We start from the raw sequence: 144,179 nt of genomic DNA on the forward strand, positions 1-144,179 counted from the left end.
TTTCCTGGCCATCAGGAAAATCGGTTTCCCTCTTCCTACTGGCTTTGGAAGTATCAGGGATGTCTCAGAGACATGTGTGCTTAGGTAATACAGTGAGATGATGTTTTTTTAAAAACACTATTTTTAACAAGAGACTCCTGGAAATCAATTCACCCAGTTAACATTTGTAATAAACTTCATATTTTGTTTTTATATTTTGTAAAATTAAAGAAAAATAACCAATTCAGATACATTATTTAATGTAAAAATGCTATTATAATAAGTGCGCGCGACCGGGGAAACATAGGGAAACTGAATTTCCCGGAACACCTGTAAGCAGCGTTTCTGACAGATTTAGCTCCAGCAGGCTGTAACAGGAGAAGTTAAAATAAAGAAAAAATATTATTTCTAATAGCTTCTCTGTCCACTTCAGAGTAAGAAAATATGCAATTTGCCATTTTTGTGTGTTTATTTCTTGATAAACAAATGAGATAATCTCAGTTCACCCCCATTGCTCAAATTCCCCCCTCTTGGTGGGCGACTGCGAGTGACGTCACTCCCCACACAATCCCGCCCAACAGACCCGCCCCTGACGCTGATTGACAGGTTTCCGTGTAACGTGTTGGAAATGCAATTGCAAATGGATTAGCGATTGCATTTGAATTTTGGCCGGCTTAACACACGACGCAGAGAAAGTGAAAATTTAAGCGAACGTGGTCATTGATGTGGACTTTTCTTTTTCATTTGAAATTTGGCAGTCAGTGTGCATTCACGAAGGCGAAACAGCAAACGGTAATGCAAAGTTTGCAATTGCATTTAAATTATGGCACACTTTGTGTGTCCACATATGGGAAAGGCAATTGAATATTGTCCGGGATATCGCTCCATATTTTACCTCCTCAAACCACACCGAAAAAAACACAGTTAATCACTTTATCATCTTTATAAACACTTCACCCTCATTACATGTTTGTCAATCAAGACAGTCACAGTTTTTAATTTGGAGAATAGATGTTTCTATGGGTCACCGGATATTCTGTTATATATGAATGCCACCAGATTTGCTGTTATTTCATTAACAGCTCAAATGTGTATAACATAATGGATTAAAGCTGCATGATTGCAAATTTGCTTTGGTGCTGTCAACGAGCCAGAGAGCGGTTGTCATTTATAGGTTTTATTAAACAGTTGTAACCGTTAACCCCTAGAGGGCGCCAAAGCGCCTGGGTTTGTTTGTTTTACGTTGGAGTTTATGTTTAAGTTGGACTGCGTGTCCCAGACTGCACCTCGGTCAGGTGACGTGGGAATTCACCTGAACCGAGGTAAGATAATTAGGTTAATTATAAATAGCCTGACTGGAGCGCAGTCAGGCGTCTAGCTTTTGTTGTCCTTGTATGGTTTATGTTGGTGTTTATTTTATGTGTTTATTTAATAAAAAGCCATTACTAAACCGCCAGCTCGCCTCCTGCAAATTATGCCACGCACACACAGACACCGACTGAGAAATCGTGACAGAAAGCTAGACCGTCGAAGTGGCATAGCGGAGGTCGCTCCCCCAGATGTTTTTTGGGGGGGCGCTATCACCATCTCGCCCGAGCTGGCGGAATGGCTGGAGGACAGCAAGGAGCAAGGTGAGAGAGAGCTCTTGCAGAGCTGGGAAGGCTGCAGGGTCTTCGAACCGGCGGACTGGCTGGAGGACAGCGAGGAGCAGCGTGAGACAAGAGCGCGGCACAGCTGGGAAGGCTGCAGACTCGCCATTCGGTGGACGCCGTTTAAAGGTGAGGCAGCGGGGAGATACACGGTCCCAAGCACCATCCAAGAGGCATGGGCCGAGGAGGCCTGGCAGGACGGTGGCGAGGATCTAACGGTGGAGGACTACACGTTGTTGGCGCAGCAAAACAGAGAGCGCATTTCCGACAAGCGGGAGCAGGTGGCGCAACTCCAAATGCTGCTCGTCCAGGTTCGAGAGAACCACGCTGTAGCTCCGGATATTCTCCCTCTCTCTAATCTGGACGACGCGCTCCTCCTCCCGCTCCCGTCTGTAATCAACGCGAAGGTCTACGCGCCGCGGCTGCACGGCGACGAGGACACGTTTCCTCCACCGCCGACGCCTCTGCCAGACATGGAGGACGTCGCTCCCGCTCCACAGCCGCCAAGCTTCGTGTGCGGCACTTCCGATCTGACGCCTCCAAGCTGCACAAACTTCGCGCCAGCTCCTCAGCCGCCGCCGGACGCAGCGAAAGACGCTCCGGCTCCTCAGCCGGGCTTCGAGGACGGCCTGCTGCTTCCTCCGCCTCCCGGCTTTGAGGACATCGCGCCAGCTCCTCAGCCGCTGCCGGACGCAGCGAACGACGCTCCGGCTCCTCAGCCGGGCTTCGAGGTTGGCCTGCTGCTTCCTCCGCCTCCCGGCTTTGAGGACGTCGCTCCAGCTCCGCCGCCGCCGCCCAGCTCAGCGAGCGTCGCTCCAGCTCCGCCGCCGCCGGCCAGGGGGGGGTACTGTAACGGTTAACCCCTAGAGGGCGCCAAAGCGCCTGGGTTTGTTTGTTTTATGTTGGAGTTTATGTTTAAGTTGGACTGCGTGTCCCAGACTGCACCTCGGTCAGGTGACGTGGGAATTCACCTGAACCGAGGTAAGATAATTAAGTTAATTATAAATAGCCTGACTGGATCGCAGTCAGGCGTCTAGCTTTTGTTGTCCTTGTATGGTTTATGTTGGTGTTTATTTTATGTGTTTATTTAATAAAAAGCCATTACTAAACCGCCAGCTCGCCTCCTGCAAATTATGCCACGCACACACAGACACCGACTGAGAAATCGTGACAACAGTTTTACAAACAGTCTCTTCGTTTTTATTTCTGAGTTAAACACTAATGTCTATACAAATCAAAAATAGAGTTTTTTTTAATTTTTAACATTTTAAAAGTAACTTTAGCTTTAAATAAAGGTTGTTTCAATTATATCAGGAGGTGAAGACAAGTGGTTGCAAAAAATGTACTTCATTCATTCATTCATTTAAGACATTAGTTAAAAATGTTGATTTATCCAGTAATGCAATAAGTAAAGCCTTGAGTCTTGTGGGAAAATTATGTTTATTGTAAAGAATCAAAAATCATGGCCCTCAATTTATCCATTCATGCAGCTTAGAGTGAATTATCAATAATTATAAAAGACTGTTTCAACAGGTGACAAATAAAATAACACCAGCTTTAAATAGCAGCTGGCAAAACTTATATATATATTATAAACATATATATATATATATATATATATATATATATTTTTTTTTTTTTTTTTTTTTTAAACTTCCATTAAGCACCATAATGAAACTGTCTCATATAAAGGCCATCCCAGGAGGGCGAGACCAAAACCTACCTCTGCCACAGACAAGAAGTTCATTTAGAGTTATCAGCCTGTAAAATGACCAATTAGCAGCACCTCAGATTAGAGGTGTTATGAAGTCGTTACAGAGCATAAGTAGCAGACACATCTCACCATTAACTGTTCAAAGGAGATTAATGCATCTTTTGGACACCTTCAGCATTCCTTTACAATGTAGAAAGAAATAAAAATCAGAAACAATCATGGAGTTAGAAAGTAAGTTATATATATCAATAACAAAAAGCTCCAATTGGTATATACCAATAACAACCAGCTCCTGTCTGTAAATTAACTGTAGGTAGTTCAGTGGCTGTCTTTCCAAGACATGAACCAAACCATCATAAAGTCATTAAAGAATGTACTGCTGGAGAGATTCCTAAGTTATGAGAAAAATTGTGAGAAACATGTAATGAAGGTGAAGTGTGTTATTACTGTGTTATTTTCAGCGAAGTTCATTAATGAAACATTATGAAATTAAGTAATAACTTAGACATGCATCCTGTTTTTGGTTTGAGTAGGTAAAACTTGATTTCCGTTGTAATTAACTCAGACTGCGCAAAAGGAGTGCAAAGCTGAGCTACTCGAGCGCTCCTGCAAGGCTGTGATTGGTTGAATGGTGAGGTCGCATCTGATTGGCTAAAGAGTACGAGTGACGGTTTTTTGAGACTTTGCTGGCACGTTGGAGTCAGGAAAGTCTCAAAAGTACACACACACACAAATCCAGCGATATTCACACAAGTAAATCGATTTTCACATGCATAGCCCATGATGCACTCATAAATTTTAAACATTCAAATTTTTTTACACAGTTGTACATATGTGAATTGTATATTATGAATATGTATATATTTATATGCACCTGAATGTGTTTTTTTGTGAATATTTTTTCGTGCACGTAAATTGGGTTTTACGCATGTAAATTAGGTTACGCACATAAACATCGTGTCTTTTGTGCAAATACATTATAATACATTGGCTCATTAATGTAGAGATTAATTACTTGTAACACCAGTTACAAGTATAAAAATAAAAAACAATACAGAAATTAATGCTTTTTAAACATATTATTTGAAGTATCACTGAACATATATTGGGTCATATTATTGAAACAAAGGAAAGAACATCAAGACAAAAAACATATAAATCTAGACAATATTTTAAAAAGAATGGCAATAAAACTGAACAGGTAAGCTGAAATAAAATCAGTAGCATTAGATCACGCCAGTAAACTAGTTACTTATTTTAATTATTATGGTAGTCAATATTAATTTAAAATAAGACTGAGAAACATTATTTTGAATTAATATTGACTACCATAATAATTACTAGCACGAATTAATGCTGCTACTGATTTTATTCCAGCTTACCTGTTCAGTTTGATTGTGATTCTTTTCACTTGGCTCTGGTAGATCAGGGGGTTGGTGTTGGTCATCATCAGCAGGCACTGGTTCATCATCACTGACCCTGCTGCACTTGCAGCTTACACTGATGAGTGGTATATCACACTGATGAGTGGTGTATCTTACACTGATGAGTGGTATATCACACTGATGAGTGGTGTATCTTACACTGATGAGTGGTATATCTTACACTGCATCACAATGATATCCCCTGCGAAATGTTCATGATATCTCACAAAGAAAAAGGCCAATTTCTCTTTTCCGTATAAAGTGTTTAGGTAAAATTCCACCCATACATGTGTGAGAAATATGCAAAGAAAAAAATCAGAAAGGGGCAAATACTTTTCCATGGCACTGCACATGTAGTCAGATTGTTCCACTGGGATAAAACTGTATCAGGTGGAGTTATAGCACTTTTAAAATCATACTAACTTTACACTAATCTGAATGATTAGACGCTGTGTGTGTGTGTGTGTGTGTGTGTGTACGCACATTACACACACACACACACAGTTAGTATGATTTTAAAAGTGCTATAACTCCACCTGATACAGTTTTATCCCAGTGGAACAATCTGACTACATGTGCACATCTTTGCATATGTGTGTGTGTGTGTGTGTAATGTGCGTACACACACACACACACACACACCTTAACGGAGAGACCATTTTTAAAACCGTTTAAAAATTAGCAAGAAACATCGCTAGTCACACTCGCGTGAGCGCATACTAACGGGATCACTACTGTAAAGTAAAACAACAACAACAACAAAAAACAAATTAAACAGTAGGGTATTCCAGAAAGCAGGTTATGTGACATACCCAGGTAAGTTTGAGGGTAAGTTAGTGGATAACCTCAACTTTTGGTTCCAAAAACGGAGGTAACTTTCGGGGTATGTATGTAACCATAGCAACTTACTCTCTGAAGATGACCTGCTCGCTAGCAGGTTATGTTCCAGAGTAAGTTTGTTTCAGAAGGTTATTTAGCATGGCGCGCCCTTTTGATGATGATCCCGTGAACGTGGAGGCACAAATTATACGAGGTTCTTTCGCCGGGAGAGAGTTATAAGACCGCATATTGATGTTTTTTAAATTTTCTAATGATTATTTGAAAGAGCGTTATTGGTTTTCAATGAAATCGTTAATTTACTAAACACATCTCTTGAAACCGCATATTGCAAATGTCACAAACGGCGGGTCTGCGCTTAGAAAACATTCTGTACATAGCACTTCATTTTTTTTTTGCGTCAGGGCATTTTTTTGTACAATGTGTTGCATGTGATGCAGAGCATGTGGGAAAGGCAACTGTATGTCTGGTACATAAACACTTCTTACACACATGTGTACAGTTCCCTGGACATAAACCTCTGCATGTTATTAGAGGAATTCCACAGAGTGCCAGGTTTGTCCTTTATAGTAAAATCAATGACGCATATTTAATATGTAGTCATACTATTTATATCTACTGTATACATGTATTCATCCTGCACACACACACTTAATCCTTCCATATATGACTTTCTATTTCAGGGTTTCCAAATGTAATTGAGTGCATTGATGGCACCTACATTCCTATTAAAGCTTCTTCAATAAATGAGGGAGACTATGATAATAGGAAATGGCCCAGAGGAAGCTCTACAGATTTTTGCACACAACATGGAAGTGATGGAAGACAGGATTTGTCAAAATTACTTTTATTAAATTGTTTGCACTGGTCTGCTGCTCAGTTCATTTCTTTATTTCATAAAAAACAATGAAAGTAAAATGAAATAAAATGTGTTTTTTTTAATGACATTGCTTTATATACACAACACTTTTAAACTTTTAACATGCAACAGATTAATATACACACAAGTTCTCACCTTAAGGTGACGCTCCAGTAATTCAATTTCCAGTGTTGCTTTTTTAATGGATAGCCTTTTCTCTTCCATTTAAGGTCCTAGGGAGCAAAATAGGATTTATTATTAAAAATAATTAAATAAATAAAATTCTGTCAGACAATAAAATTAAAATATGGACAACTGCACACAAATTCTTACATTGATTAAATTGTGCATTGAGGTTAAAAGACCTTCATCCGTGGGTAAATCCCCAGGTATGTACTGTGAAAGCACAATGACAGTTTGTTACTCTAATGTAAAAAGGTTAGACAGGCTTCAGCCTTCTTTCTATTAGCTCCATGACAGAAAGAATAGGCCTATACTAAATCATGTTAAATAAATAGTTCAGTGATCGTGTAATCAAATATTACCTTTTTGCAGAACGTTTTTGTGTTTCATTTTCACTTGGCTTCTGGCTCCAGAAGGATTACACCTTATTAAATAAGAAACCATAAATTCCTAGTCAATATACATTGGTACTTTAACCTAAAGAAATGAATGGCAGGAAAAGTAAATGCTTTCATTTACCAGCCAAAAGGATGCGGAAGGGATGTTTAATTTTTTTGTATTATAATAAAAGGGGAGGCGGTGTTAAATTTGCAATTTAATACACTCACGCATTCACTCTCTCTTTCTTTAGCCGATCCAGCCGTATTGCTTTTTATCATCATTATTGGCTTGAATTCCTCATATGCGTGCATTAAAACCTCTGTGAAATACGCCGCTCTCTTTTTTTCACTTTGCTTTTCCATTTTGACTCGTGAAATCGGTAATCTATTGAAAATGTCTTTATGTACGCACCGTGCACGCGCACTAACTCTGGGTAACCAGTAGAGGATTGATTAAACTTACTCTTATCAGGTGTTTTGGAACCGACATACTCGCGGTATGCGGGTTTGGGGTTAATCAACCCAGAGGTTAAGATTAACCAAATGGTAAATTAACCAAGCTTTCTGGAATACCCCCCAGCTCCTCACCTTTAAAAACAGTAGCGACAGAAAAGAGTTTGTGTGTTTGTTTGGCAACCTGAGAGAAGGGGAGCTGTAAAGCCGAGACCTATCGTCTACCCTGCTGGGTCTTAGTGCTTGCAGCGTTTTTAGTGTGTGTATTTGTGTCTGTGTAAGGCAGAGAGTGTGTGTGTTTGTTTGGCAACCTGAGAGAAGGGGGCTGTAACGCGAGCGAGCCCCCCTTCAGCCCCCCTTCTCTCAGGTTGCCAAACAAACACACAAACCTATCTCTGTCGCGATTGTTTTCAAAGGTGAGGAGCTGTTTAATTTGTTTTTTGTGGTTGTTGTTATTGTTGTTTTACCTTACAGTAGTGATCCTGTTAGTATGCTCTCACACGAGTGTGACTAGGAATGTTTCTTGCTAATTTTTAAACGGTTTTTAAAACGGTCTATCGGTTAATGTGTGTGCACAAACGAAAACACTTATCTGTCGGGATTTATTTTTAAAAAATTTTAAGGTAAAGTACAGGTTAATTTGTTTTATTTTTACTTTATATTTTGTATTAATTATATTTATGTATTTATTTTTTGTGGGCTGTAGAACGAATAATTTAAGTTTCCATTATATCCTATGGGAAAATTAAATTTGGTTTACGAGTGTTTTGGAATACGAGCCCACTTCCGGAACGAATTATGCTCGTAATCCGAGGTTCCACTGTATATATTTGCGTACGTACTGACAACCCACACTGGCCAACACCTCACATTCTCCCACACTGTGTTTCTTCACATTATTCAAGTCTCCATGTAAGACCTCGCCCACTGACAAGAGTGTGTAAGGTGGTTCTAAGTAAAACGTGTAAAATTTTTATACTTTCCCCTGTGTTTGTCCTGATAAGAATAATGTGGCATGTAAGGTATGGGTATTAAGCACTGAATCATGGAACTCCACATAACAAATCTACACTGAAAAAAATGATTTTTTGGTGTGGTAAAATTTATTAAATTAACCATGATAATTTTTACATTGTAAAAATACATTTCAAGGAGAACTAGAATTTTCTAAGTAAAAGTTTAAATACCTACACATTTAATTCATGTAATAAATTAACTAAGTGGAAAGAGTTAAATATTATTATGTATTTACTTGTAACATTTACATGTTTTATAGTCACTGCACATAAACCTAATAATATTAAGTAAATTTTACTTTTTAAGTTTATTTAAAATTTCAAATTAAAGCGCGCATGCGTGTTTGGAGACGCTGTAGATCCGTCGGTTGGGGATCATCACGGAGGTACTACACGGCGTGGCTGGAGCTGAAGTTTGGCGTGTTCGAGGTAAGTTTACCTTTCATTTTTGGATGTATTCTCACTTTCATGACCCCCAATTAATGTTCATCTTAATCTCAGGACGTACAATTAGCAATATTTCAGTTTTTAATAGTGTGGAGATTCACAAAACACCGTTTTTCGTGTAAAAACCTGAACCTACGGAGCCCCACAGGGGTCCTGTGATAAAAATAAAAAAATAAATAAATAAAATAATAACGAACCGAGCGCGTGGTTTAATAGAACGAGATGCGTGTTTCTTACCCCCACCCCTCGTGAAAACGGCGTGTTTAGAGAAAGGCTCGACAGTGAGATGTCCTTTCTGAACAAACTGAGTCAGGTGTGTTAAAGCATTAAATGGTAAAAGAGCACTAGCAATAAACGTTTTTTTTTTTTTTGAATCCGAATTTTATTAATAAGTTACAAGTTAAATTTCAACTGTAATGAACCTGTACATATGTTCATACAGTATTGACAGCAGCTCTAATTTGTCCAAATCGCATTGCAGAAAAGAAAAAGAAGTAGAGTCATCCTGTGACCTTGCATGCTTCATCTTTCCACACATGATTCTTGCTTCTCACTTTTTCCTTAATCCCTCACTATTCTATCTTGTATTTTTCTAACAATGTCAGAAACGTTGTGTTAGTAGCACTGCTTGACATGCCTGATGCCTTTCTCTTTTGTAATTTTCTTTGGATAAAGGCAAACTTACAAAAGATGAAGAAATGGCTAAATGTAGTTGTACTAATAAAAGATTATGTAATGATACAATGTAAATATTTTCACAGAAACAGCGTAGAGCTGAGACGTGAATCTGAAGAGGATCTCTGATGATTGCCTGGTAAAGCATTGTTTTCTTACTAATTATACAATTTAAAATGTTAAATTCACTACAAGATGAAGGGGTGGACATTTCCTGCTTAGTGATGACCATCCACAGTTTATCTAGCTCAAACAGTAGAGCATGGTGCTACCAAGGTCATGGGTTTGATTCCCAGGAAAAGCAAGTAATTGTAAATTACAAGTTATAAATGAAAACTTGTACCTTGAATATAGTGTTTGTTGCATTGGACAGAAGCATATACCAAATGCAAATGAATACATAAATCTGAGTAATGATTTGAAAAATTTTCATGTTTGGACTAACCCTTTAAATACAAACTCAGCATTCATCATAGGATTTCCTGACACTGTAAAGGTGCAGAGTAATCTATGGAGTGTAGCCATCTCATGCCATGTTTTAGAATGTTTTACTGATGCAAGATTATTGCTAAAGCAATTTAACCCAAGTTTAACAATCTGAAGTACATGAAGTGATGGTCATTTTTTATTATCAATCATTTTTATTATAATTTTTTCTGTGATAATGAAGTCATCACAGGTGATTGAAGCAATTCAGATTTTTTTGTTTCTTAAAATACATTTTTTTTTTAATTTACTTGTAAATGCAGGAGGACAGACGAAGTGATGCCAGTTTGCACATTCTTAAAATCCTTGTTGTCCGTGCTGTTGAAGGGGAGGAACCAGTTGGTGTATCCATAATCCTTGAAGGAAAGGAAATTTTGCAAGAATGTGGCAATACTGCAAATGCATGTGCACTGCTTATGGGAATAATTAATGCCATAAACCTTGCAGACCCCCGAGCACTGCGCTACACATTTGAGCTATTTCAGAAAGTTCTTTTAGAACTTGGTGGGATTAAGCTATCACCAAAAGTGCAAGCTTTAAAGATAAAGTTATCATCTTAAAACATTTGATATGGCTTGACTACTTGTCTTTACATGTTCAGTGTTTACATGTTCAGCTTAAAATGTTTTAATGCGTTAAGTTTCAATGGCATACTTTTAAGTGCACTAGTCCAAAGTGCTGATTTGAATGTTGCAACTTCACTGCTACAGAGGGCTATTAAGTTTTAAAGTTTATTCTACAGTTTGTTTAATGTATTTTCTGCTGTATTTTATTTCTAAATGAATGCTGTATTTTATTAATTAATTAATTGATTATTATTATTTTACACAATTTTGTTTAAAACAAGTATTTCAGGCCCTGGTGCTGTACAGATGTTCCTATGGATGCAAAATTTATCTGAATGCACATTTATTAAAAAGACAACCTGTATCTAGACTGTGAATGTCAAAAAATATTTGGTAATGTTGGTGAATAAACTGTTTAATTATATTTTAGTTGTGTGATTTATGAAAGATATAGATGAAATAATTACTTAAGTTTTTTTGCAAAACATAAATTAGCAATGTGTACATTATTATAGGGAGTAATATAAATTAATAAAACCAAGTAAGGGAAAATCTCATAAAACAAAATAATAGTAAGATTTACTTAATAATTTCATGAAATCAAGGTTCCTGCTGATACAACAATAAATTAACTTTACTAGATTATTTTAAATAAATCTAACTTGTGCATTAAATATAATTATGTAACTTTTACTTAATTTTTTTAATTGTTAATTTAATTGTTAATTTAATTGTTAAGTAGATTTTACCTGACAATTACAGGTGAGTTTAACTTAATATTGGGGCAATAAAATTTACTTAAAATCTATGTGTGCAAATTGTTACGAGGATTTTATTAAGTAAATCTTACAAGTTATTTTTTTCAGTGTAGGTTGTAAGTACAAAAACATTAAAAAAAAAAAAAAAAAGCTTGCATATTATTTGTCCCAAAATTCACATCAGTGGGATACATACTAGCAACCTCCAGACTAAAAATCTACCAGTGTAAATGTGATTTGAATAAGTGTCTTATCAGTGCCTTAATTAATAGGTGACACAGAAAGATCCATTTATATGGTGCTTGACCTACACTCAGGTAGACCCCCCCTCCCCCCCCATTTTCCGAACCATTTGTTACAGATAATCTTTTAAATCCAACACTGGATTACTTAAAAAATGACAAATGTGATATTTAAAACTTTGTGGTTTCTTTAAAGTAAATAATCATTTTCATTGTCTAATTGTACTTTAATTAACTGTGCTTAATATCAATTTGTCCAAAATTCTACGAAAGCATAACCATGCCGTTTGTAGAAGGAGAAAGGGCTGGGTCTTGCTCATCTTACAATCATTGTAAGTTTTCAAAATCAAGTGTTTGTACCTATTGTGTGAATCTATTGTACAACTGAAGTATTGTTCCACATCCAGTCTGTTTATTGCGTGGTCTTAACCAGTAATATAAGAGTGGGCACACACAAGGGGGATATGGTTCACAGCATCAAGACTTGGCAGTAGGTGCAAGCTTTAACAAATGTAATTTGGTTGTGTTTCAGTTTTGGCACCTCTATTGTTGCAGGCACACCTACACCAAATGTGTATTTCTAGTTACACTATAAACAGATAGAGAGTTTTGTTACATTGTGACGTGAATGGGTTTGATCTGCACTGAAAGGTTTGCTTCAGTGTCACAATAGTGAAAGAACACAGCATACGTAGATCTTACTGTAAACCAGAAGGACTCCACTATGTGACATCAAAGGCCATGTTTGCACAATAAAAGAGCTCTGATGAAATAGCTCTCTTGTGGAAAATAGTAGTGGACCATAAGACGTCACACTGAACCTAAAGGACATTCTACCTATCATTCATTCATTAATTCATTCAACTTAAGTAGCCAGCAAACAGTGATATGACAGAGGTGGGTTTTTCTAACGATATAAACAATCTCTGACAACAGGCAAATGCTTCTAGCTTGTTAGAAAGATAAAAGCCTCAACCCACTTAGCTACAACAGCTCCAGACGCAAGACATCTCTGGTGTTTAATATTAACTATAATCTTACTGTTCGTTCTTTTAGGACAAAACCATGACATAGCTATAAGATAAAAAGTTGGTTTATATGACATAAAATATGACACCATAAAGCTTCTAATACAGCATATTATGTATAACAATTTGGCTTAAGTAACATTTCCTATGACAATACCAACACAACATAAAATAAAATAAAATAAAACATAAAAATTGAAGCCATGTTCAATAATATTTATAATATATTTTAAAGTAGAATTTTTGTAATTGTACTTTTATAAAAGTAGTGAGGATACCCAAAGTATTTTGAGAAAAGTGTACTGTTGTACAAATGCATGAAAATTACTCACTTACTCACCATCTATACCACTTTATCCTCTATACAGGGTTGCAGGGACCTGGAGCCTATCCCAGAAGCCTTAGGGCAATGGCAGGATACACCCTGGACAGGGTGCCAATCCAACGCAGGGCACACACACGCGCTACGGGCAATTTTTGAATACCAATGACTGTGGGACGAAACCAGAGTACCCAGAGGAAACCCACCAAGCCTGGGGAGAACCTGCAAACTCCATGCACACAGAGACAGAAATCGAGCCTGGTCAGGAATCGAACCCAGGCCCTGGAGGTGCAAAGCGACAGTGCTAACCACTACACCACAGTGCCATGCATGCAAATATAGTTTATAATTAGATCTTTTCCAATGATGCCAAACCCTGGATAGCTGACAACTACCTGAGGACATTTATCACACTGAAGATTAAAACCTAAAGACACATTGATTATATGAGCACTGAACTTCTATAAGCATAATGACCTTATTGATGTTTTGATTGAGTTTACAAGCCAATTTGGAAAGCTTCTTTGAATAAGGGAGTCTGGGAAATGCAAATGTAAAATGCAAAGTAAATGTAAAATACAAATGTAGATACTGAATAACTGAATAGATAAAACTCACATCACTTGTGAAAATATTGTGCGGAGAAAATGTAGCATCCACGTGTGATTACACACTATATATTTTTGTGGACACATGACCATCACATACCTGACCCTTCCTTAAACTTTTGCTACAAATCTGAAAGCACAGAATTGTCTAGATTGTCTTTGTATGCTGTGGCGTTAATATTTTCTTTCACCGAAACTAAGGGGCTGAAACCTGTTGCAGTATCACAATGCCCTTTAGCACAAAGAAAGCACCAGGAAGACATGGCTGGCCAAAGTTGAAGTGGAAGAACTTGTGTTTCCTGCACAGAGCTCTGGCTTCAAACACACAGAACAACTAGGATGAACCTTTATGCTGACTACACCCCAGGGCTTCTCACTTGAAATCAGTGGCTGACCTCTCTAATGCTAATCTTGTGGCTGAATGAGCACAATTCCCCTTAGCCAAGCCCCCAAATCTACTTAAAATGTTTAACAGAAAACTGGTTATAAAGTTATTATAGCAAAAAAAAAAAAAAAAAAAGTGGGTAATAAATCTGGCATGTTTAAAACCACATATAAATGAGTTGTAAGGGGTCCACATACTTTTGACCATGAAGCATCAGATAAAGGAAGCTATGTCTTTTTGTGAAGTTAAAAATACCGCTTTGCATAGGCGTGATAAAAGTTGCACCGTGTTATAGTCCACTTCCTTGAACTAGAAAGCAAAACCAAAAAAAAAATATATTGTTTACATAGAGGAGAATATGTGTGTGTGTGGGGGGGGAGTTATCCCTGTACTGTAGATTTTATGATAACATACTTGAAATAATGTGTTGACCCAGGAATTGGGCGTAGCCATACAGACAAAAAGGGGAGGGTGGAGAAAAAAAAAACAAGTTATGAGACGAGAGTGGGCAAAAATTCAGTTTGCAAATGTCAGCTGTTAAATAGCACTGGACTGAGATAGACCTAAAAATACCATACAAACTGCGTTTGTAAGCCAGATAAAGGAAGCAGTGAAGACAGGCTAAAGTAAACCACAAGTCTTCACTAAGAAGACAGGCTAGGTAAATATTCATTTCCAAAGTTTTACTATTCTCTGAATGTATTGATGTATATGCTTTTGCAATTTAATCTGTAAATTACCTTCTAATCAAACTGATTTTCTTTGTAGAATAAACGTTGTATACAACATATGCCTATAGCTTTAACTGTTTGACCTACAGTTTGAGTTTACAGTATATACAAACCCATTCAACAATGTTACATTTTTTGTGTTGCACCGAGATATTTTGCATGTGTAGCTGACTGTAGATAAGCTAAATGAACATGGAGTAGTGAGGTAACAGTACAGACAGAACAGAACAGTATTTACACAATATTAGCTGAATCCTTTCCTATTTCCTCGTCCTTGTTAACTGTTTGTAACTGGAAAAAGTCCATATCTATTCATGGCTATGTGTGTCTAACTACCTATATGTAGTAATTGTTCTCATAATTGTGATCTGATTTCTACTTAAAACTATATAAGCTGGTACATGACATAGCAACAAGATGAAAAGTTGGTTTATATGACATGAAATATTAAACCATAAAGCTACCACGTGAAATGTATGACAAAATTAGGCTTTTTCAACATTTCCTATGATAATACCATCTGAACATTAGCAGCACATATACAGTAAAAATGAAAACCTTCAATAATATCTTTTTATTTTAAAGTATAATTTTTGCAAATGTACTTTTATAAACGTAGTGTGGATATCCAAAGTATTCTGAGAAAAGTGTACTGTTGTACAAATGAATGAAAATATGGTTTATAATTTTTTGCAATGCTCAACCCACATGATCTTTGTCAATGATGCCAAAACCTATAACTACCTGAAGACATTTATCACATTGAATATTAAAACCTAAAGACACATTGATTATATGAATGTTTAATTTGTATAAGCATAATGAACTTCTTGATGCTTTGATTGAGTTCACAATGGGTATGCAAATGTAAAATACCAGAACTAAAAAATTTTATTATATATTTTGAAGTGTAAATAAATACGGAAATAATAAATAGCATATATGCAGTTTACCTCCCACTGTTTGCTTTCTTTTTTGAGGCATTACCTATTTTTGTTTCCAGTAAATTTTGTTTCTGTGTGGTGGGGTGTCCTAAAACCACCAAAGAGGTAAGTGTTTTTTTAGGTGTTTATGAAATTAGGTGTTTTCAAATGATTATGATTGCATAAACTTACAATACATTTTTTGCTAGCAGCCAGGATGCTAATTAGAATGAAAATCATGTTTAGAAGAATTACTCATGTAATTTCAATTACTCATTAAATACTCATACTACAAATGTCAATTCGGCAGTATGTAGGCATGCTATTGCTAAAGAGCCAGCTACACACTTTAAGGGCTTCAAAGTGAGACACCCCTAAAATTCTCATACCAATAATTTAAAATAAATTTTAGATGTTTTTTAGTAATTGTAATACAGTGATATTTTATTTACAAGAGTTAATGTGAATTGTGTGTGCAGATGGAGTACAAAGTGATTGTGGCAACAGGTACCTTAGAGTACTCCGGTACTAATAACTACGTGTATGTAACCCTGGTGGGGGAAAATGGAGAGAGTGAGAGAACACTGTTGGATAAACCAGGCCTGGATCTGTGCAGAGGCGCAGTAAGTGAGAGTGGAGAGTATTGAATCTCCTGATTACCTATACCAAATTTTTAGGTTAATTTGTAGGTTAATAGTATACTTCTTTTGAACTAAAAATAAGCATGCTTTTACTTTTATTTTTTATATACGTCTTAAAGATATACAGTACACTCACCTAAAGGAATATTAGGAACACCATACTAATACGGTGTGTGACCCCCTTTCGCCTTCAGAACTGCCTTAATTCTACGTGGCATTGATTTAACCAGGTGCTGAAAGCATTCTTTGGAAATGTTGGCTCAAATTGATAGGATAGCATCTTGCAGTTAATGGAGATTTGTGGAATGCACATCCAGGGCACGAAGCTCCCGTTCCACCACATCCCAAAGATGATCTATTGGGTTGAGATCTGGTGACTGTGAGGGCCATTTTAGTACAGTGAACTCATTGTCGTGGTCAAGAAACCAATTTGAAATGATTCGAGCTTTGTGACATGGTGCATTATCCTGCTGGAAGTAGCCATCAGATGATGGGTACATGGTGGTCATAAAGGGATGGACATGGTCAGAAACAATGCTCAGGTAGCCCGTGGCATTTAAACAAGGCCCAATTGGCACTAAGGGGCCTAAAGTGTGCCAAGAAAACATCCCCCACACCATTACACCACCACCACCAGCCACAGTGGTAACAAGGCATCATGGATCCATGTTCTCATTCTGTTTACGCCCAAATTTTGACTCTAACTTTTAAATGACTCAAGAGAAATCGAGACTTATTAGACCAGGCGACATTTTTCCAGTCTTCAACTGTCCAATTTTGGTGAGCTCGTGCAAATTGTAGCCTCTTTTTCCGATTTGTAGTGAAGCTGAGTGGTACCCGGTGGGGTCTTCTGCTGTTGTAGCCCATCCGCCTCAAGGTTGTGCGTGTTGTGGCTTCACAAATGCTTTGCTGCATACCTTGGTTGTAACAAGTGGTTATTGCAGTCAAAGTTGCTCTTCTATTAGCTTGAATTAGTCGGCCCATTCTCCTCTGACCTTTAGCGTCAACAAGGCATTTTCGCCCACAGGACTGCCGAATACTGGATGTTTTTCCCTTTTCACACCATTCTTTGTAAACCCTAGAAATGGTTGTGCGTGAAAATCCCAGGACCAGATTGTGAAATACTCAGACCGGCCCATCTGGCACCAACAACCATGCCACGATCAAAATTGCTTAAATCATCTTTCTTTTCCATTCTGACATTCAGTTTGGAATTCAGGAGATTGTCTTGACCAGGACCACACCCCTAAATGCATTAAAGAAACTGCCATGTGATTGGTTGATTAGATAAATGCATTAATGAGAAATTAACCAGGTGTTCCTTATAATCATTTAGGTGAGAGTATTTAGCAAAATAGACTTTATTATTCAACAGTTAGTTCTGACCGAGCATTCTGATTGGACAAGAGGTATCATACATGTTGTAATAATAGACGATATCACCTTTTACAGGTCGATGAATACCTAGTCCGGAGCTCAGCTCCTCTGGGACGTGTGCTCCTGGTACGCTTGGAGAAGCAGAAGTACTTTGTGGAGGATAACTGGTTTTGCCGCTATGTAAAGGTCACACCACCAGGAGGGGAAAACACACAAACCTTCCCTTGTTACCGCTGGTTAGTAGGGAATGTTGAAATAGAAGTTCGCGATGGAACAGGTCAGTCCTAACAACTACCCCAAAAAGTAGATTTATCTTACAATAACTTAAGATCAAATGGATAAAGGATAGCTTCTTTCTTTTTCTTTTACAGCTAAAAAGCTCTGTGATGAGATCCTGCCTCAGGAGGTAGCTCACAGAAAGGCACAGCTGCAGGAGAGACAGAAAAATTTCCGGTGTGTATATTATAGCACTAGAAATCTGATCATTTTTTAGTGCATTTATATTGTTGGACCTATTACTTCCTAGAAGAAATAATTAAATAAAGTATAAAGGTCGCAGGTCAAAGCTAAACTAATTACACAAAATATAGCTTACATTATACCTGCTCATCACATTAAAAAAAACATACTGTAGGCTAATATAGGTTAGACCAAAATTGTGCATCCATGGAAATTCTCTCTTTCTCTCTCTGTCTCTTTCTAGGATTTTGTAGGATGTATCAGGGTTAGTTTAAGCAGGAGGACTAGTGTACAAACTGGACACTAGCAGACACCCTGATGCAAAATATAACTTGTTGAATTGCTTTTTCAGACCATTTCAATGATCTGCATGCCAGTTGGCACTGGTTAACATAGAGAATCACAGATAAGAATATCTTCATATACATATTTTTGTCATAACATATTTACCTGCCCCTGTAGCTTTTAATATTATATGCTAATATTACTTTCTTCTGCAACGGCCCTACGTTTCCTGGGATAGGCTCCAGGGCCCCGGCAACACTCTACAGGATAAGCAGTATACAATTGCAGAGATTTGACAGATGCTCCTATCCAGAACGATTTTTTAAGAAAGTGCTTTGAAGTTTCCATCATTAGATAAGTCTACAGTATAAAATAATAAATGATTTGATGTAGCATATGCTTACTATCTTCTCCTTCAGCTCCTTTTTCCTCCTGAGTTGATGCTAAAAGTCTGTCTGATAACCTTTTTGTGTGGATTTTAGTGAGGCATAAGCCAAAGGTATGACTGAGTATTTAATTCCACTATCTGGAGAGCCTAGATAAAAAGTAAGTTGGCAACTGGAAAAGAGGCCCACTGAACCTGTTTGCATAGGGCTTAAAAAGTTGTGGAATGCCTCTGATAGTCCTTCCCAGAGAGATGACTGTGTACATGAAATGAAAACCAGTTGGCTCAAGGCCATTAGTAGTCTTACACAGGGGTCTATGCAACTGAGAACATCTGTTACTACAAGATGTCCTCTGTTTTTGAAATGCTGCAGAAATGTACACATATAAACTCTGTTGATGTTGAATTCATTCCGTCTTCTCTTGCAATAACTTTCGACCGAATTATGAGTTGGACGCATTTGTAGAAATGTTAATAAAAGTCTTAAAGGGACATTTCAGGCTTTTTTCAAATATGTCTAAACTTCTCTAAAATATGTCAAACTTGAGGCGCATATATTACAATATACTTGACTACAAGTTAAGACTATAAAGCTTTTGCAGTCCAAGTGACCTAATAGAATTTATATCTTTCCAAGCTACTATGTATTTAGTAGGCTACATTTTTAATTAATTTTGGTTTTATGAGTCATTCCATTCTTAGTCATACAGCTAGCTCAGGTTAGCCATTCAGCTAGTTCTGAGTGACAAACTTTAATGTTGATGTCCACAGCAGAAAAATTAATTTAAAAAGAAATTATAACAACCAAGACCTATGGTGTTGTACTTATATGCCCCTCAATTTTGATTTAAGAAAGACTTAAGACTTAACTATCCCTTTAATGTTATCCAAGAACCATCATATACCTATTTGTTTCATTTTCTGCTTATACTATTTGTTACATTCTTTTGCTTTCCTGGTATTTATTTGTATTAGATGGCAAGTCTGGGCTTCTGGAATTCCCAAATGCATAGATGCCAAATCAGAGGCAGACCTACCCCAGGATGCTCGCTTTGCCAATGAAAAGCGAAGTGACTTTGAGCTATCACTTCAATACGCGTGAGCATTGCAGTATTTTGTATAAAGTTAATACATTTAAATTCTTATTAGGTCCAATGCATATTAACCAAAAAGTTGTGTGCAGTTTTGATAAAACAGCACACAACATATTATATCTACATTTATATCTACAGGGATGAAAGCATTTGTGTCATGTATACATAATGTATTATGTTTAATTGTATAACCCACAGTCTTTTGGAGCTGTCCCTGAAGAAGCTTGTTATCTGGTTTGGGAGGTCATGGAAGGATCTGGATGATTTTAAACAAATATTTTGGAAATTACGGAGTCCCATTGCTGGTATAGTAGTTGTTGCTTTATTTCAACTTAAATTTGCATGAATAACGTACAATGTTTGTACAGAAATGAGTCTTCTTTGTCTAAAACTCAAAAATTGTTGTCTAATCCCCCCTTTCTGCAAAATAGCCAAAATTTCTATCTTATAATTACATTCATTGAGGACTTTATTAGGAACACTTGTATGAACACACATCCATGCTATTATCTAATAAGCTAATTGTGTGACAGCAGTACAAGGCTTACAATCATTCTGATATGGGCCAGTTAATGTTCCCATAAGAACAGGGGAATAACATGATCTCAGTGATGTTGACTGTGGCATTATCATTGGTGCTAGACATGCTGGTGCAAGTACAGTATTTCTATAATTATTGAAATTCTGAGATGGAAACACCTTATTGATAAGAGAAGTTAAAGAAGAATTGCTAGACTGTGTTGAGCTGACTGAAGTGCTACAGTAATTCAGATTAACACTCTGTACAACTGTTACCAAAAAAACTGTTTAAGCCAATCATTAAAATCAATCAATTGACTTAACTACCGCAGCCTATTTAAATATTGTTGCTGTCCATGCGCATGCCTTCATGCCACAATTTGCCCATTTTCTAATGGCTACCACCGGCATGAAAGTGCACCCTGTTAAAAAGCAAGTAACAAATAATGACTATAAATTTAAGAAACATGTTTAAACCCCATGCTTAAATTGTACACAATACATAATAATATTTGTAATATTCTTTTGCATGGATTTCATTAGAATACACTATGAAACACTGGAAAGAGGACTGGTTTTTCGGCTATCAGTTCCTGAATGGGTCAAATCCACGAATGATCCATAGTTGCAGGAAAGTGCCTTCCAACTTCCCCGTCTCTGGAGACATGGTGCAGACCTTCTTAAGCCCCAATACTACCCTGGATAAAGAGCTCAAGGTAAGGAGGTATAGTCCATATTTTCTGCACTGATGCCATACATTTTTCAAAAACCTCACATTTATCTTCAATAACTGCTTTATCCTGATTACACAGAATACACTGGTCCATCACAGGGCACAATGCCCAAATATTTACACCTATGATTTGTTTAACAATGAGATAATATGGACTGATGCGGTGATCAGTAAATCGAAGCACACCTCCAGACCAAGATTAGCCATCAGGAGATTGTGGAAAAATCGAATGCTGATTTTTGCCATATATATATATATATATAATATGTATATGCATATACAGTATATAAGCTTCACTTAAGCTTAAAAAACAAACAAACATAGCTTTGCTGTTTTGGTTCCACATTATACTCTCGCATTATACTCTCTGCGCCTTTAAATCACGAGGGGAAACCCGGTGCTCCCGGGGTCTGCTATATTAAATTGTATATAATTGTAAATATTGGTATGTGGTGCACTGTAGTAGTAGTCACTGTAGTCTTTTTTTGTACAATACACGTGAGCTACTTCTGTGATTTGTTCACACCTACGAATGTTCATGGGATCCGCAGAAATTTGTACTGTAACTCAAATGATTGCAAAATAATCCAATTATGTACCAGGTCCAGTACAATAATCCCTACATATACTTTCTTGGGGAAGAAAATGTGACACACATTTGTGACAATCATATTGAAACTCAGTTGTTGGGATGACCAGGTTACGTTATTCAACACATTCACGTCATTAGCTGACTTCATTTTATTCATTTATTCATTTATTATGGTTGGAGCTACACATCCTGCTCCTGTGCTCCAGTGATCCAGATCCCATCTGCACCTACTGACTCATCCCTATGTTGAACTGGACTTAATGTTAATTTAAATAATTTCTCTTATCTTGTACTGTACTTTCAGCTGCATAACACACATGGTGTTAAATCATCTCTATTTGTTATAACCCAAATGAGGATGGGTTTCCTGTTGATTCTGGTTCCTCTTAAGGTTTCTTCCTATTGCCATCTCAGGGAGTTTTTCCTTGCCAATGTCGCCGTCACCCTTGGCTTGCTCATCAGAGAAATTTCATTCATTCATCTCATTATTATCTAGACACATTTTTCTCACATATACACAATTTATATAAGTATATATATATATATATATATATATATATATATATATATATTATTTATTATTATTTTTTTATGAATTACTTTCATTTTTGTGAAGCTGCTTTGAGACAATGACCATTGTTAAAAGCGCTATATAAATAAAATTGAACCAAGACCTGACAAACTGAAGCAACCCCAGATGGTAACACTTTCTCCAGAGGCTTGTACAGTGGGCACTATGCATGATGGGTACATTACTTCCCTTCATGTACTTTCTTTCTTACTCTGATGCACACATTGCTCATTACACCACAGGATCCCACTGCTCTAAAGTACAATCTTCATGCTCCCTAGCAAATTCAAGCCTTTTTCTGTTTAATCTCACTAACAGGTGGTTTTCTTTTGGCCACACAGCTCTTTAGTTGTTGTTTTTTCTGTTTATTTTTTACTATGCAACTTTTTTTCTCCATATAGGATTTTTTCTTTTTTCCAAAAAGTTGATGGTTCAGCACTATCCTTCCAAGTTGTGATAATGTGTTGAAAGGTTCTTTATCCCATTTTTAGTAACTTCAAATATTCTTTGTTCGATGCAGTCCAATAATTTGATCCTTGTGAAATGGCGACTTTTTTGGCCAGACAGTGTATGTCCTTGCATCATAAATATTACAAGTATGTTTGTTTCTCTCCCTGAAGGATGGGAATATATTTCTTGTTGACTATGCTATAATGGATGGGGTTCCTGCGAATGTGATCAAAGGAAAGCAGCAGTATATAGCAGCTCCTTTGTGTTTACTGTATGAACATCCAGAAAAAGGCCTTATTCCCATCGCCATACAGGTAATGCTCTCAATAAGTCTGTCCACTAGAGGCAACCTACAGCTAATGAAAAGGCTCATTGCTTCCTTATTTTCCTTTTTTTCCTTAGCTTGAACAGAATCCTACCAAGGACACACCGATTTTTCTTCCTAATGATCCTCCTCTGGCTTGGTTATTGGCTAAAATATGGGTCCGGCAAGCTGAATTTCAGGTTTTCCAGTTGCTGTCTCACCTGCTGCGAACTCACCTTGTAGCAGAAGTGTTCTGTGTGGCCACACTGCGTCAACTCCCTGCAGTCCACCCTCTATACAAGGTTAGTGAGGACGTACAGGTAAACTTTTTTTTTTTTTTTTACCTAAAAAGGTCAGGTATACCAGTAAGTCTCTATCATTCGCCCTCTCTTACAGCTGCTCATTCCTCATCTGAAGTACACTCTGGAAATAAACTGCCGTGGGCGCACACAGCTCATCTCTAATGAGGGCATCTTTAAAAGGGTGAGCTTCAGCTAAAAACATACGTAAATACAGCATGTCCAATGAACCAATGAAAATAAAACGTGTACTTAGATTTTTATTTGTAACATAAGTCATACATTCTCATTAAAATGTGCTCTGTTTGATGTATTTTATGGATTTTACTCAAAATATTTCGATAGATGTATTTGTTCAATATATTCTAATTAGTTCCTTACTTCTTAGACACCCTGTACATCAGTTGTAGATACGTAGACATGCTTTTCCTGCAGGTGGTGTCGACAGGTGGTGATGGGCTGCTAGTGTTGGCTCAGAGGGAGTATAAGGTCCTGACCTATCGCTCTCTACAACCGTACTTCGACTTCGTAGACCGTGGTGTTACTAAACTCAACAAATACTTCTACAGAGATCACAGCTTGATGCTCTGGGATGCCATTGAGAAGTAATGCTATGGAGTCATGCTATTATTAGGCACAGGAAGTTTAACCAGATTCAGTATTTTGTTTACTTGATTTTGAAGAAACAAGTATTACCTTTTCACCCACAGGTTTGTCTCCAGTATGGTGTCTTTATATTATGCAAGTGACAGTGAAGTTTTGCAGGATTCAGAACTGCAGTCATGGATTAAAGATGTGGCTGAGGAAGGATTTGCAAACATCCCTCACTTTGGTTAGTTGCATGACAAAAGTGGAATCCTGATCTCATGACAAAACTGTGTAGTGGTGGGTCAGTGTTTACGTGGGGGCTAATGAAATAAATTATTTAAAACATATATCTAAATTATCTAAAAATGATCTTAAATGTAACAATTGTGTATGCAATAGTTGTGAAAACATTTATCCTCACACAGTGTAATCAATGCTATTTTTTATAATTTGTGTGTCAGGGCTATCTAATGAATTAAAGAATACGCAGGAGCTGATCACACTTTTGAGTGTGGTGATCTTCACCAGCACTGTACAACATGCAGCAACTAATAATGGACAAGTAAGTGACATTATAATGTATAATAAACCATAGAGGAATGTTAAGGTTTAGAGTTATAGAATTATAGTATAATTACTCAACCAATCAACTTACAGGGGCAGTTAGGAGAGAAAAAAAATACTGCCAGCCTGTGACCACGCTAAACAGTAGAAATGGGGTCTTCCAAAATGTTTTTAGCTTTAGTTCTGACTATGTAATGCAACACAAGGCAAACAGGGAATTAACAAACAAATAATTAAATTTGACATTTTAGTCAGATGATCCTTTTTAATAACACACTTGCTTTAATCTTGCTTAAAATTTTAACCTTGAAATGGTTTCCACTATTCTCTAGTTTGACTTTTGTTCCTGGGTACCCAACACACCTTGCACCATGCGCCAGCCTCCTCCCACAGACAAGGACAGTGTCACTATGGAGATGATCATGAGCACACTCCCAGATATCAGTCAGTCATGTGTGGAAATGGCAATCACATGGCATTTAGGAAGAACTCAGCCAGACGCAGTGAGTCAACACTTCCACAAAACACTTTAAGTGGCCTGTTCCGTCTGTTTACACTACATGTTGCAATTGCAAAGCAAACTTAAAATAAAATGCAGAAATAAAGGGCAGGATGGTGGCTTTAGTCTTATTGTGAACTAGATAGATTGATAGAATCAAGCACAACTTACTTTTTGTTCTCTTTTTAGAATGTTTAAATTTATTAACTTTAAAACCTTTCTGCCCTCTGTCATCTATCATGCTCAGATACCTTTGGCACAATACGAGGAACAATACTACACTGAGCCAGCAGCCCAAAAATTGATTGACAACTTCCAGCAGGATCTGAAGGACATTGAGGAGGACATCCTGAGGCAGAATAAGAGTCTCGAACCACCATATCTCTATTTGTGTCCCAGTCGAATAGAGAACAGCATTACAATATAAATAGACTTAAAACAAATTCAGCAGATTTTTGATAATGTCCTCCTTATGACTGGTACAGAAATTAGCCTTAAATATGTAAACATTTAAAAAAAAAAAAAAAAAAAAACATTTTGAGAAGCTTGTTTGTTGGGGGTAGTTGGGTGGAAGAAAAGCATACTTTGTTGTAAATCTAACTGCTTCAGATATGTTGTTCTTATGTTGTACTGATTTTACAACCAGAATTAATAAACTGGAGATTCTATAATGCATGTAAGCACAAAGAAGAATTACAGAAATGTTTATTTCTTTAAATAACTAAGGACAATGGTTATTTCTACTTTGTATGTATATGTAACTTTTACTCAAATATGTTAGTATGCAATTTTTAAATTCGGTTCGGTCAACCAAACAGAGGCACATTTTTTTGTAAACTCATGAAAAAATGCTCATAAAGCATTTGGTCTACAGTAAAGTTGGTGCCAAAATGTACAGAAGGAACAATATTAATAAAATACATCAATCCTCATATCATAAATATCAATCTCACTTTGAGGCTTTTTTTTGTTTAAAGATCTAAACCTGAGAAAGCTTTACAAAGAGAAAAGGCACCGTTAAAACACAACATTTTGGCTCTGATTACAGCTTACATATCAACAACAATTTCCGTCTGTTATATGATTAAAACATCTGTAAATGAATCAGATTTAGTAGTACAATAAAATCACTTTCAAGGAGTACATATTTCTTCACCCACCAGATGGCGCTAACGCACTTGATAATCGTTGCGCTTATTTAGTCGGACCTGAACGAATGATACAAATCCAATGACCACGTAGATTGCTGCAGCGATGAAGCAGTTATAGCCAATCTGGTTGTAGGTAGCATAAACATTCTGCAGTGGGTTCTGACTGTAAAGAAGAGCAGAGGACATTTACATGTTCAGAACAGTTCAGCACAAGCACAATAAAATCTAGACAATAAATCAATGTGGCACGTTATTGAAGCAGTGAAATGAAAAGGTATGTCATTTGAGAAACATCTTGGGTGCTCTAGTTATATTGGGACACAACAATCTCCAGAGTTATGAGGTAATAAAAAAAAGTTTCAAAGATTGTTTCCAAGATAATTTGTCTTTTTTTTTAAAACTACATTTAGACATCACCTTCAAAATAGTCCCCCTGCACGGCAACACAACACTTCTGGAATATGTCCTAGAAGTCTTCTTTTTGAACGTGTCAAGCACCTTTTACGATTCGCTCTGGATCTCCGCAATGGTGTCAAAACGGCGACCTTTGAGCTAGATCTTCATCAAATTTGGGGAGTAGGGTGCGGAAGTGAGATCAAGTAATTTCCGGCAAGAAACTCACATGTGAGAGGAGTTCGGTGACAGGATGCATTATCATCGTGACAAGTCTTTTGGCACACTGACTTATGAAAGTCGGTGCTCCCTGTGACTGTGCGTGCACCCCTGTGCTGACAAAACTACAGTAATCTTGAAACTTTTTGATACCACATAGTATATTTCTAAATATACATTTTAAAGCAGTTGAACTGTTCTTCATTGTGGTTCAAAAGTTCTTTTCTCTCTATAAAATTATATAGAAAATATTTTTTTGTCTTAGAATTTCTGATGTATTTTAAAACCACTGCTCCATAAGAAACAAAAAACCTATGCGGAGAAATCCAAGCCCATTAAATGACCTATAATAATTTTTTTAAATAATAATTTTTATTTATATAGCGCCTTTCCAGAGCTTAAGGACACTTTTCAATGAATAAAAGGAGATAATACGAACAGAAATTGAAGTACTGACATAGAGAAACAATTAATTCAACAAACAGACCAAAAAAAAAAAAAAAAAAAAGGTAAATACAAAACACGCCCTAAAGACAGACATGCAGAGTACAGGTGGATTAAACCAAAAGGGTTCAGTTTAACAAATCGGAGGTGTAGCATTCGGGAAAACAATTTAGTTTTGATTAAAGATTTAAATACTGAGATGTTATTAACAGAACGGAGAGAGTATGGTAGAGAGTTCCAAAGTTTGGGTGCAATAACACTCAATTATCTGCCACACATTGAAGAGAGGCGGTATCGAGGGACAGCAAAAAAGCCAGAATCGGAGGAATGTAGTGAGCGAGTCGGAATGTAGGGGACAAGCAACATGAGTAGATTAGAGAGAGCTAAGCCATTTAAAGATTTAAAAACAAGGATAATTTTGAATTTAATACAGTAGGCAACCGGGAGCCAATGGAGATCATACAAGATTGGGGTTATATGAGCAGAGCGTTTGGTATGAGTGAGTATTCTAGCCGCAGAGTTTTGAAAATAATTGTAATCTGGAGATGGAGCTGGCGGGTAGACCAATGAAAAAGGCATTACAGAAATCAATGCATGATGAGATGAATGCATGGATGACTGTCAGCATCTTTGGTACTGATGAAGGGAAGCAGTTGGGCAATGCGACGTAAATGGAAGAATTCAGATTTAGTGAGAGATTTAATGTGAGGCTGAAAGGAGAGTGTGGAGTCGAAGATTACTTCTAAATTTTTAATGTGAGAGCCAGCAATCTCACAGGTGAAATTGGTGTAAATGTTGCTGGTGAGTGCTGTGGTTCCAATGAAAATTATCTCAGTTTTTTCCATATTAAGTTACAGAAAATTTAGGTTAGGTCAATCTCTAATGTCCTTCACGCAAGCAGAGATTTTGTCAATTTGGGCAGATGGAGTAGGTCTACAGACAGAATAAAGTTGAATGTCGTCTGCATAAAAGTGATAGTTAAGACCATGACGTTAAAGGATCAGACCGAGTGGGATTATGTAAATTGTAAATAATAGCGGGCCAAGAACACATCCCTGGGCAACACCTCGCTTCAGGGGGGCGGTGGGCGATCGAAAATCCTTAACAGAAATGTAAAATTGTCTATCTGAGAGATAGGAAGAAAACCAAGAGAGAGCAGTACCAGAGATAGCCAGACCAGAGAGACGAGAAATAAGTAAATCATGGGAGACAGTATCGAAGGCAGAACTGCGTTGATGAAATAAGAAATAGGTGCAGAAATGGCAAAATTTCAGGAAAGAAGTAGAAGCGTTGAAGAGTTGGATTTCAGGATTAGCTTAGAGACAGAATCTGGGGTCGTCAGAGAAAAACAAGACAGAGACTGACTGGATAGATTTGTTGGATGGGTGAGCTCTGTATCAGTAGGAAAACATTGGTGGACAGCATTAGTCTTCTCAAGCAAATAATCCAAAAAAGAGCAGCAAAACTCATTAGATACTAGAGCATCCTGAGGTGGGTGGTTAGTAAGTTTATTTATTGTATTTAATAATGCTAGTTCTGCATGACTTAGTTAGAAAACATTTACTGCCTGGTCAAGTTGTCATTTTAGAAGGGTCAAATTGTTGGTATTTATTACCAATCAAAGAAAACAACTAAGGACAATGGAAATTACTGGAACTGAGTTAAGAACCCTTCATCACATTATCAATACCTAGAAGCATAGCGCTGAACTGACAATCAACAGAAAAAAAATATATAGCTATGTTTAATAGTAAAAGTAAGAGCATTTTCATGCACACTCAAACTTAATGTGATAAGAATTTACAGGATTGGGAATAAACAGCTGCACAGTCATAAGAAAACCAGTTTGTTAGTGAGATTAATTAGAAAAATGGCTTGAGTTTGCTAGGGAGTATAAAGATTGAACTTTGGACCAATGGGAAAAAAAGCTCATGTGCTCTGATGAGTTTATATTGACCCTATTTCAGAGTGATGTGCACAATAGGGTTAGAATCTAAGTGCATAAACTGACGCAAACATCATGCATAGTGGCCACTGTACAAGGCTCTGGATGATCTGGGGTTGCTTCAGTTGGTCAGGTCTGGGCTTAGCAATGTTATGTGGCAACAAAATTAAGGCAGCTGATGACCTGACTGCACCTTTATTAATGTAGCATCCAAAACGTCCAAAAGTGTCTCGTCTATGTGTAAAAGTGAATTTTCAGGTAGGATCATATAACACCATTTTTCATAACACTTAATGCTTCTTATCTCTTAAACCATGCTTCATTTTTTGTGAATATGCATATACATTTATATTTTTATCTTTAATTAACTTTCATTAACTTTTATGTCCATTTTTTAGTTCAAATCTTTCAATGATCTTAATTGACATTCAGATGAAACTTGGGCAATTCATGAAAAGACAGAAATCTGAAAAAGTGTATTATTCTAAAATGCATAAAAAATATTGCAACATGAATTTGAAAGGGTTATGGACACTACAGATTTTTTTTTTTTACTTTTTAGGCTTCTACCACAAAAAAAAAATAAAAAATTAAGCCACAATTTTTACAGGTCATTTACAGGCATTTTAAATTATTATAGTTTAAAGCAAGACAGCATAACAAGGAAAAATTCCCATTTCTGGGGCACATATAAAATCATCTCTCAAAAAACCGACTAGAGTCAGCCAACTTAAAATTTTTAAGGAAGCAAGATTTATCACTTCCATGTTGAATTAACTTTAAAGGTGGCATAAACATCTTCTGTATTATATGTATAACAAAAAAAAACACATTAATTTAGCACCAATAGTGTGTTTTGGCGGATTGTTAATTTAGCACTACTCCCATTCTTGAAAATCAACAGAGAATGCCTTTGGTGCATGCTTTTACAGTATCTAACAAATGACATGTTCATTATAACTTCTTTCCAAACCAGTGAGATGAACTCACGTGTCATGGTGGTCTTCCTCCTTTAAAGGCACATCCTCAATCAGCACTGCCGAATGAATGGTAAAGAAAATCCCCAGCATTGCCTAAAAGAGGAAGCAGGAGGGAATAGTAATTCGCACAATACTAATGGCTACATTTTACATTGACATTTGCCCAAATTATTTTTTAACATCTCTTTCCTTTCACCAAGCATATTTACACTGTGGTTTTAAAGTGTTGTGTTAAAGGTTAGAGCCCAAATGAACCACATTATACATTATGTTAACTTCAACACAATCAGTGCATCCTAATTCGCTAACATTTCAGAATCAATACTTAACCTACTCATAATTTCATTTTTTTTTTTTAAAGGGGATTCTATCACTGTCTATCACGACAAAAAGAACTGTCTAAATAGTTACATGTGATTAAAACGAGAATGACATTCTTACCAGCATAATGACTCCCCACATGCTCAACACCAGCATACATGCTGCCAATTTCGGACCACAGAGAATAAAAGAAGACATTTTCAAAGTTATTTGTTACCAAAAGCAACCTTAAAACACCGAGAGAGTTCAAACTTAGTTTTGCCAAACTTCTTCCTACGTTTGAGCCTGCCAATAGTCATCTGAACGGGTCAGCTGACTTAGCATTGACTTCCGGTCTGAAGTATTTCATAATAAAAGTGGGCAACTTGTTTTTGTAAGTGAATGAGTGGGTATGTAAATAACCATAGAGAGAGAGGGAGAGAGAGAGAGAGAGAGAGAGAGAGTAGAGTTTAATAGCATGAAATTAATTACAAGAGCTAATAAAAAATAAGCTGTACCAAAACACCGCAGCACAGAAGTACAATGCACAAATGGTATGCTAAAGCTGAAAGGTATGCTAATAGGGAGAAGAACAACAAACTGGCCTATCCCACAAGCAGAGTTTCGTGGGCAAAAAAATATGTAAAATAATTCACCTATTCTCTATAATGCTTATGCTGTACGAGGTCACCCTGGATGGGGTGCCAAGCAATCTCAGGGCACACAAGCATGCTCTCACATACTACAGGCAATTTAAAAATTTTGTAGTAGAAGTAGTAGTAATAATAATAATAATAATAATAATAATAATAATAATAATACATTATTTTTGGTGTACCCCCTTTGTTGTCCTGCTAGTTACTAGGGGCTCTATATTTTTCTGCAAACACCATGAACAAGGACACTGTAGAATCAAGATACATAATTACGTGTAAATATTTTTTTATTAACAAACCACACTCATGTGCAGTGATCATTACAAAGGATATTTTAGGCACAGGAAGGACAATTGTAACTCTTCTCTTGTCTAATGAGAGATTCATTGGGAGGGCTGCTGCACTTCACAACCGGCACTTCACTGATTCTGGTAGAAGTAAAAGGATAGTATTATGATCTAATACAATTTTTATCATTTAAAAGTAAAAATAAATAAAACCTGAACACTATGCAGACAACATGACTTGCTCATGGTTCCACCCGATCACCTATTTATGCCAAATATTACATGAGATGATTTATCAATTTGGATAATTTAATAGATAATATTTTATCGGTTAAAATTAACTATACTATAATTACTATAATACTATACTCTAGTATTACTATACATTATACTCCAATATTATGATATCTTGGTTCTCTGGCAACTGGTAACACATTGAACTCATTACATTGTATTGTAAAGTTTGAGCAAAGCTTTGTACTCATTTGCTTAACTGCATGGTTGAACATTATTATGTGTGAATGGTAAAATGATTTCTAAAAATGTTGGTCAAATAAATACACAAATAAATTTGTATATTCTTCCTATGTTTGTGTGGGTTTCATTTGGTTTGCTTTTTCCTGTCCAAAATTGTATGTGTGGAATGTGTATTTTTCTTTAATTATTTGAAACAAGAAGTTAAAAATGTGTGCTTATTAAATTATATTTTTATGGTATATGCAAAATTATGAAAATGTGTATATTTTTTACTTGCTCCTTGTATTATACAACCTTTACCAGTAAATATTCTTCTTTATATTATTTATTAATTATTAAGTGTGTGCAATTATGGAATTATTGGTACCCTTAATCAAAATAAGTAAAATGGATGGATGGATGGATGGATGGATGGATGGATTTGTTTTTTCACATAGTACTTTTCTATTATTAATATGTTTACCTAAGAAACATTTACCTAAGATTTTTTTTTCCAGTGGGTTTGTAATGTCTTACAAAGTTGGAAACATTTGTAGTATATCTTGCATAATCAGCCTTGTGAACCAGTTTAAACTTTTTATATTTTTAGGTTTGTACATTTCCTTTTCCATTTCAGACAGCAGAATTTTGGTTGACTCAGATAGCCACTGGAAACAATGATTTTTGTTTTTCCAGATCGTTTTCTGTATTAAACATGAACGGTATCAGACCTTCAAAAGATTCTCTTTAAGAAAATACTGATAAGTAAGCTAAATACCTGATATTTTATATATTTACCGGAATGAAATGTATATTGTGTTATACTGTGAAGCTGAAAAAGATTAGGCCAAAGGCACACCCCCTGTTGCTGCTATTAAGAATGTAATAGTAGCAACCTATCAAAGGCTTATTTACTCTTCAGTTACTATTAAATAATATGAATATTGTCATATACTGTACATAGGTGAAATGGATGTCCAAACAAACTGCTACCTTAAGCTGACTGTTTATTAATAAATGCAAGATGTGCTAAAATTATTTTATCTAACTAAATGCTTGATATAAAAAAAAAGGCATACAAATACAGTTTGTGATGATCCCCCATAAACATTTAGCATAGTACTGCATGAAAGTTTGATCATATTAGGCTCCCGCTTCTCTTTCTGTTTTTTCTTTAGTTTTCCTGTTAAATTAGGGCTTTCAAAAATTCTTAAGTAAGTCCAGTAGGTCAATGTTAGTTTTGTAATCATACAAAGTTATAATAATCTAACCACATAGAAATATTAACCCAGTTCATGAAAGTCTAGAAAAATAATTTTAAAAAAAGGTCCATGTTTGCATCCTTTAAAGAGCACTTTATTTAAAGTATTGTGTTCGGGGGACAAAGGTTTAAAGTTTTATGGACAGGACTGTTTTAACTGATGACTGGATTAGTTTGAGTTGGCCATTTGTGGCTTTGTAACTCATTTGTGTCACCCCCCTTCTAGCAGACTAGTGAAGATCCTTAGATGGTTAGAGATGTACTATGTGTTTATCCTAGGATCCACTTCACTGAGTCGATTCCTCAGACTTACCCGTTCATTTGAATCGAACTTTCTCTTTGGATTCATTTGATTGGATTCATTTGAATGCAGAAAAGTTGCAGAAAACTATTCTACAGTAGCCTGATTGTGATTTTGGCATGGCTGTTACGACTAACTTTAATAAGGATAAAGAATCCGGAACCTCCCATCGTGAATAAGGCATGTCCAGGCTCGCTGGTTCTACATGTGAATGAGCATTTCTTTCCATTAGATTTTAGGCGAACACGGCTCCGTGAATTTGAATACTGGTACAAGAGTCTCAAAGTGGTATTCAGTGCGCGGGAATTATTCAACAGGGTAAATTGTTAAACTGTAGTTTCGCTGCTGCATAAGTTCAGTTCTCTGTGGATGAGTGAAATTGGACACCAGGTGGTCGTTCTGCTCGGCTCTTTCTCCTCCCCTTTCTAAAACAAAACGTTGCGAAATTCCTCAAGTTTTGAGGCGGTCGGGAGAAGCCACTTTCCTGGGATTACTTAGGTCGGACACGCATTTATAGCTGACTTCTTTGGCACGGGGTTTGTTGAATAGGCTGTAAAACGAACAAGGAGAATCGAAGAAACACAACGCCTGCTTGAAGAAGAGAAAATAGCGAATGAAGGAAGGACAGGAGGCGCGTAACGGGACCTGAAGGAGAAGACAAGTAACTTTGGGAAAGCTATGGGAACTTCGGCCTTTTTGTATCGATCAGTGAGAAGGCACAAATAACATATTATGCGTTAAACGTTCACATGGTCACATAGATAGGCGAGTTGACTTTCAAGTTTTAGATACTCACAGGGCTTTTAAACACAACTTGACAAATTTTCTACAGCCTACGTGGCCGAAACTGAACACACACCAGGTTGGGCCTGTTTAGCTTTGCTACAATAAATAGAACTTTTTGTTTTAGAATTGTTTGTTAATTTGGATTTTTTTTTTTTAATGAGGAAACTTTTTCTCAGGTCATAGTCATGTTATTTTCTATTTCTTAATCAAAATAATAATAATTTATCCTGTTAGTAATCATAATCATTGCTTAATAACCTATTATTACTACCCAGATCTAAAGATGATTACAAACTAAACTGAACTAATCAACGAACAAGTTTTGTTTTCTTTTTAGAAGTGTTTCAGGTATGATGGAGGGAGAGAAGGAAAGACAGAGGGAAAGAGGAGAGGAAAAAGAGAGTGATGAGACAGAGGAGGATGCTGAAGGAGCAGCTTTGCTGTGGCAAGAAGGCTCTTCTGATGATGACCTAGGACTACCCATCATGCACTGGGAAGCCCTAAGCCTGCGTATTGCCCAACTTGAGAAACAAGAGGAAGAACGAAGAGAGAAGAACAAGGTCAGAGTTACAAAAAGCATGCCACATGTAATGGTATATATATGTAAAATTACTATTACTATTAGTGGTTGGCAGTATGATTTTTTACTATACGCAGAAGGCAATTACAATCAGTAGTTTTACTATCAAAGTGTCTGGGTAAAATAGCATTTTAACAACATGCTTTTAAATAATTTACAAAATGAAATATTTAACGGGAAATGGTCAACAGCCCAACATATGGATAACAAATGGATAATTATTTGATTTATTTAATAAGACTTATTGAAATACTGTGAGGCAGCATGGTGGTATAGTGCTTAGGACTGTGGTCTTTGTGGAGGGTTTGATTACAGACTCAGGTCTGTGTGTGGAGTTTAAATGTTCTCCCTGTGCTTGATGGGTTTCCTCCGGGTACTCCAGTTTCCTCCTACAATCCAAAGAGATGCAAATTAGGCTAATTGGTGTTCCTAAATTGTCTGTTTGTACATTATCACATTGTATACAAATTGCTTACATTGGCATTCATATGTGAAACAGCTAATTTGTTCCCTGTATGTTTAAAGGATGTTGCTCAGTGGACTGAGACCTGGCCAGAGCTATATAATCTTACCAGACATCAAGATACCTGTGAGGAGGTGGATGATAGTCGTTTGACAGCCCTAACAACACGGTACTCACCAGATTTATTCTTTTCTCTTCCATCTTTTACTTTGCTGTAATATCTAAAGACAAGTTATTTTTCCTGTTTTTTTTATGTATTTACTTTTTTATTTTAGACTCCAGAGCCATATGAACCTGCAACTCTGCTTCATCAACAACAGTGAAAGTGAGGACGAGGAGGAAGACAAGGAGAAAAAAGAGGTTTCATTTGACCTTGTGTTTTTATTAAACCCGTTGCACAGCAGATTTTGTAATGCATAAAATATAGATATTTTACTTTTTCTTTTGCAGTGCTGTAAAAAAGTATGATTTTTTTTGCATATTTGTCACAATTTTGTCACATGATTCAGATAATCAAAGTATAAGTGCCATCAAGTGTCAAAATATTACAAAAAAAGAGAACCTGAGTAAATACAAAATACAATTTATAATTGTTGATTTAATTTATTAAGTTAAATTTGCCTGAGTAAAAACCTAACAACTGGTTGTGTCACCCTTCAAGTGTTTGCAGTACCTGGCTAACAAGTCTTTCACATCGCTGTGGTCACACTGTGGTTATGACTTTTAATAAACCCCATGTATAATTAGGACTACTAATTATTTATCACCAGTTTTTGTTTATAATACTTTGCATTTTGCTTCTGTGCAGTGGGGTGTGCATGCACTATTTTTAGGTATTTACAAAAACTTTGCGAATGATTGTAAATGCATAAACTTATAATAGAATAGATTTTTAACTAGCAGTAAGGATGCTAATTAGAAGGCAAATCATGTATAGCAGAATTACTTATTTTAACTGAAGTGGCACTACTGAATTCATATTGCACATACTAAATAATCCAGACTTTGTATTGGATTATATATCTGAGCAGTCAAGGGTTAAGGACCTAACAGTGACAACTTAGTGGTGGTAGGATTTTGAACCTTGAACCTTGCAGGCCATAGTTCAGTGACTTAACCACTGAGCTACCTCTACCCCTGAAGGTGTGCCAACAAAGGTTGTCACATAGGGTCATGCAGGTTTGGACTGCTTTTTTCCCTTCAATAAATAAAGTATACAAAATATACACAAAAAAAAAAAAAGGAAAAACAGGAAGGGGAAACCACTTTTTCACAGCACTGCGTATACAGTAAGTGTTTTGTGGCATGTTGTTTCATGATTTACTTTACAGATGAACAAACACTCTGGAAAACAGATGCAACAGCTACAGCAGCATTCCAGCACTGCATCCAGCACCAAACCCAAATCTGGCGGCTTTAAGATAGAGGTTAAGGCTGCACTCAGCTCGCTAAGACACAAGCTGAGGTTGGAGCAAAAACAGGTGACCGCATATAGAGCTCTTTTAATTCTGATTTCCCAAGTACAAGATCACTTTATACAATTATTTAAGCATGTTGTGGAAAAAAATGTTAATCTGCTTTACTGTTTACTTACAGACCAAACCCCCTAGTGATATAGTCAAAGAGAGAACTCAGTATAATCGCAGCGACTTGCAGAATTTCAGCTTAAAGGAGTTGAATGCACTGAAGACCACACTAAGCAAAGACATTCATAGTAAGGTTTCTTCTAACCGAAACAGTATTCAAATCTCATTCTCTAAAATTTAAGAACTCTAGTATTGCTCTTCAGCATTTCATTATTTGTTTTTTACTAGCCCTGACATCATGTGTTTAAAATGGCTAATGAGTGAGACTTTTACAATTGGGTACAATTACGAAGTTATCTGGTAAAAGATGATACACACAGTTATTGAATATGTAATAAGAAAATGCAAAAATATGAATATAAAAATAAGTTAAATAAAGGCTTAATTGAATCTCTAGAAGATGAATCTAAACATCAGGAAATTAAACTAAAGGATGTTTGGAAAAAGGAACTAAATATGTCAATAATGGCAATTAAAAGCAGTTCGTTAGTAAACAACAAATACATCAGTTTGAGGGAATATGATTGGATAATTGTATCCATATTTTTAGTAACACCAGGAATTCAAGTAAAGTAATATTAATTTAGCATATAAGAAAGGATGTCGGGAGGAAGTGGCAAATCATCCACATATTTTTCATGTCCAGTTTTAAAGGGCTATCCAGACAAGCAGATTTTATATGCTGCCCCGGGTTTGGGGTTTTATAGTTCATGACCCTTTATAATATATTTACATAGAAATGTTCAATATTATTATTTTTAAAAGAATGAGTGCTTTTGTGCAGTACTGTACATGTGTGTGTGTGTGTGTGTGTGTGTGTGTGTGTGTGTGTGTGTTTAAATAGACCTCAGCTCTGAGTTAGTCGGCAGACTTCTCACAAGAGACCAGCTAAGAACTGAGCAGGATGCCATGTTACTGGAGATACAGGATATGACATCACTCTGACATAAGATGTCACTTCTTTTAACGGGGCAAAGAAGATGCCTTAACTTACAAACCTGGGAGATCTACCTGGAAGAATTAACTGTACTGTGAAAAGTTTTTCCACACCAAAGGACTGTTTTAAGGACTTAAATTGCACAGATTTGCTCCCAAGTTTGCCTCCATTTTAGCTGCTTTGTAAGGTTTCTGTTATTATGTTGATATAAAGGTTTTGTATGGCATCAGTAATCTGTTACTGCTGTCTAGGACCAACCTGAATTACGTTGTTTTGACAAATCATTCTTTTTGTTGTTCTAACCCTTTAGCTTTGTGTCATATTTACAACATTATAGTGATGTACTGCATCTATAATTTGATAGTCAATAGTTTACAGTCACATGCAGACACTTGGAGAGCTAATGAAAAAAGCAATACCCTCCTGAAGGGATGATGTGTTACAGTATATTTCACACCTGTGCACACAAATGTAAATTATGCAAATTATCGGTTAGAGAATCAAAGCTGCCTAAAACATGCTCATTAACGTCTGCCTAGAATATTACATTTTATTTTATATGTACATATCTCAGGTAGCACTTGAGTTGATTGATGCTGCTTGTCTTTTTTTTTAAGAATAAAGGTACAGTTTATTCAAAATATGTTGTATAGTGATCAGCTGGTGATCAGTACACCTTCTGTGATACCACTCATTACTGGTTTTCTTTTACAATAAAATTTAATAAGTATACAGAATAAGGTGTTTCTTTGTCTTGCCTAGTCAGAGTTTGTATCTTCAAATGGACAACTCAGCAGAAATAGAGAAAAGAAGATAGACAGGGGGAGGGACAGATAAAGAGGTGAGGGGAGACCATGAAGTAGGGAGGGATGAATAGAATGGTCCACCATAAGTAGGACAAACAGTCAAGGTAAAGTACAGCAACAGTTTATGATTCTGAGGTGAGCTAGAGACTGCTTTCTTCTTCACACTAATGAAAGATGGACATTAAACTAGGAGTGTTTTTGTAACATTTTTTTTTTACTTTGACATTTGGAATTCTATTTTTCAAAAAGATCTCTTCTGTTAAATCAGGTAAGTTTTCCAGTTTATAACAACGCAGTGACAGGGTTAATTTTTTTATCACTCTGTGATACAAGACATGTATTTTCGACTTTTTTCTTTAGAAACTTTACTTCGTAAAGCTCTTTAATACTCTGACAACAAGGGAAAAAAATCCAGGAATTGTCTTTGTCCCCATTAATCTATAAATGGTTGATTTATCAAAGCATGGTGGACTCTGTTGACACAATGCTTTATACTGTATGTTTCTCAAGTGATGAACAATATAGCCTTTTGCCCTGTAGCTACTTAGCTTAATGCTCAGTCTACAAGAAGAGAAGATAACCATTGTATGGCACGTGGAAAAAGTTCAAAACAATGTTTGATGTTTGAATATATCCACTGAGCCACATAGAATGATGTAGTGCTGTATGCGCTAAAAAGATCTGTAAACTTTTAGGGTTAAAAAGAAGAAATGAGTTGAGGGTATCAAGTAAGGGTAAAAAATGGAGATAGATGATGGAACATAGAGGGAAGTGTGGTTACTGATTGATTAGTTACTGAAGTGAAAAGAGTCTGAATCAGCAGCATATACTCATACAGCAGGCAAACAGCTTCACAGATTGTGAAAGAGGCTGAGCGTGGGGGTTAGACAAAAAGACCAAAGCGGCTGCCTGTTAGGCCTGTAAATAGAAAAGAGCTCGAATATTAAATGGCACCAGAATTAAATAATATTATCAATATCATGTGGTTGTTGTTTGATTTTGTATACCATACTAAACATATTCGCAAATCTTTTGTTCCTTTTTTTTTTGTTTTACAGAAACGTAAATTGAACAACCAGGCTGGAAATTTGAATACATTGTATTCAATACAAGACTATTTTTATGGATACTTACTGTGATGATGATAAAGGATCACTTCCTTAATACAAGTTTCAGAAAAAAACAGCAATGGTGACACAGACTCCTACAGGCCTGTCCGAAACAGACCAAGAAGGTGACACACTTTCCCACTTTTTAGCAAATTCCTCTGCTGCTGCCTCCTGCATCAATGATGAGTCCTACAAGTACATATTTCTTCCAATCTGTTACTGCTTCACATTTGTCTTTAGCATCAGCCTAAATTTTGTGGTGCTCTATCGCTCTTTTCGCCGCACCAAGCAATGGAATGTGTCCCTAATTTATATGGTGAACTTGGCTACAACTGACTTTATGTATGGCCTCTCCCTGCCATTCCTAGTGGCCAGTTATATCATGCATGACAACTGGGTATTTGGAGATTTCATGTGTCGCTTGGTCCGCTTCCTATTCTACTTTAACCTGTATTGTAGCATATTTTTCCTCACCTGCATCTCTATGCATCGCTACTTGGGTATCTGTCATCCAATGAGGACCATCACTCTAGAGACGAAGCGAGCTGTAAAAGGCACCTGCATTTTTGTATGGCTTGCTGTCTTTGCCCTCACATGCCCAATTTTCAGATTCGCACAAACAGAGCTTCTTCCTCGTCGAAAAGATGGTGGCGCATTAGAGGTACATAAAGTGAATGGTGACACACACAAATACAACACAAGTTCAGGCACTGAAATGTTCCATAACTGCTGGGATGATGCTATTGATAAGGAGTTTCAGGATTATGTTCCTTATGGAATCACCCTACATCTCTTGGGGTTTTTTGTACCATTTAGCATCATTGCTTGGTGCTACTCACGTGTGGTTATGACTATATTTCAAACACTGCACTCTCAACATCCTGATAATGGACCAAGGACTAGACAGGGAAGCAAGGCAGGGACAGGAGGAGAAGGCATGTGCATTATTCTCGGTGCGCATTCACCTTACATAAACAGGCGTCGTAAGTCCATCAAAACCATAATAACCATTACTCTCCTCTTTGCCCTGTGCTTCTTCCCCTTTCACGTAACCCGTACTATTTTTTTGGTGCTGAAAGTGACCAGCAGGGTGCAGTGCCATACGATGAGGATGGTCTCTATTTGTTACAAAATTACTCGGCCACTAGCTTCCTTTAATGCCTGGCTTAATGCTTTGCTCTATTTCCTCACAAAAGAAAAAAGTGGACTCTGCTGCAACAAATCACCACCTTCCCAACGTGGGCGTTTTTGGCCTTTAAGGATGCTGGGAAAAGGAGGGAATGAGGAGGAAGAAGCTGAAAAAGCAGTGAATCACAAAAACAATGACTTTAAGACAGAACATAACATATTTCCAGATGTACCTTAAGATAATATATAAAAAATATGTAAAATGTGTTTAAAATGTTATACTATAAATTCAACTGAAGAAAATGTCTTACAATTGATATGTATTCATTTATTTCCTTATGCACTTACATATAAAATATCGAAAACATACATTTGTTCAATGATATTGTGATTGGTGTCAGATAGAAATTAATAATTTTGTGATTAATTTTAATGTGTTATATTAAAAATGTATATCTTATTGTTTTATGATCCTTTGACCTATATTACTTGACATAATATTTCCAGCTGCTCGGACACATAATATAATGACACAAGGACAAGCTTACTTCAGTACTATCAAGGCTATTGCTGTAAAGTAAATGATTAAAATGTAAATAAATTATATTTCCTTGTACTGCTCAGCTAACTAGAAGAAATTAAAAGTTGAATACCTCTGATGTTTCTCTGTAAATACACCTTTATGTGTTATGGGACAAATTCAAATGTACACTCATTATTCACAAGGCTGCTAGTATGGATATGAACTAAACTACCAATCGAATGTTTGGACACACCTTCTAACTCCATGGTCCTTTCTTGATTGTTATTTCTTTCTGCATTGCTAAACAATGCTGAAGAAAAATATGCAATCATTTCCTTTGAACAGTTGATATTGAAATGTGTCTGCTAATTAAGCTCTATAAAGCTTTGATAATGGCTTTGATCTAAGATGCTTTGACTTTGTGATTTTTGGGGCTGATGAATCTAAATGAACTTCTCTTCTGCAACAGAGGTAAGTTTTGGTCTTACTTTCCAGGATAGCCATTTTCATAGTGCTTATTTAGTTCTGGATGGATGGATGGATGGATGGATAGATAGATTTTTTTTTTTTTTAAAGTTAGGTAATTGTCAGCAAAATAAATATCAAAGTCCAAACCTCACATGTGATATAGAGGGAGGTTGTCTATTTGGCAGTGTTAATTATTTCCTTTTTCTCAATAGTTAACTAAAAATAGGGACAGGTTGTTCTCCATACTTAGAGAAATTAATATTAGTCAGTAATTACATGCATAACACCATTGTGTTATCATGAGTTTATAATGGGAAAAAAGTGGTCGTTACCACTAAGTAGAAAAATTTTGGAAAAATTATACAACCCTTTAGACAGATTTACATTTGTAAGACATTTACAGGTACATAATTTTTATGTAAATGTTTGTCATTTAGAATGAACAACCTGTTAGGTTCAAAAAGAAGAGTGTCAGAATTATTATGTTTTAAGATTAATTAAAAAAAAGAAGAAGAAAAGAAGAATTATTGCTTGTTGTGTGTGCCACACTTTAACACACTTACCGGCTGATGTTCTATCCGGGAGAGACAGACTAAAACACACTAACAGACACTCCATTTATTTAATATTAGCAAAGAGAGCAGATTTAATCTTTTTGCCTTGTCTCCTGTGCATCCACGTACATCTATGACATATATGTTATATAGTAATGACTGGACTTTTGATGTACGGGATGTACGGGATGTACATCAAAAGTCCAGTCATTACTATATAACATATAAGTCATAGAGAGACCCGGAGAAAGACAGACGATAAGAAATACATTGGCATTTTCTGGTTAAACAAAAAGGCTCCAGCAGACACAAGATGTTTGGAAGTATATTCATCTGGATATGGGCTTTAGAAAGTGTTACCACATACGGAGTCAGGAAGTGCTCACATATTCTAAAACCATACACAAATTGTGTGCTGTTTTATTTGCCAATAATTGTTTAATATAGGTTTAGGTGTTATTAAAACAGAAATGCTGCGTACAAGGAAATGCCAGTCAGTGCTTCTCATGAAGATAATATTAACATTTCACCATTCTCTAAAAAGGTTGTTTTATATTGTGCTCTCACTGATAGGTTAAAATCTTGCAATGAGATTTAATCAATGGCTGCTGAGGAACTTTGATATGCAGGAAAGCTATTCTTGAAATTTAGTAATTCGACCTACATGGAGCAGCGTCCTGATATTAAATTGCCTTAACGTAATGAAGCTTGCGTGCAGGACGCTATGTTGTACAACAGGGGGCGATATATGGAACATCCGTTATATCCAGTTTGGAAATTCAAAACAAAACCAGCCAGGCCAGTTCCCGACCTGCACCGCGGCAAAAAATAATCGCTGACCGTTAAAAAAATTAACAAAAAATATTTTAAAAATTCATAAAGCGAATATTTGTCTTCGAGACGCCTGGTTTCGTAAAGGTTATCGAAATTACAAGTCGGCGGTGTGTCGAAACGTAAAAAAATTGTAGAGGAAAATTTTTTATTTATTTTTTTTTCCTCTGTGCCTCGTGTCATCACGGTGTAGAGGTGCTGCGGTGAAGCCTTGGCGCCATTTTCAAACTTCAGAGCCCGAGTGAATGGAACTCTTGTTATACACAAAATTATTATTTTGTTCTTTTATTATTTATTTTTTACTTTCCAGTCGTTTAGCATTTTAACATTGCAGCGATTCAACTGACTTCCGAGGACAAGGCAATTTTTTTATTATTTCAAAAAAGGTAAATGAATATTTTGCATTTTATAAACCAGTGCTTTTTTATCATACTTTTCACATAGTTATATAAAAAAAACTTTTTCCCGCGAAAAATATTTGTAACAATTTTGTAAGAATGTATTTCTTTTGTGGCGAACAAGTTTACTGATTTTAGTTTCTGAGCAATGCTGGCAGAGCTGTCTAAGTTACTTCAGGTCACTTGGTAATTTCTAAGTAATTGTTTGGCGACTGCTACAAAAAATCCTGTCGATTTTATTTTTACAGAGTGTTAGTTTAAAACATAATTTTTTTTTTTTTTTTTTTAAGGTTAGAGTTAAATAAGTGTGTAAGTAGAAAAGCCTTCAGATTTGGTTCCTGGTTAAGCTAATGAGTAACCTGTTAGGGAGGTGTGTGTGTATATGTGATGGTGCTTGTAGTTTTTCACTGTAGGAGTTTCCTACACAAGGAGCTGTCCAGTTACTCTGCTTAGTTAAATAAGGGCACATGCGTGTCCCCCTTTTTTTTGCCCCCTTTTTTCTAAACCCCAGTAGCAGAAATTCATGACTTATTATTTTGTCTTGTTTATTCCTATGATGTTAGGATCAATAATTTCATTAGTCTTTTTGAGTCATGAGACACTCCCTGTTTAGGTTTGTGTCTGACTGAGTATCCAAAATCGTTATAGTCGAACACAAAACTTTGAGCCGCTATCCTTAACCATTTTGTCTATGTACAATGATTTTCACCTTTTTCCTTTAACGAATTCTATGTTCATTATGCTCTCCACAAATGTAGTTTTCGTTGACTCTGCCAACCCCCCATCCTCCCCCCCCCTCGCCCCCACACTTTTTAAAGATTATTATTTTATTTATTTATTTGCACAACCACTATAAACAGTTTGGTTTGTGCAAAGCACTTAATCACTTAAAGCTGGACTGTGGGTCTGAGCCAGTTATTTAGATTTCAGTCTTTTTGCGACTAAATTGGATAGATACATATATATGCAGCCCCACCCACCACCAGCTCAGATTGTTTGTTAATATATAAAGCTTAATCAACTTTATTTAGGTCTTGCGATTTTAAAATATTTTATTGTTATTAGACTTTATTGATGATTTTGCTTACATCAGTGCATGGCAGGTATAATTAGTGTTAAGACATTTTGTGTTGCCTCATAAGCGGTCATCGAGCAGAAGAGACATTAAATCAAACAACATGCATTATAGGGGAAGGGGATAAAATGGGTCATTTGGGGAAAAATTATGAGCAGTATGTGGTGTGTTGCAGTGTGTATGTGTGTAAGTGCATGTGAAGAGGCATATGACTGATTGGGGACTTTCATGAACTTCTGGACTTTAAGAAAAGGGTAAGAAGAACACACAGTGAGTATAGTGAGTCTGCCTGGTTTGGTTTCTAATTTGTCGGCTTTAATATGGTTTTTGGATTTGGATAAATGCTCTTTTCATAACTAATGAACTCTCCTTGTCTGGTAAATATATTACCAAGGATTGTAATGTCTTTGGACTGAGTTTAGAAGTGATTCTGATTTGTGAATGTATGTGATCAGGACTTGTGTATTTCAATATGTTTCCTCATGTTTTTTTTTTCTTGAGGTGATCTGCTACATTTAACTGTTGTGCATTACACTTCATGATCTGAAACTGATTTACTGTTAATATTTGCTTTTGCTGCAACTATTTGGATAGCATATTAAATCATTATTAAATAAAAAAAAATTGTGCTTTAAAAATGTAGTTGTATATAAGCTATATAAAATGCTCCATCACAGCTGGAATTTACCACAGTAATTAATAAGCATGTATGCTGAAGCAGTGACACGTTAGTTTGTTTCTCTTTTATCCTCAAAATTGGTCATTTTACAACCTATGAAAAATCAGGGGAGTTTTAGGGTCATCATTTGCATTCTCATAATGTGCCTCATTTTGCTTGAGTTGATAATGCTTAATTTTTAACCATGCCTCTCATGTTAGGCCCTGGGCCTGACACTGTTCCTTCTCTGGACTGTTTTTAGTCTTCCTGTTTTTGTGTGTGGTTACTGAGGCTTAGTGAGGACCTGTTTTGAGCAGAATGAGATGATGCAAGAAATGTAAGATAGTATATTACTTATTTATATAATTGATTTTAAAATGTTATATAGCACCCCTGCAGCATATTCATAATTTTGTTTTTAAAGTGCAATCATATCATATTTTCATATGGAGTGGATTAAAAATGTATATCTACGTATAAAATATAGCTTACAGTCAATATGACTATTGGGGGGGGGGGGGGGGGTTAAGTAATTTTTAAAGCAAGATTGTGTGTGATGGCAACAATTTTGCTTTAAATTGCCGGATTTGTTGTGTGCTGATCTTTTAACTACTAATGGCCTGTTTATGGTACTCTTTCACAGTATGAGATTGTGACTTCGACAACTTGCTTTTTGGCATAATGTACAATTCGCAGAGGTCTTTGTCTTGTATGGCTGCGTGTGCGTGTGTGCGCATGCAACTGTTCAAGCCCAGTTGTCTTTCTCAGTAAAGCTATCTGTGGAACCAGATCAACATTTTCTCCACTTTTTGTACCTAGTCTCTCGCTCTTAGCACAGCCCACAGTGCCGGTACACACAGCCAAACTCCAGGTTGAGATGAAACTATGAAAACAACATTAAAATTATAATCAAAAAGTTTAGTATCTTAGGTTGTTTTTAATTTTTTTTTTTGTCTTCCCCGGGTTGCACTTGCATTTTTAGTTTATTTCATGGTATAGACTGAAATGAATCAAGGTCCATGAAAAAATGTGTTTTTAAGACACACGAGTTTAGAGACTGTAGTAAAACTTTTCCTACATAATGGCAAAAAAAAAAAAAAAAAAACGCCATACACACAACACTTTTTTTCTTGTTTCGTTTCCCTTTTTCCCCATGTTTCTGCAGTTGAGGCTGCTCCTTCTTTTGTTCCTCCCTCCCTCCTTTTCTCTCTGCTGGCTGTGTGAATGCTTTGGCAAGGGTACAAGAAATCAAGCAAGCGAGAGCTGCTAGCACTGGCGCGCTCCACACACTAAGTCCCACAAATTAATTTTTTTCCTGCAAACAGTTAAAGCAGCAGTCCCCAAATTTTACACCCTTCGAAAGAGACCCACGGGTGACATACTGATTTTTTTTTGGATTTTTCCAGTCGCCCAAAAATGTTCATTTTAATTGTAGAAAGTGATGCCCCGGGAAAAAGGCTACAACCCCTGCTTTTTATGCCTACCAAGTTCCTCAGGCAGCCTCACTAGCTACAGCTAAGCAGAGGCTGCACACTGCATGGACTCCTGGTCTGGAAAAGAATAGGGAGAGAAAAAGGGTTTAGGGGCTGAAAATAGATGGTGGGGGACAAAAGCTTTAGGGACTTATTTTACTCTTGGAACCCCAGCCTGGAATGGGAGACCCAATCTTAGACGAGTGGGTGTATTTTTGATCTCAAATTAAGATTTGGAATGCCAACTGATATATGTATGTGAGGCTTTCTTTCCTTTTTGAAATATTTTGCCACAAATTTGTTTTAATAGATTTAGCTTTTTTAGTTAATGTTTTTTTGTTTATATTTAAGGAATTTACATATTTGCATGTTACAGCCCTTTACTGGTGTCTTTTACCTAGTTTTAAGTAAGATAGTGCTAACTGTCTTAAAAATTTTTTTTGGCTTTTTAAAAGACTAAAACAAGTTATACCTAATTTAAAGTAATTAATTTAAACAATTTTCCCTCCCAGGTGCAGAATTGACTTCAGAGGACGACTGGTGTTGTTCCTTTTGGGATTATCAGCCACCTTCACCTCTCCTCAGTTGCTCAAGAGGGTGAAGAATAAAGGCCGAGGGTAAGTTAGTTTCTTTTTATGTTCCTGCTTCAAAGCTTAACCAAAATGGCCCCTGGTTTGAATGGGTAAGTAAAAGTTAGGCCAGGGTGTGTGAAAGTGTGGGCTTGTGCTCTCTCTCTCTCTCCCTCTCTCTCTCTCTCTCTCTCTCTCTCTGTGTGTCTCACACACACACGCGCACTCTTCTGCACTCTCTCGCTCTCTCACTTTCACTCCGCACCTTTTTGTAATCTCTTACTTATTCTCTCTCTCTCTCTCTCTCTCGCCTCCTGATCTCCCATTTTTGTGCTTTTTGTTGTATGCTCCCTCTCAGCGAACAGCTGGCAGGAGTAGACAAAAAAATGAATGCCTTCTTCAGCTGTGCTGACGTGATCATTCGATTGAGACTGCAAATAGGGTGTTATCAAAAGTACCTTAGGCTTTTTTAAATGTTACTTTTCAATTGTATTCCTAAAAAAAAAATGTCCATATCATAAAAAGTCCATTAACAGTTGATTACATTAGACTGTAGTGTTTCAATATTTAAAAAAGTCCATTAACAGTTGATTACATTAGACTGTAGTGTTTCAATATTTCTCAAGTTTTAACAAAGATTATCTGCAATAGAAAGTGTAACTTCAGGTATATTTCAGCTGAACCTAAGAAATATGTTAAGAATAAATTAAAGTTAATATTCTATGTAAGAAATACATTTTAAAAAATGTATGGTCCCCCTTCAATTAAGACACTGCAATTTTTTTTCTTTGTAGCTGGGTCACCTTTTAATGCTGCCACTTTGCTTTAATTGTATAAAAGCAGTGTAATTAAATTTTTCTGTCATTGCAGTAGTTAATTCTGATTATTCTCTGTCAACTCTGTTTCTCTGTTGATTCATTGTCATGGTCACACCTTTTAAGAATGTTTTTTTTTTTTTTTTTTTAATCTTTGGCCTGTTCTCCTTTTTGTATTCAGACCTTATAACTTACCCTCTGTAATACTTTCAACATGTGTAGTAAAAAAAAAAAATCATTATGTCCCATTAAATAGGTTTTAATTTCTTTTATTTAGCTCTTAGACTTTTTCTCCTCTTTATAGTTTTTTGGTATTTGTAATTTTTATACTTTTGTTATTGATTTCTTTAGTAAGGTTTATACATCAAATTATGTATTAAATTTTTCCCTTCGCCCTTGTGACAGAATTGAGTGTAACTTCATAGTATCAGTGGGAACGGTACTAGAGAAATAAATTAAGAAAATAAACTGATATATAATAGCCACTTGGTTATCTAATTGAAAATGTTGAAAATGCAATTTTGCTGCTACTTATTTAACATGTACAAAAATAAATGTATCTAAAGGGGGATAGGATACTAAATCCTACAATTTACATATAGTTGTTTTAGTAAAAAATTTAGCATCAGTTCAGCTGCTTTAAATTAGTTATGACAGCTTTAAATAATAATGACAATCGTCATTGAATTAAATAAAAAAATATTTACCATGATGCTCTCATAAAAGTGCATTGTAGTTTTTTTATTTGAAAAATTATTGCCTAGCTTCAAATAAAATTGTATTTTATTATTTTTCTTTTTAGCGCACACAGTTTTGTGTTCTAACCTTTTTATAGAGATTATTTTCTGTTCTTTATATCCACCATTTTGTTGTTCATGTTTCTATCATCCACTCTGACTATGCACTTTTAGACACTTGTTTAGTTTAAAAGGCTGTTATTAGTGTGGCAGGAAAATATTCAGCCTTTTATATGATCATATTTTATATGCTCCAGAGCAGAATGATTGTAGTTGCCCATTTCATATTAAATACTTTTTTTTTGCAGTGAAGTTGATATGCTTAAAATTCAGAACTGTTTCTGTCCACCTCATAGTTTCACGTTTATGTTCCCCCACAGTTGGACTTATTTAGCAACAGTTTAGACAAAATAAATAAAAATAAACAGGAGTACTGATGAACACAATTTGCTTTTTCTTAAAATAAGGTCTGTTTTTTTCCGGATGTTTCAAAGGAGTGCCAGCATCTCCCTCGAGTACCATGAGCAGGCCAGAAAGCTCTGTAGCAGCACATCATGGTTTGCAGGTTCCCATGTTGATTTCCAGATCATTTTGTGCTGTTACTGGGACACTGGTGATTCTGCAACCCCTGCACGGATGTGTCACTGTGTGACTTTTAATATCTGTAAAATCTGAGTTGATATTCTAGGTAGTGTAGGGAATTGGAGAGATCAGACTGTTACATCAACCCTAGGTCACACTGGCTTCTTGACCAGAGCAAACTGTATTTTTTTTAAATAACACAGGATAAATAAATGATTATGTAATTGATCATCACAATCTTGTTTTAAAGGAAATATAAATTATTCAGAAAAAAATATGTGATGAATCACTAGATATATTCTAGTGTGCAATTCCTACATTTTTAAAAAATAAATAAAGTGGTACAAAGAACAAATCCTTTTGTGTATCTCTCTCATTCTGTTCCTTCTCCAGACCACACACTCATGACGGCAGCTTTGTTTCTGTGTGCCTGACATTAGCAGCACATCAATATTGGCAGCTGCCCTCTCCCTGGGTTGCCAGTATGTTTTGTGCTGCTCCCGTCAGACAGACACACTCTTCATCTCTCTAAAATAAAGCTTGACAGGACAAATGCATGTCCTTGAAGGCTAAAGTGTGTTATTCACCTGTATATGGGTGTCAATAATATAAATGAATGTAGATATATGTAATTAATAATTATACATACGTAATGATTTCTGTTTATATTTGTACTTTAAAAGAAACACATTAAAATACGAAATAAAAATATTTAAACACTTTTGAAGTTTGATTTTATTTACACATCTTAATAAAATGTAAATTCTATGATTATGCAATGGTCACTGTGATAATACACTATGCAGGAAATGTATAAGGGATTCTAATGAAAAATAAAATAGATTTTTAAATGATGTCTATTTCCTTATATGTATATGTCACGTCTTTATGTGACTATTTTGGAATGTTTTATAGAGAATAGCCCTAGCAGGCATATGTTCCTGTATAACTTGTATACATTTTAAATCCAAAAATTATTTTATCTTTTGTCTGTCATTCAATATTTGTCACACAACTGCATTTAGCAAGGACTGTGGTTTCTGGTTTATTTTATTGGGTGCTCAGTGGCACTCATAGCTGGGATGATTAGCACTCAGTAGGCAAGTCAACATTAAGTTTATGTACTGTATATGTGACAGAGTTGCCTGAAGCCACAGTTTTGCCATGCACATTGTCTGTGGATCATGCTGGGAGTTATGTACCCCAAATTGAGAGTGTATGCTCCAACTTTTTTTCAATGTAGAACATTAGATATAAATGAGGTATAAAATTAATTTGCATTCAGGCTTACCAGATGTACAAGTGTACACTCCCCCACCCCCGCTTTCATCAATTCATGCACTTTGCTGAGTTTAAAACAATAGTTTACTGGCACAGATTATCTTTTCAAAAATATAAATAATTTAAATGTTGTGTTAAATTGCTTATGTCTGCTCAGTTGTTCCCTGTGAGCAAAGGTTAGGCTGTCTGCAAAAAAGAAAATATAACAGTTTTCAAACTCCGAAAATGTTTTTAAAAATAGATAATTGTATATGTTTTTAAAACCTGACTTTATGCAAACAAATTAAGCAAAGCGTGAACACAGTCATGTGCAGAATGCATGCAGTTCCGTCAATTTGATGATAAACAAAATCTAGTTAAAATTTAAATAATCTGACAGCAAGACAGACAGTACAGAAAAATAGCATTATCATGTATTCAAAGACACTTGACAAAAGAACAGTCTCTTAATAAAACAAATTAATGCAATAAAGGTGTATCTTCATTTAGATAAGACCAATGTAAAAAATTGTATTTAAAATGAATTTATAAGAGAATATTAGTAATTACAGTATAAACATTATTGTCAGACAAGACAATTTGTAAGACATGGGTGACCTGTTTTAGACTGTTTTTAAACAGACCAAATAATGAATGTAAAATTAAATGAGCATGCAATCTACCTTACAAATTTGACTTGCATGAAACCTACAACTTTCAGAATCCTTCTACCAAGCAAAAACATTGATTCCTGGACTAGACTGTATTTTGTAAAGGTTCAGCCCAGTCTGCTGTATTTTTTTTTTTTTTTTTTAAAGAGTTCATGATTGTGAGCAGAGAGCTAGGTTCAGCGGGACAGGAGAGGCAGGTCACTGGAGTTCATGATGAGACTTGAATCAAGATTGAGACTTTCTGTAAGACAAATAAAAATGGGAAAGAAAGATGCATAAGATTGGCTACTTTTAATGAAACTAAAAAAAATACACTCTAATGATGGTTATTAGTAAGTTTCATTGCTCTGAAATAATGTTCTCTCCCTCTGTGGATGGATGGATAGATAGGCCAATAAAATGTTGTGACTGTCTGATTAGATATTTGCATAAATAAGCAGTAACTCATAACTTCATTGTATCCAAGTATACACAAATAAATATAATATTAAACTTAAAATGAATCATGGAAACAATGTGTCAAATCATGTTACAAATTCACGTAAGAGTGTAAAGAATTGAAACTGGCCCCTGTGTGTGTGTGTGTGTGTGTGTGTGTGGGGGGGGGATTGGGGCTCGACAACTGGGCCAGAGCAACTCCAAAACAGCTGGTCTTGTGGGATGTTCCGGGTCTGCAGTGGTGAGGACCTACCAATAATTGGTCTATGGCCGTGCTTCTCAAAGTGTGGGGCGCGCCCCACTAGTGGAGAATACAGACATGACAGGTGGGGCGCAATGAATGGGAGGGAATTAGTGGAAAATAATAGGAAAGTACCTATTATAATTCATGCTTTTCTTTATTGATTTATTTAATCTTTATTTTCTTTATCGGACACTCGAAACTAAATAATGACACACAAAGAAACGGATCATTAATACAAGTAAATTAAAATAACATCAGAGAATAGTGGAACCATAGTGACCGCAACAATAACGGTTTAACGTTGGCATGTTAATTCCAGAGGAACAATATATAAGGAAACATTCGGTATTATATATGTAATTTCATTTATTCCAATGTATATGCTGATGTTTCTGTATTTTTGTTAAAATTAATATTTTATCAGGCAGTACTAGTCTGGCATTTCTAGTTTCCAGTGTGGTAACAAAGTTGCTTTTTGATCCTTTAGGCGCTGAACAGAAGGGAAGATCAATATTGTTCTATCCTTTTTGTTGGTGTGCTGCATTTAGCGATGATCCCTAAATCATTCGTTGCGCTGTAGAAAATAATGGTGTTTATGCTTTTAAACATGTATAATTTAAGTACGATGTAGCTTAAACACACTGTAGAGAGGAAATATATGTGGGTATCTTATTTGCAGGTTTATTTACGCAGCTATTGAATTCGGAGATGCGAATATCAAACTAACTTTACCGCGGTCACAAACAGGGGTTATGAGCTAAAATGCCCCCCTGCCACGGATTGCCCCCCTACATAATCTTTATCAAATATTATATTAGGACATACATTTAAAGGTTTATTATTATCAAATATATTATTACTATTATAATTAACCCTAGACACGTGACCCTCGTCGAGACGATTAATACAAATCCCCAAAAATGATTATTTTATGGCACATTTATTTTGCAGGGGTTTGTCAATGTACAAATAAATTATTTATCACATTTTAGAGCATAACACCGGGTCAGTAGCGTACAGTGTGTAGTAAGCATAATAACGTCAATGGATACATTTGTTACATGGACCACAAAAAAGCAGGGGATTTAGCACCATCAGCCTAATCAACCAAAAACCCAGCCAAAAGGAAAACGTGATGAAGCCTATGTTGCACCTGGATTCATGGTGGGGATGGTGGGGGCAGAGGAGAGATCTCTGTGTGTTATGTGTCTTAAACCGCTGGCAGCAGACAGCATGAGACCCAACAAATTAGGAAGACACTTAGAGACTACACACCCCAGTCACGTTAATAAGCCACTCAACTTCTTTGAAAGAAAGCTCTAGATAAGTGACAAAGTAAGCCTGTTATAACAATTGCACATGTATTTTATCTGTTTTGAACTTGGTGTTATTTGATCTTATTGGTTTAAAAATTGATAGTTCAATAAATAGTAAACTTGGCCGTTTTCTGTATCATTTTGTTGACAAGTGGGGCTTGATAATTCGCCCACCACCTTAAGTGGGGAATGACAGAAAATGTTTGAGAACCACTGGTCTATGGAATAAAAAACAGTGCCAGGGTCATGGATGACTAAGGCTCAGGAAATTATTAATTCAAAATGCATTATCTCTAAAGAGTCTGTAGCATTAGTTAAAAAAAGTTAAATTTCTGGTGTAAAAGAATCCCCATTAAAATGTTTTGGTCTTATTTATAGCCACCAATATGTCAAAAAAATCAATAATGGTTAAGCAGGAAAAGTTAACCGATGTCATTTAGACGTATTTGCGGCTCTGTATGGAAGAAGTTTGTGTAACTAGAAGTTCACGAATTTTAGGTGAATTTCTCTACCCCTACCATTAGGAGTTATAATCCTTTCCTGTAGTAAGCATTGAGCATATGTTCGTACCTTGATCAAAGTTAAGCTTTTTTGTTGCAGAACTGTCACCAAGTCCCTCAATGTCTACAAGATCACTGTTCACATCTGAATCATTCAGAGCGCTGAGAGTAACATCTGTCAGATATACAAATAATGTTAATTTCACTCATGTCATTAAAATTCATAACCATGACACTTATGTCCTTAATGAAAAAAGATCAGGAATGCCTAAATGTGATTCCTGAAATGTTAACATGGTGATCCTTACCTGCTGTTTTCGGCTTCTTGATGCCAGTTGAGCCTGCAGAAGGACCCTGTAAGCCTGACGTAACCACAACCTGAGATGTTGGCACAGCTATAACTGTGGGTGGTGGAGGGGGAGCCATGGCAACTGGGACCTTCTTGGTAGCTTTTTTTGGTGAGTCAGAGGACAAAGGAACTCCACTGTCTTCATAAAGCTTCCTTTTCACTGTGGTCTTGATTTGTGCCCTAATCATAGACCATTAAGATTTGTAGTAAGCAGGGCTGCAGATTTGTTAAAAAAAAAAACTCTGCGATTGACATAGACTACTACTGCAATTCAAGCTTTAATATGCAAGTATTTTATAGCATTTATTATTTAAACATTTTTGCCGTTAGCCTGTACAATAACACAAATGAGTACATTAAAGGGTGTTTTACTATATTTATTTAGCACTTCCAAGGTGCTCCAAAGATTTTAATTACATTAATTCCTGACTGAATATATTACATTAAATTGCAGCCATTAGCAATTAGACAATTGCATAGGTCTATATAAAGAATGAGATTGTTATGCAGTAATTGTGCAGCACTAGTAGTAAGCCGTAAAAATTAACGTTTACAACCCAAGACCCCATATTGTAAATAAAAATAACAAATACAACCAATCTGTTTCTCTTGAATTTTTACAAAACTTGTTCCAATTTCCAGGAAAAGGCTCCTCTCACAATTCCAATGCAAAACTTTACTATGCATTATGACTAAAATAGCAGCTTCCTTTATGAGACAATAACGATCAGGACCAGTATAGAAAGTAAGGCAAAGTAAAAAGACCTGATTCCTTACACTGTACGCTTCTTGATGACCGAGCTGAGAGTGTTCAGGTCGTCACCAAAGCGCCTAACAGCAGACCGGAGCATCTCAATCTCTGTGTCCGTCCATTTAGCTCTGCAAGGAGAGACAGCAACCAGGGGACAGGCCCCATGGTGTGACGACTGGTCTGTACAAAATCGTTTGTTTAAAAAAAATCTATACATTATTATTCCATCCATCTAGGAACATCTGGAGGCTAAATGGTGACCACTGTATTGGGTAGGAACTATGGTAGGACCAGTCAATGTTTACATGCGCCTTTATATGCTATGGGCAATTTAGGTGTGGGAGGAAACCCACCAAGCATTGCGAGAACATGCTCACACTATGCACACAGACCCAGCCCCTTGGGGTGCAAGGTGACACTCACTCACACATTTATCTTCTATATCACTTTATCCTGTATTCAGGGTCGCGGGAACCTGGAGCCTATCCCAGGAGACTTTGGGCATGAGGCAGGGTACACCCTGAACAGGATGCAAATCCATCGCAGGGCACACACACTCGCGCTCTAATTCACTCACTAGGGGCAATTTGGGAACGGCAATTAGTCTAACCTGCATATCTATGGACTGTGGAAGGAAACCCACCAAGCATGGGGCGAACATGCAAACTCCATGCACACAGAGATGCTAATCTTTTGAAAAAATTCAAGAGAAATAAAACATTGAAGTCTATCAAAAACAAATTACTGGTAGTTTTACTAAAGTAAATGAGTGTGTACTGTATTGTCCTTCATTAGAAAATGTCGAAGGGATTAGGAAAATGGCCCTCTTCTGGCTGCTTATTTGACTGACTGTTATCAGTAGGTAAATTTAAATTAGCATATTCTGCATTTACTAAAGCAAAGTTTGGTGTTTCACAGGCTTCAGTTTTAGGCCCATTGTCGTCGTCCCCCGCTTTATTTACACGCTTTTTCTGAGCAGTATCATTTGTGAGCATGTGGTGTTATTTTCCAGTGTTATTCTGATGACACACAGTAAACGTGCCTGTTCAAGAAATGAGCCATTAGTAAAACAGAAAAAAAAAAAAAAAGTGTCTCCAAAGAAACAGGATTACTTTTGACTCATAAAACAACAAACAGGTGTTAGGGAAATCAGTGTCTTCTCCTCCAGTACTACCCACCCTGCTGGACTCGAGTCCGCCACCGGGTGCAGCTGCATGGTCAGCTCCCCTAGTTTAGTAAAAGCAGCTCCTGCTGCAGAGAAGATCTCACCAACCTGTGCACGCACACAGAGTGGAGATGCAGAAAGTCAGCTTCAGAGAGCTCTACGTATGCACGACTGGCTGGTTTATTATAATAATTATTAGGAATCATGCTGAATAAGAAGCTGCACATACTATAGTAGAAACACGGTCTATAAAAAGGCAGTGCAATGAGCAAGATGACATAAGAGCAGCGCTGATTAGCCTGCACTGAGTACCTTTGTTGATGCCGAGGTCATTGTTCCGTCTGCTCTCAACCAGCTGATTCAGTGAAACAGTGCTCTAAACCCCGTTTAGTTTAATTAAATCACACTGAGGTTTAATTCTGAAGCAAAAACTCTCTTTATTATTTTCTCCTTCAATAAACTAATGTTTTCAACTAAATAATGGCATTAGTGCGCCATAAAGGTTCCGCTCCCATTCCTCGTTGCTCATTGGTCAAAATTCCACCGCAGTCCATGATTGGTCAGATCTTTTTAGTGATTTAAAACCGTCAACATTGCGTTAAAAATGCGCAGCGCGAGAGCTTCTCGCGCACTCTTTTTCGGTACCTAGAAACCAGCGGTAATGCGATGTGCTTGCGTAGGGGTCATATTATATGTAATTTTCAACACAGCAGCATAAAAGTCGCCCCATGCATGTACATAAAATCTAGTTTATGCACTAGAATTTCATTATGAAATATGTTTCTTTACGAAAACATCGTTTACAGTGGCATTTTATTTGACTTCCGCGAGTTCAAAATGCCCTCTGCAGTATAAAAGCTGCAACTACAACATGCTAGTTATACACATTTAATCCGCAAATTAACCAATAGGTTAAACATAATGCAATCTGTGTTAATATAAACTGCCTGGCCACAAGAGAAAGTTAAACAATATAACATTTTGTTCGGCTTACTTGAATTTTGTCTACAATATCAATTCGCTATAGCATTGTTTTGACAACCCTATGCAACATCAGTGATTACTACCTCTAAATGCAACTCTGTATGCATTTCTCTGGGGGGGGCTGCGATCTTGTACTTATGATGGCAAAATTGATAAACCCAACATCCCGAAGACTTACAATAGGGTTCTGATCAGTTTAGTCCTAATTATGACATTACCTCCAGAGACGTGTAAATTGGACAGCATTATACATGATGTTATCATCATTTCATGCACTTCCCTCCTTACCCTGATACACCATCACGCTGGAATACGGTCAACCTGCACTCATATCAGACCACATGTCCCTTTTCCATTGTGGCAAAATTTAATCTTTATGCCTCCTACCAAAACTGAAGCATTATTCCTGATCGCTAACAACACCCACTAACAAGTCATTTTCTAATGACCACACAGTTGTTTTGTTCGATCCTGTAAGTTCTCTTTGCAGGGTGTGCAATAAGAACTCACAAGATCGAACAAATTTTTAAGAACTGCACTATAAATTCTGATTGTGTTTAATAAGCACAAGAAAGATGATTTGTTTTAGGATAAATTCTCCAGGAATTAAAATATTTTATAAATAAATATTGTTGCTGATTAAGTAGCTATACATTTATACAAATTAGATGATGTAAAAACAATGTAGATTTTTCTAATGAAATTACTCTTGGCAGAGTGGACTGTTTTTCATTCAGCTTGAGTTAAGACAGTGAAATTTACACTAGTTAGGAAAAACACCACCTGGTCTGTGATCAAATATGATAGGCACATTGAAGACACTTGTGTAGCACACAATATTTTCCTTTCTACAGCATGTTGGGGCTAGTGTGAATAAAATAATTTATTTTAAAGAGCACATACGTCACATTTGATCAGAACACATTTCACATAGTCCTCAACAGGTTTAATTATTAAATTGAATACTAATCTAAATAATACAGACACAACGCATGCGACTGACCTAGCTATTAGAGAGCATAGCGGGTTATGGCTTAGATGGTCGGCCGCTGTTGCAACTCCTTAAACCTGTCTCCTCCAGAGGCGCTATCTCATGGCTGGCCCTACATACTAACTCCAACTTCCTAAGTTGTGGTAATTACATTGTGCAGTAATGTATGTGTGACAATTAAAGATTTAACATTAAACATTATCTCATGTTAAATAAAAAAAAATCATTTTCTCTAGAATTAGTATTTTGTAAGATTGGACACACCAATAGACAGTTTCATTTAAGTCAGACTTTTTAATGAGGTTTTGTTGGAGGACTTGAGATACACTGCCCAAGAGGCAGAAGTAGTACCATGCAAAGTAGTAGCACAATGCTATCATCACACAGGTTCGGCACAGTGGGCAATGTCTGGACCAAAAAGAATAACAGTGACAGTACAATATGAAAAAATTGTCATTCTGAAGATGCACAGATGATACTTACTCTAAAAGTTAATAATCACCCAGTGCTAAGTTTTTCATTAATTACAGGATATGACAACAGCACATAAACCTTGAAAAGCCATCCCCAAAAAGTTCTTACTGCTTTTGTCCATATATATATTGATATATATCAATCAAAATATCACAACCATGACATTTAGCAATGACATTATCAATTTAAATATACTCCACTGCAAGTATACCCTCTTATTGCTAGCACAAATCTCAATGATAAAAATATAATTAAATAGTTTAATATACTAATACAGTTTAACTCTGTATAATTATTACAAGGGGTTTTCAGTCTAATTTTGAGAGTACAGAATTGGATAAGAGATGAGATTAAAGACATGCACAGGTGTTCTTTCCAGCAAAGAAGGGCAAATTGTAATTGAGCAAAAGATGCAAGAGCAACAACAGACAAGCATGTTGCCCAGTCACATTGCTTGCACATGCATTTCATTCACCCATCTGGTGCATATAATACCTAAATCATTTAGGACAGAATTTTATTATTTTATTTCCAAATTACATCTTTTCAAATTCCCATTCATCTTTTAAAATGCCCTTAACCTGCCGTGTGAGGTTATTTATAAATACAACTAATTATAATACTATAACACTAGTACAGCAATTATAATATCAGCCGGAGGACCTGCTCTTCCTTAGTGTTATTACTCATGTGGATATAAATAATACTGAAAAAAACATATGAGTAAACAGTGGTGCGTCTTGCGGAAAGCACCCACACAACCACACTACATCACAAAACATAGAAATATTGTGAAATAGATATGGTCAGAAGATAAAAGCAAAGGAAATGGTACACTAAATGGTAACAAAATAACGTCCAAAAAGCAGACGTAATAAATACAGCAGTACAAGCATGCAACAAAATTACTTAAAATAAAAAGAACATACTAAACTATATTAACTAAGAATGCATAGAGCAAACACTCTAGCTAGCTTTTGTAAATGTCTCCTTTCTGTGCACTGTCATTTAAACACTTTGCTTTCCCGCATCATTCACCAAATGCATAAGTTGAGTGATGGGGGAGTTGGGGTTAGGATGGCTGACACAGCAGGCCATCATTTCAAATGAGCACTAACTAAATTACACTCCTTCCATTACTGTAATGAAAATTCTTTCCTACTGGGAGGGGAGCCAGTAGTGGAAAAAAAAGTTATTGACTCTTTGGCACACAGGCATGACGCAGTAGTTATAGATCACTTCCTTTGGAACTTGCACACATACACAAAGTGCCTGGGCTAATATAATGAGAGTGGAGGTGACTTTTACAAGTGGTGTGCTACATATATAGGTAGGATATAAAGGATACTGATCCTTGGAGGCGCTCAATTTGGATATACACTTATAAAGTCACTTTTAAGCTTGCACACCCTTACAAACACACTTAAATATAGATGAAACATGCTCTGAGCACCAGTATGCATGCGATAGGAGTATCAAACAATATGAAAATGCTTTACATATCAGTATTATACACAGTAATAGCATACACATATTTCTGGAAGCCAGAACTACTGTAACACATCAGTGCAGTATTGAGCCAGCACATGGAGCAAGGACTGAAATGGCTCGTGTTTCCTTTACATGTAATATGGAGAAATTAATCTGGACCCACAAAAAGACAGCAGACAACTGCACATAACCATAGGCCACACAAAAGTAAAACTGGAAAGAACTGGCATGATAAAAGTGGAGCATACACAAATGCACACGTGGTCAAGCAGCAGTTATAGAATAAGCAAATCAAACTCATAAGTACAAAAGGGAAATGTAGGATCCTGAGGACAACAGTGAACAAGGGCTTCTAAGCATCAGTTTTACTGACACACAAAGACACAATTATCAGAGGTAATATCACAACTTTAGCATTTTCCTCTCATACATCTTCAGTGATGACCGTTTATGTACTTAATAATCTCTTCCTGCAGTTAACATACAGGGACATGCATTTAATAAGATTTAAATGCAAAATAAATACAATACTGAACAATATACAGGTGTCAAATGATACTCTACAGAGTGTATATAACTGTACCCTTCTCAAATTAAAGCTTCTACCTACCCAGAGTAACCATTCAATACAGGGCAGCCTAATAAAGTGGCTCAGTGAACGACTGACATTCTATCAGAGAGCTCCTGAGACTATGGAGTATTATGGTCATCACTATTCTCTAAATTTTATTTTCTTGCATTCTCTCTGTTTTACAATCTCTGTAGATCTGTCTACAGTTCTGTACAACGCTCCTGCTTGCTGTAATGGTCAAACTGGCTCTTCCAGTGCATCATGTAGGAGCTCCAGCGGTGGAACTCTGCCTTCCATTGCCGCTCGGCATCATCAATGTTGTCTGGGTATAAAGAGAGAAGGAAACTTACATTCCTATTTTGTGTTAGCTAAACTCTATAGACATGAAAGAACTACACACCAAAAAAACTTCCATGCCTAGTGCATTTTTCTAATAAGTCTATGTAGAGAAATATAAGTTGATCATTATTTATCACAAGCAATGTAGCAACATTACACACAAAATCAAAGAAAATGTAGCACTTGAATAGAAAAATCACTATGAAGTAAATACAGAATACAGAGACCTCCCTGACATATACATCGAGTGATTCCATTAAACTAATTACTTTGTAGCTCAACAGCCTACTTAAACCCTTTTATTAGAGCAAAGACCTCTTGAGGATTTGCTGTTTGTGATTTCAGGTCACCATAGCCGCATTACCTCACACTCTTGAAAACAGTGCTTTTACAGCTTTAGCTGCTTCATGTTCTGGTTCACTTCCAGTAGATGATGACCAGTTGTTTAGTTTACTTCCAAGATACACATCAAATAACAAGGCATTTCCTTAAGGACTAAAATGCCTTATTACCTAAATGTATTATATGTTTTGTTCTCAGAGATTACACAGCTATTTAATAGTAGAATTCCTGCCATGTATATAGAACATTTCAATATTTTAGATTTTTTTACTCTCTACCCTAATTGAATATTCATACGTGAGAAAGGAAAGTCTAATCTGACTAAACCATAAGGAGCATAGTTCCTCCCAGTTACCTAGTTCACTGTTCCTTTGTCCATGTTCTGATTAACATCTGCATGTTAATATGATGAAAACATTTGCAAAGTTATAGGTCATTAATCGCTGACAGCACAAAGGAGAATGGCCACTGCTGAAAGATTGTAATCTGAAGATGCTCTGTGTAGGAGCTCCGGCAGTGGAAAAATAAGATTTATAACAATTTACACCATAACATGATTTAAATAATGTAACATACATCTGTGAGTTTTGTTAATTACCAGTAATGTTAAGTAGGCGAGGCAGAAACTGGTTCCACAGGGCACATAGCTGTGTTTTCAGCCCTTTGTGCACTTTCATTGCATCTGTATTTAGGCCCACATGCTTCTGTTCTGTTGACGTAAAGAGAGGCCATCGTCGTCGGCTCTCTATGGATCCGTCAACATTGATGTTGGGATTACTTAATAAGAAATAAAAAAGAGATTGGTAAGAAATTGGTGGCAGGTTGTCATTTCAGTAAAGAGAAAAAACACAAACAGATACAGTAACTCTTCCTCCACACGCTAATTTTGTTTATCCATGATTACCCAGTACGAGCAAAATTAGCCCAGTATCTCATCATACGTCGACTCAGTTTCTCCTCTTCTACAGTGTAGTTAAGCCTCTTCTCCAAAGGCAGGCCAAACACAAATTCAATTTCATAGCCATGGATCACACCCATCCACTCGGGCCAGGCCAGGTTAGATGCTCGATGGTCAAAGAGGTAGAGGTATACAGCAACTGTAAACAACGGAGAAATGTTCTGGATTAAAATAAAATGAAAAGATGGCATTTCCATATTAAAATGTGTAACATTTTACACTAGGTGAAAAATCTGTTTGATATTAATAAAACATGGATCTAAATTGCAAACCTACTTCCATTGCTACTACTGTCTATATACTATATACCACTTCTATCTATAATAAGTTTACCTTGTGAATTGCCACTGTTGCCTGCAGGGCCTGAATTGGCCCAACCAAAGTTTCCTTGACTTGTCTGGGCAAGGTTAGAACTGTATTGAGCATATGATCTTGCAAAATGCTGCAGAGGGCAGATTACATTATGGTCTCCCACAATGTCGTCCATTGCCTCACGATTTTTCACAGGGTTGTCTTCATCCATCCAGTCAGTATATTGAAGGATAACTGCCTCCAATCCAATTTCATTGGCGTGAGGAACACTCATCCTAACACCTTGTAGAAAGTCCTCCCTTGAGATCAGACTATCATTGTCCTTGCTGAAACCTGGTGCACCATAGATCAAGAAATATGACCCCTCATCCTGGTTTACACCCAAAAGAATTTGAGTATCTTTGAAGTTTCCTGAGCTCAACAAGGCATCAGGGGTATCAGGGAGCACCACCCCATCAACCACGGGCACAAACGGAAAGCGGAAAAGGCTGCTATATGGAAGTACCGAGAACTCCTGGTCAATAACCTCCTGTGGTTGCTTATTTCTCAGGCATTCAATTAGCTCAGTGTCATCATCATAGGGACAGCCAACTAATCTGGCCAGCTTGTTTGCCCTCCTTCGAGCCTCTTCAAAGCTGACTGTAGCCCAAGGGCAATTAGGCACACCACTTTGCATAATGGCACGAGTGAATTTGGGCCGACTGTCCGGAGACAGAAGATGCATGCCAACTGCGGCTCCACCTGCACTCTCCCCAAAAATGGTCACTTGTTTAGGATTACCTCCAAAAAATTGAATATTGTCCTGAACCCATTGTAGTGCCATTCTCTGGTCTAACAGTCCCACATTTCCAGGAGCTTCAGATGAGCCATTAAGGGCAAGGAAGCCAAATGCACCCACACGATAGTTCATGGAGACCACCACCACCTTCTCAGAATGTGCCAGGTACCGACCATCGTAAACATCTAAAGAAGAGGAACCACTGTAGAAACCACCACCATATATCCACACCATAACAGTGAGGTTGTGTGGACGAGGGGAAGCAGGAACCCAGACATTTAGGTATAAGCAATCCTCACTCATCATCCTGTTGGGGTTCCACATTTCACTGCCTGGAAAGCCAGGAAATGAAGTGTCCACGTATTGATAGCAAGCATTGGGATAATCTGTGGCTTCAAATACATCATTCCATGGCTTTTTGGGTTCAGCTGGCTTAAAACGTTTTTTTCCTACAGGAGGTTCTGCAAACGGAATACCGAGAAAGGAAACAACATGGCTACGATCTGGGACAGGCAAGCGTATACCCTGGACACGACCTAACCTAGTAGTTACTATTAGCTCAGAATCACTTTGTGTAAGGGAATGATGGATAAACAGACTAATAATAATAATACTAAGGAGAAGTAAGGTCTTCATGTTCTCATCAGTTTTTTGGCTGAATTGTTATGGTACTTGGTTTTGTCCCCCAGGCTCAGCTCAGATTATAATCTGTAGAAGACAAAAATATAATAATAATAATAATAATTAAATAAACTCACAAAATAGCATGAATTGACAAACAAGATAATAATAAAAACACAACTATTGTAACAATATAACTTTTGTAAAAGAACACAGTTTTTTTATGCATTTAATATTTTATTCAATTAATATACTCAAGACTCATCTGTTTCTCCAGTACTCCCCCCATTAACCTAGTTAACCCAGTGTAAGTAGGTGCCCAATGATGTAAATGTAAATATTGAAATGTCTTTAAATTCTTAACAAATACTAAATGATGAATAACATGACACATGATCCAGATGTTCTTAAGTTTAAAAAAGTGGTACAATAGCTTCTTTAAGAAGCTTTAACACTGTCCTAAACACTATGAGTCCTCTTTATGTGAATACAGTTCCTCCATTTAGTTGCACCAGCCTCCCACATAAGAGCACTCATTTAATGGAAATGTCTTCCATGGTCTTAACACTCAAATACACCTGTGAGGTTGTTTCTATTTTATGTTGTGTGGTTGCCATGATGCCTGGATTAGTTTGAGAGGCATAGTAAGGGGGAGGGTAAATGACTTTTCCTGCAGCTGTATGGAGATGGTGCTATTTTAGTTCTTCTGTCCCTTTTGGATGTCTGAGGTTGCATAATGTTTTGAATAAAAGCATACTATAGGGTTATGGAGTGTAAAATGGTTAAATTTTTTGTCAACATCCATGTCATGTGTGTAGACATATACGACATAAACATGAAACATGAGATTAGGTAGACAACAACATCCTACTTATTATTTTATTACTGTATTTTGTATGACAAACTATGTGTGTACTATAATATGCAGTATTATTACAATATGCAGTTTTTACTGTTGTTTCATGTTGTACTTTAAAGTACTGCTGGCAAAAAATAAAGCACAGACATCTGAATTGATGGCTTCTGTTGTAGATATGATTTATGCATAATGTCTATTTCTCTCTCCATGTAAGTAAAAGCTCAACTTCGAGGTCATATTCAATTGTTAAGGCTTGTATTCTTTAATGGGCAATTTTAAACAGATTTATAGGAGTGGTTGCCACTTACTTTATGCTTTTTTTTCTCATTTGGACAAGAAAATGATAACTAAGACTTCATATATTTGTGTTTTGTATTAAATCGGTTTGCTCTCTCCACCTCAGGTAATAAATAAATAAATAAGTATATATGTGTGTGTGTGTGAGTGTGTGTGTGTGCGCGCGCGTGTGTTTGGCCTGCTTTTTATGATAAAGTAGTACCAATGCAAATACAGTAGACTGTAACACTATGCATATAACCCTACAACAGCTTATTTTGGTGACCTCCTTTGCATGTGTAGTTTTTAGTCTGTATAAATACTAACCAGTGCACTACTAACCTGCTTAGATCTTAGTCTGTTTAGTCTTTGAGTTGGTCTTGTCTCCTTTACTGTTTAGATCATAGTCTGTTTAGGTACTAATCTGTTTAGACACCTTTATAGTTCTTAGCCTGTTTCATACCTAGTAAGTTCGCTCTTTGGGTCTCTGGCTACTAGCCTGTTTAGCGATTAGTCTGTTTAGCTACTAGCTAGCTTAGCAGCTAATGTGCATAACAGCTAGTAGGTCTAGCCAAGCCTGTCTTGTGTGTGTTTAGCCTCTTGCATGTATAGTCCCTTGTGTTTAGCGTGTCTTGTCTCGTCCGGTTTGTATCCCATGTCTGTACTGTATATTAGTGAAATCCCTTGTCTGTGTATTGATGGATTATTGGTTTTGTTTATAGTATGCTCCCAAGTAAAGCCAACTTCCTTTGTTCATGTTTTGTTTTGTTTGTTATCAATAAAAGACTTTTACATTTCATCCCCGTCTGCATCTATGCCTAAAAACCATGCCCACAAAATTGTGACAAATGCCAAATACCTAGTTATTAATAGGCTGCTTTGTTCAATTTTCTCATGATTTTAAACAAAGAAGCAGTCAGTTTGAAGGTATACTATACATCTACAGGTACAGTATACCTGTCAGAAAATCTTCTGGAATTTTCCGAGCTGTTTAAAGGCCCAGTCAACTGCATGTATGTAAAATGTTTAACCAACTGTAATTGTGATTCAATGAAATTAGTTAAATGATCCATCTGTAAACAACTAATTATAAACAAATACTTGTCATACATAAAGATTTCCTAACTGACTTGGGGAAACCTATAGTTTGTTAACATAATATCTGTGGAGTGCTAAAAACAATCAGTTTTAATTACGTCAACCTACGTTTATGTAAATTTCCGATCTCTGAACTGTCGGTTGAATCAGCTATTTAACTGAGTCAAAATCAGAGGTATTACTGTAAAATGTCAAATTCCTTATATGTATAATGACAATTAACAATTACAATTATTTTATTAATAAAATTATTGACAATAAACAATTATTGACATAAATAAATAATAAACAATTATTGACAATTGACAATTCACTGCAAGAAACTGAATTGATTAAGACATACTGCTAAGATATGGTCAAAAAGGCATTCAGCATCCTATAGAAAACTCCTCCATTTGCTTCTTCTTCATCTGAAATGATTTATAAAACAACAACTTAACTTTAATAAAAATGTTTCAAAACTTCTTGGCATGGTGACCAATTGTGGTAAAATGCCACAAACTGTGACACAGAGCTTTTTATCCTCCTTTGGCTAGGTTGCAGCTGAGAGAACCTTATAAAATGGAAATTGACTTAAATTTTTCTTAAAGACACATAACAGGGAAAGCAGAATGTAGGAGTAGATCAGTCCTCTGGGTTTATAATCGACATTTTTGGTTATTTTTATGTGTACATGTGAGTGAGTTTTTTGTTTAACACAGAAAAGAAAACTTTATTATTATTATTATTATTATTATTATTATTAATTTGTACAATGGTCATTATTTATGGGTCTACTAGATCCAGGATCATAAATGTATTATAAATGTGTTGGGGTGCACAGGGGCACTTGGGAACAATCTGTCTTTCAACATGTTCTTCAGAGTTAATTAGCCAAGACCAATGTCATGTAGAAATAATAATTGATTATAATACTATTGTAATACTATTATAAGTCCCAGAGACCTCAACAGCACAACGCAACTGAACAGAAAGTATTTTTACCATGTCTCCTGCTCAGTAGAAAATTAGCCTTACACACTTGAACAGCACATAAAGGCATCTAAAAACTGATATAATGCGCAGTATTTTTTAAACTGAAGACACCCCACTAGTAATAGTACAAACTACTTTGCAGTGAATTGTAAGTAGTAATGTTGGACAGAATGAGTGTTTGTTTCTGTTAATAAGTATTATGTTACTATTCACAAGTGTATATGTGTGATGGTGCACACGCTTTTCGTCAGCCTACTAAAAAAGACTTGCATCACTGACATTTACATTCAGGAGCTTTTGAAATGCGGAAATGAAGTAAAGAAAATGCATTTGTGCAAGTAATAATTTGTCTGCATTGTTAACACAAATCACATGGTGGACAGAGTCCTTAAATAATCATGCTGGTAGCTATGTAGTCAAAAACATTAGTTAGCTAGTGGATGTAGCTTCATGGCCAGTTGCTGCAGAATCCATTAAGCGAATACCATTTAATTAGGTATCGTACAAATGATGGCAGGGGAATTATAAAAAGACTTGCCAACTGGCACAAAATTCACTTTGTTTTAACTGATGAATTCTAATGGTTGTCTGATTTTAAATCATTGTGTTTTGAAAGAAACTTCATTAGTTCAGTTGGAAGAAGAAAGAGAAGTTGCAAATTTACTCAATGTAGAAATATTTTTTTTTTATATCTGACTGTATAATGTAACCATGTCAGGAACTTCTAATGTGATGTGTGTAGCTTCACGTCCACTGCCTGGACAAATAGAAGTCGCTGTTTTTAAGTAATTCTTCAACCAGATGTATGGCATAGACATAGAAAGATGATACTGCATCAAGCAAAGAAAGCAAAGTTGCATGATAAACAATAAACAGACTTTCACAATAGTAAAAAAAAAAGAGAGAGAGAGAGAGAATCACACATAATGTGACGAGCTCACAGGATTTGGAGTTGAACAGCTGTGGGGCAATAAGAAAACCACTTGTTAGTAAGTCTAATTAGTAAAAAAAAAAAAGGTTTTAGTTGCTCCTGATTAAATTTTTAAAGATTAATTTTTGGAGCAATGTATTTTCATTGATGTCATGTGATCTGACTGACTGACCCTATTCTAAAGTGATGGGTGTGTCAGGATAAAAAGGGAAGTGCTTGAAGTGATGCAACCAATATGCTAACTGTACAAGCCTTTAAGGCAGTGGGTTGTTTCAGTTGCTCATGTCTGGATTCAGCAATGTTATGTGGCAATAAAATAAATTTTGCTTAATACTTAAATGTGCTAAATGCCCATGTTATCAAACAATTGGATTTTTTTTCTTCCCTGACAGCACATACATATTTCTGGACTACAGTGCCAAGATTCCAACTGTGAAGGTGGTTCTTTGAACTCCATGAATAATTTTCTTGTGTGAGTGTTTTTTATACTGCGGTCAGTATATATCAGGTTAATTTTTTTTGCCAGCAACGCCCTATAAATTAACTTTAATAGAAATTTATGCAGCATTGTGTATTAAAACAGTAACCAATCATTATTTATTAATGCCCCCTAGATTTAATTGATTTCAATTTCATTGGCTCTGCACATGTACCATGCACAATAACTGTAAGGTTGAATCTGATCTGATCTAATCTTATTAGGCTCAAATTTTACCACACTTATATGGGTTAGCCATGAGAATAGTTTCAGGAAAATAACTCAATACACCATAACTTTGAAGGATAGCAACTCAGTTCAACTGTAGAAGCTTTACATGAGTCTCAACTAAACTTTGGAAAGCATTTTTGCATGGAACCATGGTTGTGGAATTTGGTCCTAAATACTTACATTAGTTTGTCAACTTGCATTCTGGTTGACAAACTTCACGGCCTTTGTGCAATGCAATACAACTTGTAACATTTAATTTTAATTCATATATGCTAATGTATTTATATACACCTTAATTTTGCTTTAAGACAGACTTCGAAAATCTGAACTATCCCTTCTTTGATTCATTAATACTGGACATGGGAGTGAATCAGAGAGGTTGTGGTGGTGCCCAAGGGACTGGGAATTGGGGTGTCTGTCTCAATGGACTTATTAATATCCAGAAGAACAGCTGCTAGCCGAGACAGAGGTAAAGGGGGATGAGCTTGAAGGATAGTCATGGGAGAGGAGCTCAAATTAGACCCTGGAATCTGTGTATGAAGTTCACAGGGGGATTCACTTTCAGCTTGGGATTACATGTTGCAATATGCGTATCCTTACATACTCCTTCCACTCCCCCACCCCAACACTGCCTTTTTATATCTTCCTAAATAAACACTTGCACACCAGCGGATGAAACATACTGCTAAACACTGTCGGTTATTGAACTTGATAACCAAAAAGCATACTAGCAATCTGAATTTATTTTCTTTAAAAGTCAGAGAAGAATAAAATACATCCAAACTGTACTGGATGAATAGTCTCAATTTAGGGATTTTTCAATAAAGTAATAGCATTAGCATTTGTACTGGATTTTTTAATTTACTTAGCTTTTAGTTTACCTTAACTGTTACTACAAAAACTTACTTATACTATACTAGTATGTGTGCTTTCCAGTGGAAATAAAAGGCCATACTGGCCAATGTATTGAACACAATCATGACATGCATTAACATAAACCTCATGAAACCCCACTTTCATGCAACATGGGTGCAAAAGATGGTGCAACATGATACACAATCAAACACTATATCCTTTTTTACAATATAAACTAGGCAATTTATAACTAAAGTGTATTGTATTTTAACCAAATATATAGCCATGACTATGCAAGAAATAAAACGAAATGGGTCATATAGGCAAAATATAGCACAAAAATACATGACGACGATCTGGTTGTTTTTTCAGTTGTTTCTATGAACAAAAATATGTGAGTTTTGCGGTTTTCTACATTTTTGCGGTATCATTCCCATATGTCGGTAGTGGTAAAATATACACATTATAAAAGTAATGATAACTTTTGTTCTATCTGACATATCCAAAGACCCAAATGCACAGTTTGGTGTCTGAATCTTCCCGCTAAACAAACAATGGCAAGACTTTCATGTAAGCACATACCGTAAATTTTTTTTCTTAATCATCACTGACCTATACTGTGTTGATGGCATGGATCTGTGCCGCTTGGGTTTTTATTTATACGAAATTTTATTTATTTTTGCTAGTTGGCCTCCAGGTAGGCTTAATCTATGGCTTTATCCATGTTTAATTTTTAATCTGCGATTTTAATTATAAACTAGTAAACTATTATATAAACTATTTAACTGTAACTAGTCGCTACCAACCATTTCTGAGAGTTTATTGCAAGACATTTTGAAAATGTGGCTAAACTAGTTTTGCAGTAATCATCTTTTAATCCTTTACCCATTCAATCACACATAGGCTACACTCCCTCAGATGACTTCCAGTTCCCTGACCTACTGATCAACCCACAAATCACCGGACTGTTTCCGTTTGGTGCTTCGTCTTACAGCTGGCCAGATTGTCATGCAAGCAATGCTGTTAATACAATGATCACAACCATTGATGTGAACTGGAAAAATATAAAAATAACTATGCAATTCTGGCTGTGGCATTTGGAACCTTATAATGGCCACCTTTAGGGAGAAAAAAAAACAAGCTGGATCAACAAACAAAGACTGTCGTGTTTATTTTTGAATATCTCAAGTTCCAATTAAAAGGAACTAAGAAAAGTAAAAATGTTTTTTGTTGTTGTTGTTGTTCATCTGTTTTGCTTAAAAAATCTGAGTATAGAATAAACTACCAAAATGCGATGTTTTAGGTCTAGAAAAATTGAGCTCATGAAGCCTGGATCTGCTCTGCACATAGGAGGGCTTTCCAGAAGGCGCTGTATCTCGAGCACATTTAATTAACCAGTTCAGGACGAGACCAGCTGGAAAGGACGTGAGACAGGTGCTGGAGGTAAACAAGACTTAATTTAGACCGCAAAGCCTCCGAGTGCGCGTGCGTAGGGGTGTGTTCACGAGCCGTCTTATTTCTCTCTCCGTCTCTGCAGCAAGCTCCATCTACTTACAACCAGCCAGTCATGCAAAATAATGCAATCACGGAGCGAGCGCACATCCATCACCGACTTCGTACGTGATTTGTGAATCCTAGCTTTGGCTAAGAACAACACACAAGCTTGCAAGGTTGCTTTCTCATGCATAACGCATTAATGTATCTCAACAATCCAGTTAATCTTGTCAAGCTGAATCATGGTGGACGAGCCTCAACAAAGACATGCACTTGCAAGCGACAGTAGCCAAATGCATATTTAGTGAGCAGAGATGTCAACCAGTGTCTATGCCCTGCTCGTACTATCAATAGCATAGCACAAAAATAGCATTAATAATAATAATAAAAATTAGAATAATAATTAGAATAATGGTGAATTATTGCCAGTTGGCAATGGCGTTTTATTGACGTTTGAAAAAAGTAAAAGATCACTGCTAAATGTAAAGGCAGGCTCATGAAATATCAAATTAGTCCAGAGGTTATAATAAACACCTCTAAGGTTGTGTAGCATTTTCAAAGAGGAACCTGATCGCAACGATCACATTACAATGCCGGGGGAAAAACGCAGATTAAGTGCAAACCTGAACAAACACACGCAACGGAGCGTGAAGACGCACTACAGGCAGGCGCGCGCACACCGCTCCTTCGAGTTACTGCGCTTAGCTTGTCGCGACGCAGTGTTTACTTTCGATTGTAAGGAGGTCGTTTAGGAATAACGAATAGGGCTCAGTCGTTGAATGAACTGTACCTGGCGACTCCCGTTGGCGAGGCGGCTTGGCTCTGTCCAACCTTCCTTAGTTCCTCTCTCCTACCCTTGAGCGGAACAAGCCGGAATGATGGCCGTGCTGATGTGAGTGCAGTGTAGAGGAGAGCAGAGAATCACTGCCTCGTCTGTCACGACCAAAATTACTGCCTTGGCCCTTTAAACGCGTGAGGTCGCCTCTCTCGCAGAAAATACGACTAGAGGCGATAGTACAAGAGCCGCAGTTCACTGTTGTGTCGATAGAGGGAGACTGTTTAAAACGAGTGTGAACTCTCGCGAGAAAAAAAACACCCAATTCTCATATCAGTATACTTAGTTCATAGTATACATGCATTATATTCTGCCTAGCATACGAGCTGTTTCTGGGAAGAAAAAACGAAATTATTGTCACCCATTTTTTTCTCAAAACATACATTTTATTTCATTGATTTATTTGTGATGAATGCCAGGGGCTTGGTGGCACAGTGGTAGGTTTCTCACTTGCCATGCTGAAGGCCCAGGTTCAACTCTTACCCAACGCTCAACCCCTGCAGCCACTGGGTTCAGTGCCGGTCCCAAGCCTGGATATAATCGGAGGGTTGAGTCAGGAAGGGTATCCGGTGTAAAACATGTGCCAAGTTGTGTGTGAATCGGATGGTGTGCTGTGAGGACCCCTTAACGGGGACAACTTTTAATAACGGTGTATCTTATAATTGTGTAACTTTACCACTATGTCAGGAATATCTTGTTTCTGGAAAAAAAAAAAAAACACAGCAACATCAGTCACCGCAAAAATGATTAACTGAGGTTTGGCGAATGGTTTAGACAAGTCATGTAAAACCGTATGTTATTTTAAAAGTTACAAAATCCTATTTATATAAATTCTGTGCCATTGTATAAAAGGTAGATACAATGATCATGACCCTGATATTAAAATAGTGTGTCTGTATCATTCAAATAATGTAACAATTGGTTTTACAACAGTTATTTTTGACTGATAGGATAAGAGACATTCCGTCTATTAAGTGGTGATAAGGGACAGTAACATCACTGAAATGTTTAAATACATTTATCACTTCACCCCCAGGTGTTCTATTAAACATTAATACACTAACTCGATCGTAGCATGGGTGAAAGTAGGTCTGTATGGTCCACCATACTGAGATGAGAGCAAAGTGCCAGAAAACACTCTTTAAAACTGCCACAGTTTTTGTTTTGTTTTTTAGTTGTCATCCTAAAAAAATCACTTTGACTCCATTATAATTGCTTCTAAGACATTTAAACCACCTCTGGACAATCTGTGGGTCATTATTTACAAGTATGAAGCTTACATAGCTCCTAACACAGGGCTGAAATTGCTCTTCGTCCCCTAATCAAGGGCACTACTAGGTGTATGTGACAATAGATTGAAGTCCTTGTGCACTATTTGAGATTCAACCCAGAACCCAGAAAATAACAGAGCTGATATCATAAAATGGAAAAAGTGAAAATATACAGAGAACCTTACAAGATTTATAGGACTGTACATCACCTTATCGTTCATTTTGCTTGGCTATATAGTACCAGTAATTGCATAGTTACCATCTCCTCACCTTTTTTGCTACATAGTACTAGTTTAAAACTGCTTTCACCCTCTGATAATTAAACAACTGCGGATACCTAACTGTAAGTCACTGCCAGTTGCTCTTAGTCCTGCAAGTAGCACTGTGGCACTGCCACAGAGAGATATGTGTTGATGGAACCAAAAAAAAACTGGTCAAATCATAATCTGTTAATAATAAACTGTGACAAGCTGTGACAAACAAATCATAATCTGTTAATAATAAACAGTGTTCTGTGAAACTGTTCTATGAAAGCAATATCACTCTCAAAGTAGTGCTGTGTTGCTGGGCACGGCTGTGATTTTGTGCCCTCGTGCCTATGATCACATCATAGCCATGTGCAGCACTAAAACACTCCCTCTTGTGTAATATTGACTTTTAATAGCTTTTAATATATTAATTCTTAATAAACTATTAACAAACAATATAAAAACGCCACAAAAAATGTGTGTGGGCGGGATCTGCTTTTTTTTTTTACACATCTAAATATGTCTACATTTATTACTGAATTATGTTATTAATTTATTGTCACACATTAGAAGTGTCAAAATAATTATGTATTTTAAGAAATAAAGCATGAGGCTTTTGCCATTATTTGATCATACCAAAGTGTTTAATTAACTAAATTTACCTTAATAAATAAAAAGTATCAGCATGATCATGCAAATGTATTAAACAAGTACACCTCAAGTACACCTACCTTGCAAAACATACAGTTTCTGAAATATTTCATAACAGCTTTATTGATTGCATGTACCCTCAAAGTCTAAACACTTAAGAGTGCAGTAAGACATAAATTATGTCTCTGCATCTGCCACTGCATATCCTAAATTATAGGGCCACCCCCTTTAAGCAAAATTCTTCTTGATCTTACCACCACTATTATGCCTAATTACATTAATTACTTAACTACATTAAGAAACATAGAATGCTGAGAAATCTGAAGAGAGTACCAAAGGAAAAAGAACAGGATGTAATTTTATAATTACAAGAAAGAAAAATAAGAAAAGGAGCTTGGTGATCATTGGCAAAAGCTTCATGCTGTTTAGTTAGATTTTATATATAATTGTTTATGGACGATTAAACAATTATATATAATACAACATTTACAACACAATACAACATTTACCTTTACCAGACTCTGCTACTTGACCTTATATTTTATTATTTTTTTCTTACATTCAAAATGTAATGGTGGAAAATATAAATAAATAAATAAAAATGGGGAAAGAACAGATCTGCTGGGTTTGCATTACCACCACAGTACTGGAGTGAAAAGCATGACTTGATGCCCAGACTGTTCTCTATTTTAGTGCTTCAAGCAATATACGTAGAAGTTCGTCTGCCTTATTGCATTTTTAATTTTCTGCACCTTCAGCACCATGCCAAGTGGCTAAACATTCACAAGCCAAGGAGAGAAAGAGAGAGAGAGAGAGAGAGAGAGAATACATGCATCCTTAATGATAGAGGGGAGAAAAGGCCTGGTCAGGAGAATGTATAATAAGATCTGTAAAAGTAGCAGTTTGCTGATCCAAAGCTATTACCTAATTGCCGGGCTATTAGTAATTTAGTCTCTCAAAAACTTTCAACTTTCTCTCCTAATCTGTTTGCAAGACATAGGAAGCATCCACACCATAGAACAAATACGGTAATAAACAAATGCAAATTTCAAAACATAGGGTTAATTTGCATGTGTAAACACAGCAAGCAAAATGAAGTTTTAAATCTATCTATCTATCTATCTATCTATCTATCTATCTATCTATCTATCTATCCATCTATCGAACGAATTTAATAGATTTAAAAAAAAATAGTTTTTGCTGTTTCATACGTACACAAACTCAAAACTGCCACCACATGTTGACCAAGTGATCACTCTTGAATTTCAATTTGATTAGTACAGCAAGTTTTCTCAAGGCAGACTCTTGATATTTCACAAAACCTATATATTGTTCACACTATTTCCAGCTGGCTGTTTGATAACAATAGTTTGTATAAGTTGCATTGGGTTCATTCTAATTTTACCTATACTGTATATAGGTGCTTTGTAATTTTTCATCTCAAGCAAAATGGTAAGTTAAACTAAAGTTATGAGAAATGCGTTAGAAATGCACCTGAAAAAAACCTGTAAACTAAGGTACTCTTTTTAGAAGGCATTATTTATTAATCAGTGCCAGAACATAAATTTAAATAGTTTAACTCAGTGTAGATTTTAAGGCACATGTTCTAAGGGATTTTAAGGCACATGTTGAGGTAAGATTAAATTTTTTTTGTTTAATTTAAGCTGAAGAAACCACCTTTCATGTGGAGGATGAATTTTCATATCATATTGTCTAAATGTATTTTGGTCCTTCGAGTGTCTAATAAATTCAATGTTATAACTTTATCAAAAGATGCCACAAGCCTGGATATTTTGGCCCACTCTATACAATATTATGTCTTAGCATTTATTATATCAACCAGGGGACTGTGTGTAAATATTTTATACCATTTTGTCTCTCCAATCTCTTAATTTGAATCTATATTCTTAATCTGAATCTTTATAGAGCTAGAGAGACCTATCCTATATATACCATATATAACAATTGATAAAGCAAAATATTTCTGTGTTGTATAAACTATAAATTAATTTAAAATGGGTAGAAATAAAAGGAAAGTATTTTGCTGCTCTCTATATACCTGTTTGTCAAGAAATTGACATAATTTGTACCTTTTAATTAATTTGACCAGATACATTTTTTATAGCTTATCAAACAACCAAGTGCAATGTTGTTGGGTTTCACAAAAGAAGAGAAAAGACAGCCTTGGGTGTTACACCAAAACACAAACACGATTTTAATTATTCATTATATCTACATCATATTACAGAATATGAAATTTATTACCAATACTAATTAGTAAAATGTACATTTTCTGTGTATCTTCTGCATCTACTGTATGTATCAGATACCAAGAACAAACACAAAAGAAGTTAACTGTTTTTCTCATTGAAATTTAATTGGAACCTGATTTCCTGATTGAAAATACACATGTATCACTTATGTAATATAATGTGATTTTTCTTTATAAGACACAAAGTCCATGTGTTATTCATACGTTTTTTTCCTTCACAGGTTATCAATGTAAGATAGTCACTTATCATTATGATTAACCTTGCCCAACAGTGGCATGCCATATCTTGGTGTTGCTGTGGAAATCAGTAAAACAGACTGCTTGAATAAGAGTCATCCATAGCAAATATAGGCAGATAGGTACTGATAGGATAGATTGGTATATAGTCCTCCAGTCACGCTATCATTACCTTACTAAATATAAAACTTTTGTCCTTGAGAAACACTTTGTATTGCATATAGTTATGGCCAGTGACGCAGTTCCCCAACATCAGGTCAAATATTAACCAATGACTGTTAAATCAAATCTCTCTCTCTTTCTCTCTCTCTCTCTCTCTCTCTCTCTCTCTATCTCTCTCAAACACATTTTTTTTTTATTTGAAGAAAAAGCTGTCCAAACCTACCTGGTCTAATTTCCCCCTAAACATGAAAATGAAGCATTTGATTTTAACATTAAAGTCCACTTGGGACTGGTTGAGGTTATCAACTGCACTGTTAACTCTAATGCTCAAAGTAATTAAACATGTTGAGTACTGTTTAGTTAAATAATTACAATTAGTTTAAATTAATAGACCTTGATGAGTATTTAGAACTTTTTGGTATTTATGAGTTTGTAGAAATTACACTTTTCAAGTTAGCTCAACAACTTTGATATTTTAAACCATAGTAACTGTCTCCTTAAAGTTCCACTAACTTAAAATCTTTCAGCCTAGCGATTTTGTGTCTGACATCATCAATGCACATGTAAACTGCCCACGTTAAATTGTTTTGATCAAGAAGGTGTATTAGTCTGTCTTTGCATGATGCTGTAAATATAATATTTACAAATCCGCGGGGGGGGGGGGGGGGGGGGGGTTTGATGTTTTTGATTAATGTCATTTGATTGTTTAGACGCGCACGGGAGAAAACATAAGCTCCACTTTTTACTACTTACTGTTTAGGAGGTTAGAAAGCAAGATTTCTTGTAAATGGCAAATATCAATTTTTAATTTGAACTGACTACTTTACTAGCAACAATTGTTTAGTTTTTAAACCGGATGGTGCACTGTGGTGACCCATTGCCAGGAGCAGGCGAAAGACCAACAACAACAAAAAAAGATAATTACTATTAAATAATATGAGTTAGGCTACTCATTAATGCAAATAAAGAATGATTAATATGAATGAGTACAATAAACTCAAAAACTGATTCTGCTCTGTTTCCTTAAAATTGAAAACATCATTACTTAACATCATTTAATGTAACTGATTACCTTAAATGTTTTGAGTTTTGCCAACTTATTCGGGTTTACAGTGTGCTGACTGATTGTGACCTCGGTATAAAGGTGTTCATGGCAAGCAACTTCAGTCATAGGCCATTATAACAAAACTATCTGTATCAATTCCAACGACATCTCAAGGTCTTTAACTGTCTTCAGTAGGCACATGTATCTTTATGCAACCCATATGGGATGCAACTAGCAGTCTCCATGTGATGAGAACTTGAACAATAGTAGGGCATGAGGATAGATCGGGCAGGTCAATAAGGAGTCAAGACCACTGATATCTCAGAAGTGTCAGATGTAGCTTGAAAGAGAGAGAGAGAGTGATTAGCCTTAGGACTGGTATTCTTCACCAACTTCTATAAACAAAAATATCCTCAGGTGACAACAACACAAAAAAAATCACTATGTAGTCTTTTATTTTGGAAAATACTTACCCCATTTTTCTGTAACACATATAACCATTTTTCAGCAATAATCGAAGGCAGTCATTTATCCACAGCTCTTTTAAGATCCCACCAATTTATTGGGGTTTGGACTTTGATTTCCAACACCTTTTTTTCTTCTTTTTTAACTACTCAAATGTCAGTTTGCTGTTGTGTTTTTGACATAGTGTTGCATGACCCATTTTTAGTAAAGCTTAAGCAGCTGGTCAGATGGCCTCAAATGTTGTTAGAAGATAAAGCAGAATATGTAATTGTTTCAAATACCGCAGATTTTCAAACTTGGTGGTGTGCATGATGGTAAAAAATCTCCACCTTGGTCTCATTACTATAAGGTACTTTGTTTTAGATCTGTTGTGATTTGTTTAGATGACATTTTTCTTTTTAACTTAAATCATGGTGTCACATTTTTTTGAGAGGGAGAAAATAGTTTTTTTTAAACAACCTTTTATGAAAGCTATAATTCTTCTAAATTATATTATGTTACATAATTGACAGAATTTTTTGGGACACCTACTATATATTACTAGTAGTAGTAAAATTATTATATCACTATATATTAAAATAACTACATATTATTATTATCATTATTGTTATAATAATAATAATAATAATAATAATAATAATTATTATTATTATTATTATTATTATTATTATTAGTTACCTGACATTATTTTTTGTGTATGATGGTTGGTGATGACCACAGAAGTATTAGAATATTTTTTCCTGTTTAAAGACAAATTTAATTTCCTATTGTAGTGAATTTGTGTGTGTCAGTGTGTGTATTCATGGTGTAGTGTGATAAACTGGCAACCCATCTGGAAAAAATCTACTTTGTACCAGAATAAGGATTGAATTCTAACAAAATAAGAATAAATGCATCAATAAATTGCAAATGAGAGGGTAATAAACAAAAAACGAAAAAAAGAGTTGGAGGAGGATTGTGGTTGTTTTCAATGGACTAATTACCTCTCTAAACATCATATCCATCATATCTAGAGTATAAGGAAGATCTATTGTGTATACCATACCATATTACCATAGAATTAATTACATCTCAGCCCAAAGAATTTGATACTTGCACACAGAGTGAGTCACCAGTGATCACCACAACAACTGTAGTGTGATAGGTGGTAACAAATTGCTGTTGCGTTATGTCATAAACTTTACTACATCATTACATTAATCCTGGGTCATGGTGAAGAAAAATCAGAAAGGGTGGGCTCTTCACCAGCACTTTGTACCTTTATAGCAATGTGAATTGGTTGTGTTGGTTTTAGTGTACATTCGTGTGGGTATTAGGGTGATTTTGATTTTTGTCACTATGTCTTTTTCATCGAGAACTTATTTAATTCTTCTGGTCTTATGCCAATTTCAAGGTAAGAAAATAACTTTAATTGTTTATAATATAAATTGCTACAACCGAAATGTTTAATATATCATGTTTAGTAAATGTCTGAGTAAGAAAATCAGCAGATCTATCTTATTAACATGGAGAACTTAGTAAAATAGCTGTGGGCCATTTGACTTTAAACAAGTGATTCATAACCCTGGTCCCTGCCTTGCACATTAACAAAAAACCCAAGTAACAGGCTAAATTTTTACTTTGCCCAAACAACCAAGAGTTGAGAACCCCTTATTAAAACCAGAGAAGTAGTTAATATTCACATTCAACTTTACACTTTCACATATTTTAGCATAAAGAGGACATATTTTGTTCCAATAGTATTTAGCATCCACATTTAATTAAAATAATTTAAGCGACATTATTAAACCATAACAACCACTGTTTTACTTTAAAACCTAATTAAAAATGATTTACATATAACTTTCCAGTGGAAAAACATATATAGTAATTTCATGAAAGATGGTTGATATTATGTAACCTAATTAGAATGAACTTATGCAAAATATGCTATAACCCAATTTTATTACTTTTTTCCTGTTACCTAGTTTTAATAATTTCTGTTAGCTAATGAGGATAGATTGTATTTTATTTTTGTAAGTTCTCTGAATTTTATTTTTCTAATTTTTTTCTTTATCTTGCCACAGTGTCAAACTAGGAATCCTCATGCAGTGATATGTTAAATCACAACCACAAAGTAGGCTGTTGCCCATAAGAAGTGATGGTGATAGAAAAATGGTCATTGTTAACATTAAAGTACATTTATATATTTAAGATGCTTAATGTTACTTAGTTACTAATTAGAACAAAAAGTCAGTTAGTGAGTGGTAGATTAAGAAGGAGAAAGTAAGTTCTAAATTTAATGTCTAAATTTTGACTATTAATATGACAAAAAAACACCTGCAATTTTTTCATTTTTGTGTGGACTAAAATAAATAATAAAACTAGTTTTATTATTTATTTTAGATTTATCGTAGTATTGAAGCTAGTGGTGGAAAAGTTGCACAAAAGGTAGAAAATAAGGCCATGAGTTTTAAGTATGCTTTTGGCCATACATACAATACTACAGATGTTTCAAGTTTCAGTAGAGAATTTATGATTAATGAGAGTGTAATAGGCTTATGGTATTGCCACAAATACTGTAGCAAGCCCTACTGCACCATTAACAAATGCTGGTTAGATTTGGATTTCTTCTTTTTGACTTGTTTATCTGCATAATACAACCAAAGCCATAAACCCCTGTTTGATTACTAAGGCTGTAGCACGCTCCACTGGCAGCATTAATACATGCTAATCGCTACTGGCAAATATTTAAGTGAGAACTAAAGACCTGTCAGTTTCTTAGTCGTTTGAAAGATAGTAACCAGTGTAAGGCTTCATCCAATGACGGAATCTTTAAAGCACTTTTGTAAGTGCAAAAGTAAATTTTTGTAAATTTATATAAATTCCACCAATATTAAATCCCAAATCCCAAGGACAAAGAGCATTTTTCTTTCATTAGAGAAAAGAAGAAAAAGAACATGGTAAAAGAGGGGAAAAAAAACTAAGGAGAAGAAAACTAGACAAGTGGACCAGGAAACTTGTGCTATCTGCCAGCATTCATTGTAGACAAAAAGGAAACCTGAGTTTAAAAAGGAATCCCCAAGTGCCTTTCATGTTTTGTCTGTGTCCAGTGGTGTCCAGGATAGTGGAAGTATAGACAATAATGGCTCTTTGACATGCACAAACTGCTTGCTTCCTGACATGAAATGAATTGCAAAAGGTTGTTTTTTTATGCCTATGCATGACCAGTCCAGGGTGTGGTGAGCCAGAACAGCTTTTATGTTTTGCCTCAAATTCTGATGTTTCCGTTTAGGACCAGTTGTATGTACAGTGCCATGAAAAAGTATTTGTCCTTTGCTGATTTTTTTTCTTCATATTTGTCTCTCTAATTACACAAAGATAACTGGAGGCTGAATAAAAACAATTCTGAAAAGAAGAATATGTTGAAAATTTCTTCACAGCAGAAGGTGAAAGACATGTGAAACATGTAAAAGACTCATTGCCTGTTATCACAAATGCTTGATTGCAATTGTTGTCGCCAAGGGTGGCACAAAAATTGTATTAGATTTAGGGGCTAGTACATTTTAACATAGGGCCAGGAAGGTTTGGACAGCTTAGTTAAAAAAAATCTTAATAAAAAAAAAATCTTAATTAAAAACTAAATTTTGTTCCTCCCCGTCACATTAAGGCTACTACTACCTTTCAGCCGGGAGGGCCGAAGACTATCACGTGTTCCCTCCAAACTGCGTGACACCAGCCGACCGCATCTTTTGGTTGATCTGATTGGCTGTAGAGCTGTGATTAATGTGGGAGCACAAAGTACCTTTCATCCCCTCTAAGAGAGCTCGGCCAATCAGCTCTCTCTAGGCCTCCGGCCGAACCAGGTATCCCCGGATGATAGGGCGAGCACTTTACCACTGCGCCACTCGGAGGCCCGAGTGTATTTTTAAATACAAAATTTTGTATTTAATTGGATTATCTTTGTGTAATATTAAAATTTATTTGATAAAGTGTAGACAAGTGTAACAAATATGAAAAAAAAAACAAGTAAAAAAAAAGGTAATAGTCATTTATTACATTGATAGTGTTTTTTCAACAACAGCTACCCCGGATGCGACCGCATCAACTAGTGACTCAAGCACAACAGCTGAGATTTCAACAACAGCTAGCCCGGATGCGACCGCATCAACTAGTGACTCAAGCACAACAGCTGAGATTTCAACAACAGCTACCCCGGATGCGACCGCATCAACTAGTGACTTAAGCACAACAGCTGAGATTTCAACAACAGCAGCTACCCTGGATGCGATTGTATCAACTAGTGATTCAAGCACAACAGCTGAGATTTCAACAATAGCCGCTACCCCTGATGCGACCGCATCAACTAGTGATTCAAGCACAACAGCTGAGATTTCAACAACAGCAGCTACCCAGGATGCGACCACATCATCTAGTGATTCAAGCACAACAGCTGAGATTTCAACAACAGCAGCTACCCCTGATGCGACTGCATCAACTAGTGATTCAAGCACAACAGCTGAGATTTCAACAACAGCAGCTACCCCGGATGCGACCACATCATCTAGTGATTCAAGCACAACAGCTGAGATTTCAACAACAGCAGCTACCCCTGATGGGACCGCATCAACTAGTGATTCAAGCACAACAGCTGAGATTTCAACAACAGCAGCTACCCAGGATGCGACCGCATCAACTGGTGATTCAAGCACAACAGCTGAGATTTCAACAACAGCAGCTACCCCTGATGCGACCGCATCAACTAGTGATTCAAGCACAACAGCTGAGATTTCAACAACAGCAGCTACCCCGGATGCGACCACATCATCTAGTGATTCAAGCACAACAGCTGAGATTTCAACAACAGCTACCCCGGATGCGACCGCATCAACGAGTGACTCAAGCACAACAGCTGAGATTTCAACAACAGCTACCCCGGATGCGACCGCATCAACTAGTGACTCAAGCACAACAGCTGAGATTTCAACAACAGCTACCCCGGATGCCACCACATCATCTAGTGATTTAAGCACAACAGCTGAGATTTCAACAACAGCAGCTACCCCGGATGCGACCACATCATCTAGTGATTTAAGCACAACAGCTGAGATTTCAACAACAGCTACCCCGGATGCGACCGCATCAACTAGTGACTTAAGCACAACAGCTGAGATTTCAACAACAGCAGCTACCCCTGATGCGACCGCATCAACTAGTGATTCAAGCACAACAGCTGAGATTTCAACAACAGCAGCTACCCCGGATGCGACCACATCATCTAGTGATTCAAGCACAACAGCTGAGATTTCAACAACAGCAGCTACCCCGGATGTGACCACGTCATCTAGTGACTCAAGCACAACAGCTGAGATTTCAACAACAGTTACCCCGGATGCGACCGCATCAACTAGTGACTCAAGCACAACAGCTGAGATTTCAACAACAGCTACCCCGGATGCGACCGCATCAACGAGTGACTCAAGCACAACAGCTGAGATTTCAACAACAGCTACCCCGGATGCGACCGCATCAACTAGTGACTCAAGCACAACAGCTGAGATTTCAACAACAGCTACCCCGGATGCGACCGCATCAACTAGTGACTTAAGCACAACAGCTGAGATTTCAACAACAGCCACCCCGGATGCGACCGCATCAACTAGTGACTCAAGCACAACAGCTGAGATTTCAACAACAGCTACCCCGGATGCGACCGCATCAACGAGTGACTCAAGCACAACAGCTGAGATTTCAACAACAGCTACCCCGGATGCGACCGCATCAACGAGTGACTCAAGCACAACAGCTGAGATTTCAACAACAGCTACCCCGGATGCGACCGCATCAACGAGTGACTCAAGCACAACAGCTGAGATTTCAACAACAGCTACCCCGGATGCGACCGCATCAACTAGTGACTTAAGCACAACAGCTGAGATTTCAACAACAGCAGCTACCCCTGATGCGACCGCATCAACTAGTGATTCAAGCACAACAGCTGAGATTTCAACAACAGCAGCTACCCCGGATGCGACCACATCATCTAGTGACTCAAGCACAACAGCTGAGATTTCAACAGCAGCTACCCCTGATGCGACCGCATCAACTAGTGATTCAAGCACAACAGCTGAGATTTCAACAACAGCAGCTACCCCGGATGCGACCACGTCATCTAGTGACTCAAGCACAACAGCTGAGATTTCAACAACAGCTACCCCGGATGCGACCGCATCAACGAGTGACTCAAGCACAACAGCTGAGATTTCAACAACAGCTACCCCGGATGCGACCGCATCAACTAGTGACTCAAGCACAACAGCTGAGATTTCAACAACAGCTACCCCGGATGCCACCACATCATCTAGTGACTTAAGCACAACAGCTGAGATTTTAACAACAGCAGCTACCCCGGATGCGACCACATCAACTAGCGACTCAAGCACAACAGCTGAGATTTCAACAACAGCTACCCCGGATGCGACCGCATCAACTACCGACTTAAGCACAACAGCTGAGATTTCAACAACAGCTACCCCGGATGCGACCGCATCAACAAGCGACTCAAGCACAACAGCTGAGATTTCAACAACAGCTACCCCTGATGCGACCGCATCAACTAGTGATTCAAGCACAACAGCTGAGATTTCAACAACAGCAGCTACCCCGGATGCGACCACGTCATCTAGTGACTCAAGCACAACAGCTGAGATTTCAACAACAGCTACCCCGGATGCGACCGCATCAACGAGTGACTCAAGCACAACAGCTGAAATTTCAACAACAGCTACCCCGGATGCGACCGCATCAACTAGTGACTCAAGCACAACAGCTGAGATTTCAACAACAGCTACCCCGGATGCCACCACATCATCTAGTGACTTAAGCACAACAGCTGAGATTTCAACAACAGCAGCTACCCCGGATGCGACCACATCAACTAGCGACTCAAGCACAACAGCTGAGATTTCAACAACAGCTACCCCGGATGCGACCGCATCAACTACCGACTTAAGCACAACAGCTGAGATTTCAACAACAGCTACCCCGAATGCGACCGCATCAACAAGCGACTCAAGCACAACTGCTGAGATTTCAACAACAGCTACCCCGGATGCGACCGCATCAACAAGCGACTCAAGCACAACAGCTGAGATTTCAACAACAGCTATCCCGGATGCGACCGCATCAACAAGCGACTCAAGCACAACAGCTGAGATTTCAACAACAGCTACCCCGGATGCGACCGCATCAACAAGCGACTCAAGCACAACAGCTGAGATTTCAACAACAGCTACCCCGGATGCGACCGCATCAACAAGCGACTCAAGCACAACAGCTGAGATTTCAACAACAGCAGCTACCCCGGATGCGACCGCATCAACAAGCGACTCAAGCACAACAGCTGAGATTTCAACAACAGCTACCCCGGATGCGACCGCATCAACAAGCGACTCAAGCACAACAGCTGAGATTTCAACAACAGCTACCCCGGATGCGACTGCATCAACAAGCGACTCAAGCACAACAGCTGAGATTTCAACAACAGCAGCTACCCCGGATGCGACCGCATCAACAAGCGACTCAAGCACAACAGCTGAGATTTCAACAACAGCTACCCCGGATGCGACCGCATCAACAAGCGACTCAAGCACAACAGCTGAGATTTCAACAACAGCTACCCCGGATGCGACCACATCAACTAGTGACTCAAGCACAACAGCTGAGATTTCCACAACAACAACAACAACTACCCCGAATGTGACCACATCAACTAGTGACTCAACCACAACTACTACCCAACAGTCTCTTACAACAATGACAACTACTACCACAAAACAACCTGTACAATGTGAAAATGGTGGAACTCCAGCAGGCAGTGGTTGTTACTGCCCCCCTGGTTTTACAGGAAGGCTGTGCAACACTGTTGAAGTGGAAATCACAATTCCAGGTATATTAAAGTACTTCTTGTACAAATTCCCAATTTAAATTCAGTTTTGTATCAGCAAAATGTCAATAGGGGCACTGTCTTTTCTAAGATACAAAAATCTTAAAAGAATCTTAGTGTTTTTTTTAGTCAAATTTATTTTGTTACATCATAATGAACAACCCAATTTTAATCTTTCTGTTTCAGAAACTATTGAAAGGAAAATCATTGCAGACATGGATATCAACAAGACATATACTGATAACTTAGGAAATCCATCCACAGAAGAATACAAAAGTTTTACAAAAAACTTCATTGATCAGGTTTTCATATTATCTTATATAAAATTTCAGATTTCTTAAAATGCCGTAATTAATGGCAGCAACAAACGCACACAATAATTAAATAGCATTATTCAATTCTTTTTTTTCTTTTTTATGTATAACGCTTTAACAGCGAACAGTGTTGCAAAGCAGGTCTACAGAAACAAAAGAAATTAAACTATATTATAAACTATAAACATGCAGTGTAGGACTAAAGAAATGCAAGTAGATTATACTGCTTATTATATTGTTTTATTAACAAATGTTAAAATAAAATCTTTCAAATAGCACCACCACTGCATGCAATTGCTGGGTCGTATGGGGTGTGGCAACCCAACAATGGTGGAGTTCAAACTCTGAGTCTCAGCTCCAGAAAGAAACAAACTAGTGGCTTAGCTGCCTAAGCCACTAGCCCCACATCTTATGTTTATTGTATTTAAAAAAAAAATAGTTCATCTTGAAGGTAGCTCTAGCATACAACTTTGGTATTATCCAAAGTTTTACAGAGAAGATTTTTCTATGAAACTTGCAGTTCAGAACACCTCATTTTTAAACAATAATGAGTTTTGCAAGAATCAAATAAGATCCACAAAAAAATATTTTTCATGTTTCACAAATTATTAATTGTTTACAAAAATATTTGTAGTGCACAGACACACTGGTCCAGCATTTATTTGTTGATTGCTTTATGGTAAATCTTGTCGCAACTGTTTAAACAGCATCCACTCATTAATTTTGGGAATTCTCAAACAACTCATGAAAATCAACCCAGATGCAATGAAGCGAATCACCACAAATTTTGAGACCACCAGTTAATATTTCAAATAAGTTACAAACAAACTAAACTAAAAAGATTTTTTCTTACAGATGACACCATACTATATCAGCAGTATCAAGGGGTTCTTAAACATAACAAACATAACACTGAGGTATATATACTCATTTATACACTAGGAATAACTTTATTCAAATAAAATACTTCTTAGCCACCAATCAGCCATAACATTAAAACCATTAACATTAAACCTACCTAGGGTTTTAGGTTCCCCTTTTGCCACCAAAACAGCTCTGGCGCCTTGAAGTGTGCTGTGGTATCTGACACCAGGCCAAGCTGTAAATTGCCAGGACTCCATGGATAAGACTTGCTTGTCCAGCATCTTTCATGGATGGTTAATTGAATTGGGATCTGAGGACTTTGAAGGCCAGATCAACAACCTTGAACTCTTTGCCCACTAAACCCCATTTTTTTTAACATAAACCTTTCTACCATAGCCATCACTGACTATTTGTGCTACATTAGCTTTTTTCTGGGATCAGACTGGACAGACTGGCCTTTGGTTCCCACAAATATAAACAAGTCACGGATGCCCATAAGCCTGTCACCAGTTTACCAGTTTACTGTTACAGTATGTAATTGATAATCAGGCTTATTCAATTCACTTGGCAATGTTATGGCTGTTTGGTGTATAATTGGTAAAAAATGCAATCCTATGTAAACAAATATTTTAAACACAAAAAGTAAAATTTTTATTGTCTTATTAAACAACAGTGAAGGAAAAACTTTCAGGGGACAAATGTGGCGTATGCGGATAGAGAATAAAAATTCTGTTCCTAAAAGGTAAGCATATTAGAACATATTTCAAAAAGGTAATTGTTTGAAAAACATATATGTTTATATATACCATTTACCATCAGGATTAATATCTAAATTTTTGACATCTGCATATAAATTTTTTTAATTTTATCCCCAGTGTGAATGTTAAGCATGATATTGTTGTAGAAGTTAAAACCACAGATGCTGAAGACTCCTATAAGGACGTTGTAAAGAATGTCGAAAGTGCTCTTAATTCAGTTACAAACTGTAGTACCATAACAACAAAGGGTATGTTTTTGTTATTGTGACATCTATATTTTAAATGTTTACGAGTGTTTTTTAAATAAAAAAAATTAATACCCTAAAGCATTTTTCTTTCTCCAGCCTGCCCTAACTTTACTGTGAATAACGCCATTGCCATTGAAACTCCAATAAATGGAACAGGTAGTAATTTAGTACATTGAGAATCTAGTTCTTTTATACCTATATCCTCTCTAGAATGCATTTGAATCTTAAATTCATTTATTCCTTTATTCCTTTATTGTTAGAGCTCTGTGATGAGGCTACAGCAAATCTTTCTGAGGACTATCGTAAATATTTCACTCTTGTCAATGTGAAAGGCAAACTAACATGTGTCACCCAATGTCATCCTAATCATCCTAATCCAAGGACTTGCCACAACAAAGGTACCTGTGCAGTTACCAAGAAAGGACCAGAATGCTAGTGAGTTCTTCTTTCACTTTAAATAAATTAACTTATTTGTTTAAAAAAAACTCTTTTACTACTAGAAAAACTAGATTACTACTAGAATTTGTTGTATAATGTGTATTCATTTAATCTTGCAAACATGGTGATGTGAAAAAATGTATAAAAAAAAAAAAAAAAAAAAAGTAAAAGTAATTATTAAAGTTAATAATCCCTGTGCAAAGTGCTAAGTCCTGTATCATTTTGTGCATTCTAGCTGTTCTCAGTCAAGTGAAAACTGGTATCTTGGAAATGATTGTGGTTTCCAAGTTCACAAAGTGGGCTTTTACGCTGGAATGGCAGTTGCCGCTGTGTTTTTGGTATTAGCTATAGCTGTGCTTTCAGCATATGTTTTATTAAATAAAAGGACAGAGAAAAGGTATGAAGTTTGCATTTGTATGTCTTGTATGATTTAAATATTAATGGTGTGCAACAAAGAATGCTTGGGGCACATGCAAGTCCCGTCATGTCCACCTTACTCTTCTTGTTAAACTTCGCAGGAATAAAGACAGTAAGGAAGCTCTTGTAAATCAATGGATTGACGATGACTTTGAGTGGCCCTCACAAAAAAGGACAAACATATCTCATTCAGGTACCAACATACTAACAAGTATATCATTAAGTACTAATAATTAAACAATTAAAATCTATACACACAATTAATTGGAATTTATATTAATTAGGAATTTTGTTGTTGCTACTAACGGTTAAATAAATGAAAATTACATTTTATTGCAGCTGTCAATGAAGCATATGATAATACTCAACGATTAAACAAGAACTTCTACGATCAGAGTACTACAACACAAAGAACAGCAGCTGCCACAAATCCTTCTTCCTCCAAATTCAGTTTACCTCAGGATGGCATTTCCCTTCAGTCTATCCACAGAAATCATCCTGTAAGTACAGAACAGTCCGTAGATGACCCAGGTGCAAATAAAATTATATGACAGGTAATAGCAATAAACCTTGAAGTACTGTAGTAAATCTTTGTCCTGTAGCTTGAACAGTTGAAGACTATCAGATGACATCCTGATCATTTGAAATATAGACTTAGTCACCAAGAGTTACTAGACAACATACAACATTCAACTTGAATGTAATGACAGAAATCCTTAAAAGAAGTGTACAAAGTGTCAGTAGGCAACAAATATTACAAATTTAAAGGCAACTATCCCATCTTATTAGCTAACTACATAAAAGTTTTCATTTATTTGCTAAAACTGGTAACGTGTAGACTGAAATTTTTTGCCCAAACATCCACCTTCTACACATGTTGATATTAATATATATTTTTTTACATCTGCTTGAACTCAAAAGACAGAGGTAATTAAATTATAGAGTTGAAATAAAACTGTTAAAGCAATGGCTAAAATATTTTTTCTGATCTGCAATGTTATTTATTATATATGTGTTTAGTCTATTTTAAAAATAAAATAAAATGTATGAGCATTAATAGAATTATTATTATTATAATTATCATTATTAATAATAATAATAATAATAATAATAATAATAATACATAAAGACAAACCTGAAGTTTGGAGAAATGTTGAAAGTAGTATGAGTTCTAATGTTCTACATATGTTATAGTTCTGGTACTCTATGTACACTTTTTTCATTACAGGTATCTGTAATCAACACATTTATACTTATAAAAATATTTGTGTGTTCAACAGATGAGAAACAGCAAACCTGAGATCTTCAATTTTATTTCGAGGCCAGAAATGTATAACTCTGGTGTGTGATGTTTAACACTCTAGACAAGAAGATTATTTACATTTTTGCTACAATATTCCAAAGACTATTCAAAACACTTATTTGCAGATTGCGTGTTTTAGTTTATGATAACTAAAAGTAATGATTGAGTGACAAGATATAAGAAGCACTTTTGGTAGATCAAAAACATGAAAAAAGTATAAATGTTATGTACAATTAAAAACATAGACTACATATTTTTTGCACTATTATACTGTATATTTAATCATTTCTTTATTAATAATGTATTACATCTATTGTACAGTAACTGTTTTGATTTACTTCCATTATTTATTTTTTTATAAATAGAAATGTGATTAATAGTTATAAAGTATTTCACAATTAAATTTCCTTTAATGTATCATGTTACTTTTGTTTATTTGAAAGATTTGAAAGTCATAAGAATAGAGCACAGTATGCAATAGCAGGCAAAAATAAAAAGAGAGTTTCTTTTAGAAATAAGGATGGTTCATTTGACATTTCATGACTTGTATTTAGAAAAAGAAATTTGATTTCAGTTAAAATCAATTTTTACTTTATGGGAAAGGGGAGGCTGGCCTCAGGACTTATCCATGACCATGTTACATGCGACGCCTAACGCATATGTAACTTATTTAGTTTCTGAATGTTTGCTCAGAGTAAGATAAGATTAAGAGCAATGTAACCGAAAGCAATACAGGTTCCTTTTGTCACACCTTGCAGATATGATAATCTGAAATAGAATACAGTGGTACAAAATAGTGTAATTTTGAGGTTTAGTGCTTTTAGTGCAATCCACATCTAACTTTATACATGTAAATACAGTATGAGACTGCTTGTGAAACCAAAAGGACCATGAAAGTAGGAAGCCCTTTCAAAAAGAAGTCCAAAACTTTTTTTTTTATTATTAATTTATTTTCAAAACTGGTGTTACATAGAATTTTCTTTTCGTTTTTATGACATGCTGATCCTGCATTCTTATACCATAGGAAAACTCAGAATGATTGGAACCGGTGTTTTCAAACCTAATATTTAAAGGACAAGATGTGATTTCTATTTAAGGTCAAAGGTCCGGAACGGTTAGTGATAAGCAAATGACTTTTATTAAAGTTGTTTATGACTTAAGCAATGTACATTTACATTTAAGGCAGTCTGAGACATTCAAACATAGTGCAAAACAATTTAACTGTTTGAGCAACTCTAAAGCAAACAGCTCAGATTATTCAAATGTCAGAAAGATTCATAATACATTTCAAGTTAGTGCAAAAGTAATGCCACTGTTTGCCTGCAAATTGTTGCTTATGAACCTAAACAGCTCCTACTTTTAACTATAAAAGTTTTACATGCCTGAATAAACCGATTAACAAACTGACCTTAAAGGACAACACTGTAAAAATAAAAGGATTTTGAAGTAAAAGTGAGCAATTCAAGTGTCACGTATAAAATTACGTGGAATATGCAAGCCGCTCTCTACTTTTTTCAGGCCATACTTAAGATGTAAACCATTCATTAGCAGCAAGCATCACAAGACCAGATTGGAATTTGCAAAGAAATGATGAGGTGATCGACTAAAGTACTAGAAACAAGATTAACCTGTACCACTGTGATGGAAAGGCTAAAGAATCTGCTCATGTTCCCAAACATACACACTTACTGTGTAAGCATGGTGGAGACATTGCCTTGGCTCGAGACTGCATTGCTGCTTCTGGAACAGGTTCACTAATCTTTGATGATGTACAGTAATACATGACGGTTGCATCTGAATCAATTCTAAAGTCTACCAAATCATTGTCTACCAATTTACAGCGAAATGTATCTATCTAATCAGGAGAAAATTCATTATGCAGCAGGACAAAGGACCAAAATACACTGGCAGCGTCTTTCCTCTTTTGATTTCTAAAATGTCTTCAGTGTGCAGCAGCAAAAAAAAGGATTTATGTGCCAGTATTTTTTAAAGAAGACTGTATGAATGAATAGCAATCCTGCAATTTATAATTACTTTTTCTCAGCATTTTGTTTGTACAGTACCTGAGATTACTGGAAGGAAGGAGAAAAGAAGAACAAAAAAGCTGCATATATTCATAAAAAACTTTATATCTTATAACCTTGCGAAATCTAGCAGCAATTAACTGCTGAGTATTGGGCAAGAATGATTTTAAAGGAAGTAAAATATTTTATGCACAGTTGCAAAATCACACCTTATAAAATGAGTATAGCTTTATAGAATGTAATCAAGCAGCCACACAGCAGTAAAGCATAATGACAGACTGGTTATGTAAGCAACTCTGGACTATTACTTCTCCGCAAGTCTAATTCACGAAAAGCATGGGAAAAAATCTCTGATATAAATGAAAACTGTACATGACAAGTACAGTTTTAGTTTTAACTGGGGTTTAGACAAAGACGAGTCAACACTACATTGTTTACAAACAATTTACACTGTTTTATGGTCAATGAAGCAGACACTACTCAGATATACTGGAGACTAAGCAAAACAATTAAAGTTTTTTACTACTTGACACATGAGCCACACTTGTCTGATCTACATATTTCTTAAATTCTAACTGGAATAATTAAATAAAAACAGATATTTATTTTTAAAAGAATAGTTCAAAAAAGTATTCTTTGGTAACAAAAAAATACAACAACAACAAAAAAAAGAATCCAGAAACACAAATGTATTAGAAACGTATAAAAAGGTTTCAAACACATGTACTAACAAGCTTCATTGTTGAATTTTGTGAAGAATATTGCACTAATAACTTATTTCTCATTTTAAGCACTTAGAAATAATGAAACACTACCAGTTTTCTGTTATTTCTAAATTAAATTTAATAATTATAATACACATCTTAAATATCACTGGTTTTGAATTAAAGTAGAGCTGCTTGTTTTACTCTGCTTGGGTTCTTGCCTTTTCAGGAGGGCTATTGGCACTATGAATGGATTTAGTGGGCACAGACCAACAGTGGCCCAATCCCCTTCACCCTTTAATAAGTTTACTGCAGGTGATTGGCCTGGAAAATCTCCAGCTGTGACTTGCTCAGTTACTGTTCCCTTTTTAACAGGTTCCTGCTCTATAGACTGCGCACACTGTGTTTTTACAGAAACACCAGATCCTTCAGTATGCTGACCAGCTCTGGAGGTTTGCTGTTCTGTTACGTTAGTTACAACATAACTGGCAACTGCAGGTCCCTGATCTGTGCCAAGGCTCACTGCAGGTGTGTTCAGAGGGGTGTAAACTTGAAGCAGATGATGCTGTAGTTCCTTACAGTCCAGCAAGGGCAGCTCTTCAGGCAAAGACATCAACAGGTCCAGAAGTACTGCACTTTCTTAGGATATTAAAGAAAAATAGGTTGTAATATTTTATATACACAGACAGACAAACAGACACACTTATACCTATTTACTTTTGTAGAATTCACACCATCTAGAGCTAATAGCATACTGTATATCTATCCATCCAGGAAACTTGTTACAATGGTAACCAATGTATTTATTCCAATTTTTACAACCGTGGTAGGACCTCCAGTCAAAATTTACCCACTCTGGACAACTTTAAAATGCCAATTAGCCTAATCTGCAGGTCTTTGAACTATGGGAAGAAACAGGAGCACCCGGAAGAAACCCATCCCCCATGGAGAGAACATGAAAACTCTATGCACAAACAGGCGGGAATAAAACCTGCTCTCTAGAGGTGCAAGGCAACAATGTCACTAAGCCAATAGCAAATTATTTATATACAGTTGTCATTAGCATACAAGAACTCCATCTTAAAGATTTTCACCTTAAGAACTGAAATTTTGCAAGAAATTTGCCTTGGCATATTAAGCATTTTCGGCATATGAGCGACAGAACCAAGCCAAATGCTAGGCAAAGGCTAAGTTCAAACCTTGTTTGCATTGGTGGAGAGCCATGTGAAGCAAGTCTCCATAGATTTAGTATGTTTAAAAATTTCAGAGGAAACATGATACTACACATTTCTGCCCTAATTCAATTTGAGTTTTAAAAAAGGGCACGGATAAAAACTCTAGAAATGTGTATACATTTTTTGGATCTGCCTGTATAATAAATTATTTGCACTATTGGCTATAGATGGCACTATTACTTTTTTTAAGTAACTAAGTGAACCATTCATTCTAGACAGAGTTAATGGGAATCATGTCTTTTGTAACACACAATGTCACTGCTATAAAGAAGTCAGCTTGGGTCCTTTCTTCCTTCCCTAGTCAAACAGTGATGTTAAATCAACATGGCTGCATATACAAAAGCACCAGAAAAAAAAACTTAAAGTAGAAAGTAAAACTTGTTATACTATAGTTACAAGTACAGTGGAACCTTACGTTTACAAGCATAATTTTAATATAAGAAATAATTGAAACAGAAATTATTCGTTCCACAGCCCCCCCCCCCCAAAGAAAAATACATAAAAATAATTAACACAAAATATAAAGCAAAAATAAAACAAATTAACCTGCATTTTACCTTTTAAAAAAAAGTAAAAAGGAAATCACAACATATAAGTGTTTCACGCTGTGTGTGTGTGTGTGTGTGTGTGTGTGTGTGTGTGTGTGTGTGTGTGTGTGTGTGTGTGTGTGTGAAGCCCCTCCCGTCCCAAGACTGTATAAAACCGGCTCAGTGTCAACTTACGCGGGGATTTTTAAACTTCTAATGAGACTTTATTACACAGTAAACCTTTCTTATTTAAATTTCACATAAACACACATTAACGGAAAGACTGAAAATCTAATGACACTCATGTAAGCGCATACTAATGGAATCACTGCTGTAAAGTAAAACAAACAAATTAACCTGCACTTTACCTTTAAAAAGAATCGTGAGAGAGCAGTGTTTCTGTGTAGAACAGAGTGTGTGTGTGTGTGTGTGTGTGTTTGTGTGTGAAGCACACCCTCGCTGCTTCAGACACACACACACACGGTCACAGTGTTATAGTATACAGTACACGGGTGCACGGATGTTGATTATACCAGTAAGAGATGGGCACTAAGACCCAGCAGGGGAGACAATTTAACCAGAATTCCGCAGCGCAAGAGAGAGAAAAACTGTTGGCTCAGTTGTGATTACGTGATGCTCGGCGTCAAAACGAAGTGCATGCATGACACATGATACTTGGTGCTCGTAAACCAAGACTTGTTCGTTTTCAAAATCAAAAATCTCTGCACTGTCTTGCGGAACGCTCACAAACCACGTGACTAGTAATTTGAGGTTTCACTGTATTAACTTTAGCTGAATCAGCATACAGATATAATAATTTGTTAAATCTAAAACACCGGCTAAATGACAGCTGCTTGAAAAAGAAAATATACACCATTCAGTTGAGTTGGCTGCCTAGCATGTTGCTAACAAAATATCAGTTTCTCTTTTCATCTATTTAATATGCCATGGTCAAAAATGACATAATTCTGAAAGGCAAATTACCATATAGGACAGAATACAGCATTATATTTGACTTTTTAAACTAGATATTTTAAATTATGGTTTAACCTGCATTGTTATAAGAATATTCCTCATGGTAATTGCCATAAAAAATTATAATTTGGAGCTATGCATCATTCTAGGAAGAATACATACCCATAGCAGTAAGAGGCTGAGTGTGTTTTTCAAGAACGATGTTGGCCATAAATTGGTAAATCTTCTCAAAATCTACCACACTCTTCCCCCCCAACGGTGTATACTGCCAGGCTTTCTCAGACTGTCCACTTTCTGATTGCTTATCTGGGTGATCAGTGTCTGATGTGTGCGACAGTGCAGGAGTAGACACAGCACTCGAAGCAGACGCTGGTGAAAGTGCTGGTTTTGAGGCAGGTTGAATCAGGGGTGATTCAGGGGAGGCTGATATGGATGGCAAAGCAGGGTCTTTGTGTGCCTCAGTTTTTTGTAACTCACTACACTCCCCTTCAGCAACAGCAGGTGGAGATGTTACTGTGGTGGTTTGGGCAGAGGAGCTGCCAGCTGCATCCTTCCCATGTAACTGAGGGGTTTTACAGGCTTGTCCAGATAAGTTAGGCTGGAATTTCGGCATCAACCTCTGGGGAATAGTGCGCATGCCGCTGGCTAGAGGAATGTGAGAGTCAGCAGTACGTGGAGGGTCTGAATGGCAGAGACTGCAGGGCTCTGTAGCAGCAATTACCAGCATCTGATTGTACAAAAAAAATATATATTCAATATAAACACTGCACAACACATGTTAATGAGATGAAGTAACAGTGGTGTCCAAACATCTGAGAGCAACAATGAAAATGCATTATTTTTTTCTTCTTTTCTTTTTTTAAGCACTCCTGACCACTGCAGCCTGGCAACATCCTGCAGTTTTTGCAGTTTGTTGCTCTGAACCAGCCCTCTAGTCATTGCAATTTGTCCCTTCTCAAAGTCACTTAAATCCTTATGCTTGCCCATTTCTTCTAATTCTAACACATCAAAAAAAAAAACAAAAAAAAAGTTTACTTGCTGCCGAATATATCTTACCCAGTTCCCGGTGCCATTGTAACTATATGATTAAAATGTAGCTACTGTGAGAAGGGCCAAGTTGTGATGGTTAAAGGACTTCGTCAAAACAACTCCAAAAACAGGGTCATGGGTGGCCAAGGGTCATGGGTGGCCAAGGCTCACTAATGCACATGGGGAGCAAAGGCTGGCCAGAGTAGTCCGATACAATAGAAGTGTTACTGTAGCTCAAATTGAGAAAAAGGTTAATGCTGGTTTCAATAAAAAGGTCATCACTGTTTTGGTGGCAAAGGGGGCCTTAGACACAATATTAGGCGAGTGGACATGATGTTATGGCTGATGGGTGTACATACACATACAAAATCAAGTGACAAATTGTTTTAAAATGTTCCAAATTTTTATATTATTTTATCACAAACACTTAAAAATGCACATTTCCACAATCACATACTTGAGAAAATGCAAAAGATATTGTTTCCTCATGGACACCAGCCATTCTGTGTGCTAGTTCTGCCCATATTTCCGTTGGTTTTTTGGTTTTTCGTTCCTCTTGTCTCTCTTTTTGGACCTGAAGATACACCCGATGCACCACACCCCTCCTCAAGTACTTTATTACATTCTGAATCTGAAAGCACAGAAATCACAGCACAGTACACACTTGTTTTTCAGGTGCAGGACTTTAACAACTTTTTTTGTCTGTACCAGATCAAAGATTTGTTGTAAAAACGCATACCTGAAGCACAGACCATTTGGGAATTTTCTTCTGAAGTTCCAAATAATCCAATTCTTTATTTATTCCTTTCTGTTGTTTCAGGGCAAGCAGAAGGTTCCTCTGTTCCAGGCGATGACACCTAGGGCGAAACCTTCTCACTGGTTCAGTTTTCTTTATATCTAATAAACGAGCCGGCAAGATCCGGTGACGTGATGGAGGCTTCATTATGACTGAAAAACACAGATATTTTTATTATTATTAATATTATTATAGTACGCATGGTGGCTTAGTGGACCAGGGTCTGGGTTTGATTCCCGCTTCCGGGGTCGGCTTTCCTCTGAGTACTCCAGTTTCCTCCCACAGTCCAAAAACATACAGGTTTGGCGTTCCCAAATAACCTGTAGTGTGTGAATGCGTGTGTAAATGTAGAGGCCATAACATAGAAATAAATACAATATTAAATCACCATTGGCCTCCACAGTCCCTAGTTGGACTATAGAGGTTCCTATGGATGGATGGATGGTGTCTAAGTAAGGTTGGGTAAAAACTAAAAAGGAGGGGTTGTCAGGGTGTCACTAAGTATTGGTAAAATAATTAAGTTTGCAAATCTCCTGTTTTTCAGTTCTTTTCACCAGGACAGTTACTAAGAACTAGCAATTTCACCACGAAGCTTAGCACTACTCTTGTACGCTACAATACACTAACACATTATTTAACTGCTTGACTCGTAAATAACGTACGATTCAGAACTATGGCTACATAAAGTTACTTTGCGGGAAATTAGAGTTTGCTATAATAAAACATGACAACTAATATGTTCATAAGAATTTGTGAAACAGTTAATTAATCTTACCTACAGTTCAGTAAAAAAAAAAAAAATCGGCTAGCCTCACTAAATATACCGTTACGAATCAATGCAAATTCAACATAGAGAAATATGCCAGTGCTTGTCAAATATTAAAACTTACTAAGCTGGCGATGAATAACTGCACAGATGTTACCGAGTCAGAACACCATTTTAAAACGAATGGCTAGAAAACTCTTCTTCTTTCGCTTCGCCTGCTGCTGCTTCTTCTTCTTCTTGATCATTTATGGCGGTTAGTAACAACATAATGGTTACTGCCATCTACTGGAATGGAGTGTGAACAGGGCATGAATAACCATGAGCTAATTTACAACAATCTCTACCAATTTTTTTCATTAAATATGAAAACGAAAATGCAATAATTATCTCCAATACTTTTCTGTAACAGGTTTTGGAGATTAATGAGCATTATTAACCTAGTTCTTGTACCAGTTCCTTTTTCTCAGCACATTCGGACAGTAAAACATTATAACATGGTCTAAAGACTCTTCTGGTTAAAAAAAATAGCATGGATATTACCTCTCTTGGTTTCTCTCAGTTTCTCACTCCAACCTTTCTTTGAACTTTGTCTAACTATCTTGCCTATCTGGTGTCATGATGGCTTAGTGGTTAGCAATGTGGCCTTGTACTTCCAAGCCAGGGGTCTGATTTCCACCTCAGGTCTGTGTGCATGTTCTCCCAATGCTTGGTGTTTTCTCTAATGATGGCCAGATGAAGCCTCATTTAGGTGTCGAGGCTTCCCAGCCAATCGTTTCACCAAAATGCTTATTCATGAAGTTTCATTCAAGGTACATGTACATATAATCATTTTGTAATCTAACTATTGACTTTGTGAATTGTTAAACTTTTTTTTTTTTTAACATTTCCAATTTTCTTTTAATTTCTATATTGACACTGCAGCATCTACATGTAGCATTTACACAGTGTTGCCCTGAAATACCCCTTACAGATAGTGGAAGAACTACAGTGCTGGACCACTGCAATGTGTAGAGTTGCTGGCAACTCATCAGACAGCATGGGCCACTAGGAAATGAAAAGTGAGATCCCCTTTGATACAATCAAAGGAAGAACAGCAGCCAAGAGTCTGTCTGCTCAGTCCAGTGGAAAGGAGAAAATATCCGTATAGTGTTACTGCCACATACATTTACCACACCGATCAGCCATAATATCACAATGCAAAACATTATGCCCCCTATTGCTTAAGTACCCCTTGTGCCATTTGGTTGGCTCTGGCCCATCGAGACATGACTCCAGAGGACCTCTGTGGGTGTGCTGTGGTGTCTGGTACCAGAATATTAGCAGCGGATATTTTGTGTGCTAAGGGATCCAGAGTGGGTCCTTAATGGATTAGACTTGTTTTTCCAGTGGACAGAGATCTGTGAAATTTGTAGGTCAGACCAGCAACCTTGAACTTCTTGGCATCAATGCAAACAAGTGGTATCGCATACTGTTTGACCAAAAAAAGGTTTCAGAAGGTTGGATTTAAATAGGAAAATACTTAAGTTTATTAAACCCTAAATGATGCAATGTGTAATGAATACAGTGGTCAACATTGGTCTCCAAAGTCCCTAGTTGGACTACAGAAGTTCCTAGAAGGATGGATGCAGTGTGTACCTTCTCATTTCTTAAACAATCATGTTGTAACACAACTCAGTGTTGTGGAAAAGATGTTGCTATGTTTGAAATGGCCAAATTATTGGCCTGCAATAAGCAAAGACAACAGGAGATTGCTGGAATAACTGGAATTTTATTCAAAATACATTATAGAAATATAGTGCAGAACCATCAACTGTGATTAGAGATTTTTAAACACATGGTGAAGTTGCCACAAAAGAAAAATTGACAGTAGAAATAACAGCTATATTTAATTGTAAAAGTAAGAACATTTCTACATACACACAATGGAAAGAACTCACTAGAAAAAATTCTATTCCATAACTGTGGGGCTTCATGAAAAAAAGCCCTTGCCCCTGCTGTAACCTTTACTGTACCACCCAGATAGCACACCGCTGAAGGGCCAACGTTGGGCCAAAGGCAGTGCATACGTTGGGCCAATGTTGCTATCAGTGGAACCCAACATTGGTTCATTGGTGGGGCTAAAGGTAGGTTCGCCCAATGTTGGCACAATGTTAGTGCAGTAGGTAATGACAAGTTTGAAAATTGAAAATTAAATTATACCCAGGTAGTACACCGCTAAAGGGCCAACGTTGGCCCTTAAGCTGTAGTATTTTACAATAAATAAATTTTTTTATCTGAGCCACTGCAGTGTCGATCAACTGGGGGAATTTACTTACAAACCGGATTCCAAAAAAAGTTAGGACACTATACAAATCGTGAATAAAAAATGAATGCAATGATGTGTAGGTGCCAACTTCTAATATTTTATTCAGAATAGAACATAAATCACAGAACAAAAGTTTAAACTGAGAAAATGTATCATTTTAAGGGGAAAATATGTTGATTCAAAATTTCATGGTGTCAACAAATCCAAAAAAAGTTGGGACAAGGCCATTTTCACCACTGTGTGGCATCTCCCCTTCTTCTTACAACATCAACAGATGTCTGGGGACCGAGGAGACCAGTTTCTCAAGTTTAGAAATAGGAATGCTTTCCCATTCTTGTCTAATACAGGCCTCTAACTGTTCAATCGTCTTGGGCCTTCTTTGTCGCACCTTCCTCTTTATGATGCGCCAAATGTTCTCTATAGGTGAAAGATCTGGACTGCAGACTGGCCATTTCAGTACCCGGATCCTTCTCCTACGCAGCCATGATGTTGTGATTGATGCAGAATGTGGTCTGGCATAATCTTGTTGAAAAATGCAGGGTCTTCCCTGAAAGAGATGACGTCTGGATGGGAGCATATGTTGTTCTAGAACCTGAATATATTTTTCTGCATTGATGGTGCCTTTCCAGACACGCAAGCTGCCCATGCCACACAAACTCATGCAACTCCATACCATCAGAGATGCAGGCTTCTGAACTGAGCGTTGATAACAACTTGGGTTGTGCTTGTCCTCTTTGGTCCGGATGACATGACGTCCCAGATTTCCAAAAAGAACTTCGAATCGTGACTCGTCTCACCACAGAACAGTATTCCATTTTGCCACACTCCATTTTAAATGGTCCCTGGCCCAGTGAAAACGCCTGAGCTTGTGGATCTTGCTTAGAAATGGCTTCTTCTTTGCACCGTAGAGTTTCAGCTGGCAACGGCGGATGGCACGGTGGATTGTGTTCACTGACAATGGTTTCTGGAAGTATTCCTGGGCCGATTCTGTGATTTCCTTTACAGTAGCATTCCTGTTTATGGTGCAGTGTCGTTTAAGGGCCCGGAGATCACGGGCATCCAGTATGGTTTTACGCCCTTGACCCCTACGCACAGAGATTGTTCCAGATTCTCTGAATCTTCGGATGATGTTATGCACAGTTGATGATGATAACTGCAAAGTCTTTGCAATTTTTCGCTGGGTAACACCTTTCTGATATTGCTCCACTATCTTTCTGCGCAACATTGTGGGAATTGTTGATCCTCTACCCATCTTGGCTTCTGAGAGACACTGCCACTCTGAGAAGCTCTTTTTATACCCAATCATGTCGCCAATTGACCTAATTAGTGTTAATTGGTCTTCCAGCTCCTCGTTATGCTCAAATTTACTTTTTCCAGCCTCTTATTGCTACTTGTTCCAACTTTTTTGGGATTTGTTGACACCATGAAATTTCTATTCTGAATAAAATATTAGAAGTTGGCACCTCCACATCATTGTATTCAGTTTTTATTCACGATTTGTATAGTGTCCCAACTTTTTTGGAATCCGGTTTGTATATACTTTGGTTTTTAACTCATATTACCCATGAGTTAAAAAATAACTTACTTAGTCCATGCTCACTGTGAAGTATGCACTTCTTTCCAGTATGTTACTAAGTGTTTGGACTATTTTTACCTCATAATTTAAAATAAAGCTTGCTCAGTTCATGCATGGCGGTGATTGTTTGACAGCCTAAATTACCCATGTTTCAATTAGTTTTTCTGGATTTATACTTTTTTTGTGTATGCATTTGTGTCCTCCTTCCAGATTAATTTTTACTTAGTGGAAATGTTTTAAGTAACACTTATGGGTAAGCGGGTGCTAACAATCAACTATCTTTTGATCACCCTGTGGTTTTTATCAGCATTTTAATAAACTGATTAATGTGTAAGGGACTAGAGAATAGATGCTTATTAACTTTCATTTATTAAATTTTGACTAAACAGAAGCACTTGCACAAGAACAACTTGGGCATTTGTGTCCGCCTCCCTATCGGACAAAGCACATGTTGTCCTTGTGCAAGTGCTTCTGGTTCTGTTTAACCCAGTGAAATGTTATTTTTTAATTTTTTACTGGATGATCAATTAACCATTCAAAACAATTCAAGTTAACAACAAATAGTAAAGGCAACAAAAATACCAACAAATAATAAACCTTTGAATATTACATATTAGATAATGTTTAGGGAGGAGTGATGATTGGTTATGCCAAAAACATCATTTACATTTAGGCATTTGGCAGACGCTCTTATCCAGAGTAACCCATTGAATTAATCCTTACACCGGGTTACTAGGTTACTAGTACTATCACTAAAGTGCTATCAATCACACACAAGGGGGGATTGTTTCTTTTTTTTTTTTTTTAATGGGAGAGGGATTAATCCAAGCACTATAGAAATAAATATGTATGGAGTCATTATTTAAAGATAATCAAAGAGCCATCCGTACAGACATCTAGAGAAAGTTCATTTTACCACCTACTGTAGCTGCCAGAACAGAAAAGAGGATGAATTTCTACCTTGATCCCTGAGAAATGGTGGGATCAGGCGAACAGTGCTGGAGGACCGGAGGAAATGTGGTATGGTGCATGGTCTGATTAGAGCTGAGAGGTAAGTGGGTGCTGGGCCATTTTTAGCCTTGTAGGCAAGCATCAGGGATTTGAATATGATGCGGGCAGCTACGGAAAGCCTTTGCAGAGAGCTGAGAAGTGGGGTGGTGTGGGAGAACTTGAGAAGGTTGAAAATGCAGCTGCATTCTGGATCAGCTGCAGAGGACAAATGGTGGACAGAGGCAGACCTGCCAGGAGTAAGTTGTAGTAGTCCAGTCTTGAAATAACAAGGGACTGAACAAGCACCTGAGTAGCCTATGAAAAAAAAAATGGGTAGATTTTTCTGATGTTATGAAGAAGAAATCAACAAGAGCGAGTAAGTTTAGCAATGTATAGGGAAACTGACAGATGATTGTCCACAGTTACCCCAATATTGCAGGCAGTGGCTGAAGGAGTGATCTAATTGTTGTCCAGGGAGATCAAAAGGTCTTGACAGGAGGATGTATCATCAGTGAGGAACTGCAGTTCGGTTATACTCAGATTGGGCTTCAGCCGATGAGCTGCCATCATGGATGAGATGTCTAGATATGCTGAGATCCGGGTGGAAACCTGTGTGTCTGAGGGAGGAAAGGAGAGAATAAGTTGCATGTGATATATAAGCTGCAAAGCTATGTGATGATATGACCTTACCAAGAGGCAATCAGAGGCAGGGTAGGCAGGACATGTTTTGCTTTGCCAAACTGGGAGAAGAAGAATGTTCACCAACACCTGCTTGTTGGTCCACTGTGATGCACAAAAATATAACCCCTTGTGGAAAATTTAATAAAATTTTAACAAAGAAGATGAAGCAAACAATCCAACAAAAAAAAAAAACGGCTTTTAGAACTTACGACCCGCAATGTTACAAGTGCTGCTATCTAGCAGCACCCACATCCTCACTGTCACTGTTTTAACACAAGGCTTTTTTTGTTGTTATTTCTATGTTGGACGGGACACTTAGTTTTGGAAATTGGTAATATTTGGAGGGATTGCTTAAACATATTATCGGCATTTGAAAATTTATTTTGCAATACAAAATTTCACCTTAAGAACCTGCTCAATTCGTATGCTAAGGTACCACTGTAAATTGTTGTATTTAGGAATGTACTTAGAAATCTGCTGGTGTATTTTATGTCAAGAACATAAAAACATTTGAAGCACATATCTGCTGTGCTGAGCAGAGACTGATGTTCCAGTGTAAATAACTGAGCATGACTGGATTTCTCTGTAAAGTACTGTGGGGTGTTTTCTCCAAACTGTAATAAGCAAAGAATATTAATTTAATAGTCCATGTGATCTGATGTTTCAGAAGGAAAGATCCTTGAATTGATTTCTAACTTACAGGTTAAATGCAACAATTTGAAAGCGATACATACAATCATCATAAAATAATTAACAACTTACAGCTGTGCAATAAACTATATCTACACTCTCGGAAATAAAAATGCAAACCATTGTCACTGTAGCAGTACTTTTCAAGGGCACAGAATTGTATCTTAATATAGAGAAACAAATTTGTACCAATTTATACTGTACCATCAAGGACATTATTTGTACTATGGGCAACTTAAATATATTTTTTGTTTTATAGACTTGCTGGTACATTATTGTATCTTAATCAAAGGTACAAATCTTGTTCTTAAATGTACGGCCTCAGTGACAAGTCCTTTTGTACCTTAATGGTTTCTAATGTGTTCCTTTGGGAACTATAAAAAAGTAATTTTTTCTATTCAATAAGATATTTTATTGCTTTGTTATCAGTGACTATAAATATGTATCAAATGCATGTGTTTGACCACTGCCTTAGATTACAGAAAAATATTCAGAAGAAAAAAACTTCTTTCAGTTTTACAATAAACAAATATTTAAACTAAATAAAATACTTATATTAGCTGAAAACCACATATTAGCTTTTACAAACACACTAAATTTCCATCTACAATTTAACTTTTCACAAACGTTTTACAATGCAATTTAAACTTTTAATTAATTTTTACCCACTTTTCACAAAATACTGTTGCATTTACCCAACATTCTTTTAAAGCAGAAATAAATTAAAAAACATTAAAAACACAGTAATGAGATGTGCACAAACCCAGTGACAACACAAATCTATAACTATACATTTAAACGACTGCAGCAACTTCAGCAAATCACAGCTGTTGCTATTCCCAGCTAAACCTTAGTATCGGCAAAGAATAGTAATGCTACATGCACAATATAGCTAAGATTATGGTCATTAATTGCTTTCAATCCCTTAGGGGTCTGCAGGTGTTTTGAGGTCCTGAAAAAGTTCTGACATTTATGTATTTTCTGTTACTAATAAACATATAAATGGCTCCAATCACACTGTATTCAGCACAAACTGGGCTACAGTAATATGTAAGCAACATGTACTGTAACTCAAATAAAAAAGCTCACTCTTACACCCTATAGATAACCTACTCACTTACATTAAAATGTCCAGGATTGAGTGGAGAGGGATATTGTAGAAAACAGACATTCAGGCTAAAACGGTGCGATGAAAAAGTGTGTAAGGTTTGTAAAAGCCCATTCTTACACCTCTTACACCTTATACACAATCACACATCTTTGGGCCATGCTCGAAAAGCAGCCTGACCTACTGAAGACATACGTAAACAGTACATACCTGGCATTTCCATGGTGTTTTTGCTGCTTACCATACACTGCTTTGCAATGCACACAAAACCTGTGACCAGCAGTAACATTCCTGGCACCCAAGGTCAGTTCATGTGCTGGTTGTATGCAGTCACAGGTGCAGATGGATACTTATGGTGTGTCCATCTACTTTAAAAATACAAGAGGTAAATCCCGAATCCGGCCATACGTTGTGGTCCATCTTCCCATGTTGGCAGGAACCGCAGAGTGTCATCATCAGGCTGTGTTTTTTATGAAACAATGCTGGGCTGTCTATATCTTGCCTGCTTCTTTGCAAAAACAATACCATGAGCATGATAACAATAAAATAAACTACGTTATATCATCATCATGATCATCATCATCAATTACTAATCATAAAATTACTGTTTATGTGGTGGTGAGCACTGCTGCTAAATCATCTCTATTCAGCAGTCTGCTGGTTGATCAGTCATGCAAAAATAATTAGACAAACATGCTGTCAGGGTGATATTTAAAAAAAATCATATTTCAGAGTGGGCTGGTGCACAAACAATGAAAAAGACTTATTCTTAACTTTATTCTGATTTTAACCATTAAAAAAGAAACAGACTTATTGGGATTGGAATAAATAATCAAATCTTAGCATAAATATGTGGAAATGTGTGCCGTAATTCCACAACTTTCCTCCAATATTTAACCTATGTTTCTTTTGACCAGCAATAAGAGATGGATAGCATTGCCATCATTCCTGTATAAGCTTAGGTTTACACCCTAATTTGAAAGTAGCTCACTAATGTAATGATCGTAATGGAGTGGTGGCTTAGGCGGCAAAGGCTCTAGGTTGTTGATTCACTTGATTACAACCCTGGAGGTGTAAAAGCGACCTGTAATACTACTGGGACAGTCTGCACATATTATAAGAATAAAATTAGTCAGAATGTGAGAAAAAAAAATGAAACATGTTTGGTTATAGTAGATGACGAATTTACTGTAAAGCTAGAGAATACAAAGACACTGTGCACAATACAATGTTTTCACGTTTGTGACTTACAATTCAGAAGAAGATATGTGTGGCGGCCAAATACTTTTGGACTTTAACAGTCTTGTATATATTTAGTATTTTATCCAGACTTATTTAGTATTCTAATATTTAGTATTGTATGGATACAACTTGCTTTGTATTTAGGACAAAGAAGTACACAATGTGCTTATACATACCAACACACAGAAAGAGACATGGCCTATCTATCTATACATTTCTCTATCTTTGACTATATTTAATTGTTTATTGTACATACATTTATTTATTGTTACTCTTTTTATACTATTCTGTTTTACTTTTCTTTCTTCCTTTAATTCATCTACTACTGTTATCTTTTTTGGCTTTGCCAATATTAATGTAATTTAAATATTTGTCATGTCATTAAAGCACTTTTGAATCTTGATTATTGAGAGAGTGTGTGTGTGAGAGAGAGAGAGAGAGAGAGAGAGAACCCTGAATATTCCTAACCCCAATTTAACAATTTAACGTCACTACTGTTCAGATAGTTACCCATAGTTTTTCTTGTTGGTGTTTTTTTTTTTTTTTTGTCATTGTTATTTTTTTTAACCTGGTGCTTTTCTTTTATATTTATTACGTATAAAATGTTTGTAAATGCAGATATATGTTACTGATAATGTAATTAACCCGTTATAATTGATTTAATATTTAACATTCTAACGTTCATGCCAATAAAGCAGTGCTGAACTGAACTGAGAGAGAGAGAGAGAGAGAGAGAGAGAGAGAGAGATTAAATGATAGCTACTGGATGAATTACGTCTCTCTGACTGTATGGAGTGTATGGAGCGGTAGGAGTGGTCTAAAGTGACATGCTGAGAGAGGCTGTGCAGACCCGGCTTAAAATTATCTCTGCGGCTCAGGGGCATTTAAAACCTGCATTTATTCAGCACCTGTGTGTCTACCAGAGGCCCGTTTAATCCCTACAAACCAGCAAGAACTACAAACGCCCTCCAGGCGCCTTTCAAGGTGAGGAAAATTCCGTTATCGCCTTCTCTTTCTCTCTCATCCTTTCTTCAATGTGACATCCACATCACAGTGATGTCCTACAGCACATGAAAAGACAAATCATAAAAGCGCTACATTAGATTTTTTTTTTCTTTTGCGTATTAAAAAAAAACGTTCTCCAGTTGTGTTTTTTTTATGGTGTTTGTCTTGGTATGAGCATTTAATTCATTAGATTTTCTAGTTAACACCCCGTTCTCCATCTCTATCACCCCAAACGGCCATTTTGTGTGGAATTTTACCGGGACTGGAAGGAGATGGCTAGCATGTCTAATGGAGACAAGAATTGATGTTTAAGCTCGGTGTGGTGTATATGGGTCGTGTGTGTGTATGTATGTGTGTGTGTGTGAGAGAGAGAGAGAGAGAGAGAGAGATAGAGGGATGCTTGCATGTAAGAAAAAAGCCGTGGTGGTTTGACTTTAGTGGTTTTCTCCATTGATTAACGTATCGATGCACTTGTGCCTCTGTACCGCAAGTGTCCTACCGGCATGCGTCTAATTACAGAAATCCAAAATGCAACTCTTATCCATCGAGCTTTAATCGCTAAACGTAATCATTTCAGAAAGCGTAATATTGCACGGGTCGTTGATTCTTGAGCAGCTGCTTCTGTTGAGTAGATCGTGACAGAGCGCATATCAGTTTCTGGCACTATTCTCGGATTTGCACAGCCAGCACAGTGTAATAAAATTGGAAGCTTTACTTCACGGGATCATTTAAGGTGAATTCTAAAGATACAGTATGACACTGACCTTAATGCCAGCGTGAGTGCTTTTCTAAAACCAAGCAGGAACCTGAAATATACATTAAAATTTAATCCCTTAAAGAATATTATATTGAATGTCTCTCTCTCTCTCTCTCTCTGTGTGTGTGTGTGTGGGGGTGTGTGTGTGTGGGGGGGGTCTGTGTGTGTGTGTGAGAGAGAGGGATATGGGGGGCTGTTGGGGGATGGTGCAGTGTAAGCATGCATGCCAGATATGTCTTGAATTATTTTCATCAAGCTTCTAATCATCTATATGTATTTGTAATATATATATACTTTTGATAAAATATGTTAATCAGAGAGAATGCATGTGCGAGAGACAAACAGTCATTTTGTTATACAGGCCTTTAAGCAGTTTTTATGTGAACCATTGTAAAAGAATATCTGCCTCATTAAAAAGTAGATTTTGCTTGATTTTTGTAGTAACCTTTCTAAAGGACACTAGAACCCATGTTGGAAAAAGCCAAAGATGCTGTGATCACGATGATGAAGTTAAAATGCCGCAGTGACCGATTTTCTGTCCCTGTGCAGTTCTTGGCCAGTGTTCATGCATCCAAAAATACCGCAAAGTCATTCAGATGATCAGGTCATAATGTATAAATTTATTAAACAAGAAGCAATCTAATTATGTTTATAAATAAAGACAAAGAGCTCTTTATTGTCACCACAGCCATATGAACATGAAAACACAGTGGAATATACTGTAAATCTCTATAAATATGTGGTGCTACCAGGATGAAAATGTGCAGTAAGGATAAATAAAAACATACAGGGGTGGAGGGTGGTATATTAGAATACACTACCAATCAAATTTTATTGGTAAGTAATACCATAGCTTTGAGTTTGAACTCAGTGAACCCCCCTTCCCCTACACCCCAAGATTTTTTTATTATTATTTTATATGGAAGTTATTCTTTGATAGATACACAATAATTTAAAATATATTTAATTAGAATCTTAAATCATCACTTTCATAAAGGTATTTGAAATTAATGTTGGTATTATGGCATTCTTGGTTGGTGGTAGATTGTGCCTTAAGTGATTTCATTTGTGCAGTCCCTGTTTCAGCTACTGTCTGGTATCTATCCAGAGTGCAAATGCTCTTGTGTTGCACTTATCAATTTAATTTCACAGATTACATGGTGATTTTTGTTTATTATATTTCCTCATCCCATGAAATTAATTACTGACTGCAAAACTGAGTATTAACTTTAAAGTCAGGCATTTGTTATAAAAGGACTTTTAGCATTCTGTTCATATTTGTTTGGCCTACAACACATACAGTGTATGAAACTTTAATGTATCATGGTAGTCAAGCCAGTATTCAGACTTACTCCTATATAATTTCATATAACAGTGGCTTTAGATATCCCTGCATAGTTTGATCCAAAATAACTTGGGGTTAGTAAGAGTTATAGATAGTTGAAAAGGGCGTAACACATTAGTCATGCCACAATAAGCTCAACAGACACTAAGCAAGCCATTGATTGTGCAAATATATTATCAGTTAAATAACCACAGTCCAATATAAATGCAAGGGCAAATAGTCTTTCATCTGTACTTCCATTTGTATTGGATGGAAATTATGCTATGTTGTCTGACTGAATAAATCATTAATGGAATTTGGTTACGAGACATGTTATTGTACAGCGACCTAAATATGCTGCCAAAACACTTTTAAAGCCACACAGCACAAGCTCAGTAAATCACTAAACTACCACAACCAAACGGTGATAATTAATAGATTAAGACAACATGCTGATAAAGTTTCTCAGATTCCGACAGTGGATGAAAAAAGCAGTGGCACAGACACTGGAGAGGAGTAGGGCAGAATGCAGATGGTTCAGACTTGGAAATAATTAATTGTCTTTTTAAATGGCACTTTAATTGTGACAGGTAACAATCTTAGAAAACAAATGGACATTATTCCTTTTCTGTTCCACTGACAGCAATAAACAATGAAGATTGAGAACAGCCTGACTTGCCTCCCTGAGGTGCCTCCTCATACTGAACTGCAGTTTACTGTGGCTACCGAGGAAGACTTTGATGATATCATGGCCATGAGCCAGGATATCTATGGTGGTTTAGACTACCTTCCCACCCGCTATCAGTCTTGGTTGCAGGAAACCAACCGTATTGTCATCCTTGCTCGCAAACAAGGCAAAGTGGTAAGATTATCTAGAATTATGTATACACAATTGCATGTATCTTTACGCATTGCTTGGTTGTTATTATTTCTATTCTTTTACTGGAAAGTAATTAGGCCAAATGAACAATAATGAGTTGGTAAATTGCTATTATTAAAAAGTTTTTTTTATATATACTCAAGGTTTGCCAAGGCATAATATATATGCTAATGTAACTGCATATTGAAACAGCATACATTGCCTTTAAGTACTTGTATGAAGAGCCATGTTTTGTCTGGCAATTTTCAGATTGGGCTTGAGTCCGTATGTGTTATTGATGATGGAGAAACTATGCTGGTGGAAGGGCTCCGTGTGGCCCCACAGGAGAGGGGCAAGGGAGTTGCGCGAGTGTTGCTTCGCTTCTGCAATCAGCTTGTTAAATCCAAGTATCCTGAAGTTAAAGTGAGCAGACTGACCAGAGATGACCAGCTGGGGCCCAATGACTTCAAGAAGTACAGGCTCATCACTAAACAGGTAGGGAACATGAATGCTCAAGTAAGTGACAGCAGCAATAGATCATAATAAAACAATAGGTGCTTAAGGAAAAAAAATATTTTAAACCAGTTTATAAATTTTGCTAATTTAATAAATATTTAAACATATTATTAAACATTTCATTGAGTGTTTATTTTTTTGCAAATTGGGTTTTGCAATTAGTCTCTGCAATTTAAGTTTGGCCTCGCACCTTTCAGGGTAAAGGGTTTGCGTCACATTATGCTTAGGTGGGAAGTTTGCATGTTCTTCCCATGCTTGCTGGGATCTCTCCAGTTAACTTTCCACAGTCCAAAGACATGCAGAGTTGGCTAACTGGTGGTTCCAAATTCGCCCATAGTATGCAAGTGGGTGCGTGTGTGTGCATGATTATACCCTGCGATGCTTTGGCACCCTGTCTAGGGTGTACCTGCCTCGTGCCCCAAGTTCCCTGGGATAGGCTCCAGGCTTCCCGAGTCCCTGTTCAGAATAAGTGGTGTGGAGAATTACTAAGTCAGTTACTGCTTAGGAAGTACTACTCAGACCAAGCAATAAAATGCATGTAAAAATTAGCTTACTGTATAGCTCTTTTGCCAAAAAGTCATACATATTACTGATTAACATAGGAGTTTATTTGGCTGTTTGGAGCAGTATAGTTACTGAGTCTGGTTTATAATTAATTCTACCTTGCACATTCTCAGTCAACTCACATATAAACAAATACTGTTGGACAACTAGTCTAAAACATTTTATTTTCTTTAATTATTTCAAAATTTGGCTGGGTAGTAAACATAGTAGTCATATTGTACTGTACATTTTCTCACACTACCATGAAACTCCTGTTTAAAGGGAATCCTGCTGGTACGCTTCCGTGCCGAAGACCTAAAGTTATGCCTCGCTGAACTTGGGCTTAATGTGGGTATTGAAGGAGATAACATGGCTCCTTCCAGCACCCCAGTGAGGTTAGAGGCTCCGGATGTCCATCAGCTTTTTTTGAGCAGTGATGCTATGCAGGATGTGCTCCCCAATGGCACCATTGTGCAAGACTGGCAGCCCTTCAAGCCCATTCCAAGCAACATGGAGATCCTGTTGAAGAAAGACATTGATTGGATGGTGGATGACACCCAATGCCCATCTATGGCCAGCCTGTGCACGTTCCCCTTTCGTGTACCTATTGGCGACAACTGGTACTACCTCAACATTGACATGTTTGGCAAAAATTTGGCTCTGGCTGTACAACAGCTTCTAGGTCACCTGAGGCGTCACACTAGCACACTGAAGGGTCATGTGATGTGCCAGGTTTTCCTGGACCCACCACTGTGGAAGCCAATGGCTGATTTTTTCAGGGAGACCCTAAAAGTAGAGCTGGTGAAAGAATACACAGAGCAATGTGTAGTGGAGTCTGACTTGGTGTAGCAAGAGGAGGGCTTTTGGCTAGTTAGAGGTTTGAGACACCCTACACCTGGAGGCCAAGTGTTAGAAATTATAAGCGCTTTGACATCACTCAAATGGTTTCCTTACATACTTTGCCCCAGAACAAAACCTTTATCCTTCATATACAGATAAACTGAGGATTAAAGCATAATTTAAGAAGTTAAGTTTAATTTAGAATTAGTTTAATAATGCCTCATGACTGCAAAAATTAAAGCAACAATTTGTTAAAATAGAATAAATATGCAACAAGAAAATTTGTTAGGATACTGACCATATTGTAGAATGCAGTACAGTGTGTGTATATGTGTGTATGTGAATTAACACATGCTGAGCTGCAAATAAGACTGCACAATCTTTAGGCACTTTATGATTATCTAAATGTAATATCTTACTATTGTTAGTGAGATTTTTGCTTTAGAGGCTGTTTTGTCTGAATGTTGTACAGTAGCTGCTAATTGTAACATTTTTATTGCTCATACACTTACGATATTACCCATAATAAGGTGAAGAAATCTTTCTGTTCTACTTACTCATATTTTTGTAGTGGTGTTTACTCTGGGAAAACCGATTTTATTCAACATAAAACGTAAAAAAATGTTGAGTTACTGGCATTTACTGTAATTACATGCAAAATATATTATGAATATTGGACATAGTTTTAGATAAGTCCTTCTTTTGTGGACTGAAATTGTTTACTAGCATTACTAGCAAGTTTATAAGCTATAAAACAAGATGTAATATGTATGTAGCATATTCACTACAGTTATGCTAGTAAATATTTTGGGGTAGCTTATGTAATTAAACATAAATAAACAAATAATGACATATAGCCAACAGATTTGAATTTTGGTTAGTACACTTTTTTAAATGAATCATCACTGCAAGTATTTATTAAATATGCTAATAAAACGGTTTAGTTATGTTGTTCTCATTAAACTGACAGATTTTAATTAAGTGAACAGGGGGAAAAAGAATTTAGGGATAGACATAATCATTATAATTAATACTTACTGTTAATGGGGTTTTGTTAGCAATCCATTTGAGAAGATCTCAAAAGCACCTTTTGAATACATATGAAGAGCCTCGTATTTTTGTCCACCAACAGATATTTTTTTGTGGACACATAAACAAATTTTTTATTTTTTTGGTCATCAACTAGTGCACCAGCTCATTCCACAATTAATTGCTCACTGCCTCAGTGGATTCAACCCACTTATTAGGACACACCCAGAACATGAAAAACAGTTGCATTGGTAATCAAGAACCTGACAGCCATTTTTAATTGAAGTAAATAAGGAGATTTTCTAACATGCTAACACCTGTGAAACATTTTTTACCATTTCCCATATTTGAAGCCTCAACGGGTATACAGGACACTGAAAAAACAGGGACAGCCACAAACCCAAATTCCACTCCATCTGTTACTGGGGGAGTTTGCTGAGGAATTGACTGCTGAGTATTTATAAATAGCATGCAATGCACGACAGTCCTAAGCCTCTTGCTGGCACTGCAGTACAAAGAAACACAAAGAACTGATGAAAACCAACAGAAACCAAGCAAAGGAGGTTATTGATCAGCAAAGGAAGAAGGTCTTTTTCCATTTTCAGAACATTCAAAACATCCAAGAAAGCACTGAGGGGCGCTCCACAGTCTGCACAAGCAGTTATATAAAATTATATAACCCTCTCTGCCTTCTTCCCCTTTCTGGCAAAATGGATACTGGGTGAGTTTTCCAAAAGCATTGCAAAATCCAAAGCCCAATTGGGGAAGTGTGTCCAATGAGTTGCAATGCTTTTGGGGAAACTCAACACTGGTTGTCAAATTTTAAGAGTAAATTGTTGTTTGTCAGCATATACAACCAACCATAATGTCCATACTGGCCCCATGGCAATGATTTTTTTTAATTGGCTGTAAAAATTATGTAATGGGTATAAATGACATTCTGAAACCATGTGCTAAATAACACACTACATAAGATATTTCTGCAGGAAAAGCGCAGAAATTGCTAAAGTGGTGCTTTAAACTCTATACCATGTTAACACATGTTAACAACCAATTCTCCAGAAAAAACAATTAATGGCAAATTATGAAAAAATTCATTAAAAAATCAGGTTTCGCTTTATTCCATGTAAATGTACTGTAGTTAAAAGAAAGGCAATGGCTACTAAATTTGAATCCAAATCATTTCAAATGTTTCATTTGAGCTTGTTCTTAAGAATTAACATGTTGCTCTAATATATCAATCAACAGAATGTTTCTTTAAGGTACTGCAAGGTTTTGTCTTGAAGGAGACAGGTGGGTTTTGTATTTTAAACAGTAATGTTCGGCTGATGGGGAAAAGAGCTTTTCTTCCCCACCTTCCATTGGACTGCATAATATGTTTTTATGTCCATTATGCACAATCCATCAAATGTCATAAACTCTCTTAATTTCATTCTTACATAAGAAGTGTGAAAGAAATGTCATCTGACTAAATATAAACTATTTATTTAATTCACTTTATAACTGCTTCGATATATCACGAGGGACCATCAGTGGAAAATAATTCTTTTAAACTTTAACCCTTCATGCAACATCCAGTTACATTTAATTCTGTCAGGTTCTGACAGTTTTTAAGCAATTTCTTCATTATTCATTATAGATTGTGTACAAATCAATAAGTGTACAAACAAACAGACCAGAAAAGAGCAACATGAAATAAATAAACTTCTGTTTCAAAACCCGAAAAAGATAAACAGAATAAAAGGTTACATTCTATATGATTAGGGCGGAATTTATTTTAATGGTGTGAAGATTGATTAATCTTCATTTTTCATGCAGACAATAGAAAATATATTATCTTTAAACAATATGTTGCAGTTTGTAAGTTGTGTGCTTTAATAGGAAAACAGTCACAGTTTTATTACTAATTTATAGTAAACCATCATTTTATGGACATTGGGAAAAATTGCAAATGACTGCAGGACATCTTCAGGGTCCATATAGACCTCGTGGGAATGTCTTTAGGACCCATTTAAGCTGTAAAAATGCAAATAAAAATCCAAGTCCTCATACTAAAATCCTCTATGCTAAACTATATATATATATATATATATATATTATGATTTAGACACCATAAAGACTGCAATCCTTTTTAAGCACACATCATTTTGCTGAAGATTTTGTACTCAGTTTTCAGTGTGGGGTTAAAGGACTCCCAGGGCCCATGAACCACAGCCACGGGGTTGTATTTTTTTAAATATCGTTGCATTGGTGAAAATAACAATCAGAGTTATTACAAGAGTTATTAAATATATACAAAGGCATACAAATTTAACCCGTTCTGAGACCCGTTCTGAGAGGCAAGTTCTTAAGGTGAAATTTCGTATTACGAAATGCATTTTCTATTGAAAAATAATGTAAATGCAGATAATCCATTCCAGTATTACCTATATTGCTGATTTAAAACACTACAATTATATTTTTTGCATATAAAAAAAATCAAAACATTTTAAAAGAGACAAGTAAATTAATAAAATATGAAATAAACACCTCACGTAACCTTAATTTATGATTCCTATTGGCCCTGGTTTCAAAAACAAAACTGAAAATGCCCCTTTTTCTTCTTGCTACCATCCTTGCTAACATGCCTGGGAACCATGGTGCTATGTCTTCACTAAATCTTGCACAAAATGCAAAAAAAAAAAGTTAATTCTGGCTTTCCATTGACACAAACAAGTTTTGAAATGCTGCCAGACATTTCAGTTTTCGAGATTCAGTTTGCCTCAGTTTATTTGCTTGTATTGCAAAAATGCTGCGTTAGCCAAGTAAAATTTCTTGCATAATTACAATTCTTAAGGTAAAATTTCTTAAGGCGGGTTGTTTGTATGCTGAGGTACAACTATATTTAAGTTCATATAGTCATCATTCTGTTTATTTCATTATTTATATATAATTTAAAAATAATGTCTACTTTTGTTGAATCTAGTGACGGCTTTAGAAAAAAAACATTTGGGAAAATTTTATTAGTAAAAATTTGCCTGGTGTATGGAATATGAAGCAGTTTATTATAATTTTTTTTAAAGAAATTTATTTAATCATTTAACATTTCTTTTTATGTGATTAGTACCGTTTCTAATTAGTTTCTAATAGACAAGCCAGTTAAGTTATATTTTACAAAAATACATGTACAGTGGTTTTTTTTTTTTTTTTTTTTTTTTTGGTCTGTCTAAATAATGTATGAGTAAAGAAGAAATTTGAAATATATATGATGCTCTTCCTAAGACCATAGGGCAAAACTTGTAAGGATATGGATCTTGTGGTTTTGTTTTTTTTATTTACTTGAATGTATATTATAAACCATATTTATAACTGTTTTCCAACAGTCAATACTTAGATGGTTACTTGAAATGTCAGATAAAAATATCTGTATAACTTTAAGAGTGTCATGATACTTGTATGGGTATTTTTCTTTAGCCTTTTTTTTAGTCATCACTTACCCCCATAACCACCTATTTGATCAAATAAAATGAATGGCATTAGGAGAAGCTAAGGGTGATTTATAAGCATGTGTTATTGGAATTTTGCTAACTGGCATTAAAGAAACAACTGTAAGGCACCTAACAGAAAAAAGACAGGTTGTGTTAAAAGACATACTGTAACCAGGGTAGTGCATGGACAGATGGTCAGACCAGGATGTATGATGAATATCATGCTACAAAAAAATAGATAGAGTACGGTAAAGTCAGCATAAGCATTAATTGATCAGTAGTTCATATAAAATATTCCACAGTTCCCTCTGAACAAAGGTAGTCTACAGGTTGGGACTATCTCTGAGACATGACTTGGTAATTTAACAAATCAATAGGTGAACTTAGACAGAGGTAATACATAAGAACCCAAGAGCTTACATTACACGATCTTGTGTCTTATACAGAGTGAAACATGATCTACTGAGACCTTTGTGGTGTCATCTTGCTGAAATAGAGCTCGTTCAGGGTGGAGGTGCTTTGCCCTCAACCTAAACCTTCACTTTGAAGTCTTGAATGGAAAATAGTGACCAAGTCAGGTCAAAAGTGTGGTAAACAGTCAGTCCTGTCATACTAATGAGCTATGTTAAATTTTTAAATGGTTTTGCCTCCCTATTCCTTTATGTGTCTACCTTCTTTAATATGTATTGCAATGGTATGTTTTTATATTTAAATAATAAGGTATAATATAATTATTAACAAATGGAATCAGATGTGAAACTAGAGCGAGAATAAGATGATAAATTATATAAAAACACCATGCAAAATGTATTTATATCAGTAACACAAGAGTGTACATTTATTTCCGCAAAGCCCTGCTGTGGCTGACGGTTTTAACTATAATCGAGCTGGAGTAACAGCTGCAATGATATATGCTTATTGTGGGTAAGACTGATACACCTGACGTAACAGATTGACTGTCTAATGGCATTCTACTTATTTTCCTCTAATATGTTTAAGTAATCTTGAACTAGATGCTCATGTCCATGATGTTAGTACAACCATTTTTGTTATATTATACCTTAGTGCAACTTTTTTTTCTTTCCTTGTTATTACAATACATGCATGTTATATAGAAAGCACAAGAATCTGTGTGAGTAACTAACTGTAACGGTCATGGTCATTCAGTGGTCCAGAAATGTTCTCAGGTGGTTCTTTCAAAGACACCATAATCTTTCAGTTGTACACATAACATCTAAGAACATTTGTATTAGGTGTGTATTTCCACAACCAAAGGGTTTAGTTTGAGACCTAAGTCAAAGGTGAACCTAAGTTTAACATGGACCCTATAGGGTCTTTTTACTAACTTGCTCTGTTTAAGAGCAATTAGTTTAGATGCCCACATTAAAAAATTACATGTAAAGTAAAAAATGGTTGATGTGCCTGATAGAGATTTCTGTGATTTACTTGAAACACAAAGCATTTTTGTAGATATTGTCATTGCTATGATGCCAGAGTTTCTTACTAAATGACCATAGTCTGGTTTAATAATTCTGTACCTGTCTATGTGCACCCAGGTTTTGAGGTGATTAACACATCAACCCTAATAAGTATAGGTAATATTCTTATTTACCCCTGCAAGATAGGAGTTTTGGTGTGTGTATGTAACCCATTCCCTTGATGTAGCAGGAACAGCTTTTTCGGGGGAAAAAAAATCCAAAAACAAATAAACAAAATAAAATTTCACCAATTCACATGTATACATGAATTATATTCATTGTATTGCTACTCAAATTCAAATTTTATTTCTTTTTTGGGGAAAAAGAATTCAAAAACAAAACAAAAAAACAAATTAAATTTCACCAATTTACATGTATACATAACCTATATTCTTTGTATTGCTACTCAAAGAAAAATAAATAAATAAGGCAATGATACAGATCAAACTGATCCAGGTGAGCTTTTCAGTGGAAAACCCAAAGCATTTCTGTTAATCAAGGGGGTGAACAGTTCCAATGCCAATGCAGAGGCAATGTGATCTAATTTTAAAAAGTACTTTTCTATAAACCAATAAGACTGTTTATTCTTAAGCAGTGATTAAAACAAATTGATTTTTTTCTCTAATTTTGTGAGTGTTGACTTTTTTTCAATTTTGTGATCAAACTATTTTAAATATATGTTATAAAAAATCAATCAATGTCAAAAAAATCAAGTGAGAAGTTTTTGGAACATGTTATGTGAATTGGGGGAAGGGATGGAGAGGGCTTGGGGGATTGGTACTGTCATAAAAGATGTGGCTAGGTTTACACTAGACAAAAGAGTCTGCATGTACTTAAGACTCCATTTTAATTCTAGAGCTTTTTCAAAAAAATCATTAAGATGGCTTCTAAATTTGATCACACAAGTAAAGCAGCCAGTGGGATGCAGTAATTTTTTCCTCATGTAAATTTCTCTCTCTCTCTGTCTCTCTCTCTCTGTCTTACACACACACACACACACACACACACACACACACACACACACACACAATTAGTTCCACAAACATACTATATGGATTTTTGTGTGAACCTAGCCATATAATATTTTGAAAATTGTACAGTTGCACACTAGTGGTGGCTAACTGTAGTAGAAGTAGAGATATTAGTGAAAAAATTGTCTTTTTTAGTTTGATCTATGTATACTGTATAATGTATAGATCTGTTTTTGTTTGCACATGAAACTTTGTTTCTGCACATGCTCAGTGTCATAGAAATATTTTAATTTCATAAACAATATTAATAGATGCACATGAACATAAGATACTGTACAGTATAGCAGCAGTTTGTAACTTAGACTTGACAGTTAGGGGTAAATGGTAACCTTTTGTCATGTAAGTGAAATTTATGCACAGGAAGACCAAGAATTCTATAATTTGGATGATAGACTCATTTTTAAGTTGAATTTTTTTTGTGTGTGTTCTTTTAATTCTTTTAACAAATTATGTTGAAATCTTTTATCTGATTATGCAAGGTGGTAAAAGGGTTAGGGGAATATATCAGAAAATAAAACTTCGCTTTATACACTGCCTTTCCAAAATAATAATAATAAAAAACAAATAAATAAAATGTTGCACTCTATTATTTTCTTGATTCACCTTCAGCTTCGAGTACAGTGCACATAAACATAGCATTGTCTAGTCAATTTTATGTAAGATTTAATTGCATCAAGACCTGAGTTAATTTTTGGTTGAGCTATAATATGAATGACAGGAGAGTCAAACCACTCTTAAAAGTCTTCTTCAGCACACCCCAAAGACTTTTAATTGAGTTTAGGTCAGGATTATGTGATTAATTAATGTGCGAAAATTGTTCCTCTTCCTCCCCAAATCACACTTTTACAATTTGAATCCTGGAATGGACCCATGCCATCAGGGAAGAAAGCATGCATTGATGTAATAACCAGGTCATTCAGTACATTTGGATATTCAGCTGACTTTATTTTATTGCAACATAATGTTGCTGAATCTACTGTAGACAGCGACTTTCAAACAACAAGTGTTATGATCTTGTGTTGACCAACTAAAGCAACACCAGATCATAACACTGCCTACAGAGCCTTGTACAGTGGGCACTATGCATAATGGGATTCTAAGCCTGTTGTGCCATTTGCTCTGGAATAGGGTCTCATTACACCACATGACCATTGCTCCAAAGTTTAATCTTTTTGAACATTTATGTACTGTACCCTAGTCAACTGAAGCAATTTTTTTTATTAGTATCACTAACAAGTGGTTTAATTATAGCCACACACCTGTTTAGTCCCAATCTTGTAATTTCTGGTTGCATTGTGCATGTGGAAATACTCTTACTTTCACTATTAAACATAACTGTGATTTCTTCTTCTTTTTTCCATGCAACTTTACTATACAGTAACGTTTTCCACGATCATCGGACACATTTTTGGACATGCTTGTTTAAGAAATGAAAAGCTACTCACTGCATCAGTTAGGATTAAAACAACTGTTACTGGTAAAATTTTCAAGCCTTTTTCAAAAGTTCTTAAGGATTTTTATTTTTTTGGCCAGGCAGTGTATAAAGTAATAAAATTAAATAACAAGCTTACTTTGTCAGTGCTTCATTAGCCACAATAATTTGCATAATTTATAAATTACCCCTAATTCCTAGTGAAACCCTGATACAGTAAGGATGCTGCCATCTTTTTGGTATAGTTTCCAGAATATTTTTTTTTAAACATCCACACATATTGGTTTCCCTTTGTGGTAAATGTTTTTTTATTTAATTAGATTTTTTTAATTATTTTTTTAGCCATGCATAATTTAAAATGAAATGATATGCAAAACATGTGTTAACATGTAGAAAATTACTTTCTATCAGAAAGCTATACAAATACATTAATCTAAATTTTAAAACTAAATTTAAGGGCAACAGGTGTTTATTTGCACTGACTGCTTTTGTCAGAAAATATGGAATTGTTTCAGTCATTTATAAAATCTGAAAACAGTCCTTAAAAGTGAAATGCAAATACATGGTATTTCCAATATGATTAATTTTAATTTTAGTGCAAGCCGATGTGTAAAAGCATGTTAAAGAGGAGAGAAAGTATATAACCAGGGTTGGCTGTATTTCCAAATAAAACCATGCAGGTGAAGAGGTTGCAGTTTTTAGTGATACTAGATAGCACAGTGTGTGGTTAATAGCACACCATTTCTTTTTAGTTTATCAGTTTTGTTTTGTGTTTTGTAGCAATCTTAAGTTGTTGTGTATAAACTTCATATAGTATAAATGCTAAATTTGCTGTATTACAAAGTTTGTCAAAAATATGTTAGATAAGAGTACTTTTTTCAGAATCTTTAAACAACTATGTGTGACAATTTTTTTTTTATAGGCTTATTAGTTCTGAAAGCCACAATCAGGGATTTAAAAAATATATGTTATTAATTTAAATAGAACACTGGAATGGAAAATATGACTTACTTGAAATTCAGACCTGCAAATACAAAACCGCTGACAGAAGAAATGAAAAATCTAATTTGAAAAGTTCAAATAGTCTCTTTGTAACTGTTTTTGTACTTATAAAAAAATACAGTTTTGGCAATTATTGAACAAAGCAACAACAAGAAAAGAAATCTACATACAAGGAGCATTAAGCAATCCCTTATCGTGGCATTAAAACGGGTTTTCCTTTAGTTTTATGACCTATTTATAAAAGTAACCTCTATAGAGCCTGGTAAATAGCTGTATGTGATAAGTGGGGGCAAATAGCTCCAAATTTAAAGAACAAATAACCTCTCTGTTTTCTGTTGTAGCATAAACCTATGAAGTCTATGTTGTTTCTTTTAACAGTAAAACATTTTATGTAGGTTTTTTTTTATGGAATAGATCCAGTGGTAGAATTATGTGTGTACCTATTTTGTGAATTGTATTGCAGCTCTTAACAATTAAAAAGTAGACGATTAAGTACTCTCTAAAATATTCCTCAAGATTCACCATTAAACAAAGATGTATATGTGAACATTCTTTTGGAGTGGCCATTTTTCAATATTGGCTCTTGTTAGCCCATGATTTACTCTCCGTTGTGGTTTCCATTAGGCCTCAGTTATTCAAAGAAATCACATTCAGTTACAATACAAAGATGCATTGATATGACATTGATCATTACTTTCATATTTACTTAAATGTCTTCAACCTGCTTCCAAAACTTTCCTCAGTGTTAAGTAATGCATATATTATAAATAAGCAACTATTTATTTTGAAGATTATTTGTTTTAAGGATTAGTCAGACAATAAAGATGACAGACAATAGGAAGGAAGCTATACTAGAGGAGGTCAAGAGAACAGAAGCCTCAGGATGCTTTATGTATTTCAGGCTACAACAAATGGAAAACATGAGAGGTCAGTTAGCTCAGCTCATCTGACATAAGAAGCAGGTGCTAGTGTTATCCCTGACCCCACGATCCTGACCTCAACCTTCTATGTAAAGGTACATTGCTGTATGTTTCATTTTTAGAATTGCTAAAGGCCATCTATTTTTTTGTTGCTGTTAGCATTAAAATATATCTTTGTTATTTAAATTAGCATTCTTGAAGGTAGACATTGGCATTATGACTATATTCAAACATACATTATGTTCATCAAAGAGCTTACCAACACATTAAGCTTGGAACATATAGAAAGTTTTTTGAAAGTACAGAATTTTTTTTTAAAGAAAAACAGAACTTTTACATGGACTATAGATGGACTATTACAATGGACTATAGTTACTATAACAAAGACTATGTACTGTCACTAAGCACTTTCATATTTAATTGGCTGGGTGAGGGTACATTGAATGAACATGTGTTTAAAGTTAAGCCTCATGGACATTTTGATAAAGAGAGAACATCAATGGGGAGGTATTCAAGATTCCTCCCTATGATTAGAAAATAAACATAATACAATACTATAACTGACCTTAAAATAGGCCAGAGGTTAAAATAAAGGCAATAAAGTATTGCTATGGGTTCACAAATTAGCAAGCACAGTTTGGGTTCCTTCTACCCTGCACATAACTCACCTAACCACAATATTACATCGTTACCGTAGGTAATGAATTTAATATGTATAAAAGTAACACAATGTAACAACGTTTAATGTGATGTAAAAGTCAATAGGACATAATATTTTTCATATCATAATATTTTTAGATAAATAATAGCTTAATGGTTAGCGACCTATTTTTCCCCTAACTGAAACTTGTGCAGATTTTAACCTCTGTTTCATTTCACCATTTTTTAGGTTAATCTTTCGACTTTGTCCTCTCATGTCAGCAGTCCTGCATTTTAGTTCCTAGTGTTTCTGGAACATTATAACCTTTCTTTCCCAAATGGAGTTGCACATCATATATGAGCTGATGTGAGCCTTTTTAAGACTCACATCCATTTGCTTTCTGTGTGTGTGTGTGTGTGTGAGTTCTTCTTATGCACCTCAGTAGCAATGGCAATACAGCAAGTGGGGGTAGTAAATACTGATTAGGCATTGTGTGTGTGTGTGTTGTGTTGTGTGTGTGTGCGCGCGCGTGTGTGTGTGAAGCAGAAAGTAGAGGAAAGGTTAAAAGAGGTTGTGGGGGGGGGGGGGGGGCGTCGAAGCAGAGCCAGCTGGCCTCGGTTTTTTCTAGGCAACCATGCCAGTCACATAACATGGGGAAACGAGGAAGAATGGAGACCAGAGAGGTTCTAGGCTCAAAGTGAGTTATGTAAAAATGAAAAGAAAAAAAAAATCCCATAACACCCTTTTTTTTATCTATCTTACATACACACACATATACACATGCACACAGGCACTCACAGAGGACAACAACAGAAAACAAATGAATGTAAGTCTTAAAGAGAATCACACTACAGTATGTCATATATTAGAAGAAATTATGAAAGTGTTATCCACTAAAACAACACAAATGATTCTGCATTTTATTATTTCATTTTTTTTGTTTCCTGAACACTACATCAAATCATCTTCATCCCAAAATACCTGCAGTCACGACACAGCTCGTCTTCCTTCCTGTACTCTGCAATGGCAAAGACAGATGGGCAGTGGGGGATGGAAGATACACAAGGGGAGGACAGTGACAGATTCAATCTAAAGAAATCATTTAGTCTAAAAGCACAGGAGAGCAATTTACTACCACAAATATTCTGGGATGCAATTACATTTAAGGTCAATATTAAATGCACTTAAATAAATACACTTTTCTTGAGAGCTCACAAGACCAGGGTCTTTAATAAATCAGGTGTGTGCTTCAATGATATAACAGATATAGCTTTATTTAAAAAAAATTATAAAAAATGTATATATATATATATATATATATATATATATATATATGGTTAGGTACAACCACATACAGTATGTAAGAGTCACTGTCAAATAAAGTGAATGCTCTTTGTAGCTGATGGCATGATAAATTATTTTGGAAATATATTTTGAACTGATCAATAGCTTGCAACACACAGAGAGGCTAAAAATGACCTTGTCACTCAAGTGTTGATGTCTAAGTGGTAAAAAATTATGTTGTGGGCCTGAGAGCTCATAAAGCAGCGAGATGACAACTGGGCATGGAATGTGTGTGTTCATGTCATAATTTCTCACTCACTCACTTACTCACTCACTCACATTTGTGACCCTGACTGAGAAACAATTTATTTTTTATTTTTTTGGAATTCACAGTTTTTTACATAAATTAATATGTAGAATGATGGTTTTCACAGACAGGGCCACATTTATCCAACAAAAGATTCTCCACAGGGGGGAGCTGCAGGTTCTGATAAATGCGCATGAGCTTAAATTGACAAATTGCATTTACTTTAATAGTGGACTGAAACACAGCCTGTATCTAATCCTAAAAAAATAACCGAATAAAAATACGTTCTGTTGTTTTTACGAAACATATGGACTAGGACAACTGAAAACTGCAAATGCACCATAAGTCATTAACATTAGCCCATACTGTAGCTTTTCATTTGTTAGCATAAATGGGGGCTGGCGGGGTGTGTTTGTGTGTGTGTGTGGAGGGGGGGATGAGGGCGTTGGTCTTGCATAACAAATAAAACATAATGGCCATCCTGTTATAAGATATTTAAAAAGGATTTTGTGAGAGATTAAGTGATGTGGCCTGACACAAAGCCAACCCTATTGTTTTAGAATATCTGGATTTATTTAAGTAAATTATTTAATTTAAAAAAATGAAATATTTTCTAGATTTATTGCACATAAAGTGAACTAAAACCTTTCTTGTTTTGATTTATTTTGTTTTAAATTTATTTATTTTGGCTAACAGCTCATGAAAGTCGATATCCCAAAACATTAGTCTATGTCCTAAGCTCAATAAATAAAAGGACTTACTGTACAATGCGTAAAATTCTGAGACCATAATATTACTGCATTTGATTGGCCAGACAAGTTGTCTTGAAGGTATACCATGGATTCTCTATGGAGTTCAGTTCAGACAACTCGTCTGGTCGAACAAGTGCAGTAATATCATGGTCAGCAAACCAATTAGTAGTAGTTTTGGCATTGTAGGCAGGTGCTAAGTCCTTCTGGAAAATTTAGATGGCTGTATTGACTTTTAAATGGATAAAGCCAGTGGACGAATTCCAGCAGCTGATATGACACCCCAAATCATCACCAACCGTGGAACCTTCATACTGGACTTTAAACAGCTTGGATTCTGTACCTTTCCACTTTTCCCAGTAATCTGGGATTTACTTTTATTTAAAAAGAGGATTTTAGGACATTAATCAATTGTCCAGGGCCCGGTTTCTCGAAAGCTTCTTATCACTAAGTTCTTAAGTTGTACCTTAGCCTCTCTCTTAACGTGATGGTGCATTTCCTGAAACGTTCTTAGGCTAAGTATCTCTTAGGTGAGTCACACGTTCGTAAGGTTGGTCTGGACCAACCTTAACTCATTCTTAGCGTAGTTACAGCTCAAGACACTAGTTGCCGCCACTGAGCAGCAGTCTTTATAAATCAGCGGTGTATGGAAGCACATTATGGCACGTTATCAAAGTCGTATTAATGATGGAATATACTGTAGGCTTGTTTAAGAATGTTATTTTATTTGATATCAAAATTAATAGAGTGACTTTTTTTTTTAATTAGCCTATTTCATAATGTGACTAATGCAAAATTGGCGATCACTTTTAATATTAAACAGGTGGCAAACAATTTGGCAGCGATACAGCGTGTTGTGCTAAACTGAAGACGGCGCCGTCCACGGAGCCGTGTGGTTCATGTACATTTTTCCTTTAGACAAAATTTTTTTTTTTCAAGCCCTTTCCATATTTTTCCTAGGGTCGCTATTTAAAAAAAAGGTTTTGCCTTCCAAGGCAACAGATTATGGAGCTTCTTGACCTGCTCAGACCTGCACTTGCCAGACCAACGCTTTATACTTACGCTCTATGTCCCGATGTCCAGCTGATTGTTGCTTTTTGTTTAAAATATGTTTCATTGATCATTAGCCATTATCCATAACTGGATGGACTTTTTTTTTTACACGTTTTATTTTATGAAATTATATTTAGTTAAATGAGAAAATAAACTTGGGAGTTTCAAACCCCGCATCCATCCATTCTGAGTGATTGTAATGCGTAATACACCTATCTAACCTATGTGGTTTCGCGCAGTGGCCGTAAGTACGGTTCATCATGATTCACCCCGTGTTTTTGCGCAGTGATTACGTTTCCATCTTTCCGCGTGAAAAAATAAACGTTTCATTTTTTGGGGGCGGTCCTCGGGGAAGCTTGCAGACCATGCAGAACTTCTCGGAACATTAGCGGAACGTCGGCAGGCAATCACGGCAGCTCTCGATGCCTAACACTGCATCTGCACCGTGAGTCAAAGCGCATAGAGCCGCCTCGAGTGCCCGCCCGTCGTTTCGCGAAGATCTGCAAGGTCCGCGAGCTTCCGCATGTTAAACATGTTTCATTTTTTTGCTTGGTAAAATGGAAACGTAATCACGGCACCAAAACACGCGTTAAATCATGATGAACTGTACTTACGGCCCTTGCATGAAACCGCCATCTCATCATCCCCAACCACTGACCTGCTTCACATTGTTTCTGAAGCTGGTGAAGAGTGTTGTCAGCTGTTTGTCAATCAACTATGATTGTATACTCGGTTCGTTTCACTGTCACTACAGGTTACATAAAAAATATTAGCGACAGTTTGGTGATTTCCGTTATATATTTGTCTATTATGGCATGCTATTGATAAGTTAACCCATGTCGAAACATACGTTATTAAAAGAATTTAGTGCCATGTTTAATTTGCATAGAAAGTGCTGCCTTTCTTAACGCTGTCATGCAAAAGGAGTCAAAAATCGATTCCTGAGCAACCGATGTCAGCTAATTCAGGACCTTCACTGTAGACAGCACCTTGTAACGTCGAACGTAAAAGGCAGCGACTTAAGAAGACTCCTAAAGGACAGTTCGAGAAATACACTTAGAAAAGTTATCACTTTACGTAAGATATATCTTAAGAGTCTTCTTAGCTCGCGAATAGTGTGCGTTATCGAGAAACCGGGCCCAGTTCTTTGTCTTCTTAGATCAGGTAAGATGCCTTTGATATTGTCTCTGGTTTAGGAGTGGCTTGATACAAGAAATGCAACAGTTGTAGCCTATTTTCTGAATATTTTTGTGCATAGGGGCTCTTGATGCATTGACTATACTCCAATCCACTCCTTGTGAAGCTCTCCGTACTGTAGGTCTTAAATCAGCTTTGCCTGACAATCTGACAAGTCTGTTTGTGTAGTCATCCCTTTTGCTCATGAGCCTTTTTCTCTCACACTTTTTCCTTCCAGTCAACTTTTCATGAATAAGCTTTGATACAGTAATCTGCAAACAGCCAGCATTGACCATCTGTGACTTATACAACTTCTCTGGAGTGTATCAATGATTGTCTTCTGGGTAACTGTCAAGTCAGCTGTCTTCTCCATGATTGTGGTTGCATGCACTAAACTAGAACCAGAGACACACTATTTATACTGTATAGTAATTTACTTAAACCTTACTTAAACTTAATATTTTGTGATATCAGTTTTATGATTGCATGAGCTATAAGTCAGAATCATTAAAGTTAAAGCAAAAAATAGCGTGAAATATTTTACTTACATGTAACAAATCTAGAACATATATAAAGTTTACTTCTGAAATTAAATTCCAGGGGGGAAAAAAATTATTTACATGTACAGTGAAACCTTGATTACAAGTAACTTGGTGGGCGAGCGTTTTGCAAGACAAGCAGAATTTTTAAATAAATTTAAACTTAATAAATGAGCGAGGTCTTGACATACGAGGAGTACGCATATGCTTTGCCTGCCGAGTGTCACTTGATCACAACTGAGCCAATGGTTCTTCTTTCTTGCACACTGAGTGATTGTGGGTAATCGTCTTCCCATGCTTAGTCTCAGTGCGCATGCATCACTTGTATAGTCAACATCCAGGTATGCGTGTACTATTAGCTATAACATTGTGAACGTGTGTGTGCGCACATGAAAAGCAAAAATATGTGTCATTAGAGAGGTTCCTTGTTAAAGATCCAGTTTCCAGAGTCTCTTGCACGTGAGTGTTATTAGAGAGGTTTCTTGTTAAAGAAGTTTCCTGACAAAAAATTGTGTTTCCGTTTGTGCGCATGCATGTGTATGTAAAAGTCGTCCAGCACGCACACACACACGCACAAACACTCACACACACAACTAACGGAAACACTGCTCTGTTGGGATTCTTTTTGAAGATGAAGTGCAGGTTAATTTGTTGTATTCTACTTAATTTTGTATTTATTATTTTATATATATATTATTGGGGCTGTGGAACAAATAATTAGAGTTTACATTATTTTTTATGGGGAAATTCACATTGATATACGAGTGCTTTGATATACAAGCATGTTTCCGGAATGCTCACAATCCAAGGTTTAACTGTGTATAGTAATGACTTATAATATAAGCTAGTATGAATGAAGTCTTACAATAAAAAATGTTACAATACTATCACACTTTGGAGGGCCTGTCAGTACAATTAACCATATGTTTATTGGTTTCTGTGTGGGTTAATTACACAGTGTACATTAAAGGCCAGGTCCACCCATGCACTATTTACTTTAAACTATTCCACCTCAAACTACAAGACAGGTTTACATCAACTTTATATTTGAGGCAAGTACACTTAATTAAACTTTTCTTCAATATAGGTCAAGGTATATTTAAAAAACAAATATTTAAATATTTATTGTGTATATATAAGTACACAATATATAAGTATATTTATAAGTGTATTTAAGTATATTTTTGTTAATACTGTATATTTCTACATGAAAAGCAAACTGAAAGCATACTTTCTTTTCTTTTTTTAAGAACTATATTACACTCCACTTGTATACACTTTTTATTAGTAAGGAGGGTAGTTTCAGTTCTTGAAATATCTATAAACGTGTCATTTTCAGTTTCTTTTAATGGAGTTTATTCAGTTCTAAACTTGCTTGCATTAAACAAATTTGTTGTTTGCAGCCATAGGGTAATCACTATCATCATGATCATTAGTGTCTTTCAATCATACATTATTAAGTAAAGTATTAGGTTCTTCTGCTTAAAAAAAAATGCACATGGTGCATATCAAAATACAAGCATTTTTTTTTTACATACTCTTAAATCCCCAGTGTTAAGCTGAAAATGATAGATCCTCACACATTTTAAGCACGGTGGAGGATTATTTGCATGTACTTTTGTGGTAAAACCTAAGCTTTATGGAAACTCCCACATGTTAAAAAGCACTTGCCATCACTTCCTTCCTCTAAAGACCTGCTGAAGTATGTGAGTCGACAGTGGAAAATAAGCACAACTGAAAAAAGACTGGCAGAGCAAGATTTTGATCAATCACCATCTTTATAAGATAGTATAAGCAAACAAATATATTTCTTCTATTCACTTACATGTCTGTAGTGAGTTCATAACAAAGTAGAATAGTCAGAAAAGAGTAAAAGGCCTACCATTGTTTGTGTTAAAGAGCAGCCATGAGTAAGAAATCTCTTTGTGTGCTTTTCATCATTTCCTTCCTTCAAACAGGTACGTTCCTATGCCTAAAGTGTATACTGTATGTGACACATAATTTAGTATTTAGAGTTTAGAATTTGTGTAGAGTATAAGGAGAATATGTGACACTGAGCAGTCTTTTGATTGTTCATGTTTACATAATTTTATCTTCTGGATCTAGAAATACAGTTTGAACTAAAACCCTTATTTAAGACAAATAGACTTGCTGTAAGCTAGTTTTGACAACTTCAGTGAAACGAAAAGGCAACTAAATTGAATATTATAAAATTGTGGAATACTGTAGTATTTATGACATATGTACTTTGTATACTTTGACACATGCATAATAGTTTTCTGTTTTTGTTTTAATTTACCGTTAAAACTGCAAAAAAAAAATTATAAACTGATTTAAAAAAGCACAGAACAAACTGGGAAAGTTAATGGGTGATAATTATTACATTTGCACACAGATTGGACAAGAAATTCAGTATGAAGAAGTAGTAAGAAGTATGCGGTTTGAAGAGTATGAAGTATATGATTAGATGCAGAGTCACTGGTATTTCGTGGTAATGAGAACGCAGTATATTTTTCAGTTACTGCTTGTGAAGGTATAGTAGATGTAAATGTTAAGCACAGTAGATGTGCTTAACATTTACGTAGGAGTACAGTAATTAAAGATAATATTGTGCTTAAATAATTAATTAAATCAGAATGTCTTTAGGGGAAAAAACATATTAATTAAAAATGATCATAAAGTGAAAGTAAAACCAAAAAAAAAAAAGGATTTAAAATGGCAGGCATGCAAACAAATAAAAGCATTTTCCAGATTTAAGTAACTGATATATTTTTTTTAAATGCTCAGAGACCACAGAGAATTCTCTAAACCGAATTTCTAACTGAACTCTTTACTCATACACAACACAGACATTCTATCCAAAATGGTACTTTATCACAACTGAGGGTGCAATGTTTTACATTAAGGTTATCAGACATATATAAAGAATTAATTAACATGATCCAGCTATGTATGTCAGCATTAACAGACTGACATGATTAATAATAAATCAAATAAGCTAAATAATCAACACCTGCATAAATAGTTATTTACCTTCAGTAGTTAATAAAATAAAGCTTACAATGACCTATTTAATGCAAAACATAGATCAACATTTTTTTCAATAAGATGACAATTTAGATTAGTAATATACAGATAATTATTTTTGTTGCTAATATATTGACTTATTAAATAATATCTTAAAGTTAAGGCCTTTCTGCAAAGTGGTACCACGATCAGCGACATGACTGTATACTATATTGAGTACATTACATTTAACTATAGTGATTTTATATCAAAAACTAGCTGCCATTATTTTTACTTTATTAAGAAAAAAAGGAAAGTAAAAAACAAATAAGAATTGTTTTCATGCATATGACCTCCTAAATGATTGTAGTGAATATAGAACTAAGGACTCAGCAGATGTGAGCACTAAATTAGTAAAACATTTACCATAGAGCTGGTTACAACCAGTTTGAAAATGCATGCACAGATAAAACGCCTACCACACCTGCAATGTAGGAAGACATACAAAGTATTATTTTATGAAGGTTCTGCCCTTGGATATTTTAAACATTTTAGTGACTCATGAGATTACAGTACAGAATGTACTATTGCATATGCAACTGAACTTGAGCTGAGCAAAGAATTTTTCCAAATGTGGAGGCTGAACATTCACATTTTGAACTGTATCCGTTAAACTCTGAAAAAAAATCAGTGTAAAATGTATTTACCTCCAGAAAAAAACATGATACATCAGTAAAATTTTATATTACATCTTATTTAAACAACAGATTTCGATACAGAATATGAGAACATTAAAAAGGTATATATATATATATATATATATATATATATATATATATAGGCATAAATCAATGCATAAATCATATTTATACAGGTCAAGAGCTTCAGTTAATGTTTACAAGGTTTGTTGTCTGTTTCATTAAACAAGTGACTTTAACTTTGGCATGGTTGTTGATGCCAAATTGGCTGGTTTGAATATTTTAAAAACTTCTGATCTCCTGTGATTTTGATACAAAGCAGTTTCCAGCATTACCACAGAATAGGGTCAAAAACAAAAGCACTAAGTAAGCTACAGTTCTGTTGGTGGAAAGGCCTTGTAAAATTGTTAGATTAGCTTAAGCTGCCAAGAGGGATATAGTCACTCACTCTTTTCAAATGCAGTAAGCAGAAAATATCTGCATATCCAATAATGACTTAAGATTAATAGACTAAAAAAGTAAAAGATTATACATGGTTCAATTCATCTCAACCATGAACAGGAACCTAAGGCTCTCTTGGACACAGACTCAACCAAACTGGACAGTTGAAAAAAAAAAGAAAGAAAAAAAGAAATCCTGCAAAAAGAAAAGATAGACACCCTATCTATTTACATACATAAAGTTTTTTTTTTTTTGTATTTTGCACCATTCTGTATAAGTTCTAGAGACATGTGTACAAATTATTAGCAGTTTCTCATATACACAAATCAGCTCATCTGGTACCAACAACTATGCAGCACATTACTGTACATGCTCTGTCACAGAGATCACATCTTCCCATTTCTGATATTTGATATAAAGATTATGTAAAGCTCTTGGCTTGTCTCTTTATATTTATATTTATATACTTATATTATATTTTGTGCATTATGCAGCTGCCATGTGATTGGCTAATTAAATGATTGCATAAATAGTAGAAAACAAGTATAGAGGTGTTCCTGTTATGGTGTATTACTATACAGAGCAGGGGTGATTCTAAAATTAGACAATGAGAGAATGTAATGTGTAGTGTTTTGCCTTGTGTAGCAACATGTAGAGTGATGCCTTCCTATTAATATCAATTATTATTTCATAATTAATACATTATTATTTTTATATATTTAAAATATATTTTCATTAACACAGATATCAGAATTATTACTAAGTAACAGGATTTTTTTTGTGGCACAATTTATTTAAGAAAATGAAAAATAGAATATTCTGGGCATTAGGCCTATAACTATGTGCTCTTTGCGCCTGGTTATTCTTGCTCTCTTTCTCGTTTTCTGCTGTGTGTACCGTGCTTTTTCTTTCCTGTTGTCTCTTTCTCTTTGTGCTGCCAACCAAAAGTAAACCACTAAATACTGTGTTGATCTAGTATATATTTATATATAGACTACAGTATACATATATTTAGCTAGACCTATCCTGTTTACGAGACATTCTTGTCTCTTGACAGAACGCTAACTTGACTAGCAAGTCACTTTTATCTTAAAAGCTAGATTTTCCCATGAGAAAAAGGTGAGATTTATTCTCATAACCAGAGCTTTGCTGGACGCCTGGGTACATGTGTTTTTCAGCTTTTTGTGTGGTGCTTAATCTCTTATTAATATTTGAGCACCTTTAAAAAGTGTATAAAACCTATGCACTATAAAGGACATCACTTTTCTAATTCAGATTCAACAAAATGGCAGTGTAAACCATTTGCTTTTGCTGTCTCTACAGGCATCTCCAACAACAGAATATCTATCAGTCTCAATCAGGAGGGAGATAATATAAATGTCACCTGTGCTCTATCTGGGAATGAGCGTCTAACTCAAGTCAACTGGGAGATGGTGCAAGGTTCTAATCACACCAAACTGGGAATCTTTCATCCTAGTCAAGGCATTTACATCTTCCCTAAACACTCTGGCAAAGTAAAGATTGAGGGGCAACAAGGCCCTCTGGCATCCTCAAGCCTGTCTTTGCAAAAAGAAGCACTCAATGAGAGTGAACTAATCTGCTGTCAGTTCATTACCTTTCCATCAGGCAGTCTAAAGGAATGTGCTGACAACAGTGATGCAGTGCTAAAAAGTATTTATGCTGAACTTAATTAAAATTTAAGAAAATTCTGCAGTCTGTAAATTGCCATTCTTAACACATATATTTACAACTTGAAATGTGCGTGTGTTTGTGTCTACCCCACAACTTTCTAGGTGTGCTTATATCACCAGCTGAACCCCATGCAGGAGGACTAAAGCAGAGTTTATTTGGACAATTTGGAGCTTTGACAGTTGGATGCATACTTTCTCTCTTATTTCTGACCATTCTTATCTATATTTGTCAGAAATGTATCTGTAGGAGGTATAACTAAAATTTATCAATAATGTATCACTATAATGACCTTGGTCAAACCTATACCTATTTTATAAAATTTTAAGACATACGATATTTAAATTCTAAAATATTAATTCATTAATATTATACTGTGGTAATATCTTAGGCACCTTTTAAAAGTGTCATAGATTTTTATTTTATGATCTTTGCATTTTTAAGTAAAAAAAAAGTGTGTGTGTGCACATATGTGTGTGTGCGTGCGTGTGGGTGTGTGTATATCCTCCATATAACTATGGCAACATTTACTTTTCAGAACACAAGTGCTTGAGATACAGCATGTGTATACAGGCCCATCAGCATTTGCAGAGGTAAGACTTAAGCTCATCATTTACAGATAAAATTCAACCAACATTGCCTTCCCTGGATTACAAATTTTATTCTAAACTTATTTACTACTTTCGAAGAAATCATTACCTGTGTTATGCGTTACTTCTTTACTGACCTTTGATGTAAGGACTTGCACTAGTGGTTCTCTGTTTCCTGTTTTCTTTTTTTGTGGCACAGACTCTGTGGTTGAGATTTATTGGCCACTGCCTAGATCAGCATGTTCACAGAGAGATAGACATCACAAACATTTTCCATTAAGTAAGGGAAAAGGCCCATATGCAAAAAATATAATTAAACAGTACTCTTTTTTAGGTTTACAGTGTTGCGTGGTGTAAGTGTTAGATAGCTAAAGATTAATACAGAGGTTTTTTTTCTTCTTCTGGGGAAATCTACATTATTTATAATTTAGAATCAGATTCATTTTAATTGCTGACTACTGCAATACAGAACATTACTATGTGCACAATAAAACATATAAAATAACTCATTTTATTATATATTTTTTTCTTAGATGTACACAGAGGAGACATGTGAACTACATCACTCCCCCTCCCCCTCTGGCTTTGACCCTTCAAAATTATATGCAAAGATTAAAGAGGATCTATATTATGGACGTCTATGGAAGGCCTACCAAGGTAGAGCACGCGTATCAACACAAGGGGGCCTGACTGGTTCAAGACAAATTTACTACCTTTTAGGTGAGAATCCCTTACCACAAAAGGATCCAGATCCCAGCCTGGAAATCCCAGATGCAATGACAATGTCATCATCAGACAATAGCATCTGAATCTACTATCACCAGCTAGCCAATAAAAGCTATGACTTGCACAACAAAAAAAAAAAATTGTATTTAATTGCATGTAATTGTATTACAGTAGTGCTGCTTCAAAAGATTTCTATAAATTATGAGGTAGCCAGAGTCATAGAAATCACAAAATGCTGAGTCCTTTTCAAATTAAATATAGCTACTCTATAGTACAGTGAAAAAACAGCATTTTTTTAAATTTCTGTGAGTTTAAATAATATATATATATATTTTTTAGAAAATCTGTTTTCATTGGTGACAAAGTGTCTGTGTGGGTGGAAGTAAAAAAAAAGTAACTTTTAAAACATGCCTGTATTAGTGTGAACTGTACTGTACTGTATGTTTAAAGTATACAAAAGTTTGTAGGCGGCACGGTGGCTTAGTATTTAGTTCTGTTGCCTTGCACTTCCAATGTCGGGGTTTGAGTCCCGTCTTGGTGTGCATGGAATTTGCATGTTTTGCCCGTGATTGATGGGTTTCCTCTGGGTACTTTGCTTCCTTCCCACAGTCCAAAAACATGCAGATTAGGCATTCTCAAATTGCCCGTAGTGTGTGTGTGCCCTGCGTTGGATTGGCACCCTATCTAGGGTGTACCCCGCATTTTGCTCTTACTCTCCTGGTATAGGGACCTGGAATTTTCCTGCAACCCAGTATACAGGATAAAGCATACCGATGATGATGGAGTGATTGAGTGAGTAAGTGAGTGAGTAAAGTTTGTTTAGATCAGGCAACTGTATATGTACACAAAATATTTTACAAAATATTTTTAAAACACCTAGATACCTTATCGTGTGCATGTACAGTACATATACTGAATTTGCACAAATACTGCTATCTTATAGCCATTCTGCTTCTAACCACTTATGCTTCATATTTAAATAACAATTTTACAGTCAAATCTTGAGATTGACTTAAAATAATCTACTTACTTCAATTTATTACTTCTTTCTCAGTAAGTATATTTTTGTTTTTCCTCACCGCCCTTTTTTCCTTAAACAATGTATGGACTCATGGACTCATGGACTTTAAAAGCATACCATTTGGCCCAACATTAGGGAGATCTCCACCTGTATTGGGGGTGTCTAACAATTTTTTGTTTTCAAATACGCTGTGCCCCATTAATTTTAAGAGCAAGAGGCTTATCAAAACAACATGATCTACTTTTCCCATCTAGTGCAGTTAAATATCATAAATATATTAAATTTGTATAAAAGCAATCAGGTTATTATTATCGGGACTGGTTACTGGCAGCAGTATATATTGATAATAGTGTAATTTATGTCACATTGCAACTTTGTTGAAAATGTTAGTGCTTGCATGTGCATTAGAAAAAATCTTTTTTAATGGGAGTTTTATCCATTTATTTTGCATGGAAACTAGCAATTTACTATATTTGTGTTCATTATATCTGTATGTTGTATGTCGTATGTTTTTATGTTGAGTCACCAATTAAGTTTATTTAGTTCATATTATTATTTGCTAACTATGAGAAGTGTATCTCGTGCTAAAATACAATGATATTTATATATATACTTTTATATATAAAATATTATACCAAATTTCTTATTTATATAATTTCAAATAAGTATTTTGTAATTTAATACAATTTTAAATTATATCATAAAAAAAATAATACATTTCTTGGGATCTCAAATGTATGTTTTCCAGAGTAGTGACTTATGTAAAAAGCAGTAAATATATTGAAATGATGGTGGTTTGGTCATGTTCATATTTATGTTGGTTTATGGCACAAATTTTATCTGTATGCCCCAAGTAGCAAAATAGATATGTCTTAAGAAAATGCTGTTATTTTAAATGGTTGTTCGAAATTAAATTATATGGTATGGTATATGGTACTGTTAAACAAAAACAGTTATATATACAGTATTAGAATCTGTTTAATTATCAATGCAAGTAAATGCATATTATATCACCACTATGACACTCTACGCACAACGTTTGTTTGAATATATGCTTTGCATGGAACTGAAATGATTTAGATGTTGCATGTCACTCTCATTTTGTCATTTACCACTCTTTCATTACAGCTCTGTGGCATGCATGTACATAGAAAAAAATGTCCCTTATTAGTGTAAATCTAAGTTTAAAGCCTGCACATTCTTAATGTTAAAATGATGTTCAGTTGGCCTCCAGTACTAATATGCTAATATGTAAATGAGTAAATGCACACTGTTTTGAGGGTTTGCCTGCTTTGACACACCTGGACAAACTCCATAGAAAAGCACGTACACAACCAAGCCTATGATTGAAGTTGCCTTAAACAAGCTTATGAGATTGTCATAACAGGCAAACTTTGTCCTGTAGTCATGGAAATTGTCCTGAAATGTTAATGTGTCACATGCAGTACCGGAGTATGTCTATGCAGTGGATAGTACTGAAAATCTGACAGTAGAGAATCCATTAACACCTTAACTCAAACATTTATATGATATTTCTGTGCAATGTTCATTCCCTGATGTATGTAATCTATATATGCTAAATGTTGACATGGATATTGCTTAAGGTGGTGTTTTCAGGTATCAAGGGTTTGTATTGTGTAGTTGTTCTGTTGAGTTACATACAATCCTCTTGCCCTAAAACAGCTGTTTTTAGTGCTGTGTCCATTTTAACTTACTTTATCTATGGGTATACTTTTAAAATCATCCTGGTACTGGTTGTTTACTTTTTTTTTTGTAATATGAACTCTTTAAAATCTTTTTTTTTTGCAATACATGCAATAAAACAAAAGAAAAAAACATGATTAATGTCAAAGGTTGCCTATATCAATCAGTTGCTGATGGGTTAAAGTCCATTTAGGAACCACTGCTGTGAGTTTTCGGTGATCTACAAGACGTTATGTTGAGGTAAGAAAAAAAGAAAGTATGTAAGTAAATTATAAGATATTTATGTTTATATATATAAATAAATATATAGTGCTTTTTTCATAAACACACACACATATATATGTGTTTATAAAAAAAGCACTGTACAATACTTCTAATGACGTTTCATCTGGCAGTGATGAATTCTATTACAGTTGTGCACACATTGTTTATGACACGTGTTTATTATCAAAGAGGCTTTGAATAACCTATAGTATTGTTTTATTACGAAAGTTCAGGCTACTTTTTTGTCACAGGTGTGGCTTCTCCTGGCTTACCTAAAATTCTGGGTGTTTACTGTTGACATTAATAGTAATTGGTGCCATGTGTTATAAAACATGTACTTGTTCAATAACTCAATAAATAGTTACTTTACAAAAAATTGACATCTTATTATTATTTAGCCTTAGAATTGTAAAATTTAAAATTATAAGTGGTCCCAGGTTACCTGCATGCAACTTTATGGTATATATGCACTTAAGATGAGTATAAACTTCTTTTTAAAATGTATGACTTTTACTACAATTCGTACATTTAAAAGACATTTTTTTGTTGTTTGAACCAGTCCAAATTAGGTTTTCACATCTGATAACCAGGAAAGTCATAGCATATCATTCATATAATTTTAATGCCATTTTCCCTGTCCTCATGCTCCATGCATTATAAAATTGTTTTCCTGGAGGAGACCACTTCCATCAAAATAGGAATGCTTTATAATAGATTAATTGTGATTTAGTTTAAAAACCATCCAAACCATTAATTCTAAACCAATTCTAAAATGTCTGTTTAAATACTGTTTAAATTGTTTGATTTTATATCTGTTTCATGGGTCAAAGTGCTTGTCTGTAACACTGAGAAACAGTCTCATATAGCCTCAACAATTTTCTGTTTATCCTCAGAGAAGCCATGGAAGCACAGTTTGTAGAAGAGAGTGATGGTCTAACATTCTGGCTAGCTAGACCCCAAGACTATGATGAGGTGATGGCCATATCACAGGAAATCTACGAGGGCAATGATTACCTTCCACATCGCTACCAGACCTGGATGACTGAGCGTGACAGAATAGTCATAATTGCCAGGAGAAATGGGAAGCTGGTGAGTAGAAATGACTATATAGTTTGAAAAACTGGAATAATCACTGGAATGTGAAATTCATTTAACTCTTCATACTACAGTTATCACATCAATCACTTATAACCTGTAGGTGGCACTGGACTCTGCACTGGTGGTTGATGGAGGGCAAACAGTGGTGTTGGAGGGATTAAGGGTGTGTATTAGTGAAAGAGGACATGGAGTGGCTGGAGTTATTCAGAGAGTTACTGATCGCTACATTAAGCAAGTTTACCCAAATGTAACAACTAAAAGGCTGACAAGACGTGACAACCCAGGACCTGAAAAACTCTCCAAGTTTATTTTTCTGGCTTGCCGGGTAAACTGTTTCTTTTAAAGTCTATGTTTCAATAAAGTAATTATTAATAATAAATATATTACATCACATATGCTGATAATTTTTCCCCCATACTGTACTTTCTCATACTCTCTCTCTCTCTCTTTCAGGCTGTTTTGTCTTTGTGTGTAGAGGCTGAGAGCTTTAAAAGATTCATCTCAGGCTTGAAAACAAAGCTAGAATGCCCACCGGAGTCAGATTGGCACAGCAACAACAGCCACAAACTATTTGTTCTGAAGGACAGCCAACAACTTAAGACACTACTCCTGGACCCTGATCTTTCCTCAAGACTTCAGCTTCCAGGAGGTGCCATTATCCAAGACTGGCAGCCCCTGAGACCAATGGAAAGCAACTTGGAAATTTTAGAGAGGCGAAACCTAACTTGGGTGGTTGACTCCGTCAAACAACCTATGTTTATGAGCTTTCACACTCCACCCTATTCTATTCCATTTAATGGAGGGTCTTTGCGTTTGAACATAGATATGTTTGGGACAGATGTAACCATAGCAAAGAAGGCACTCGTAACACATTTCGAGCAGGTACTTGAGGAGATTCGTGGCACTGTTTTGGTTCATGTTTATATGCCTCAAAACTTCTGGGAAGCCATAAAACAATTTTGTGATGGAGATAATGGTGTCAAACATATAAATGGCTACTGGGAGCAAATGTTTCTGGAGGAAAAGCTTCCATAATTAGAAAGAGTGAAATATCAGTGCTACCAAAGATGCCAGCACTCAGGAGAGATTGTATTAAGTATTAATTTATCAAAAAACTAATTAAGAGATTTCTATTCACTGGATTTTTGTGTTCACTCACGGTTGGCTTATACATCCCCACCACCGGACAACCAACCACAGTAATGCTGGTCCGTTAATATATCTCACCTTATCTATTCACAAAATTGTTCTGCGCACATGCACGCGCGCACGCACGCACACACACACACACACACACACACACACACACACAAATAAGGAAATAGATGTGGTGTACTGTTTATTTTTGGGAATCCTAAAATGTTTTGTTTTAGTTTGCTAGATTGCATAGTCTCACACTTGGTGATAATATATACCTTCTAATCAAATGCTGATAATTTATTGTATGTAATTTGTTTGAATTATCTATGTAAAAATAATCATCAAAGAATAATGCTTGGTGACAGTTATTTACTTTTCAATGGATTTACTGTTTATTTGTTTCCTTAATTTTGCAAGGCAAATATACATTTTACTTGTGAGTGGAACTAAAATAATTATGGCAGCTTTGTGCCTTAGTGTTTAGCACAGTCACCTTGCACTTCCAGTTCCTGGGTTCAATTCCTCCATCAGGTCTGTGAGCATGGAGTTTGCACATTCTCTCCATGCTTGGTGAGTTTCCTTCGGGTTTTCACCCACAGTCCAAAGACATGCAGATTAGTTTATTTGTAGCATTTACAAATTGCTCACAATGTGTAAATGCGCAGGTGAATGTTGACCGGAGGGCCTACCATGGTCGTACAAAATAAGAATTAATACTGGTCACCATTGGCCTCCACGGCCCCTAATTGGACTATAGAAGTAGTAACAATAATAATAATACCAAATTGTCATGTTTTTTAGGGTATTTAGGCAGACACAAATGCAGGTTTCGGAAAAGAGTCTTTATTCTCACTGCTTCAGCAGTTAACAGAAAAAAACAACAACAAACAAAAAAAGAAAACATATCCAGTTTAAAAAACAGAACCTGCAGGCTGGCACGTGCTTCAGAAGCCGGAAAGAAAACAAACAAACCAATAAAAGAACAAACGAAAAGGGCTGGGAACTTTCCAGCGCTGACCTTTACCTTGTTCCGTATTACTGACAAAATCCCGGCTCCGGTTACGCGGCTCAGTCCTGAGGAGATAGCGAAATTGCAAGAAAACATTCTACTCAGACAAACAGGAAGTGACACAACGGTGAACAGACAAGAAGCTATGGGTTCCGCTGGCTTAAATAGGTAGACACACAGGGTAGACACAGGTGATACTATTTAGTGGGACACACACACACCAAAGGGAGATGGGGGATCAGGGGAGCTGGCCGTGCTCGATGGAAAATAGCGATAAGCTCAGGGCTCAAGATGTCTCGGGCCGGGACCCAGCTCGGCTATTACGGACCGTACCCCTCTCAATCCACCAGATATTGGATAGAACTCCCACTCCTCTGGGAGTACAGTAGTTCTTTAACCTTAAACGTAGGGGCACCCTCAATCTCCACAGCCCCAGAGACCGAAGGTTCCGTCGCTCCCTCGTCTAACGACCCCCGGATCACCGGCCTAAGAAAAGAGGCATGAAACACAGGGTTAATGCAAAAATGTGTAGGGAGTTTTAACTTATAAGATACTGGGTTGATTTGGGCTAGGATGGCGAAGGGACCAATATATTTAGAAGAAAGTTTACGACATGGTAAGTTAAGATGAAGGTCCTGTGTCAAGAGCCATACCCGTTCATCTATTCATATAGCACAAGACAAAACCACTGTTCTTACTGTATCCCGCATTCTTGGTCACCAAAACTTTTGTTCTAGCAATTTATACAGTAGGTGCGCAATACGCCGGGGGTCCCTGATAAAAAGCTAGTGTGTACCTCTATTGTCTTTCGTTTACAAAGTGCTTCTGGTACATACTGTTCGATCCGGAGGACAGTGTGGAATTGGGCCGCGCCCATCTCCGACTTTGGTATCCCATGAGATTGATGAGCGATGAGGGCAAAATAGATTCCGGATTGGAAATCAGATCCGGCGCTGGATAGTAGCGGGACAATGCATCCGCTTTGGTGTTTTTAGAGGCGTGGGTGATATGTGATATGGAAATTTAAACGCGTAGAGAACAGCGCCCACCGTGCTTGACAAGGATTTAGCCTTTTTGCTTGTTGAATATACTTTAAATGACGGTGATCTGTGAGTACTGTAAAAGGGTGTCTAGCTCCCTTTAACCAGTGCTGCCACTTCTCTAACGCTGTTTTGGCTGCTAACAGCTTTTGGTTTCCGATATCATGATTTCGTTCCGCAGGCGGCAGGTTGGAGTTTTTCTGGGTTGCCACAGTAGTAAATGCCGTTTTTAAATGCTGAAAGGCATTCCGGGCTTCCGGTGAGAACATGCTAAGTCTTTTTGGTTTCTCTTTTAGCAAAGTAGTTAGCGGTGCTGCCACAGTACTGAACCCCCGAATAAAACGCCTGTAGAAATTGGCAAACCCAAGAAAACACTGGGCCAAAAACGTTCCGGCCATTGTTGTACTGCCTCGACCTTGGCCACCTCCATTTCGACCCCTGTGGCCCGATGCGAT

At 36.2% G+C, this 144,179-nt stretch overlaps 11 protein-coding genes and 1 long non-coding RNA gene across 14 annotated transcripts; 8 read left to right on the plus strand and 4 right to left on the minus strand.

The window, feature by feature from the left end:
- The first annotated feature begins 8,852 nt into the window (after positions 1–8,852).
- On the plus strand, positions 8,853–10,951 carry LOC128530832 (uncharacterized). The gene is made up of 3 exons (XR_008361158.1): positions 8,853–8,923; positions 9,703–9,755; positions 10,366–10,951. It is a non-coding gene; the product is annotated as an uncharacterized LOC128530832 (long non-coding RNA).
- A 3,565-nt stretch (positions 10,952–14,516) lies between these two features.
- Positions 14,517–25,570, plus strand: LOC128524921 (polyunsaturated fatty acid lipoxygenase ALOX12-like). 2 transcript variants are annotated; one of them, XM_053497475.1, is made up of 16 exons: positions 14,517–14,672; positions 15,746–15,791; positions 16,145–16,288; positions 17,759–17,960; positions 18,055–18,136; positions 19,788–19,910; positions 20,105–20,211; positions 20,969–21,141; positions 22,942–23,085; positions 23,174–23,377; positions 23,472–23,558; positions 23,810–23,979; positions 24,085–24,206; positions 24,424–24,524; positions 24,859–25,029; positions 25,273–25,570. In XM_053497475.1, the coding sequence occupies exons 3-16, from the start codon at positions 16,145–16,147 to the stop codon at positions 25,450–25,452; spliced, it is 2,010 nt and encodes a 669-aa protein (XP_053353450.1). In that variant the 5' UTR covers positions 14,517–14,672; positions 15,746–15,791; the 3' UTR covers positions 25,453–25,570. The 2 variants fall into 2 exon arrangements, with proteins under 2 accessions (XP_053353450.1, XP_053353449.1); XM_053497474.1 differs by lacking the exon at positions 15,746–15,791.
- Positions 25,571–25,713: 143 nt separating this feature from the next.
- On the minus strand, positions 25,714–30,789 carry rnaseka (ribonuclease, RNase K a). Its single transcript, XM_053497476.1, has 3 exons — positions 30,599–30,789; positions 30,168–30,250; positions 25,714–26,339 (listed from the first exon to the last, which is right to left on the minus strand). The coding sequence occupies exons 1-3, from the start codon at positions 30,674–30,676 to the stop codon at positions 26,195–26,197; spliced, it is 306 nt and encodes a 101-aa protein (XP_053353451.1). The 5' UTR covers positions 30,677–30,789; the 3' UTR covers positions 25,714–26,194.
- Positions 30,790–33,526: 2,737 nt separating this feature from the next.
- On the plus strand, positions 33,527–38,501 carry si:dkey-6n21.12 (schwannomin-interacting protein 1). Its single transcript, XM_053503425.1, has 7 exons — positions 33,527–34,280; positions 34,542–34,764; positions 35,310–35,416; positions 35,523–35,607; positions 36,579–36,728; positions 36,844–36,961; positions 37,678–38,501. Exons 2-7 carry the CDS (start codon positions 34,555–34,557, stop codon positions 37,776–37,778), a joined length of 771 nt encoding a protein of 256 aa, XP_053359400.1. The 5' UTR covers positions 33,527–34,280; positions 34,542–34,554; the 3' UTR covers positions 37,779–38,501.
- A 1,211-nt stretch (positions 38,502–39,712) lies between these two features.
- si:dkey-6n21.13 (P2Y purinoceptor 3) lies at positions 39,713–41,082 on the plus strand. Its single transcript, XM_053502621.1, has one exon. It carries the CDS (start codon positions 39,765–39,767, stop codon positions 41,049–41,051), a length of 1,287 nt encoding a protein of 428 aa, XP_053358596.1. The 5' UTR covers positions 39,713–39,764; the 3' UTR covers positions 41,052–41,082.
- Positions 41,083–50,212: 9,130 nt separating this feature from the next.
- zgc:92664 (uncharacterized protein LOC436695 homolog) lies at positions 50,213–56,696 on the minus strand. 2 transcript variants are annotated; one of them, XM_053510712.1, is made up of 6 exons: positions 56,502–56,696; positions 56,203–56,297; positions 55,051–55,152; positions 54,233–54,453; positions 53,995–54,099; positions 50,213–51,667 (listed from the first exon to the last, which is right to left on the minus strand). In XM_053510712.1, exons 1-6 carry the CDS (start codon positions 56,520–56,522, stop codon positions 51,603–51,605), a joined length of 609 nt encoding a protein of 202 aa, XP_053366687.1. In that variant the 5' UTR covers positions 56,523–56,696; the 3' UTR covers positions 50,213–51,602. The 2 variants fall into 2 exon arrangements, with proteins under 2 accessions (XP_053366687.1, XP_053367151.1); XM_053511176.1 differs by lacking the exon at positions 55,051–55,152.
- A 1,747-nt stretch (positions 56,697–58,443) lies between these two features.
- On the minus strand, positions 58,444–72,248 carry ache (acetylcholinesterase). Its single transcript, XM_053495635.1, has 5 exons — positions 72,038–72,248; positions 62,673–64,137; positions 62,286–62,478; positions 61,980–62,158; positions 58,444–61,022 (listed from the first exon to the last, which is right to left on the minus strand). Exons 2-5 carry the CDS (start codon positions 64,063–64,065, stop codon positions 60,901–60,903), a joined length of 1,887 nt encoding a protein of 628 aa, XP_053351610.1. The 5' UTR covers positions 64,066–64,137; positions 72,038–72,248; the 3' UTR covers positions 58,444–60,900.
- muc3a (mucin 3A, cell surface associated) lies at positions 71,838–91,046 on the plus strand. Its single transcript, XM_053495423.1, has 12 exons — positions 71,838–71,982; positions 82,497–86,360; positions 86,544–86,659; positions 87,527–87,588; positions 88,209–88,277; positions 88,411–88,541; positions 88,638–88,697; positions 88,802–88,976; positions 89,215–89,376; positions 89,498–89,589; positions 89,736–89,896; positions 90,677–91,046. The coding sequence occupies exons 1-12, from the start codon at positions 71,838–71,840 to the stop codon at positions 90,743–90,745; spliced, it is 5,106 nt and encodes a 1,701-aa protein (XP_053351398.1). The 3' UTR covers positions 90,746–91,046.
- Positions 91,047–92,810: 1,764 nt separating this feature from the next.
- On the minus strand, positions 92,811–98,980 carry snapc2 (small nuclear RNA activating complex, polypeptide 2). Its single transcript, XM_053477770.1, has 5 exons — positions 98,880–98,980; positions 97,933–98,141; positions 97,651–97,824; positions 96,327–96,891; positions 92,811–94,066 (listed from the first exon to the last, which is right to left on the minus strand). Exons 2-5 carry the CDS (start codon positions 98,134–98,136, stop codon positions 93,594–93,596), a joined length of 1,416 nt encoding a protein of 471 aa, XP_053333745.1. The 5' UTR covers positions 98,137–98,141; positions 98,880–98,980; the 3' UTR covers positions 92,811–93,593.
- Positions 98,981–108,201: 9,221 nt separating this feature from the next.
- On the plus strand, positions 108,202–116,548 carry nat16 (N-acetyltransferase 16). Its single transcript, XM_053491652.1, has 4 exons — positions 108,202–108,331; positions 111,077–111,295; positions 111,563–111,787; positions 112,634–116,548. Exons 2-4 carry the CDS (start codon positions 111,086–111,088, stop codon positions 113,198–113,200), a joined length of 1,002 nt encoding a protein of 333 aa, XP_053347627.1. The 5' UTR covers positions 108,202–108,331; positions 111,077–111,085; the 3' UTR covers positions 113,201–116,548.
- Positions 116,549–131,001: 14,453 nt separating this feature from the next.
- si:ch211-196f2.6 (immunoglobulin domain-containing protein) lies at positions 131,002–139,070 on the plus strand. The gene is made up of 5 exons (XM_053501805.1): positions 131,002–131,256; positions 134,767–135,114; positions 135,237–135,384; positions 135,671–135,725; positions 136,256–139,070. The coding sequence occupies exons 1-5, from the start codon at positions 131,205–131,207 to the stop codon at positions 136,529–136,531; spliced, it is 879 nt and encodes a 292-aa protein (XP_053357780.1). The 5' UTR covers positions 131,002–131,204; the 3' UTR covers positions 136,532–139,070.
- A 229-nt stretch (positions 139,071–139,299) lies between these two features.
- Positions 139,300–142,030, plus strand: LOC128528717 (histidine N-acetyltransferase-like). The gene is made up of 4 exons (XM_053501793.1): positions 139,300–139,413; positions 140,331–140,526; positions 140,636–140,860; positions 140,989–142,030. Exons 1-4 carry the CDS (start codon positions 139,406–139,408, stop codon positions 141,568–141,570), a joined length of 1,011 nt encoding a protein of 336 aa, XP_053357768.1. The 5' UTR covers positions 139,300–139,405; the 3' UTR covers positions 141,571–142,030.
- The last annotated feature ends 2,149 nt before the right edge of the window (positions 142,031–144,179 follow it).

The sequence above is a fragment of the Clarias gariepinus genome, chromosome 1 (genome assembly GCF_024256425.1).
Source record: "Clarias gariepinus isolate MV-2021 ecotype Netherlands chromosome 1, CGAR_prim_01v2, whole genome shotgun sequence".
Lineage (NCBI taxonomy): Eukaryota > Metazoa > Chordata > Actinopteri > Siluriformes > Clariidae > Clarias > Clarias gariepinus.

What these genes read in the sequence shown, in the direction of transcription:
- LOC128524921 (XM_053497475.1), top strand. Translation starts at nt 16,145, where the DNA reads ATGGAGTACAAAGTGATTGTGGCAACAGGTACCTTAGAGTACTCCGGT. An exon ending in TTATTCCCATCGCCATACAG is followed by an intron (nt 23,086 to 23,173) that starts GTAATGCTCTCA and finishes TTTTTTCCTTAG; the next exon opens with CTTGAACAGAATCCTACCAA. An exon ending in GAAGAACTCAGCCAGACGCA is followed by an intron (nt 25,030 to 25,272) that starts GTGAGTCAACAC and finishes TATCATGCTCAG; the next exon opens with ATACCTTTGGCACAATACGA.
- rnaseka (XM_053497476.1), bottom strand. Translation starts at nt 30,676, where the DNA reads ATGTCTTCTTTTATTCTCTGTGGTCCGAAATTGGCAGCATGTATGCTG. An exon ending in TGTGGGGAGTCATTATGCTG is followed by an intron (nt 30,251 to 30,598) that starts GTAAGAATGTCA and finishes TTCCTCTTTTAG; the next exon opens with GCAATGCTGGGGATTTTCTT. An exon ending in GAGGAAGACCACCATGACAC is followed by an intron (nt 26,340 to 30,167) that starts GTGAGTTCATCT and finishes TCTTCTTTACAG; the next exon opens with TCAGAACCCACTGCAGAATG.
- si:dkey-6n21.12 (XM_053503425.1), top strand. Translation starts at nt 34,555, where the DNA reads ATGATGGAGGGAGAGAAGGAAAGACAGAGGGAAAGAGGAGAGGAAAAA. An exon ending in AAGACAAGGAGAAAAAAGAG is followed by an intron (nt 35,608 to 36,578) that starts GTTTCATTTGAC and finishes TTTACTTTACAG; the next exon opens with ATGAACAAACACTCTGGAAA. An exon ending in ACTAAGCAAAGACATTCATA is followed by an intron (nt 36,962 to 37,677) that starts GTAAGGTTTCTT and finishes GTGTTTAAATAG; the next exon opens with ACCTCAGCTCTGAGTTAGTC.
- si:dkey-6n21.13 (XM_053502621.1), top strand. Translation starts at nt 39,765, where the DNA reads ATGGTGACACAGACTCCTACAGGCCTGTCCGAAACAGACCAAGAAGGT.
- zgc:92664 (XM_053510712.1), bottom strand. Translation starts at nt 56,522, where the DNA reads ATGACCTCGGCATCAACAAAG. An exon ending in TGACCTCGGCATCAACAAAG is followed by an intron (nt 56,298 to 56,501) that starts GTACTCAGTGCA and finishes GTGCGTGCACAG; the next exon opens with GTTGGTGAGATCTTCTCTGC. An exon ending in GCGGACTCGAGTCCAGCAGG is followed by an intron (nt 55,153 to 56,202) that starts GTGGGTAGTACT and finishes CTCTCCTTGCAG; the next exon opens with AGCTAAATGGACGGACACAG.
- ache (XM_053495635.1), bottom strand. Translation starts at nt 64,065, where the DNA reads ATGAAGACCTTACTTCTCCTTAGTATTATTATTATTAGTCTGTTTATC. An exon ending in GCTAATTTTGCTCGTACTGG is followed by an intron (nt 62,159 to 62,285) that starts GTAATCATGGAT and finishes TTTCTTATTAAG; the next exon opens with TAATCCCAACATCAATGTTG. An exon ending in TCGCCTACTTAACATTACTG is followed by an intron (nt 61,023 to 61,979) that starts GTAATTAACAAA and finishes CTTTATACCCAG; the next exon opens with ACAACATTGATGATGCCGAG.
- muc3a (XM_053495423.1), top strand. Translation starts at nt 71,838, where the DNA reads ATGCCGGGGGAAAAACGCAGATTAAGTGCAAACCTGAACAAACACACG. An exon ending in ATAACAAACATAACACTGAG is followed by an intron (nt 87,589 to 88,208) that starts GTATATATACTC and finishes ATTAAACAACAG; the next exon opens with TGAAGGAAAAACTTTCAGGG. An exon ending in TAGTACCATAACAACAAAGG is followed by an intron (nt 88,542 to 88,637) that starts GTATGTTTTTGT and finishes TTCTTTCTCCAG; the next exon opens with CCTGCCCTAACTTTACTGTG.
- snapc2 (XM_053477770.1), bottom strand. Translation starts at nt 98,136, where the DNA reads ATGAAGCCTCCATCACGTCACCGGATCTTGCCGGCTCGTTTATTAGAT. An exon ending in CCAAATGGTCTGTGCTTCAG is followed by an intron (nt 97,825 to 97,932) that starts GTATGCGTTTTT and finishes CTGTGCTTTCAG; the next exon opens with ATTCAGAATGTAATAAAGTA. An exon ending in TCAGCCTCTTACTGCTATGG is followed by an intron (nt 94,067 to 96,326) that starts GTATGTATTCTT and finishes TAATATCCTAAG; the next exon opens with AAAGTGCAGTACTTCTGGAC.
- nat16 (XM_053491652.1), top strand. Translation starts at nt 111,086, where the DNA reads ATGAAGATTGAGAACAGCCTGACTTGCCTCCCTGAGGTGCCTCCTCAT. An exon ending in CTCGCAAACAAGGCAAAGTG is followed by an intron (nt 111,296 to 111,562) that starts GTAAGATTATCT and finishes GGCAATTTTCAG; the next exon opens with ATTGGGCTTGAGTCCGTATG. An exon ending in ACAGGCTCATCACTAAACAG is followed by an intron (nt 111,788 to 112,633) that starts GTAGGGAACATG and finishes TCCTGTTTAAAG; the next exon opens with GGAATCCTGCTGGTACGCTT.
- si:ch211-196f2.6 (XM_053501805.1), top strand. Translation starts at nt 131,205, where the DNA reads ATGAGTAAGAAATCTCTTTGTGTGCTTTTCATCATTTCCTTCCTTCAA. An exon ending in CATTTCCTTCCTTCAAACAG is followed by an intron (nt 131,257 to 134,766) that starts GTACGTTCCTAT and finishes CTGTCTCTACAG; the next exon opens with GCATCTCCAACAACAGAATA. An exon ending in CAGAAATGTATCTGTAGGAG is followed by an intron (nt 135,385 to 135,670) that starts GTATAACTAAAA and finishes TTTACTTTTCAG; the next exon opens with AACACAAGTGCTTGAGATAC.
- LOC128528717 (XM_053501793.1), top strand. An exon ending in CCAGGAGAAATGGGAAGCTG is followed by an intron (nt 140,527 to 140,635) that starts GTGAGTAGAAAT and finishes TATAACCTGTAG; the next exon opens with GTGGCACTGGACTCTGCACT. An exon ending in TTATTTTTCTGGCTTGCCGG is followed by an intron (nt 140,861 to 140,988) that starts GTAAACTGTTTC and finishes TCTCTCTTTCAG; the next exon opens with GCTGTTTTGTCTTTGTGTGT.